This window comes from Gouania willdenowi, chromosome 18, assembly GCF_900634775.1.
Source record: "Gouania willdenowi chromosome 18, fGouWil2.1, whole genome shotgun sequence".
Lineage (NCBI taxonomy): Eukaryota > Metazoa > Chordata > Actinopteri > Blenniiformes > Gobiesocidae > Gouania > Gouania willdenowi.
Genome location: NC_041061.1, coordinates 25,268,829 through 25,413,007, shown reverse-complemented (window position 1 = coordinate 25,413,007; position 144,179 = coordinate 25,268,829). Strand labels below are relative to the sequence as shown.

The 144,179-nt window shown below is 39.6% G+C and overlaps 3 protein-coding genes across 8 annotated transcripts in view; 1 reads left to right on the top strand and 2 right to left on the bottom strand.

The window, feature by feature from the left end:
- Window positions 1-57,066, bottom strand: part of mllt3 (MLLT3 super elongation complex subunit) — a 71,939-nt gene extending 14,873 nt beyond the window's left edge. The window contains exons 1-8 of one of the 2 annotated variants that reach the window (XM_028474665.1): window positions 56,902-57,066; window positions 54,753-54,933; window positions 27,453-27,535; window positions 20,485-20,628; window positions 20,033-20,071; window positions 19,059-19,184; window positions 12,266-12,835; window positions 84-153 (exon numbers count right to left, since the gene is read on the bottom strand). In XM_028474665.1, the coding sequence (XP_028330466.1) occupies window positions 84-153; window positions 12,266-12,835; window positions 19,059-19,184; window positions 20,033-20,071; window positions 20,485-20,628; window positions 27,453-27,535; window positions 54,753-54,933; window positions 56,902-56,913 (1,225 nt within the window). In that variant the 5' untranslated portion in view covers window positions 56,914-57,066. The remainder of the gene's footprint in view (window positions 1-83; window positions 154-12,265; window positions 12,836-19,058; window positions 19,185-20,032; window positions 20,072-20,484; window positions 20,629-27,452; window positions 27,536-54,752; window positions 54,934-56,901) is intronic. The other variant, XM_028474666.1, reaches the window with a different exon arrangement.
- A 5,481-nt stretch (window positions 57,067-62,547) lies between these two features.
- Window positions 62,548-132,040, top strand: focad (focadhesin). 4 transcript variants are annotated; one of them, XR_003676089.1, is made up of 45 exons: window positions 62,548-62,681; window positions 68,119-68,190; window positions 70,086-70,160; window positions 70,241-70,395; window positions 73,155-73,253; window positions 74,680-74,781; window positions 75,307-75,505; window positions 79,939-80,148; window positions 80,225-80,312; window positions 83,859-84,055; window positions 84,969-85,229; window positions 88,939-89,043; window positions 89,180-89,281; window positions 89,375-89,502; window positions 94,168-94,294; window positions 94,414-94,548; window positions 95,267-95,317; window positions 95,523-95,606; window positions 97,873-98,011; window positions 98,123-98,311; window positions 102,164-102,285; window positions 102,362-102,454; window positions 107,166-107,254; window positions 110,751-110,792; window positions 112,758-112,866; window positions 112,965-113,081; window positions 113,150-113,388; window positions 113,463-113,552; window positions 114,525-114,672; window positions 116,398-116,517; window positions 116,927-117,049; window positions 117,171-117,248; window positions 117,344-117,412; window positions 119,499-119,601; window positions 122,146-122,226; window positions 122,307-122,435; window positions 122,512-122,627; window positions 123,878-124,138; window positions 124,345-124,434; window positions 126,556-126,733; window positions 127,028-127,122; window positions 127,708-127,959; window positions 128,063-128,138; window positions 131,522-131,733; window positions 131,847-132,040. XR_003676089.1 is itself a non-coding variant. In XM_028474464.1 (44 exons), exons 2-44 carry the CDS (start codon window positions 68,134-68,136, stop codon window positions 131,593-131,595), a joined length of 5,397 nt encoding a protein of 1,798 aa, XP_028330265.1. In that variant the 5' UTR covers window positions 62,548-62,681; window positions 68,119-68,133; the 3' UTR covers window positions 131,596-132,040. The 4 variants fall into 4 exon arrangements, 3 of the variants coding, with proteins under 3 accessions (XP_028330265.1, XP_028330268.1, XP_028330267.1); XM_028474464.1 differs by having other exon boundaries at window positions 131,522-132,040; XM_028474467.1 differs by having other exon boundaries at window positions 62,558-62,663; window positions 131,522-132,040.
- hacd4 (3-hydroxyacyl-CoA dehydratase 4) lies at window positions 131,321-141,571 on the bottom strand. Of its 2 annotated transcripts, none has more exons than XM_028474468.1 (7): window positions 141,435-141,571; window positions 139,066-139,172; window positions 138,794-138,921; window positions 138,589-138,698; window positions 135,104-135,210; window positions 132,881-133,046; window positions 131,321-131,872 (listed from the first exon to the last, which is right to left on the bottom strand). In XM_028474468.1, coding segments are annotated over exons 1-7 (744 nt in total). In that variant the 5' UTR covers window positions 141,437-141,571; the 3' UTR covers window positions 131,321-131,748. The 2 variants fall into 2 exon arrangements, with proteins under 2 accessions (XP_028330269.1, XP_028330270.1); XM_028474469.1 differs by having other exon boundaries at window positions 132,918-133,046.
- Window positions 141,572-144,179: the final 2,608 nt, after the last annotated feature.

The following is a 144,179-nucleotide window of genomic DNA, read 5'->3' as shown; positions in this document are numbered from 1 at the left end:
ATCCCGTGACTCACTACAATCTGAAGAAACAAACAGGACATTGTCAAAAGGGGTGTGTGTGTGTGTGTGTCTGTGTGTTTTACCTTGCCGTTTGAAAGGGGTCGAAGCAAAGCTAGAGTTGGAACTGGTACTGCCTGGACTGGGTTGCTCCGACTTGTAAAAATAAGAGAAAATCAATGCTTGGGTTGGCAAATTAAAATTCAATTCACCTTTCGTTGTCAGTGTCGGAACGGGATAAACAAAACTTTGTGCACAATGACAAATTAATACCAATAATAGATAACATATTTTGAGAAATAAATGAATAATAAATTAAATAAGTACAAATAAAAAAAATAGAAAATAAAACAGCAAAGTATTCAGAAAAAATAGTTAAAAATTTAACATTTTAATTTTACAGTAATAAACAACAGCTATAGATTACTGTAACAAATAGAGTTATACATTCTTTCATCCTCATCTATGGTCATGAACTTTGGGTCATGACCAAAAGAACAAGATCGTGGGTACAAGCGGCCGAAGTGCGTTTTCTCCGTAGGGTGGCTGTGCCCTCGTTTAGAGATAGGGTGAGAAGCTCAGTCATCCGGGAGGGGCTCGGAGTAGAGCAGCTGCTCCTCCACATTGAGAAAAGCCAGATGAGGTGGCTCAGGCACCTAATTAGGATGCCCCCCGGACACCTCCTTGATGAGGTGTTCAGGGCATGTTCCTCTGGAACGAGACCCAGAGGAAGACTCAGGGAGGCCTCAGGATCCCCCAGGAAAAGCTGGATAAAGTGGCCAGGGAGAGGGAAGTCTGGGCTTCCAGGATGCAGAGAAGCGGCAGAAAATTGATGAATGGATGGATCCTTTCACCACCATCCAACATCAGTGAGAAAGTCCTTAATATTTTGCCCCCTTACTTTTCTTGCAGCGAAATAATCAACGACATTTGAAGACACCTGTCTGCTGACCTTATGGTTTATACTAATGATGGCAGGTCCTGTGATGTGGTGTTTGATGCTAGCTATACTGAGTGCTTTCATGGACAATCCCTCTCATCCACCAGATTGTGGGAGCTTTGAGCAGCTCCTTCAGCAGCAGACTGAAACATCCAGCCTGCAGGACAGAGCGCTACCACAGATCAATCATCCAAATATCAATAAGACTCCTTAATAGCTTCATGACAATCACTTGTACTTTATTAATAATAAAGATATACTCTCTGTTTTTCATTTACGCAGTGCAATTTTCTGTACAGTTCCATATACTGTACATAGTAGATTACTTTTTATTGTGGTAATAGTGTAATTATTTTTATCTAAATTGTATTACTGTACAGGGCGACCGTGGCTCAGATAGTAGAGGGTCGTCTTCTGATCGAGAGGTTGGGGTTCGATCCCAGTACCTGACTATCTGTCGAAGTGTCCTTGGGCAAGACACTGAACCTTAAGCTGCTCCCAGTGGTTGACTAGCGCCTTGCATGGTGGTCCTGTCCCATTGGTGTGTGGATGTGAGAGTGATTGGGTGAATGAGCTGATATGTAAAGCGCTTTGAGACTGCTTCAGTGTGGTGATAAAGCGCTATATAAAATCAAGTCCATTTACCATACTCATTTGGCCATAATTAACAGCTCTACTTAAGCTCCCACTATATGAATACATACTTCAGATGGGCACTCTGCTAGTGCATTTAAATCAAAATAAACAGACTCAAGTTGTGTGTTCAGTTAACTAAAATTCTAAAAACTTAATCGAAATAAGTGCAAATTTTTCGTTTGCCAATTGGTTCCACATGCTTTGACACTACACTATAGTGTAACAGCTATACAATTATAATGGACATTACATAAAGAATAACAATTAGTGAAATGGTTCTTCTCATTGCCACATATAGTAGGAGATCAACAATCCTCCAGATTGGATGGCTTGTAAATTATCAACATTTCATGGAGGGTTCCACTCCTGCAGCCTCACCCACCAACTGACTATCTTCAACTTTCTCTTTTCCACCAGATACTTTCAAAATTGAGGAAAACCCTGGCAAACAGAAGAATACAGTATATTTGCTTTGTACTGCCCCCTAATTAAATGGAGAATACATTTTTGTCTTCAATTGTTAAATTCATCAGTCCTATTTAATTGCAAAAAAGCAAAGTAACAACAGCAATACTGTAACAACACACCTGTTGACCGAATAAAACTGGACCGTTTTAAACGGCACAACTAATTCTCATCGCAGACTGTATTGTTGCATTCCTAGTGCGCGCCGCCGCTCTCGCCCCTCACACACACAGACAGTGCCCCACATCATAGCCTGCGATAACTCCTTCTACAATATCTCCATGTATCGCGTGCTGCGATACATCATTCCTTGATTTGCATTGGCAGAAGATACTGGGCATTTTAATCTATAAAAATATCCAAGCTGTAACAAAAATGTTTTTCCATGGCCCCCAATCATTTTAAAAATGCCCCCACTTTAGACTACGGGGGCCAAAATTGTCCCAATAATATTTTCCTAATTTCAATCCCTGGTCTGGTACATTTGAAGCATCCTTAGCAACAGGATAAAGCAGTAAGTATGTACATTGAAACGAAACAAACAATAGATTGTATACATAACCGAATGCCTACTATGAAAGTTAAGGGTACTTCACAAGCTCTCTTAATATATAACAATTTCCAGTGAAAATGTGAATTTAACAAATGTCCACCATGTTTTTCCTTTCTCAAACGGGATGACAAGGTGGTCACCTGACTTGAAGTATGCCCCATAGAAAACACTGGGCAAATGATGTGTTTCTACACTTTCAGAGGCGTTATGCATAGGATGTCTACGCATTGCACAGTGAACAAGCGTAGTTCATTAGACGCTTTGCAGTGAGACTGGGTTGATAAAATCCAAACTAATCAAGTAATGTGACATATTTTCAGGTCCATGTTCATTTTACAACTATCAACATCTTACGTTTGTCATGACCTTGATGAAAAGCTTGGTTTTAGATCAGAGAAAAAATTCTGTGTCCACATGCAAAGTACTTAAAACTAGGGCTGTCACTTCAACACGTTAATTGCAATTAATTAATTACAGGAAAAAATGAGGCACAAAAAAAATTCACGACGTTAATAAAACATTTTTTTGCACCCTAAACAGCATGGAACCTCTCTCGCTGCACAAGTTCCCGGTATACCCATAATACTGATGCACGCGCCACAACTATAGAACCTGAGGAGAAGTCTTTGTGCTTCGTGCACATGAATTTTAGTTTAAAAAACACACCGGATGAAAAACAAAAGCCCAGTTGTGTGCAAATTGTGCAAGAAAGAGTTTGGACCAGAGCTCTACCTCCTCCAGCAGAGCTCTCCCACCTCAATGCTAACTATGTAGCAGCCAGCACAGCCAACGGTCCTTCGGACACTACACTTGTTTGAGCAGACAAAGTGGCTATGCTGGGTGAGATGACAGGGTTCAGAGCTAAAATGATTTGTATATTCTATAATTTAGAGATTGATAAAAGTACACATCAATATTCCCCTTAATGGTCTAAACCCTAGGTTCCCAAAGTGGGGTATGGGTACCCCCAGGGGTATGCAAACTGTGAATAGAAATTTTAAAAACATTGATTAATGTACCCACGTTTTTACTTTACACAATGTATAAATCATACATAAAGTATGTATGGCGCCAACAATATCCAAGCAATAAGTGACTTATCAGTCGCTACAGGATTTGCTCTTTCAAATTTCATTAATTTTGTGAGCAATTTGTATTTAATTTTGGGAAATTGGGTAAAATAATTACAGGAAAATTAACTTTTTTTGATGGGAAAATTGCGATTCTCCAAATATTGTGGAATATACATTGAGTTTGTGTATTTAGGTATCTGAGATATCCTAGTTGATTTATCTACAACTGAATTATTTGGTAATCTGTACAATAATTAATGTTTTTTCTGTCTTTTTAGCTTCCTCCTGCAAGCCAAATTTGATGGTCTAAAGGGCCAGATTTGTGCTGTAGGGCTACGTTGTATATGACATTACATTATTATGTTTTTAATTGTGCAGGAGTAGGGGCTACATAGCTTCAGGTTAAATGTCTGAAGGGGTATGGGACTATGAAAAGTTTGGGAACCACTGGTCTAAACTAAAGGTGGCAGCAGCCCTGGGGACTAGTCTCACATACAGAGGATCGGAAATGATTCAAGTCTGTTTAAAAAAATTAATTACTTTATAAAGCCACTTTATTTTATATCAATCTTTTGATCTGCCACAATAATGTCTACCTATGAAAGCAAGGGACGTCTGTGTGGATGTGTGTGTGTGTGTGTGTGTGTGGAGCAAATATCTCCCAGACGCGGAGTGAGTTCGGCCTGAAACTCGGTCAATGGGTTCAAAATATCCTGAGTGTGTGTATCTGTTATTTTGGAGTCATTTGGTCATTTCAAAATGTTTATTTTAATTTTATTTCACTTCTGGACGGCCCCGAAATGAAACCTATTCAACTTTTGACCTCAGGGTGTGAGGGGGCGCTAGCGCCCCATCTATATCTATTTCAATGCACAGCTCCTCACACGAGCAAGAGTGACGTATGCAGCCAGAGCCAATCGCTGCGCACACAGCCAAACAGACACGGATTGTAAACACGAGTGAGAGACAAGAAGATAGTTTTTGTTTTTTTTTACCGGAGAGGGGAGAGGAGCATCTGAGCAGCCGTGCTTGCACTGATATACTAGCTCTGAAGTCTCACTTATTGGGCCTGATGTTAGTCACTGATGTTCGTGTGTGTGAGCCACTGCCGACTCCACTTCCTCCTGTGCCATGCTATCGTTAGCGTCTCAAACACGGGAGCTTTCTGAAAAGATCATTTGAAACCGTCAGCCACTGGTGAGTCTTTTGCAGACACGTTTCCCATTGTTTAAACCATATAACTGCTGTTCAATAACACGCTGCTTCACTAGAGTCGATATTGACCTCAACCTGTTCAATACTCCATCTGGAAAACTGTGGATTGTGTGTCGTGCCGTGCATTGAAGCTAAGCTCTGACCGCTCGGTTCAAAGGTAAAAAAAATATTTTTGTTTTTTTTTTAAAAAAAAAAAAAAAAAAAAAAAAAAAGGCAGCCGAATAGTAGATAATACTTTAGTTTACTCACTCATGTGCTTTACGTTTTGTTTTGCGCAGTTTTGTTATTTTGCTGATTGGCGCTACAATGTCTATGGAGTGTAATTATAAGCGTCTCAAACATGTCAAGTAACACACACACGGTATAAATATACTAAAAAAGTAAAATTAAACACAAAAAAAGACAACTGAAAGAATAAAAAATACACATGACACCAAAAAAACATACATTACAGAAAAATACAACAAAAATATGAAAATGACTCAAATACACAAAACTAAATATTTATACAAAAAATACACAAAATGACAACAGAAAGATACACAAATACACATATTGACTCCAAAGAAAAATACACGAAATGACAACAAAAATATGAAAATGACTCAAAATACACTAAACTAAATACTTACACAAAAAATACACTAAAATGACAACAGAAATGCATAAAACTACACCAGAAAACAAACTAAAATACACAAAATTACTCCAGAATCACACTACAATGGCAACAAAAAACAATAATTATACAAAAAATTCACAAAAAGACAACAGAAACAACAAAAATATGAAAATGGCTCAAAATACATAAAACTAAATATTTATACTAAAAATACATAAAACTAAATATTTACACAAAAAATACACAAAATGACTCCTGAATCACACTACAATGGCAACAAAACAATAATTATACAAAAAATGCACAAAAACACAACAGAAAGATACAAAAATACACATGTCCCCAAAAAACACATTACAGAAAAATACACCAAACAAAAAAATATAAAAGTGATGATGAAGTTATGCACATGTCCCATAGAATTAAACCAGGAAAATTGGACCCGCAAATATACCCCTTATGCTCCCACATGAATGCATACTTCAGACGGGCACTGTACTCGTAAATTTAATACCTCAAGTTTAGGGTGTTTCGCAGCAATTTTTAGGTGAGATTAAAAAAGTGAGATTAATTAGATAAATTAGTTAGAGCATAGTTAATTAATCACTATTTTTTCATCTATTGACAGCACTACTTATGGTTTTACTCCTGAAAAAGTAGAAACAACCAACCTTCTTTCCATGTCATCACCCACTCTGCATTTCTTCCTCTACTGCCTCCTGCCTGTTCAGCGAGGAACATTGAGATCAAACAAGTGGCCACACTAGAAATGACAACAGAGATCTGTGCAGACCAGCACAAGGCCAAAAGGGCTGCTAGCTGGAGAATAATCAAACACCTGGCAGTTGTCACTTCACATTTTCTTTCAGCTCTAACACTCAAACCCCCAGAGTTCCTTCGAGAGAAAACTTAAAAGCCTTCCCATGCAGCACTGAGAACATGGCTGGACCTCCTTGTGTTGGATAAAATCCCCCATGTTTCAACAAGCTGCCTTGAAATAAAATAACTAAAAGGAGGCCAGATTTTTTAACAAGCATTACAACTTCATGCTTAGTGCCGTTGATTGACCCTAGTCCAACTTTCAACATTTTAGTAAAAGTATTTTATTTTCACGTATTTTGTTGTAAAATACAAGAGTGACTGTCCTCTAAGGGTCATTGGACCCTTAGAGGATGTGCATCACTGTCACTGTTGGCCCTGTGCCTCCTGAAAACCTTAGTAGGCAGGACCTGTACTTCCTTCAATCCCTAGTTTTCAATGAGCATTGATTGACAGTTCCATGTGAATGGTAATCTGCTGTGGTTATGTTTTTGACTCTGTGCTTCTATATATAGCAGAATCTGGACTAATCACAGGGTTCATCCAGTTATGTGTGTATGTACAGACCCATTGTGGGTCAACTATGTGACCATCTACATAGGAACAATTTAGACCTGACCTTTCAGTCTGGCTTAAGAAACCATTATAGAGACTGCATTGGTAAAAGTAACCAATGATATCCTTTTAGCTTCAGATGAATAGTAGGTCTCAATTTTGGTCCTCTTAGATCCTCATCTCCCACTTCCAACCCCCGCCATTACATCAACCACACCCTCATTACATCTACACATACAATAGTCCTCCAACAGGGGCTACAGGAAATAAAGAAACATTGTTTGCAATCAGAGCCAAAAACCTTAAAAAAACAAAAAAAATGAAATTCAGTGCACATATGAAATTTTGTCTCATAAGGGCATTGTATTGTCTGTAAATATGTACATATATCTGTATCCTTTATTTATTTTTTTTTTACATCATTTAATTATATGTTTCTATTTATATATAGCTTCTGTTATTGTAATGCTTATTTATCTTCATTGCACTATTTTTCGGGTGTCTTTTGGGTTTTTCTGTGTTGCCTTCTATTATCTTTTTTTTACTGCACTTTATCTGATGTGAGCTGTCATGACAGTAAATTTCCCCACTGAGGGATAAATTAAGCTATATATCTATAATGCAAGCGATATATTTCATAAATAAATCAAAACAAATAAACTAAATTAAACTACATACCGGCATAACAAACAAATGAGTGCAGTAGTCAAATATTCAGGTAATAATGAAACGTTGTTTGCAATCTGTGCCAAAAAGCTTGAGAAAACCAAAAAGGAAATAATTTTCTTAAGTCAGCTATTGAACGTTTGTTTATCGTTCCACTCCATGTGAAGTACATGCTGGTGTTTGTTCCGGTCGCATATCTATATAATTTAATGTTCTTTTAATTTCTGCTACATTTTGAGGCTTCTCATTATTACTTTCTTTGTGTGTAGGCATTTTGTTTAGTTTTAATCATCTTTATTGACAATGAAGAAAGGCATAGCCATGTCTATGCATTCAGCGCTCTCTGGTGATCGCAGAGTCTATCTGTGTCTGTATCCACATAGGCACGGATGCAGACACGGAAGCAGCTTCTGTATTCACGCCTGTATCCACAGCTTTTGCGTCTGTGCATACAGGTGCAAATACAGAAGCAGCTCCGAGCGTGTCTTCCAGGGCCTCCAGCAGGGCAAATTCAGACTTTACCCTGGGCATGAGGCTCCTTCCTCAGTCTCTGAGGAACCGGGGCTTACCCCAGTTCCATTTACAGTACCAACTGTGGTACATACACACGTAGAAAAAAAAAAAGAAAGAAAAACAAGTAGTTTCAAATAAAGTAAAAAAATAAATAACAAAATAATATAAAATGTACTTACACTTAAAACAATATAAAATAATAATAATAACAATAAGGTTGAATAAATCAACTAGGTAACTTAACTGCCAGCAGCCTCTCAACACACAGTTGTGAACCTGTTAGCTAACATTACAAACAGCATTAGTTAATGCTTATGCACATTTAATTTAGAACTACATTTATAAAGACAGGTTAATATAACATGAGTTTGAGCTGTTTAGACGTCTGGTCTTGTTTACCCACATATTTGTAAGGAGAGGTCTTTATTATAACTAGGTATGCACTGAAATGACAATTCTTGCCTGAAACCGAAAATCAGTAAACCCAGGCCGAAAACCGAAACAAATGTATGGCATTTATTAGTACAGTTGCATTTATGGCTCTGAATGTTACTAACCTTGCTAAAATTGAAGCATTACAATTGCATAGATGAACTATTAGTGTAGTGTCAGTACCTGACTATGTGTCGAAGTGTCCTTGGGCAAGACACTGAACCCAAAGTTGCTCCCAGTGGTCGACTAGCGCCTTGCATGGCAGTCCTGTCCCACTGGTGTGTGAATGTGAGAGTGAATGGGTGAATGAGCTGATATGTAAAGCGCTTTGAGACTGCTTCAGTGTGGTGATAAAGCGCTATATAAAATCAAGTCCATTTACCATTTTTATCATTTATTTATCACTGACATTCCAACAATGCACAATATAATCTAAAATAAAACACTAAATATGTTTACTTTTACCCATTCAATAATAATGTAAAGGTCTATAACTGACTGGGCTGCTGAAAGAGTCAAACTAAATCAGTCGTGGAGTGCAGAGAATCTTTGTGAAATGTACACTGACAGATAAGATGAATTCATGCTGCTGATGCGTCGTCTCGATTTTTTGGAGCCATGCGTCAGGCTTAATTCTGACAGAAACATAAATGGTACTTGAGAGAGTGTAACAAAGGTTACGTACGTAACAAAGGTTCAATAAATCCCAGATGACCACAAGAGGCAGTGCTTTAGCACTAGATATCTACGTCTCATGTACGCACTGGTCAAGCACCTATACAAACAAAGTCACCTGTGACCCCCGAGTGACCCCTGAAGTCTATAAGTTCCGGTGTCACCGGTGGATCTTTTCCTCAGGAATCTTCTCATGAAACCACTGTGATTCCAGGTGACTGAACACTCTGACGAATTAACTTTCTTTCTATTTCATTCCTACTGACCGCCAGAGGCGGTTGCTTTAGCACTGGATGAAGCAAAGTCAACAGTGTCATGAGAAAACCAGACACCCACCTCACACACTGGATGCTGAGGGATTGATGGCCAAGACCGCTCCCAGAGGATGAGGCGTAGCCTTTAGAATCTGGTAAAGGTGCTAGTTAAGGTCCACAAGGCTGCAGCGCAAACCGCCTCTAAGGGTAATCCCTTCAGAGATGCCCATGAGGTAGATGCACTCCTCATTGAGTGACATCTCACCCTGGATGGTGGAGGGAGAGCACTGGTCATGTAGGCATGTGTAATGGCATCCACCACCCATTGGGATAATCTCTTTTTGGACAGGGCCCCGCCTTGTCTAGGGCCACCGTAGCAGACAAAAAGCTGCTTGCATCATCATATGCTCGATGTAGCGTTAATGTATGTCTCCAGGGCCCGAACTGGGCACAGATGTTTTGACCCCCCTTTTGACGTTGTTTCAAAGCGTGCAAACCTGATCGGCTGGTTAACGTACGTGGGTGACAACAGCTTTGAGATAAAAGCCACATTCGGCTACAACATGACCCCGACCCCCTCAGGGTGCCACCTCATGCATGTGTCTTCCACTGACAGGGCATGTAGCTCACCAACCCGCTTAGCAGAGACAATGGCTAGGAGAAATGCTGTTTTGACAGCCTTGTGTCAAGGGTTCGAAAGGATATTGACGGCAGCAGCCACACACCGAGTGAACACCCGGAGAGAGAGGGACAGTCCAAAGGGCAATACTTTGAACAGTGGTACCCCAAGAAGGCAAATTGCAGAAACTGCCTGTGGTATAGTGCAATGGGAAGATGGAAATAGGCATCCTGGAGGTCCACCAGCATGAACCACTCCCCTTCGGTGATTGCACACAGGACCTCTCTTGCGGTGAGCAAGTAAAATGGCAGGACTTTTAGGAACCTGTTGAGTCCCCTAAAGTCCAATCAATCAATCAATCAATCAATCAATCTTTATTTGTATAGCGCCAAATCATAACCAATGGTATCTCAAGGCACTTTACAGTAGAGCAGTCTTAAGGACGGACTCTTCATTTTATGGATACACACATATGCATATATACGTATATACACATACATATGTATCCCACACCCAACATGAATTCATCATGGCGGCAAGGAAAACCTTCTGTTAAGCAGCAGGAACCTTGTGTGGATCCCATTCCTATGATGAACAGCCATCCACGTTATGCTGTGTTGGGTGTGTGCAGAGAAAAGGGTGGAGACAGAGCCGCTGAGTCTCTCTAACTCCACACTGAGGATCCCACGGACCTGCAAGACAAAAGCCAGAAGGAGTACAGGAGCAAACACACAAGGGAGTAAGCAGACATAGAGGGAGTGTTTGAAAGAGGAATGGGACCCTCTCCGGTCCCTCTCTAACCTAAATGACCTCTCTCTTAACGCCCTCTCCAACCTCTCTCCAACCGAGCATGCCAGACCCCCCCCCCGGCAGTCTATGCCTATTGCATCTTAATTATGAGCTATGAGCTGGTTCCTAACTAAAAGCTTTATCAAAGAGGAATGTTTTGAGCCTAACCTTAAAGGTAGAGAGGGTGTCTGCCCCCCGAACCGTGGTTGGTAGATGGTTCCAGAGAAGTGGGGCCTGATAACTGAAAGCTCTTCCTCCTATACTACTTTTAGAGATGAATGGAACAACGAGTAGTCCAGCATTTTGAGAGCGTAGTGTTCTGGGGGGATTGTATGGCACTACAAGCTCCTTGAGATAGACTGGTGCCTGTCCATTTAGGGCTTTATAAGTGAGAAGAAGAATCTTGAATTCTATTCTATATTTTATGGGAAGCCAATGCAGAGAGGCTAATACAGGAGTAATGTGATCTCTTCTCCTAGTTTTAGTCAGTACACGTGCTGCAGCATTTTGAACCAGCTGAAGTGTCTTAAGCGACTTGCTCGGGCAGCCTGCTAAAAGAGAATTACAATAATCCAGTCTAGAGGTAACAAAAGCATGGACTAGTTTTTCGGCGTCGCCCTGAGACAGGATAGATCTGATTTTAGCAATGTTACGGAGATGAAAGAAGGCAGTTCTTGAAGTTTGTTTTATGTGAGAGTTGAAGGATAAGTCCTGATCAAATTGAACCCCAAGGTTTCTAACAGTTGTGCTTTGTGCCAGAGTAATGCCATCTAGGGCAGTTAGGCTAGCATAGGTTTCTCTAAGGTGTCGCGGGCCCAGTACAATGACCTCAGTCTTGTCTGAGTTGAGAAGAAGAAAATTTTGGTCCATCCAGGCCCTAATGTCCAATACTGGTCAAAGGCTGCTGTTCTTCTTTGGGACCAGAAAATAATTTGAGTAAAACCCCCCTGGTCACAGCAGGGAGTCAACGGGCTCGATGGCACCCTTGGCCAGGAGAGTGGACAACTCCTAGCTCAGAGCCAGGGCTTTTGCCGAGTGGTGGATGATGACCATCCTGACTCAGCCAGTAAGTGAGGGCCGGCGTCGAAACTACAAGGTGTACCCCTGAGTGAGAGTAGGCATCCGGCGTGCATGCAGCCAAGTAGCTGAGCTGCCGCCAAGAAAATCAGCCGACGACCGCCCTCATGTAGTCAGCACCTGCAGCCCCAGCCCTACAGGGCACGGGGAAAATTTTTGGTGAATCACTAGTTTTTTTCCTTCTCTGAATGATTTTTGTAGCTCAAGGCTCAAGCCACATTAAGCTACAAAACCTAAATTGTGAGTCCAACCCTTAATTAACTTTGTTGTTGTTAGGTTCTTCATTCACTGCACATCCTATTCAATTTTTCTTTTCAACAAAAGGGCCCCAGTGATCCCAGAAGTACCAAAAGTGTTTTACTTACATCTGATTTGGCTGACTGATCCTCCCCATCGGAATCATTTGAGGTTCTAAGCTGCTGAATTGGTGGAAGCATTGAGCTCTTCTGTAGTTCTGCCTCTTCACTGTCCTGTCGCAGTTTACTGGGTCGCATCTGTGTTCTGTCTTTGCAGAGCTTCCTACCCAAATGATGAGTGTCAGACCCCGAGGTTGCCTTCCTTAATGAATCTCCATACATTTTTTTACGTTTAAGTGTCAAATGATCACTTATGTCTGAAGTGGATGAACGCTTGTTTGAGCCCTGGATTACTCCCTCAGTTCGAATGTCTTTGGAAAAGGTCTTGGGTTCTTTGAAACCCAACTTGGGGCTGATATCTTTTACTGGTTGATTCTCTTTGGGTTTCCTAGAAGTTTCTTTAGTTGCTTTACTGGTTTCCCAGCCACAGTCTCTGAAGGCACTTTCGGACTCTTTCGGGTTTTTTGGGGGTTTCTCTTTGTGGTCGTTGAGAGGTTTATGAAGTTTGCTGTGGCTGCTGTTTTTGATGCTGGTGGTTACAGGGTTAAGATGGGTTATTCCAGTTCCTTTGGAACCATCCTGGGGATATAACCAAAAGGAAAATGATTTGATTTAATACTTAATGACAATCAACATCATTATACATACAATATTATTGTGAAAATACATACAATATTATTGTGAATAAGACAGTAGAAGTATTGCTCAGTTAAGCAGAGTTATTCTGACACTAATTGTATTCTCTCTACAGGCTAATGTCTGAGCAGCAAAAACAAGCTGACTCCTGGCTATGCCTTCTCAATTTCAAATGGTGTCAGTGAACACTTACAGCTTATGATTTCTTGTTATTAGCCAAAACCCCAATAACAAGGAGTTGTTGTAAGGAACATGTAGAGTCCATGAGAATTACATATCTGAGCACTTAAAAAAGGTTAAGCTAGCACAACCTTGACAGCCATCACAATAACAAAGCATATGTGGCTAATCTCGAAAACAACCTGCTTTAGAATACCGTATTTTTTGTAAGGTTTTTTTTTGGCATAATTTGGTAAAAAATCCATAATTATCTTTGAGCATATTGTAATCCAGAGTGTTCTGAGTGGACAGTGAATCTAATCTCCTTCTCCTGGCCCTGTAAAGTTTATAATTCCAGGAGCATAACGCTCCTGGAATCTGGATGTCAGCTAATCAGCGGTCTTCCTACAAACAGGTGTGCTCTATGAGCTGTTTTGGGCGTTTCTATTGGCTGCTCGACTGAAGTCAGGCACATTACGGTACCATCGGTAGTAAACGTGCATTTGCGGACGTTCCAGGAGAAGTCCCCATAACAGTGTTAGCAAAATTTTTCCACTAATCAAGTGGAAAAAAGATGACTGAGGTGAAGAAGCAACAGAATAAAGTTAAAAACACTGAGGAGAAACGGATTGCTTTCGCTTTGAGTCCTCACGGACCACTGTGACTGTGCAGGATCCGCTGTGCACACACTGGCTTCAGAGGGAGAGCGAGAACAATCATTTTACAGTCTGAATGCGGCTCCTGGTCAGTCAGCTGGCATCACAGTCCCCTCTGTGTGTGCTTGTGGCGGGGATGAGCTGACAGCAGCAGCCACTGCTCGGGACAGCAACTACAGAATAATACGTACATTAATGTCAAGAGTCTCTAAAACACTAGAAAAATCTCCACTAACACAAGATAATGTCCATACATTTGTCACTAGTCTAGTTTATTGAGAAAAAGTCACAAAAACATTTCACAAAATGGGTAAGGGAGGTTGAGTTTCAGTTTCAAAACGGAGAGGAGAGAGGATTCTACAAACCGCAGCTTTAAAGACACTAGTTTTCCATTCAACTACTCAGATACTAAAGAGTCAGTGGTGGTGAAGATGCGGAGGTAAGTTACTGGATGTGTGTCTTGATAGATAAAGATCATGTCTGTGTTGTGTGCTTCAGTTAACATCTGCAACATGAAGTGATGTAAGTTATTGTGGTGTGTATATCACGTGTAGGCTTTAAAACAATTTCTCACCCCGGACATATCGAAAAGGCCACTCCTCAAAAATGTTTTAAAATAATAAAAATACTACACCAAGCTCAAATGTATCTACCAATATGGAGATGAAATTTGACATGACGCTGACATGACTTTTAGACTGGTCATGGTCTCATTCTGTCCTTGGACTTGCAGTTCAGAATAGGCTACATAAAAACAAAAAGGAGTGGTTATTTGATTTTCATTTAAAAAATCTAAAATTCTTTTTTCAGGATCGCGGTGCACAATCAATGTAAGGTTTGCTTTTTGACCTTCAACATTCACGGAAATAAAAAAATCTCATAACATAACAGACATATGAGTAAAGTAGTGAAATATATAATAAAAGTAAAGCAAGTCCATTTGTGACTTTCTGCTTGAGAAAGTCTAGTAGATCCAGGAATTCTTTTGCAGTTTTACATTGAGTGTCATTAATGTGGAATTTAAAATCGCCAGAGCAGAACAGAAGTTTAAATGGAGCAGAGTTGGTGTCAGAAGGTCAAGAAAATCACTGAAAAAAAAAGGGTTTGGTTTTGGGGGGTGATAGATTAAAGCAGTAACTAGGGGAGTGAGACCTGAAGCCTGGGCCTGGTCTGGTAGTGGTTGGTTGGAGCTCTCACTGCTACTGCCGCTGCTGGTTGGTTGGTTTATTTTTAACTGCACATTGGTAATTTTAACGTTTTATGCATTTGGTATTAATGGTGGAAGCAGATTGAAAAGCAATTAAAAAGATTAAAAAAACAAAGATTAAAACGTGAAATAAGAGTATTAAGAGGGAAACTGGGCTCTGGGATCATGGCCCAAGGAAAGAGGCAGACCTGGGAGCGCATTGCCAACAAAGCAATGTGTTCTTCCCTCTCTGTGTGCGCACAAACAAGTGTGAGAAGCACTGCTACATGCTACAATCAAAGCAAGGACTGAAATTGCAGCACATAAGCAAAGTTCCTCTCAAACACAAGGCTATGGCTGCTGAAATTGCTTACTTTGATATTAATAATTGTATGAATGTTTTAGAATTATATATGCTCATTTATTGAACTGTTCAGGGGTGGATAGGCTAAGTTCACACTGCAAGGCTTAATGCCCAATTCCAATTTTTTGCTCTGATCCAATTTTTTGTTTGTCTGTTCACATTAACATTATATCAGATTCCATTGTAAACGGTTTGCAGTTCCGAAATGACTGGCATGCGCATTGTCATGTTTCTCTCAAAGTTTTTGTGCAGTGGAGCAGGAGAATGAATGAGCAGGTGCAGAGGAGGATGATGAAAAAGAAAAAGAGAGCCAAATAATGTTTTGGCGATTTGCTTTTAAACACAGACCATATTAGAACATTCAAGCCAAAATAGACAGGTTCGACAAACATTAGGTATTTATATCCATTCCCGACCCGAAACCGACAATTGAAACCTTTTTTTTCTTCATACAAATTACATATTTACGCTTGTTTTAGTGGTAAGACTACTTTTATTAACAAACAACTGTTAATGTCAACAGAACAGATCAGCGCACTGGGTAACAAGCGTATGTCAAATACAAACAAGCGGGTTATGAGACAGTGGATCTAGTTACATAATTCATGTATCCAATATAAGAATAATCCATGTTCTTGTGCAGAAAATTGTGTCAAAAGTGGATGCTCCAAGCCTGTCTCTCTCTGCTCCAGAGGACAGCGTGCAGCTGCTGCACTCACTGCTGCACTCACTGCTGCACTCACTGCTACATCTGTTACTTATGTAATGACGTCAACGTATCAAACGCGCATCAAATTCACCTTGGCGCATTGAAAAAAATCTGATCTGTATCTGATTCAGGACCACGTTTGAAAGTGGCAAGTCAGGGTGTGCTGTGTGATTTTGTAATAACCATACATTATTATTTTGGGCCCTATAAAATCCATGTTAATCCATGAAAACGGAATCCATTGTTGAACATGGAAAAGGACAGAATCGGCATGAAACGCTGTCACTGTGAGGCAAGGAACATTTTTTTTAATACGGAAATGTTTCCAGGTGCACCGCCCTAAACAACCCCAAACACTGTCTAAACTGCCCAAAAACTATGCAAATCATCACTGACTCCTAAATACAGAGCCACCAGTGCCCGTTTAACTTTACTGTGCCTGTGAAGCTCCGTCCATTTCGTCAGCATCACCGGCTTAGTGTTTGAACATCTCATCAGAGCTACAGAGAATCTGTGGATAAAGTTGTGCTGTTGTTGTGGACGAGACCATCGAGTCTGAAACATCGTAGGTTAATGATTACTTCTGATATTGTAAAATATTCTGACCCCTATTTGTGAAATAACTGATGCATCCTTGTGTCCATTTATTTGCGTGTAATCATTACAGTCTGGAATTATGTCATCAGGATTATTTAAATTAACCATTGATCCCTGAGGGGAATTTGCAAATAGGTGACATTAATGCTGTTCTCATACATCTTTATGTGACATAAATAATTAAAAAGGAGCAGTCAGAATAATCCATGTCAATACAACTTATATCTACCTTTTCATTGTATTTTACTTTATTGTTGACATACATTTTTGTTTAATTATGGGTTTTTTACATATTAGTATTTATTTTGTTTCCTCACAAGAGTTAAAAAAATTATCAACATTTCTAAAAAAAAAACTGAATGAAAAAATTGATGTAGAAAACATGGAATTTGGGAAAAAATAAAACGGTATTTGGAAAAAAATGAAACCGATTTTATAGGGCCCTAAAATTTGGAATATACAACTACACAAAATAAGAATTTTTTAATTTACTACTTTGTATGCACTCATTTCATAATACAGATGCAAACTCTATACCTAAGTTTTCATATGTATATATATATATATATATATATATAGTTAATAATTATTACATGAGTAATACAGTTGTCTTTGTCACATTTTATTTGGCATTAGTAAATAATTATGCACACTTACAGATATTGTACATGATATGAGTGCTAACACGTGTTATAAAGGCTTTTTTGCACAATAGGTGTGCCTTCAGTTTTTCACTTGTCTTTTGGTGTACCTTGGGCACAAAAAGTTTGGGAACCACTGCTGTAGACTGACTGAGCACACTTCTATTATGTTACTACTCTGTGTAAAAAAAGTACACGGATCCCTTATAAAGTCAACCACAAACATTATCACTCAGTTTTAGCCTTAGACAATATGGGTACAGGTGTTTGTTTTTTTTTTAATTACTAAATGTGTGACAAAAAAGGAAATATCATAAAACAAGTAGAAAGACCTATATCTAAAATTTAAAAAAAAAGAGCAAAGCTTTGAGTTAAGGTTAACGGTCTGAGGTTGTCTGTCCCTATGTCTCACCTTTAGCCCTCATGAGTATTTAACCAATGCAGTAAAGCCATTAACTAGTCTAGACATTGGGTGTGCTACAACTCTGCCCAGCCACCTTTAAAACCATTTGTTTGTGTTCTGATGGTGGCCCGGGGTCTCAGGATGTAAAGATGTTAGCGCATTCTATACTTCAACATGCCCTGTCTGCAGTAAAATTTCAGACAGACAAAGAAGACTGAAGAGAGCTTTAGTGCTTTGGAAGTGACTCAGACTGCCGGCCTCATTGCACAGATCAGTGAAGTGAATCTTTCAACAAATGCTTTAGCACAGTGACACTGGCTGGGTAATCTCAGGACCAGTTTTATTGTGGTGGAGAAAGGGTTTTAGGCAGATCTTGCATTTGTGATGTATTGCATTAACCATTCTTGAGACAAATGCAGTTTCTTTAGTAGTCACTGTCACAGCCAAAATCCCAAAGTCTTTCTTGTGGTTGAGTCTAACACTGACCTAAACTAAGGTCTGAGGCCTGCAGTTCTTTAGATGTTGTTCTGGGATCATTTGTGACCATTTGATAAGTTGTCATTGCACTAATAATAGTAATATTGGTTGGTCGATCACTTTTTAGAAGGTTCACCACTGTTCACAGTTTTCTCCATTTGTGGATAATGGCTCCAGAGTCCAGACGTGATTGGCTGTACTCCCAAAGCCTTGGAAATGGTTTTGTTGCCTATTCTAAACTGATAGATTTGAATCACTTTGTTCTTAAACTTATTTGGATCCTGTTTCTTTTTAAAATCTTGTCGCCTACTTCAATGTGTCTGACAGTTTTTCTTGACAGTGATTTATTGATTCAACAATCCTAACAGTAATCAAGCCTGAGTGTGGCCAGTGAAACTGTACTCAGATTTCTGAAGTTAAATACAGTTAACAATGGGGGGGCAATTACATTTTCACATCAGGTCAGATGGGTCTACTTTGATCTCTTGACATGTTTCAACTGTCAACTGCCGGTCTTCTTCAAAGACATCTGCTTATTGCTTTGAAGTGTCTTTGACTTCTGCATAATTGCAGCAAGTTCTTAGTGTGTTCTTTTTGTATGATGTGATATTACGCATATTATTATTTAGTTGACTAAAAGCTAGTTAACTAGTTAAAATTCTGCTGACTAAAACTAGACTACATCTGAAATACTGTAGTCCTGGTGACAAAATTTCATCTAAAACTAAGTTGCATTTTAGTCAAAATAGTAAAAACTTCAGCTTGACTCATTCATAGCAATAAGTAGTTTGTTGATATCAACCTTCAGAGCTATGAAGAATTCTGCGAGGCGGTACCTTTTGGATATTCATCCAAACCTGTGAGGGATCAATGCACTGAGTGACAGAGTAAAACCTTTCTGAGTGTGGCCAGGCTTTGAGAAGAAGCGGAATGAGCCATTTGGCTTAAGTTTAGGGATCACAACAAACACTAACCTTAGATCCTTGGATGTCTTTGCTTCTCTTTGGCTCAGAGGAGAGTGTCAGTGTCCTGCTAGAAAGCGTTGGCAGCTTTATATGCTGGCCAAACAGCGAAGTAGAGTCTTCCTGCATCACCATTACCTGGCAGAGGAAGAGCAACACAGAACATTACTTTCTGTAATGACTGCATGTGAAAAAGCTGTGAAATGTCCCAAAATATCAGTATTTTGTTTTTGTTTTTTGTTTAAACAAGATTGACAAGCAAGTTGAAAATATTGCAGAGGCACTGCATTGCACATTTGCATAATAATTCAAGCTTCTGTCCAGTCTTGCGGAAGAAACCTCTCATTTAAATTGGGTGTTTCAGGCTAGTTGTGTAGATGTCCCGCGGCAGACAGCGGTTTAGCGTGGAGAGGCTTTTCATCCCATATTTTTATGGTTTCGACTCTTGACTCACATCAGGAAAAAAAGTGTTCAAAAAATCTTTATTTTGGACCTTGTTGTGGTTCAAAACAAATGTGTTTACCAATGACACTTTATTGTTGGCACAATTGGCACATTAATTTGCTGTCGTTTAACTCCAACCAGAAGATAGTGTTGTGCTCAGTGTTGGTTAAGTTAACAGGTTCAGGGTAAATTTGTTACATAGGGCATTTCAAAAACATTTTTTAAAGAACTTGTTGGAAAAATTAAATTTGGCAATATTGCTTTGATCTTTCTTCTAAGCCCAAATCTTTTTGTGTGGATTCTCCATGGTCTCCCCAAGTGTTCATTGGTTTTACATAAAGTACTTTAGTTAGCTTCCTCAGTTCTTAAACATGTACAATATGTTCATCACAAATTGTCTCCAAAGACAAAACTGGCTTAAAGCCTATACAGCTTGGATCAGTCAACGATGTCCCCTATAGATTGCATGTCAAAGTGTAGAAAGGTGTTGGATTAATACAAGGGTTTGCTTCTTCAAGTCCCCACCCAGGTGGAAATCTCACGTTTGAGTCTTCAGAATTTAGTTTATGAGGATCCCGCTGCTGTAAAAAAAACAAAAGAGAATATTTCCTGTTCAGTTAACATCTTCATAAGTTGGCAGAATCCTCTTCTCTTCTTTCCTGGCAATTACATCGTTACCATGGTTTTACCTATATAGATATCATCTCTACTATGTACTGTACAAGCCCAAAACATCTCTCTCACACACTTTCCAGTCAAACTATTCAACATGAGTTGTTGCTAGTGAAGAAATGTACAATTATTACACAAGATAATTTTATTCAATGTTCTTGCAATGCTGAATTAGCAGGTGCTAAAACATCAAAGTGGAATAATTAAAAAAATTCTCAAGACAAAAAAATGTAATTCATTTCCACTACACAATAAATTAATGGATCTTGTCAACATGCAGATTTTCAGAGTAAAAGAACCACTCTGCCTGTCAAGTTCATACCCCTCCTGCTTTCAGAAGCTTCCTGCCGAAGTCCTCCACTGGGTTATTGAATGTGAGCTTTTCACAACGTAGATGATTAACAGGTGGGTGTCCCTCCACATGAAGGAAGAGGTCGTAATCAAAGCGAACTTTCTTCGGTTCTTCCTGTGGGGAAATGGTGAAAAACCTTTTAATTTAAAACCTGATTGAGCCATGCATGCTACAATTTGGAGGTCCTGTGCATGTTCCTGAAAAGCACAAAAATGACCTTGCATGAGTTAGTCTGCCACATGGCATCACAAAGCCAACTGTGACATATTTCCAACAGATTTCTGGTGTTTTGAAATTTATGCATTAGGTTTTATATTATTATGACCGTCCAACTGCTCCAAAACTCATGCTTAAGTCACTCCAGAAACAGAAAGTAGGGTCTCAGTTTGGCCAGAGACCTTCACCCCATTGTTTCCCTATATCCTTAGCATTGATGTGTTGAAAAGCAGAATATTTGAATTTTCATTCATTTGTATGGGTGTGTGTCTGTCCCCTAAAGGCCATACTGGAAAACTGTTTAGCAGCTTGTAGAGTCACTTTCAAGTTTTAGTGAGAAAGGTCAGCGCTCTCCTTACTTTGGAGGGTATACTTAAAGATTACCTGTAGTAGTGATGTTGGCAACATCAATTGTGTTATATGGGTTGCCAATAAACATTTACATAATTTACAAAACACCATAAAAATAACTTTTCAGAACAGTTTTATTCCTGGAAGCAAACTAATGGGGAGCAGCCACCATCAGCCGGATGTGGGGTCGTCGTAGATTCCAGGTTATTTGCTGAACAGTAAAAAAAGAATAGTGAATTTGTATGTCAACAACATTTCATCAGTAAAATTACTTTGGCTAGTAAACTAAGGAAATGGGTATGAACGCTTATGAGTTCAAGCCAGGAGGAGGAAATTAGGGGTGCACCGATTGCAATTTTCTGGCCAATCACCGATCACCAATTTTTTGAAAAGCCTGACTGGCCGATACCGATTTTGGCCAATCCCGATTTTTTTTTACAACTGACATCATACACCTTGAATGTTCCAAACTTATTTTATTGTAAAACATTCAACAATACAAACGTGTTGTTTTAACTGCACATGAGGTAGCTACAGTATCTCAAATACAAATTAAAAGTTTAGAACTTTGCTGTGCAAAATACTAAATTATATCAGTTTCTTTAGTCTTTCATTTTTCACATTTCAGTTCCACTGCAAGGCTGTTTTCAGCTCTTTGCCAAAAATAAAGTACACAGCAGTATTTTGGTTTAACAAATAAATTTAATAATAATAAATTATTATGAAAATTACTTCCAACAGCTGACAGAACAAAAGCTAAAAGTCAAACATTCAACAGAAATAATAATGACAGAATGAACATGACAGCTCAGTTGTTCTCACACTTATTACAGTCACTTATACATTAGTGGAAGGTTTTTCTTGCCAAAGCCATGAACTGCATCATTTTCCTTGTAGTAGCTTTGCTCTTTTCACAAATAAGTGCTCTCTGCGAACCCCTGGCTCTGTTTACCGCTTGCTTTAGCTTTAGCATTAGCTTGATTGCTAACATCAAATGCTGCACACTGAGCGGTGTGGTGATTTTTTAAATGGTGAATGGGGTAGCGTTTTGTTTGCAGCTCCACCAAGGCTTATTTCCGTGTTACAGGAATTACAAACTGCGATCCTTTGCTCTCTTTTTTTGTGTAAAACTGCCGAACTGCCGACATGCTAAGCTAATCGTGCTGCTGTTGTTATCCTGTGTAGCAGAGGCATTCGCATGCAGACACATGCACACATGAGCTTGTGGGCGGGCCCTGTCAGTCAACTCACAGCAGAAGGGGACAGTGGCTGACTTTATGACTGACTTTAAGACCTTTGCGGAGGTAGAAAAGATTGGCGGAAAAGATCGGTTTCATATGCAAGGCCCCAAAATTATGGATTTTTTTTTACTGTGTTAGTTAAACTGACTTCTGGTCTTCGTCTAATTTTCCTTAATCTGAGTTGATTGCAGGAATGTAAATAATTTTTTTTAAGTAATATTAAAACCCTATTTATGTATTCTATTTATATTCTGTCATTCATTATAATTCTACTAAAGTGACTGTACTTGCAACTACAACATCAATAATTTGGCCCATATGATAATCCTGTGGTCCTGATATGGGTTCAAGTGGGTTCAGGTGGACTTACTCTGGTGTAAAGGAGCATAACTGCAGATGAAGGAAAGATAATAAATAGTTTCACATTCTATATTTACTAGGGATGTAACGATTCACTCAACTCCCGATACGATTCGATTCACGATACTGGGTTCACGATACGATTCTCTCACGATTTTTTCATTTACCAAATGGGACTGTAGACAAATTTTTTTTTTTGGGAAAAAAACTAGAAAATACTGTATTATTTTCCTTATATTTTTCATTGTCAAAAGAATTCCTTGATAAACTATTCAAAACAATGCAATTTAACTCAAAATAAATCTTGAATTAAATAAATAAAGGAATAATACAAATGAAAATGAAGCCTATTAATTTAAATTCTGGTTCTATAATAAACAATGCAAAACTGCATAATAGTTCTTTTTCTTTTAAAAGTGCAACTGAAAATGTATTTTGTGCCTTAACATTTGGACTTTAAAAAAAAAAAAAAAACCGTCATTGCACTGATTTACGTCATATTTGTTTGGACCAGCAGAGGGCGCTGGTAACCCAGTGGTCGGTTGGCATGCAGATATCGTGCAGTGAAGAAGATAAGCTATGCTAGCAGACAGAGCTAATAGAAAAACGTGACTTTTACAGATATTCAAGTAATATTACAGATATTCTTTCGGTGCTAAAGGGGTAATGAATCATTTATTAACATATTTAAGAGTAGAAGGCAGCCAGAAAGAAAGTATTAGCAGACTCCGCCCGCCGCCAACACTTCCGGATAGCGCCCTCTGCTGGTTAAAAAAGTACTGCGATTCAATTGTCAGAAAATTGATATCAACCGTGATACCTATGAATTGATTTTTAACTGCCTTATGATTAATCGTTACATCCCTAATACTTACATATGCAAATGTTAAATAAATAAAAATATATATTTTTAAAACAAACAAGTGAGGAAAGAAAAACTTTGAAAATATAATTTCCATCATCTGTCGACTGGTATGTGTATTATAGGAGAGAAATTCATCTTCACACTTCATTAACTACATATATGTGATGTTCTCTCAACAGCTGAGATATCACCTTCTTCAAAGACTTTTGGAGAAAAATATTTTTATTTAACATTTGCATATGTAAATATAGAATATGACACCGCGCGCGCAGAAAGGCACGACACGAGCGCAGAAAGGCAAGGCGCGCGCACACAGAAAGTGGTCTTTACTGTGCGCGATGACAGTTTTTATGGTTTGGGTTTTTGGCACTAATGTGACACCATAAGTTTCCCACAGTAAACAATACAAAAAAGCTATTTTATATTTCACCAGAGGCCGGCAGTAGATCTGTGGCTGCACTCTCATAACGTGAGCCCTGTGTGAACTTAACCCCGGTGGTATATTTTTAGCCCATTTCTAAAATGGCAACTGGTACGAAAAACAGGAAAGTTGACAACGAGGGTCGCCGTTTCCAGGACAAGTGGAAATTGGAGTACTTTTTCACTGACATACGAAACAACTGTCTGCCTAATTTGCCAAGAGACTGTGGCTGTTTTCAAAGAATTCAATATTAACAGGCACTACCAGACGATACATGCTAACTACGAAAAGCTAACTGCGAACAAACGCACCGAAAAACTGACCAACTGGAAGCTGTTTTGATAGCACAGCAGTGACTCAAATGAAAATTCTACAAAGGTGAGTTACGAGGTGGCAATGCTGATTGCCAAGCACTGCAAACTTTCTACTGAGGGTGAATTTATTGAAGACTGCGTGATGCAAATGGTAGAGAACATTTGTCCTGAGAAAAAGCAAGAGTTTGCCAATGTTAGCCTGGGTCGTAGCACTGTGGCACGGAGGATTGAAGAAATTTTATCTGATATCAAGAGACAAAGGCAAAAGGAGTGGAGTTTGACTTTTTTTGTTAGCCTGCGACGAAAGCATGGATGCATCTAACACCGCTCAGTTACTGATTTTTTTGAGAGGAGTGGACAATGAAATGAACATGAGTGAAGAGCTTCTTGACCTTCAGAGTCTTAAGGACCAAACAAGAGAAATTGATTAGTTTGTTCTACCGTAGATGACATGAAACTACAATGGAATAAAATCACTGGGATTATTACGGACGGCGCACCTGCCATGGTTGGTGAGCAAAGTGGGTTATCAACGCTAGTCTGCAAAAAATTCAGCGAATAAGGAGGAAAAGCTATAAAACTTTACTGTATTATTCACCAACAAGTTCTGTGTGCCAAAAATCTGAAATATGATCACGTTATGAAACCCGAGATGAAGGCTATTAATTATATTCACTCCAGAGCCCTGTACCACCGCCAGTTTCAGCAATTTGTTCTCGACATCCACGCTGAATATGGAGATGTTGTGTATCACAATGACATAAGATGGCTCGGTCGGGGGTCTGCACTGCAGCGATTCTACTCCCTCAGAAAGGAGATCGGACAATTCCTGGCACAAAAGGGACAACCAATGCCGGAAATCTCTGATCCTGTTTGGCTGGCTGGTTTTGGATTTTTAGTTAACATAACACGACATCTGAACGCGCTGAACACGAGCCTTCAGGGGCAAAATGCAGTGGTAAGCCAACTGTATTCCTACATTAAAGCTTTTGGGACAAAGCTGCTACTTTTCCAAAGGCACCTGACATAAACGCAGCCCAATATCACACATTTCCCATCACTGCAGGAAATTATGACCAGTTTTCCAGAGAACAATATTTGTGCGCAAATGAGGAGGTATGCAGAAAACATTTCATCTCTGAATGAGGAGTTTCAGCAGCATTTCAGGGATTTTGCAGCTATTGAAAAGGAGATCACACTTTTTTCCTCCCTCTTTTCTGTGGATTCTAATGACGCTCCAGACCACCTGCAGCTGGATCACATTGAGCTGTAGTGTGATGCGGGAGTGTCACAATCACTACCAACAACTCCCTCTCGTCAGCTTTTACTGCCAGCTGGACAAAGACAGGTTCCAAGAGATTCGGACATTTGCGAAGAAAATACTGAGCTTGTTTGGCTAGACATACTGGTGCGAGAAGACGTTCTCGGTTATGAACATTAACAAGAACCGCGTGAGGACAAGACTAAGTGACTCTCACCTGCGTGACATCTTGCCCATCAAAACCACTGCTTTTGAGTCGAAACACCAATATCGCCCTTCTCATTAATGCAGGTACATTTTTTTTATTCTGAGGAGAATAAACTCCAAAGTCTTGGTGAATTGATTTTTTGTGACGATCAGATCACAGTTTTGTCAAATTTCTGCTATCTGATTTGACTGTACTATTCTTTGTCAAAATGCACTGGGATGTGATTTGTTAAAACAAAATCAATACATGTAATAAAAATTTCAGTCAAAATTTCATAAAATTGTTCATTTGTATTTAATTTATTATTGTTTTAACCTTTAACTATCCTGGTAATGCAGTTGACAACAGATTCTCATTTGCAATATCAACCTATCTGCAGACAGCAAAGTAATATAGTTACATATTTACATGTTAATTTACAATGGTAACGACGTGAATGCACATTGACTTCAGTCGAGCAGCCAATAGTAACACCCCAAAACAGCTCATGGAGCACTTTGTTTGTAAAAAGATCTCTGTATGGCTGAAAAATCACATCACGCTCCTGGATTTATAAACTTCATACAATAAAATTACACTGTTCTTTCAGAACACTTTGAATTACAACATGCTCAAAGGTGTTTATGAATTTTTGACCAAATTAAGCCAAAAAAATGTACATACGCAGCTTTAATGATGACATGACAAACAAAAAAGTTATCATTCTTAGTCAACACTCAAGTAACTACAAAATACAAAACATGCTGAATAATTCTCAATTAAATACTTTTAATTGGACAAAACAAGGTCAGTGCGTCACTACCAGCCTGTGAAAGTAGGGCCTCCAGTTTTCCGTGACCGTAAAAAACAGACAGAAAATATGGAATTCATGCTCTGTAACTCATAAATGAATCTGGCCCGTTTTAAAAGTCCTCTTTATTTAAAATCGGGCCCAACATGACAAAGACATGCCTCAGGACAATGTTCAACTGATCAACTTACTTGTTAAGGATGAGTTCACTCAGAATGTAGGTTAATTCAAGGAGCCACATAAATTTTGCCCCGGTAAGGTCCTCACCTTAGTGACTAGCCCTCCCGCTGCAGCAGTCTCACTGTAGTGGGAGAGAGGGGCTGCTACAGACAGTGATGGCCGGGGGAGTTGTCACTTGAAAAGTTACAATTTTTCATCGACGAGGTCAAAGTTGATGTTTAATGTTTGTTTAAAGAATAACTTTACCCTTTAGGTTTTGACCGATGTGCGTCTAGGCCAGAAATTCAAAAAATACCTTGATTATGGGCAAGGCTCCTGGAGCAGTTAAAACATACCCAGTCTAGACTATAAAATCTCCAATCTATGGAGAACCTATGCTACGTCAACTACCTACTCGATATTCACTATACCGTCGTGAGACAGGTTAGTTTTACCCTACTGATGATGTGTTGTTGCAATAGTAATCCTGCCAGAGATTGCAGGGACAGTCAACAAAATATCATACATAATACTAAAACTATATACAGTATAAAATATAATTTTTTTCAACAAAATATGACAAATTGAAATACTAAAATGTCAAGAGTTGGACTATCAATCAACAACACTACTACACCCTAAAACCTTTATTTTGAGCAGCATAGAAGTGGTTTTGGGATTTACTTGTTAAACATAACCTTATAAAGTGAGATTGTGTTCCATTGGATAAAATTATTTTCAGCTAAACTTACCTTGTTTTTGAAGTAAACTTCAATAGGTAGAATGAAACCTGCATATCCAGACTCCTCCACTTTATATGGTGGATCCTTGCACACTGAAAGACAAGAGACAATCAGAATCAGAATTCCTTTATTAATCCCAGGGGGAAATTGCTTTTGTTACAGCCACTTAAGAAAAAAATCACAAATAAAAGAATAAAATGTTTAACAAAAGACAAAAAAAAAGAATAAACGTTACATAAGTGTATAATTAAGTAACAAACTGTTACAAGAGGGTTTTGTTATTATACGAGTGGCCTTTGAACATCTACAATATAATAAGCACTTCAACACACCTTGGTTCAGCAGAACACCATGGGCATCACTCACTCAATCTTGGATACGTATTCAATAGATGTGCTATGGTTAGATTTCTCACAAATTTTTATCTACATAATCTTATTATATATATATATATATATATATATATATATGGGAAATTGTGAATGTGGCTTTAAATTCATTTATTCTACTACTGAATTTGCAAGTGGTGAAGCAGCTCTGTTCCCATGGGTGCTCATTAACTCCTTTCTACAGCCTGATCTAATGTAGTAATACAGAGCGTGTCACCGAAATAAGAAGCAGAGCCTTTAAAATGGAACAAGCTGAAGATTTCCCCACCGTAACGTCATGGGACTTTACAGACAAACAGTCTACTTGTGCACAGGTGGTCCTCTCCTGGGGTGTGTGTTTGTCAGACTAGGTCCCTGTCGGCTCGGCGAATAAACTACTAAACCAGGTGATTGATGGGAAGAACAGAGTGTGGTTACTAAGGAACAAAAAAGCAGATCAAAGCTCTGTGTCCAGGTTTAAATAATGCTGCTTGAAGCTCATTAACACATTAAAGAGTTCTTAGGCAAGACTTGTCCAAACTTGCCTATATAGTGCATTTAATACACAAGTTAATGCAATGTGCTTTACGCGATTAAAGGTACAACATTCAGAAAACATTAAAACAGAGTTTTAAAATCAACATTAAAATGATTAAAAATCTCACTCTCAGTCACATTGGATGCTGACTTCAGCTCTGCTGGCAGTTTGGTCCACTTTTTTGCAGCTTAAGAACTAAAAGCTGCTTCACCATGTTTGCCGTGAACTCAGGGCTCCACTATCTGATTAACATCTCACTGATGTATTCTGGACTAAACCCATTCAGAGATTTAAACATGGATAAAGCACAAACATGGAGCCAACTTAAGTAGACTACAGATAAACCCACATTAAACTTTAATTTACTTTAAAACAGATTAGTAATAATACTACTGCTTCATACATCACTGGTGTTCCTTAACCCTGGTAGTAGTACTTTAGAAACAGGATGAGGAATACTCTGCCCACTGAGTTGTGAGCAGCACTTGCTCTGTTTGCTGTTCCATTAAGAGTTTCTAGCGGGTGATACTCTGCCCTGCTTTATGCTTTTATAACACTAGTACAGTGCCCGTCGGAAGTATGTATTCATATAGTGGGAGCTTAAGTAGAGCTGTCAATTATGGGCATAATAATAACATACTCTGTAGCATTATAAAGGGGTATATTTGCAGGTGCAAAGTAAAATAGCGTGTGCAATTTCCCTGGTTTAATTCTGTGGGACATGAGCATAATAAATGTGTTGTTTTTTTACTCATTTTTATACTTTTTTGTATGTATGTTTTTTGGAGTCATTATGTGTATTTTTGTATCTTTCTGTTGTCTTTTTGTACATTTTTTGTATAATTGTTGTTTTTTTTGTTGCCATTGTAGTGTGACTCTGGAGTCATTTTGTGTATTTTTTGGTGTAGTTTTGTGCATTTCTGTTGTATCCATTCAAAATTTATGCGCACCAGTCCATCCACGTGTACTGGCCTGCCGAACATTCACTAAACTTATCTATTTTCAGTAGTTAGGTGTAGTGGCAGGTGTGACGTGAGTGAAGCTGCAGTAATCAGGTGACCTTCACTATGTAGCACCATCTACGTAACATGTAAACACTTAGATCTGACTCAGAGCGTAACAGTACAGTCACTACCACACTATGAATGGGTGTCGTGACACAGACTGTAACCGGACTAAATGGTGGTCCGTTATACACTCACACACTTGCATACCTGTACACGCCTGCAAGCATGTCACGTAGACGGTGATCAATAGTGAAGTGCACCTGATCAGTGTGTGTGTGTGTGTGAGACTCTCTACGTGGGACTCTAATCTCCTCCGTTGGTTCTCTCACACACGCGTCAATAACTTCCAGGTGAGGTCTGTCTGGGTCTAAATAGTCAAACTAACATGAAACGTCATCACCACATAAGGAACAGTAAAAAAGTATTTTTCCTCAAAAGAGAAGTCCACAGAAGCTCTGGCACACAGCGGAAGTGAGCTGTGTATTGAAATACTAGCGCCCCCTCACACTGAGGTCAAAAGCTGAATAGGTTTCACTTGCCGTGCCGTCCAGAAGTGAAATAAAATTAAAATAAACATTTGGAAATGACCAAATGACTTCAAAATAAGATAACAGATGCACAAACTCTGGGTATTTGGAAGACGTTGACAAAGTTTTAGGTGAAACAGGCACCGCGTCGGGGAGACATTTGCTCCACACACACACACACACACACACACACACACACACACACACACACAGACCATCCTTGAATTATAGTATAGATAGATAGAAAACATAATATTAAATAGTTTGAATTGTGCACAAATATGTATGGAGCACAGGTTTAAAACCCCTTAATGTTCAGTTTTTATTTCATTTAAATGTGGCATATCTAATCAAACGTGCTAACTTTTTTATTTACATTTTAATTACATGTTTAGCATCAAAACAAAAGCCCTACAAACCAATGTACACAAATGAGTGTCGTGAAAACCGAAGAAGCCATTCACTAAAACAAATTCAACATCTGCTAAGTGCCAAATATTTTCTTTGCTGGATATTGGCAGTTATCAGTGAACCTGATCATTCCCCATTAATAACAATGGCACTCCTATTTTTACAAAAAAACATGATGAAATGCACAATCTGGATCCGATCCAGATGAAACACGGTCGGATCATTTAATTTAATTTAATCTTTTTTTTTTTTTTTTTTTTTTTGATATTTAATCAATATTTTTTGTATTTGTGCATTATTTCAGTGGTCGTTACAATGCTTTCAATGTGTTGCAATGGTTGTTTGATGCACTTGATTTTATGATGGCAGTGTGTAATGCCTGCATATTTATGTATGCACAGGTATTTTAGTTTCATATAATCTGTTCAGATCAGTGTTTAAACTGGCACAATAGGATGAATATTTTTTTCTTATTTTTGTGCATTATCAGTAACTCAGGGTGATTTTTCCTTATTGTTCTCACTTACAGTTGTTACAATGCCATCGTTATGTTGTCATGGTTACTTTGAGACTTCTACACAGTAGTTTCAGTGAAAAGAAACTTTGTGCACCACCGTCGCCCGTGGCTCAGGTGGTAGAGGGTCGTCTTCTGATCGAGAGGTTGGGGGTTCGATCCCAGTACCTGACTATGTGTCGAAGTGTCCTTGGGCAAGACACTGAACCCTAAGTTTCTCCCAGTGGTCGACTAGCGCCTTGCATGGCAGTCCTGTCCCACTGGTGTGTGAATGTGAGAGTGATTGGGTGAATGAGCTGATATGTAAAGCGCTTTGAGACTGCTTCAGTGTGGTGATAAAGCGTTATATAAAATCAAGTCCATTTACCATTTCATGATGGCAGTGTGTAACACTGCATTTTCTTATTTTCAGTGAAAATGTGCAAAAACACTAATAATAAATAGAATGTTTTGAAGTAAATAGTTTTGACTCAATTTATCCTCTGAATGATAAATATCTTCTGATGAACATATACAGCAACTTGATATTGATATATCGCGAAACGTATCGTACTGCAACATCCTTGCCAATACTCACCCCGAGCTTGCTATGGGCTTTAAATGATATTAACTACTAAAGTGGCTGGATTTGGTTATAATCCCTACTTCATTTGCATTAGGTCCACTAGTACTACGAGTGAATATTTTGGCTTTACTAGTGCTACCTTTAGACTAAAAATAGTTTACTAGTACTACTAAAGGATATTTTGAGTGTACTATTAGTACAATAAAAACCTCTTCTGGCAGTCTTTAAGCCTTTTTGTGTCACAGAAAATTGTAGTTTGATTTTTGCCAAAATGGCATATTTACAAGCCCTAAAATTACGTCGATGCCAGAAAAGAACAAGCCACCGTTTTTTCTTTAAAAGAAAAACATTGAAGTTAATGTCCAGCGTTAAACAGACGCTCAATGGAGTGAACCAGATGCATGGAAAAGACAATTAAGAGAGGTCAGAACAGCTTCTGGCCTGGTGTTTGGGAGGAAGAAGAAAAGGTGTGAAGGCCGAGTTACAAAGCATCCATTGACCTGTAACAGAAAACTTGCCTATGGTCACAGAAGCTTTGAAAGAGTGACGGGGTCATGTGGTTTATTAACGCACCCGTTGGTTTAAGCTGAGATGCCAATCACAGAACAATACCAGTCACTATGCATCTGCACTTTCAAAACAGACTGCTTTTTACTTGGGCCAAGTAGAACAACATGCTTAATCATGAAATAAAAGAAGGGACTGAAATGCAAGAATATTTCTATGAAGTATCTATAAAATAGGGGTAAAACTATGAGTACTTTTCCTTTTTTGAATGGGGCTTCTCATCTTATTCCTACAGTAGTCATTACACTGATATTTCCTTATGGACGCGCCAATTAGTCTATTACAGAAAATAAGTTCAATAGAAGCACAAAATATTATACAAGTGCTAAACACTGTCTTTAATAACAACTAGGTCAAACGACAAGACCAATGTGTGATTCCTGAAACATTTGTATTTGACCAATCCCAGCGTAAAAATGATCGGGTGTTCATAAATTCGTTGGCTGAATTTGATCGTCATTAACATGTTACATTCTCCTGTTTCAGAGGCCCCGCCCACTGAAGTAAAAGAAAAGAATTATTTCCAAGATGAAAATCGGCATCCTCACATCAGAGGAGCAAAACAAATATGTGCTTTCTGAACATGTGAAAAAAGGACTTGGTAGCTCATTTAAACACTCTGGGGAAGAGGATCAGCTACCGAGCAGGTGACGTCTGCCCCTGTGTGCGCTGCAAGCAACTTCACGGCAGAGATCCTAAAGCGACTCATGGATATGACGTTTATATTAGCCTCAGTCTGCATGCTTGAAGCAATAAACAAATGAATGAACGAAACCATTAAAAAAAAAACTTAATGACTAAATGTTTTCCCTTCTGTGTTTATTATGACTGCAGCCAGTGTTACCTATAATTTATCAAATTACTGATTAAATATTCTAGTGAATTTGTAAAAGTTTAAGGTATATTTATCATTTTAAAAGTATGAATACGGTCCCATTTCCTCCGTACAGCCAACAGAGACTGTGCTGCGTACATCAAAAGGAGCTCCATTTACCAATGCGATGTTGTAGAAAAATTGATTCGGCTAAAAATAATGTCACACACTTTCCCTGTGGTAAAAAGCAGTGTGTTCTCAGTCCAAAATAGAGCAGAAGTAGCGCTGCGAGCCGTGTGCGCACATGGGTGAACTGATAAGCTCCTGGTAAACCATTCGAGTGAATGGTTTACCAGTGGGGGTTGTACGGTATTCCGTGGAAGGAAAACCAAAAAAGTGGTAATTGTAATAACGTGGGCTTTCTTTTAAATTAATTTTATTTTGTTAAATTAATTTTAATAATCCTTGTTTAATATTTTATTTTCAGTAAGTCAGATTTGTTGTGTTGTACCACAAATCCATATACTCAGGGGAGGATTCACTAAAGGTTTAGTGGTATTAAAACGTGTGGCGCCGCTGCACTTCCCAATGCACCCTCAATCCATTTATTGCTTTTCCCCCTAATGAATATGCGTAGTAGACGGATCTCAGGGGGAGCAAAAATATGGGAGGAGTGAATGCAAATAAATTAATGCAGGGGGAGCAATGCAATTCATGAAATCTGGAACTGTTTGCGGTGATAGTTTTAGCACCAGAAAATAGCACGACTGAAAAGCTGGTGCAGACATACATGCAGAGATAATTGCTGAAGTAAATGTTGACAGAAAACACAGCGGAGATGGAAACAAGGCTCCAGTTGTGTGTGTGTGTGTGTGTGTGTGTGTGTGTGTGTGTGTGTGTGTGTGTGTGTGTGTGTGTGTGTGTGTGTGTGAGTGAGAAAAAAAGCTGGATGTGCACCCCTGGTGGCGCATAAGGAGTCCAGGGGCTGCGGTGCAGAGGATCGCTGTGCGCGGAGATGGATATGACCATGAATCAATGTAGCTTCGGACGCACTGCTCCAGTCTGTGTCTTTCTCTCCATGTTTTGATCGTGAATGTGTTATGTCGCGTTGATGTCAGGTCAGATTCAGCGGATCAGATGCGTATTTATGCAGTAGTGATCACTGATGGCACAATGGTCACATATGAGAGTGTGTGTGACACAGACCTACCAGATCATCTTCAAATAATGCAGACTGATTGACAGACTAACTGCATTAACTCAGATCAATGGTAGATCAATAGGATGGTTTCTGTCCAAATCTGCCTATTTTTCATGGACTGATTAGAGCAAAGTTACAGGTCCTGATGAAGCACCCACATTAAATTAGGGGGAAAAAATATAATTTGGTTTTAAAGTTGTTGTTTAACAACAAAGGGCACTATCTATTTAGAATTTTAAATTCAGGACACACCACCGTGTTTCAAATCAGAAGTGTGGAAGCATTTTGGCTTCCCCAAGACAAAATGAAAGAGCTGAGAAAGAAAGAACGTGAAATCCAAGGTAAGAGAGGAAAGAGAGAAACAAGAGAGAAAGAATGAAAGCCACAGTTTGTTTATTTATATTATTTATTTGATATGGGATTTGTTTTAAAGTCCAATTGTTGAGGCACAAAATAAATTTTCAGTTGCACTTTTAAAAAGAAAATGAACTATTATGCAGTTTTGCATAGTTTACTGTCGAGCCAGAATTTAAATGAATAGGCTTCTTCTTCATTTGTACTATTTCTTTATTTCATTCAGGATTTATTTTTAATTAAATTGCATTGTTTTGCATAGTTTATCAAGGGAATCTTTTGACAATGAAAGATAAAAGAAAATAGTAGAGTATTTTTGTTTTTGTTTTCGAAGAAAAAAATGAATATTTTTCAGTCATTTGTCTACAGTCTCATTTTATAAAATAAATCGTGAGATATGTATCGTGAACCCAGTATCGTAAATTAAATCGTATAGGGAGTTGAGTGAATTGTTACATCCATAGAATGCAGTTGTAAGTAAACAGTTTACAGATGTCCTCTGCTGGTTTTATAAAAGGTAAAGAAGGTAAATATATCTTTAGACTGAATGCAATTTCTATGTTAAAAAAGCTATTTGTCAGTGGTCACAGTAAGAAACTAAGAAATGCTGCAAAAAAGGGCATCAAGATGCATCGATTCATAATCAAATCGCAGTCTCTATAATCGTAATTGTATCGAAATGTGAGGTGCCTAAAGATTCCCACCCCTTGTGGTTGCTGCAGTGGGTTGACCCGCGTGCACATTGTTGCGTTTGTCTCAGAGTTTTTGTGCCGCGGAGCTGGAGAATGAATGAGCAGGTGCAGAGGAGGACAAGGAAAAAAAAAACAGAAACTGAAACCAACGGGTCCGACAGACATTATTTATTTAAATCTGTGCCCAACCCAAAACCTACAATTAAAACCTATTTTTTCCTCATACAAATGATATACAGTATTTACATTTGTTTTAGTGGTAAGCCTGCTTTCATTAACACTGAACAGACAACTGTTAATGTCATCATCAGATCAGCGCATGGGGAAACAAGTGCACGTCAAACACACACAGGTGCGCTAGAGATGGCTCTATTTACATAATCCACGTATCAAATATAAGGATAAATAAAAAAAATTGATACTGGGAAGCAGAATCAATTATTAAAATCGGCACCCAAAAATAAATCAAAATAAAAAAAATTTCCCATCCTTAATATATTTAGGAATAAAACATGCATTGTTGTTGTGAAAAGATTAGGGATGTAACGATTCACTCAACTCCCGATACGATTCGATTCACGATACTGGGTTCACGATACGATTCTCTCACGATTTATTTTACAAAATGGGACTGTAGAAAAATGATGAATGGTGAAAAAAACTATACTGTTTTCCTTTTATTTTTCATTGTCAAAAGAATCTCTTGATAAACTATTCAAAACAATGCAACTTAACTAAAAATAAATCTTGAATGAAATAAATTAAACAATAATACAAATGAAGAAGCCTATTAATTTAAATTCTGGTTCTATAGTAAACAATGCAAAACTGCATAATAGTTCTTTTTAAAAGTGCAACGGAAACTGTATTTTGTGCCTTAACAATTGGACTTAAAAAAAAGTCATTTCGCTGTATTTAGGTCAGATATTAGTTTGGACCAGCAGAGGGCGCTGATAACCCAGTGGTCGGTTGGCATGCAGATATCTTGCAGTGAAGAAGAGATGCTCTGCTAGCAGACAGAGCTAATAGAAAAACGTGACTTTTACAGATATTCTCGTAATATTACAGATATTTTTTGGTGCTAAAGGGGTAAGGAATCATTTATGAACATGTTTAAAAGTAGAAGGCGGCCATAAAGAAAGTATTAGCAGATTCCGCCCGTCGCCAACACTTCTGCTGGTTAAAAAAAGTACTGCGATTCAATTTTCACAGTATCGATGTGAATCGTGATACCTATGAATCGATTTTTAACTGCCTTACGATTAATCGTTAACATCCCTAGAAAAGATTGTACTAACCCATCTAGTGTTGACCTATGATGACAAATGTAGACAGGGAGAAAAACAGAAAAAGAAAAGAAAACAACAGATGAAAAAAAACAACTGAAGCCCTCAAGACAACAGCATGTCCCGTAGATTGATGATTCTTCTAGGGACTATTCCCATTCCCAATCATTCACACAAACTTCTAAAGGAATCACAGACTCAGGAAAGTGGGGTTCAAATAGACTACAATCTGCCTACTGTAAAGTGTCATGTTTTAGATGCAATGATGTAATAAGTCACCTGTATTTTCTCTAACTGTGGTTCATTTTTGACCTCCACTAAACAAGTAAATGTGAAAAGGCTACACCGAAATAAAATGCATATGAATGCAAAATCAGGGTCCCGTGGAACAAGGGCCCCCAAAAACCATGTTCCACAGGCCAAAATTGCCTCCAAGTTTTTTGTCAAGAACTTAATAATCTCCGTTCCGAAACAGGCACTGTTCACATGAGCCCCAGGGTCGCTACCGCCCATCACAAACCCAGACAAGCGCTCCTAATGTCAAAGCCTACCTGAAGCTGCTGTGCTGTGATACATCATGGACCGCTACTTGATTAAGACCAGACACACACCCAACAAAGTGAACCAGTCCAAGACTCTCCACCAAATCCACCCTAAGTTCCCACAAAAATGTTGACAAAGAGATGTACCCTTACAGTAATGCTGCGACTAACGACTATTTTATTAGTCGACTAGTCATCGATTATTGAAACGATTGATCGACTAATCGTACAATTATTTGCTCTTTGTTGCTACAATCTTTAAAATTTGGCTTGGGGCAAATTACGACAAAGACTTTGAACTGGAAACTCGACTACAGCATGCTGAGCTAACCCACCAAAATATAAGATTGGGCTAAGCGTTAACGCCTTCATACAAAAAGAAAACCAAATAAAAAAGTTAAATAGCAGCCCATGAAGAATACATTTCTAGTATTGTGTATTCAATTTCATTGAAGGCACCTATATCTATATCTTATTTTAATTTCTTTAGAAAATGCAGGTCTATTAAACTTCTATTATACTTATGTTTGCATTGCTGTCTTTAAGGTTTTGTTTTGTGTAATATTTTTAGGCTGTTAGGAGCAAAATAATCCAATCCAGATACAATTATTTATAAAGCACTATTAAAAACAACTCAGTTGATCAAAGTGCTGAACAGCAGGGCAATAAAAATACAATTATAAATACAACAGTACAGTGGCATCACAGAGTACAAATGGAACAGTAAAAGTCACCTTCAACACTGGTTAAATGCTAAAAAGAACATGCATGTCTTAAGGTGTGATTTAAAAACAGGAAGGCGGTCAGCCTGTCAAATATACAGAGGCAGCTCATTCCACAGTTTGGAACCAACAACAGAAAACGCTCGGTCTCCTAAGTTTGCGATGCGTCTAAGGGACCATAAGCAACGCTTGATCGGCTGACCTGAGTGAATGTGCTGGGGAATAGGACATGAGGAGATCAGACAGATAATGTGGGGCAAGGCCATTGAGGCATTTAAAGACAAACAACAGAATTTTAAAATCAATTCTGTATTCGACTGGGAGCCAGTGAAGGGAAGCAAGGACTGACTGATGCCGGTGTACAGGGTGTTACAATAATCCAGCAATGTTGTGACAAAAGCATGGATCAATATTTCAAAATGATGCTTTGAAAGTGAGGACTTTATCTTTGCTAGTTGCTTCAGATGGAAAAAATATATTAAAATAAACCCGTAGTTTCCCTAGATCTGTCTTGTTTTTTTCTGTCATTGTCAGACACTATTAGCAAACTTCTCTCTGGAAAAGAAAGGCTGTGCTTTTCATTGATTTGCATTGGCAGACCAATGTGCATTTTAATCTCTAAAAATATCCAAGTCCTAACTACAGGTACATTTTTTTCCCATGGCCCCAATCATTTTAAAAATGCCCCTATTCTTTGGACTACGGAGGCCAAAACTGCCCACGTAATATTTTCTTAATTTCATACCCTGAGGTTCCTATACACAGAACATTGATTGGTCTGGGCATGATATGATCCAGAAGTGGAGGTGGTGATTTGCAGCTCAGTGGGGATGGAGTCTCTGGCTGACTGAACAGACCCCTAAAATCAACATCACACTCAAAGTTTCTCAAAGTGCTTCAGGAACTTTTCTGACCTAAACAACCTCAGTCTAATTACTCCACAGCAAGGCCTTTGACCTCCAATACAATCAGGACTAATCTAACCAGATGGGAGGAAAGGAGCAAGAGAAACATCAGATTTAGTGTTGCTAGTCCTATGTTAGCTTTTGTGGTATGTGGTTAGTGGAGAAAGTTCACCTTCTGAAACTCTGAACTACTCTTGCTCTTTCAAATGCTTCACTTGTTTGTAAATGCAGGCCATCAAAGTTTAAGGGGTTATGCATTTATGATTGTTGTATGCAAGAGTCCTTGTATTTGTAGGAGCTTTTTGGAAGAAGCATAGGAAATATTGCAATTGTTATTTCAACTAAAGATAAAAGTATGAGGAGAAAAATGTAAAGCTCAAATTGAGGTATGTGATCATGCACATATTTAACCATGTGATCGATCATCATGCACAAATTTAACCAGTTAAAATAAACTATTTCATCAAGCAACACATTATTTACTGTTATCACTTTGAAAGTGAAAATTCAAGACGCTGATTATTAGTGATGCACCAAAATAAAAATTCTTGTTCAAAACGGAAAACTGAAAATGAGGAACCTCAGGCCAAAAAAAATAAATCAAACCACCAAAAGTAATTATATTGCCAATTATTAGTTCTATTGCATTTATGACTGACTGTGTACTAACCTCACTGAAATCGACATTTACATAAATTAATATTCATTATTCAAAAAATAAATCAATTTTGAAAACATTTATTTAAAACAAAATTCCAACAATGCAGAAGTGATTAAATAATTTTGTCGTTCAGTTTAAACCTGTAATGTCAAAAATCGACTTACAAGCTTCCATATATCTCACAGCAGCAGGGTATGGAAAAATACTACAATTTCATTTAGCAGATGCTTTTATCCAAAACAATGTACAACACAAGCAGTTAGGGTTAAGGTGAATATATCTCAAACCATCCACCAACGGCACTCTATAAGGCACCAACTCACATCTACCAAGTGAAAAATGAGACGCTGATCTCTCAGTTAGATATGAAACTAACTTCTGGACCAAAGCTTGCAATATGTTCACAGTTCAGGCTAATAGTCTTTTCCTTTCTTTTTTCTTGTGTCCCTCATTCTTCCTAACCTAAATCATGGCTTGTAAATATGGGGAAACAACTACAAATCCAACACTCATCCTATTTTCCTACTCCAAAAAAAGGCAATAAGAATTATCACTAAAGCAGTTTTGTAGAACTAAATTGATTGAAAATCCATGATCTTATTGACCTTAACACATTAGTGATGGTGTACAAGGCACATAATAATATTCTCTTTGCTTTTTGAACACAGGAAAAGTCAGTATAAACTCAGATGAACCAGCATTTTCAAAAAAGTAAAAGCGAGAACAAATTAAAAAAAAATCAATGTATTTCTGTAAGAGGTGTTAATCTGTGGAATGACTTGAAAGATCAAATAAAACAGTCTGGACAGTCACAGCTTTGAAAAAGATGTATAAATTTAGAAAATTTAGAAAAATAGATAAGCTCAAGATGAATAAAGTTGCAACTAATGAAAAGACTTTAATCGATCCGTAATGGATGAAATGAATTAAATGATGACATGATTTAGTTTAAAAATGAAAATAGCACAAAATAAAATTTAAAAGTATTAACTTCAGCCTAAACCCTTTCGGTCATGCTGTACACGAAATTATGGAAATGCTTTTTTTTTTAATGTTTAATGGAATTAAATGACCGAATAAAAACTACTACTACCTTGTACTTTCCCTTTGGTACTGTTTTATAACCTTTATTAAAAACAACTTTGGAGGTGGCTGGTGATGGCACAGGAAAAATCTAAAACAATACGGATGACCACTTCAAAGTTTGGGAAAGACCACTTCAAAAGCCCAGTGTCTCATGCTCCACAGAACAATAAGGACACACCAATCCAACTTCCCCTGAAAGCTCTGCTGGAGACATACTGCTTCAGCAGCTCTTTAACACTAATGGGAACTTTACCCTTTCTACTCCCTGATATAATACACATTTTTCACTGAATGCTGAAACCAAAAAATGGAAACCAACACCGAAAAATTATGCCAATCTCGGAAACTTGGCCACAACGAAACCAACCTTAAGTGACTTTGTGGGTTATATTTTCAAAACTGATAAAAGCTAAAAGACAAACCACTCTTTCCATCTGTGACATCCAGCACCCTGCTGGCCGGGACAGCCCACTGATGCTTTTATGACAGGGTGGAAGAGGCAATGAGTCAAAAGCTGCCACCTGGCATCCCTTATAAACTGGGCTTCAATAAACCACTTCCTCCAAACTCTTTCATTGAGTGCACTCAGGGAGAGTTTGGCATTTACAGCTCACTTCCTGTTACTTGGTGGCGACTCCTCTTCTATCTGAACCTCCTCCCTCTCCCCCCCCTCTCTATTTTGCCATTCTGGCAGCTGTCTAAGCTCAGGCTTTCTTAGCATCAAATAACAAATTGTGCCATTTCTGAAGAGTCACAAAGAGCATCTAGTGCTCTACGGATCCACTATTAACCTTGGTCAACACGTTCAACACTAACAGCTTTTCAAATCATGATTAAATCTATTTTTAATAGACATGAGAAATACATTACACAACTGAGAGGAAAACTCTATAAAAACCACAGGTTGCAGGTTTCTCGTCAGCACTGTTGGGCGTAGGGCCCCCCTACGGTGTAATTTTGATCCCCTGCAGTGTGATATGTGTTGTAATAATTGTTGCACACTTAGACACAAAAAGATATTCCAGTATTGTTTGAACTTTCTTTTTAATCTGAATAACCATGAAACACATAAGCCAGCCGCATCGTCTATTTAATAAATCTGATTTGGACCCCGGCAGCCACTTAGCTACCCCTGAGGTCGCCTGTGTGCACCCTCCATTGGGTAACCAGATTTACAGTCCAATATAAACAGTGTGCTTCAACTGTGTGTAATAGGGCTGAACAATTTTGGAAAATAATCTAATTGCAAATTTTTTTTCCTCAATATTGCGATTGTGATTTAAATTGTGATTATTTTTTTTTCAAGGACTTCTTTTCATGTATCTTTCAACAAACATAATCATGTAATGTGTTCTAATGAACAATATCAGATGTAATAGGGCTGGGCGATATGGGAAAAATATATCACGATTTTTTCTTTGTGAAATCACGATTTTATCACGATTTTTTTCATTCAAATCATTTAGACTATTTTAAAGTTATTTACCAATAAAGCAAACCTAATGACCTACTTCAAATCATCACCCTAAATGGAAAAAAGGAATAAAAGATCATTTAGGACAAAGGTAATTGTCTTTTCTTTTTTTAATTGTATGTGAGCAATTCATCAAACTGGTTCCTAGTACAATTAACATCAAACAAAAAGGCTGACAAGTTATTTTAGTCAGTCTCTTTACTTTGTTTAAATAAAGTGGTGAAGCATTAGCAACACGAGGCAGCATATCAGCCAAGTGATTTATATTTGTTATTGAGGTAACACACTTATGTTAATAAAATCCTACTTTAAGCAGTGTTTGAACGCCTCATTTCACACAGTTTAAACAATCATATCCTTTACAAGATAAAACGTTACTGCTTTGGTTACATTAGGTCTGGGTGATATGGACAAATATTCATATCTCTATATTTTTCCTCAAAATGGCAACAGGTAATATAAACGCCATTTATTATTAATTTTTATTTTTTTCAGTAGTTTTACAAGAAAAACAATAATGGGTCAAAGTCAGTGGAGAAAAATGCCACAAATTAAATTTAAATTAAATTGGGCCTTAAGCCTTTATTTGTCATGTATATATGTTGTTACACATACATATTGAAATTTGTCCTCTGCAATTTAACCCATCCCTGGATAGCAGTCGGCAGCCCATCCCTGGGGAGCTGTTCGGGGTTAAGGGACTTGCTCAACATCCCACAGTGATGGCCCAGGTGAGGCTTGAACCGGGAACCCTCTGACTACAAGGCCAGCGTCTTTAACCACTAAGCAAATCTCTGCTACAATGCAGTGACAGAGAGTTAGTTAGAGAAGAGAAACACATGCAGTGTTTTCTCAAACATATTTCAGTGTTTAACACTCAGAACTGATGGAGTTTTACAGACAGACAGACATCTGCGCTGAGCCTCTGACAGGCAGTCGCTAACACAGAGGAAGCACCACAGCTAACTCTGTGTGTCCGTGCACTGGGGGGGAGGGGAGGAGGGCGGAGCGTACTTCTGCCCCGTTTAAGCGCTTAATTAATGTCTGTTATGCTGACTAGAAAATGGTGTGATTTGGCAGAGAAAAAACACATTGGACCACAGACATATGACGCCGACACGGCACCGCAAGGGTTAAAATGTGAACTACAGATGGTTCTACGATCACAGTGATTTGGTAGATTGTCGTCATGTTGTAATCCTTAACGATCTAATATTGTCATATCGCACACCGTTAGATGTAATATTATACATAAATTGCTCTTTCTTACAGGCTAGGTTTATGTTAAGATAAAGGAAAATTAAGCATTAATTAATATTAAAGACAGTTTATCCTACTTCAATTACAGTTGTAAACTTAACTACTTTGACATGCAGTCTTGTAAGCATTCACCACGACAACGTAACAAAATTATTCCAAACAGAATTAAAAAATAAAGAGCAGAAAAAGTAAGGAGAAAAAATATGTGCCTAAACAAATAGCACTATTTTTAGGTAAATCAAAGTTACAAAAACACAAAATAAACAAGTGTATGTTCTTGTTAAACATTAAAAATAAAACAAAACTTTTTAAACACTAATAAAAATGAGTGCTGGAAAACGATTAAAATGTTTAATCGCATTATTCTCTGTGAATAATTGCAGTGTTGTGTGCAAAATGTAATCATTTCAAACGTAGTGCATTGCACACTTTAAGTTAAAAAAGTATGAACAAAAAGGCAATAACATTTGGCTACTAAACACTTGACAGACAAATAAGGTGCTTATTAAGAGCATAATTCCCTTTACACAGTAGTGCAACATAATATACCCCCAGAGTACAGAGCCAGAATCAACTGGCTGAGCAACAGCAACATTTTTAAATCAGTTTTCTTTTTTTCTAAACAGGTAACGGCAGAAACATTTTTCTTTTATTAGGGAGCAGCATAAACAGGCTATTTAAGTACAAAGCTGCAATTTCCTCTGCAGGGGACTTTTAAGTCTTTGAAGTCCATGTTGTACTAGATTTTCTTTAGGAAGAATCTCAGTAAAAATAAATGAATAAATAAAAAATATTGACAATGGCATTTATCCATTCCATGTTACATTTACACTCATCTGCACCAGTAGTCTCCAGTGAGAGCAACCGTTGGTGCATGTTTTAAGGCCGTTGCTTTTATAGTGGACTCCTTTTCATACAACTGGTGTATTCTTCTCGTGATGGTGCGCCTTGAGGGAGGCGTACCTGTCGTCATTCATTGCGATCCTAAGAACTTTTCTCAGACCAACATCTGCAACGATACTCATCGGCCTGCAGTTTGTAGCTATCCACTTCACCATGGCATTTGTTAGCTTGTCTTGCTTTTGTTTATCGATGCTTCGCCCACCCGATGTATCCAACGTGGACCGCTGAAGCCTCCGTTTGCTGTTTGTTTGGGTGGATGATAAAAAAAAATTCAGCTTTGCATTAGTTACAAATAACGTTTGTTTTATCCAACTGGCCGTCTGGAAGCAATTTATAATGAAAATGTCCGTGTAAGAGCTCGGTACCTTTCTAATTGTTTCTGTCCTGTGAGTTCTTTTCTCTTCCGGCTCTTCGTCATGTGATAACATCATCTGACCCAATGAGCAATGGACTTTCAAAATAGAAAAATTATTAAATAACTGTGTTAATGCGTGATAAAATCATTGTTGGTGTTAAGTATTTGCTGTGTTAATGCGATAATAATGCGTTAACTTGCCCAGCATTAATGAAAATATTATATTCACTCAATAACAGCAGCACACAACATGCTAAACTTATTGATCACATCACAGTGAAATATTTCCTCTGCATTTCACCCATATCCCGCTCACGGATAGCAGTGGCTGCCACAACATTGCGGGTGGTCCGGGAAGCAAAGTTGGTGCCACATTCATATTTTTCGTTATGTTCCACACTTTCATTCTTCTGACAGAAATGATAACAACTATTACCTCACTGAATACAGCCAAGTGGGACTAATTCAGGTGCACAATGGCATGTCATCATCAATGTAACAACTTTATAACAGGTAGCACTGTGATCACTGAAGGTAAATGGACTAAATGGACTTGATTTATATAGCGCTTTATCACCACACTGAAGCAGTCTCAAAGCGCTTTACATATCAGCTCATTCACCCAATCCCTCTCACATTCACACACTAATGGGACAGGACTAGACAGGCTAGTCGACCACTGGGAGCAACTTAGGGTTCAGTGTCTTGCCCAAGGACACTTCGACACACAGTCAGGTACTGGGATCGAACCCCCAACCTCTCGATCAGAAGACGACCCTCTACCACCTGAGCCACGGTCGCTAAGTGTCGGCAACGGGCGTAATCTCTAACTACTCTCTTTCTGTCTGCCTTCTACTCTTAAACATGTTTATAAATGATTCCTTACCCTTTTAGCACTGAAAGAACATCTGTAATATTACGCGAATATCTGTAAAAGTCATGTTTTTCTATTAGCTCTATCTGCTAGCGCATAGCATCTCTTCTTCACTGGTAGAATAACTGCATGGCAACTGACCACTGGGTTACCAGCGCCCTCTGCGGGTCAAAACAAATACCTGACGTCAATACAGTTCAATGACTGTTTTTTTTTTAAGTCCAATTGTTAAGGCACAAAATACATTTTCAGTTGCACTTTTAAAAGGAAAAGGAACTATAGAATCAGAATTTAAATTAATAGGCTTCTTCATTTGTATTATTCATTTATTTATTTCATTCAGGATTTATTTTTAGTTAAATTGCATTGTTTTGAATAGTTTATCAAGAGATTATTTTGACAATGAAAAATAAAAGGAAAATACTACTGAATCATTTTCAGTCATCATTTGTCTACAGTTCCATTTTGTAAAATAAATCGGGAGAAAATCATATCGTGAACCCAGTATCGTGAATCGAATCACGATACTGGTTGAGTCGGGAGTTGAGTGAATCATTACTTCCCTAGTTATATACATTTTAACATTAAACAAGAATATTAGGTAACACTTTACTGGAAGTTTTCATACATACAGACATAAGGCTGACATTGATTAAGCTGTCATTAATATGACATGACACCTGTCATTAGCATAAATAAGGTGTTGTTCATTACCCTGACCCTACCTAACTCCACCAGATCCCTCCACCTAACCCAAAAAATGCCAACATAGCTCACAAGGCGTCATAATTTAGCGAACGACTTAATGACAGCCTTCATGACACCTTAATCAGGATAACGATAGCGTAATGTCAGCCTTTGACTACCACTGTCAGAAACATACAAACCCCTAAAAGCACAGAAGAGCACATTCATTTGGACACACACACAGAAACCTCTGAATCCCAGACCGGTCTGCTTCCAAAACCCATTGACCAAATAAACCCTGTGTCTGACCAGCAACCCTAAAACTTGTGCGTGTGTGGGTAGTGCATAACTCCCAGTTATTTGATCATTTTCTGATTAATCGATCGATAAAGTGCAAGATTAATCGATCTCAAAAACACACACGCACAGGCACATCAATTTATCATGCGCATGTCCCATAGAATTAAACCAGGGAAATTGCACACGCTATTTTACTTTGCACCTGCAAATAAACTCCTTTCTAACACTACAGAGTATGTACACCTCTTTGTACATCCAACCTTCAAACACATACTCATTTGGCCATAATTGACAACTCTACTTAAATTCCTACATGAATACATACTTTGAATAGGCACTCTACTACACTGTAAAGTGTGACTGAATATTCTTCTATTGAATAAAATTAATTAAATAAACCCTCAATAAATCCAATAAAAACTAAAATAACCACTATTTTAAATTAAACAATCATTCTACAAATGAATAGAATTAATTAAAAAATCAAAAAGTAAGTGAAAGTGAAAAAGTAACCTCAATAAAAAAAAACACTTTTTTATTAGTGTGCTTACATGGGAAATATTAGATGCTGTTCAGTGTGATCTGTTTTTTTTTCTGATATCCGACCAATATCAATATCGGACTGGGACAACCTTATTAAAAGGTTTTATTATTTGAGTGATTCAGTTTCAAAAGGGAAACTTGATGCATCCTAATGCTTCACTCCACACAGGGTCACATATTTCAGGATTTTAGTTTTTTAAAGACTTGGTCATTTAAAGTTACTGCAAATTCAAGTCCTAATTCTAGTACCTCAGATGATTTGTTTAAATTTGCTGTATTGATGCTGTAATGTAAAGCAATAATCCTGTAATGTAAAGTATGCTGCACTCCTAAAAATGTAAACATCAATGGGAGTTGGTGTGTCAACTATTTCAGTTTTTGAATGGAGAGCTCCTCTCCTTAACAACACGCCGACAAAGCTTAAGTCAATGATTAGACTCATTGTGGCTTTCAATAGCACCTCACAGACTTGAACTTCTTGGATCCTGCTCTTCAGCTGCTTTACACTACTGATTGTCCATGAGAATCCCACCAAGTGGTTTAAAAAGCACAACTTATTTTTCATCAAGAATCTATGTGGGTTTTGGGAACCAGTCCTTACAAAACGCTAGCTCCAATTACACACTCAGTACTTTCTAATTAGGTGAAAAATCTGAAAAAAATCAAACACTTTCTGGGAAATGCCATCTCTAATGTAGATCAAACAGCGGCCCAGGCTCCAAATGAGATGCTTAAAGCAGCATAAGCCAAGTATAGCACCTCCTTCAATACGTGCAAAGAGATTCTTTACCTCCATGTGTTCAAAGAGCTCAGCCATTTGTCTCCATGGTAATGCCTCAACACTGGTCCATTAACCGCATGGCAATAATAAAGCACAGTGGCAGCTTTACTGACTGATTGGTCATTACTTTTGACGTGCATCTGGCACAAAAGCACAATAAATCCTCCAGACCGTGGGAGGAAATTTGGGGTAAAAAAAAATTGGCAAAGTGAGGATGCTGAGGAAGGAGAGTTTGGGGAGATTAGGAAACCTACACAGGGTTTATCAAGGTGTCGGTCCCTGGGCGCACAGACTTCTTTAGGTTGAGAGAGAGGTGCAAGAAAAAATAAACCAGAGAAAATTGAGTAAGCATTATTACACAAAGAAGAAGAAGAAGAAATGGGAAAAGTGTGGGTGACCAGGTATTTAATAGGCTTTCTGCCTCTCTCTGTCTCTTTAGCTAGGTTGGTTAAAGCCAAAATCATACAACTGCATCACATCAACTTTCTGCGAAGCAGTGCAAGTGTTGCTTCTACAATAAATCAAGTAGAAGAGAGAACCGTGGTGGTCAAAAACTGCAAGCGTTTTATCATTTTATTTAATGGCTGGAACCACACGTGAAGCACCACAAAACTTGTTGTGCAGCCAATCATGGACAAAAGGTGTGTGTTTTTTGTTATTATCACTACTCTACCTACTTTTTTTGTGTGCATTTCAATAAAAAAAAGATGCATTTCATTAACAGCGGACAATGACCAAGATCCTGTGAAGGCTGCCAGGAGTGCAGACATGACGTTATGTTTAAAGTTTAAAGTCAGTTTACAGCTTGATCCATGACAGTGTTACACTTTTATACTTTGTTTGCTTTTTACATACGTTTGTATTGAAGAATGAACTGCACGTTTTGAAATTGTCGTTTTGAAGTTTATTTGCAACACCATACCCACATGGATAGGTGGAGAAATTGCATTTTAAGATGCCTAAGACATGAAACAACATACACTGTCACCGGAAGATAAACAAGGTCTATTTACACCTCTGAAACCACACACACACAGCCACCACATGCAAGCAGCATGGCACTAAATTGAAAAGTTCCCTCGACGCAAAGCTCTTGTTGTTCTGTTGTTCAGTCTATGCTGTAATCATTGGTCATTAGTGGTCTGATTAAATTTAGTTTGTCTATGAGTTTGCGTCAGTTTGGCATTGTCATAGGCTTGTGTGCAGCCAGCACAGTAGTCGGCCACTGTTTAAAGATACAGCGTGTGTTTCTGTTGTGTTTGTTCGACTCAATCTGGCCAGACTTTCACCTGAATCGGAGCCTGAGCAGGGTCATTCAGATTCAGAATCAACTTTATTGTCCATGTATAGTACAAGTTCAACCCGAAAAATTGTATACTGTAAAAACTAAAATATTGTAATGTTGAAAAACAATGGGTAACGCTGTACTTGAAGTTTTATATATAAGGCTGACATTATACTGTCATCATGACATCAAGTGTCGTTAGTTACCCTAACGCTACCTAACCCCACGAGATCCCTCAACCTAATCCAAAAAATGTCAACACAAGTCTAAAGGTGTCATAATTTAGCAAACACTTAATGACAGCCTTTATGATACTATACTTCTGCAAATGACAGATAATGGCAGCGTAATGTAAGCCTTAAGTATGAAACTTCAAGAAAAGTGTTACCAAACAATGTATTGAAATTAGTGTAAATGTGTAAAAGACTAAAAACGCAAAAACTTTAAGGTTAAAACCTTTAAAATATTAGTTTAAAATGTGTTGGAGATATATATTTGTCTCTGAGGGGGGTTCTCCCAAACCTTCAAAACCCCTAATGTAAAACCAACAAACCAAAAAACATCTGCTTTCCCCAATTACAGATGCAACATGTCTGTCAGATTTTGGAGAACTTGCTACACATTAGGCCACCCACTTATGGTTAAAAATATCATGCAAAATGCATTTCATTGTACCAAACCCCTGTAGCAATGTAACCATTGCTATGGTGTTAAAAACCATTCTACGATGAGATTTGAAAGTGAGATTTTGCTCAATATTTGAGACTTCTGTCTCTATCCCCACCTGTTTACGTGGAAAAATAGGGTCTTTCTTACCAGTGACACCATTATAGTGCAATACTCCAGTAAACAATATATTGGTTCCTTCAACAAACAGTGCCAAAATTTCTGTGAAGACCTACAGTACCTACACATTTTAGTGAAAAACCAGAAAAGGTTTTGAAAAACAAATCAATGTTTAGCGGGAGCATATCGACAATCAGTCGCATGGAACTATATCGTGATATATCGGCGTATCGAGATATCGTCACACTCCTACATGAGAGGGTATATTCCATGTCTTATTGCAATATATAATATTTATGCAATATATCTATCAATAAAGCAAGGAATACTGTCTGTGTGTGGCTCAAATATCTCTGTGGTTCAGGGACAGCTGAGACTTTCAACATGGCTGCTGCTTGGTTCAAGGGTGTGCAACGTTGGATTAGTTTGGACGCCCCGCCTCCTGAGTCGACGGACTCAGTGATGATGTCATCAGTCCTTATGCTCAACAGTGATGATGTCATCCCTATGTTCTAATCTTCAGTAATGATGTCATCAGTCCTAGCTCTATAGTGATGTCATCAGTTATAACATTTGACACACTGGATTCACAAATTCATCAACTCTCAACAAAACATAATTTTCATATGCCAATATTAAACTGAATCCTGAAGTTTTTTTTCTTGCAGTCAAGAAAAAAGATCAGACTGATCTAAGAGTTTCAACATAGCTGCTGCTTGGTTCAAGGATGTGCAACGTCTGATTTGTTTGGACTGCATTGATAACAATAATATATTATTTCATAAATGCCTTACAAATTCTGTGTGCATCTAAACTGACTATTGTGAATTAATGACACTAAACGAGTCCGGACCAAGTCTGTTCCGGTCTGAGGAGATCTGGATCCGCGAGCACAACAAACTGGAATCCGAATAGATGGGGTTCAACTCCCTACAGTGTCCTTGCTAAAAGCCAAAATTTATGAAAGCACAATAGTTATCACTCTACACATTTCACAACAGACCTAAATGTCACTGACGTTCCACCTACAAACACAACCTCATTTGGCCATACATGAAAAAGCTACTTAACCTCCCACTTTTCTAACGCAATACCTACTTCCTACGGGTACTGCACTAGTATAAATACAATAATAATAACAAAAACAATATTGTTTTTTATGATCATGGAAGATCGGAAACCCCACGCATTTATTCAAAGAGCACCTTAAAAATACTTTCCTGACCAGTCACTGCTACTTTAGATCGTCTGTAGCAAGCTATCAAATAATGTTGTGTTGTGTTTTTTCCCCATAAAACAAGTGACCGAAGATCCAACAGTATGGCTACAGACATGTTAAGGTCTTGCGATTAAATCTTGCTGGGTTAATGAACCGTTTTCTTAAATCATATCAAACATTTAAAATGTGATATTGATAACATTATTTATTTATTCTGTGTGTTTGAGTCAATTATTTGATTTCTTTTCTTAGTAATAAGGTATTTTTATAGATACGGTATATGTTTGCTGCATACTTAATATAGCTGTCTAAAAAACCTCAATTTTAAAAACGCTCAGCAGCGGCATTTGCGCACCCTCGCTTAGGCAATGAGCCTAATCAAATACAGTCAAGTTAAGGAAATGTAAGCGAAGTGAAAATTTTTCAAAATAAAACTACATAGCATAGATAGGTACATAGCTTAACACTGCAGTGAACAAATTGTATGCACTGTAGACAAAAATAAAAAGAAAGAAAATGTCTCGAAAACCTGCAACTAAGACATTATATATATAAAAAAAAACTTTAGGCATAGAAGAATATTGACAACTCAATCATTTATTCTTGCTGGGTTCACAATAGGGCCGCACAATGAATCAAATTTTAATCGTTTTTTTTTTTTTTCTTTCTTTCTTCTTTGTCTGCACATGCTGTGAAAGGTCAACACTACAAGATGTGCAATCATTATGAGACAGCAATGCATGTTTTGTTATTGCAATAAAATAAATTGATTTATTTTATTGCTTAATTGTGACCATCACCAGCCCTCCCTAAGGAAGGGTAAGAAATCTTTTATTAGAGGGAGGATATAAAAAGGGAGAGCAGTGTTACACCTAAGTGGAGGGGGAGGGGAAAGAGAGCAGGGGGGAGAGACTCAAGGTAGGAAATAGAAAGGGTGGGGAGAATAGATTGTTTTACAGTGAGGGTGAGATGTGAAGTTGTAGAATATATTGTGCTTATTATGTTGTGTAATCAAGCCAGTATAGTGACAAGTGTGAAGCTTAGCTATAATGGTGGTGGATGTGGACGGGGGGAATGAGTGAGTGGTAGTACCTAAAGCAGGTATTTGGGATTAACGTGTCTAAAGTTAAGCCCAGTATGAGTTTTATCCCACATCCCAAGGCGTGCCAGTGCATCGTATACCAGTATATGTGCAAAAAACCGCTACCGCAAACCCAGGAACTGCCCCGGGCCTGCAGATGCAGCCAGGCCAGCAGAAAGAGTGGGGGCCAGGGAGCCCCAGGCTACCCCCCACGGCCGAGCAACCCCCCAGACGCCCCCAAGAGGCAGCCACCGCCCCCACACACACATCCGAGAAAGCCCCAAGCAGCCGAGCACCCAGCGCATCCCGCCACCGACCCCAACCACCAACCCCAAGGCATCCCCCCCCCCCCCCACCACCCACACCCAAGCACCCACCCACACCCAAGCACCCAACCCCCGAGGGGAGGGCCCAGAGAGCCCCCCGCCCGAGACCCCAGCAGCGGAGCCAAGGCCCACGCCCAGCAGACGGCCAGAGCCGCACTGAACGGGCAGCCAGCGGGCACCCGCCGGCAGGCCCAGAGCCAGCAGGGATCAGACCCCAGGCCAGAAGGACCCAGAATGGAAACAGCATCAAGAGCAGCGCCCCCAGGGACAGAGACCATGCCCATAGTCGCTGAGGGCACCAAGGGGATGCTGAAAGTTGCCCTGCCGGCCCCCAGGCACACCAACCAGGCACCCCAGAGCGCACCAGACCGCCTTTCCTTGATGCCGCCCGCACGATAAGCCCTAGAAAGCCCCCCCCACCAAAGGACCCAGTCACACCGCAGAGCCCGGCTCGCAGGGTGCCGCCCAAGCCGGGGCCACCCGGCACCGCACCCACAGGCATGGTAGGGCACGGCCCGCACCACCCGCCCCAGAAGACCCCTGCCAAGACCGGCCCGGCCAGGCCCGCCGGACCCCAAGGGCACCACCGCAGGACAGGGAACCCCCCGGGCCAAACCCCCGTGGGGCGCGGCCCCCCACCCCAGCCCACGAACAAGCCACAACCCAGCAAGACCGCACAGCCCCAGGCAGTGCAAGAACAGCAGCCCAGGCCCCGCCCCCCACCGGACAGCGCAAGGGCGGCCGCCACCGCGGGAGCGAGGCACCCCAACAGCACACAACCGATACGAAGCAGCAGCCCCCCGCCAAAGGCGCAGAACCCACCCACCCGCCAGCCCGCAGATAGCAGGACAGACCTACCAAGCGGCCGATACCGACCTCAACCACCGGAACAGCTAGAGCCGCCCCCCAGCAAAGAGTACCACCCCGGAGTGCCAAGCAACCACGCCCCAACCCCGGCGCAGAGGCCAGCACCCCCCAGCGCGCCCACCCCCCATCTCGGCGCGGCAGGCCACCCCAGACCCACACGCCGCGAGGCGCACCCCCAAGGCAACCAGGAGACGAGACAAGCACCAAGCCCCACCCGTAGGGAAGGGGCACCCCCACGCCCCACCAGGCCGGCACCGCCCGGAGAGACCCCACAAAGAGAGCCCTCAGCAACACCCCCCCACGCCCCCCAAAGACCCACCGCCCGACCACACCCTCCCGATCCCCACACGGCGGCCCAGCCATCAACAGAGGGGCCCGGCCCCCACCCGACAGGCACAAATGTGTGAATTTACCCACCACCCTGTTATGGTGCCTCTCCATTCCCCATTCCCCAATGGAGAGGCACTTCCCTATCCCCTGAGTGAATGTATGTGTTTAGTGAATGTATGAAGTGCTATTAAAAAGGGTGGATGGAGGGGAGCGGTGCTCCTCTTCCAGCCTATGTGTATAATGTGTATGTGGTGCAATAGCTCCAGAGGGTGGAAAAGGTTGTCCAACCCACCGGGGGGTGGTGTGGTGAGGTGTAATTAAAATTGGAGGGATTAGTAGGGCAGCCAGAGGTGGGAGTGCCGCCCCCGTGCCACTACTTAGTAGCACAGGCGGCGGCCCTCTCCACCCCCAGCCCCACCATCCAGCCCCCAAGGGTCGGGTATGTGAGTGTGGTGCAACAAGTGGGTGAGCCAGACCAGCTGGGAGTGAGTGATGTGAAGTACCCATGTAGGAGCCCGGCCCATCTGCATGGCGGGCCACCGGAGAGGGTAGATGGCGCAGACAGGCACGCGGCACTGCGGCACTGCAGGCCCCAGGCCGAACAGGAGAGAGGCCAGCCCCCACACCAGGGCCAGCGCAGGCCCGCACGACACCACTACATAGCACCCTCCACAGGGGGGCGGCCCCGGCCCCCCCCAACGAGAGAGGACGCCACCCAGGCAGGGCCACCCCGCCAGCCACGGACCGACAGGCAGGCGAACCCATGCACCCCCAGCCAGGCACCGCTACCAACTACCAACACAGTTCTAAATGTGTATTTCAGGCTGGGCAAAAAGATCGATTTAATCAATTAATCTTTGTTTACATTTGTTTACCCTTTGAGTAGGCTATATGTGGGCCACAGGCATGTTTAATGTTTTAATTTGCACTATGCTGAGATGCTAAGGGAAGAGTTTTTTTTTTTTTTTAATTGTAATGTAATAGAATATGTAGTTATCTGATTTCTTAATCAGAAAATTTAAGCTACTGTGTGCTGTTGCAATTTTGCTTAAACATGGGTTAAAGCTTGAAATTGTTGAATGACAGAGCCTCATTTACTTTTTATTTTGGGATTGTTCTATGCGTTTTAACTCTTGAGGACAATCACAGCAATAAAGCTGCACTTCTGACAATACATCTGATGTCTGCAGTAATTTTTAAGTGCATTAAAAAAAATCAAAGAAACGCAAAATCACCCAGCCCTATGTATAATGCACTAAAAACCTCAACAAAGAACTATTGAACGTTAAAGAACACAGGTGAAGATTTACATCACATCCATTTAAAACAGGTCAGATGTATTTGCATACTTCAATAGACACTTCTCTTGATTACAGACAATTGTTGAATGTTGTATTTTTGTTCCAACAACAGCCAGGAGTATGGATCCCCAACGGAGCACACAGCTTCCCTGAGGAACAAGAGCCTGCTCTGCTTACCTCGCTTAGGCTTGGGGAAGCTTTCGTGAAGGTGGAAAACAACCTTCTCTACAAAGTGCTGGATGTTGCAGTTCTCTGGTCCTCGGACAAACACCATCCAATCATGAGTAAAGCCCTCAGCAGTGGGTTTCTTTCTGACCTGAGCACGATGACCAAGTTCGAGTTTCACCTGAACGGCACCCTGTCACACAAAAGGAACTGGATCATGACTCAGGTCAAGCAAGCGACATCATTCTCCATTTAACAGCAGCAATATTGACAGTAGTAAAAATTTGGAAACAGGGATGAGCAGAGTGAGCCTGTGTTTTTGTGTGTGTCAGCTGTCGGGGGTGTAGGAGTCACAGGCTGAGTGATCAGTTTAGTTAGGTGGAGTTACTCTTATGGGTGTCGATTGTAAAGTTGCACATTTTAAAATAAACAGCCATTTTTTGCAACCTTTAGCAATATACACATTTAAAAAACATATGTGAACTTTAAGTAGGGATGTCCCGATACAACTTTTTCATTTCCGATATGATACAAATATTGCACCCTTGTGTATGGACCAATACCGATATTGATCCGAAATCAGCATGAATCATACATAATTTTTTTTCTCTCTCTCTTTTCTTTAATAAAAAAAATAATAACTTATTTTGTAGTGTGGAATGTTGGAGAAGGCTTGATCAAGTGATGTTACTCAAACAAAGAACAATAGTCAGCAACAGTAGGTATGAGAAAAACTGACCCGGTTATTATTAACCAATTGGTTACAAAAATGTTTAATCTACAACATAATATCTACAGTATTCTACAATTGAATAAAATAAATAAAAAAGGATTTGAAAAAAATAAAATCATAAAATGTGGAAATTTGAATTCAATATCTGATATTCGTTTTTAGGCTAATATCGGACCGATATCGGATTGGGACACCCCTAATTTTTAATGTCACTTTTGACCAGAATTACAGCAGTAAAGGTTTTTCACGGTGCGTCATCATCCCAGAAATCGCCATATTTCAGGAACTTAGCAGGTAAACAAAGCACACGCACACAAAACAAATCCCAAATTTCAAGAGGAAATTATGAATTATTGCCGTGTTTTTGGCTGTACCAATTGGTCAGACCGTGAAAAACATTTTGAGATTTATAGACTTCCAAAGCCTATAACAAATCAGGGAGAACAATGTCAAAAGTTATCAGAGGAAAGGAGGCACTTGTGGTTAGCAAAGCTAAACCAAGACCTGCGAGGCAAAAATTTAGGTTAGGTTCGGTTGGGTTATTAAGGTTAGGTTGATAAAAGACATTATTGCATTACTTACTTTGGCTTTCACAACACATCTGCCATTGATGACTTAATACTGCATCTCCCTCACCCATCCACACACCATATGGTTATATAGGCCTCCAAACTTTTATAGGATTTAAGGCTTGGCAAAAACCAGGTAGTTGATGATATCAGGATACATAATAGACGGAAGACTCTCCGAAGTCGTCATTGATCCAAGACGAGGGAGCCAACTCGTATGGATCTGCACCATCATTAAACCGTGACTTTTCCAAATATGGTGCCTTTTCCTGCAGACCAAGTCCTTCCCTGTATGCCTTTGTATATATAATGCATTTTGAGGAGCTTTTCTGTGGTTTATATTTTGCAGTGTTAACCTCTGAGTGCCTTCAACATGGCCGCGCATCCGGGTTACTGCCCAGAACGTGACGTCGGTGAAAACCCTCTATTTTTTTTTAAATTTATGATTTTTTTAAAAAATTATATTATATCAATATAATGTTTTATCTAAATTATACATATTAAATATAAATGTTAAATCTAATTGTGAAATGTAAATCTTAAATGTTTAGATTTAATATTTAACCTTTAGATTTACATTCAACATATTTTACATTGACATTATATTTTTTACGAGAAAAACTAATTTCACAAATATTGCTGTTAATCTGGTCAAAAGTAACATAATATATATTTTTATATGTATCTATTTTTACGTGGTTTGTTGCTAAATGTTGCAGTTTATTTTAGCATGCGCAACTTTACAATCTCAATACACTCTCCCTGAGAACAGTCCTCACAGTTCTCTCGCTACGTTTCAATAAGCAGTCGCCGCCCGGCTTTGCTCCGGCTCACAGCGCTAACACCTCCGGCTACTCACCGAGCAGGCCATGCTTCAGGCCCCGCGTCACTGTCGGTTCATGGAGAAGGAGCAGGCAGGGAGGCTGGCGGTCCGAGCTGTCTGCATGTGATGCCCGACATGGTGTCCGGTGCTCCCGGTCTCACACTGAGCTACACTCTACCCCACGCCCCCGCTGTCACTAGCCCTGAGCACTAGCACTGTATCCGCTATACCCTTTCACAATAAAACAGACATGCACTTCACAGCCGTTGCATTTCTTTCATCATTCGTGTGCTGCAGTAGATTTTCCTGATGTATCCCTCAAACCTGTCAGATTTAAATGGTGTCATTTTTTTTACTTATTAATTGTAACTGTTTTACTTGAACTTTTCAACCTTTTCTGCATTGATGAATGAAACGCACCCCTACTTGTAGACAGTGTGAGAATAAAGCCCAAATACTGTGAACTTTGGGTGGTTAGGGGACAAAGAACTTTGCTAATGGACAACAACTCTATCGAACCTGTCGAGCACTGACAGACTTGAAGCAGCGTTTCCTAAAACCTACACAGACTCAAAACATTGATTTGGTTTATTTTATTTTGATGGACCGTGTAATTTCCTTATATTTGTTTATTCCTAAAATATTTGTACTTGACGAGGACAGTTTGGTTTACTCAAAGGGACGCAAAAAGCCAAACAGAAGCAGTTTCACTGGCCTCCAATCAGAGGGCGACAAAACTCCCAATTCAGATGCTGCATTTAAATTCTATGGGGAAATGAGATAGTACAGGGATTGACACAGTGGTGTCTATTAGTGCTGGGACAATACACTGACTATACAATACAATACACAATATCGGTTCAGCGAGATTGATACAGTGCATACAGTTATCATTGACAACGTATGCAAACGTAGCTTTCAATAAAAGGAAAGGAAAGGAAATTTACATGGTACACCATTCAATAACCAGGTCCATGACTACTTTTTAAATAGCTATTATTTTAATTCAATTTACAAATTTGAAGGAAGGGCACAAGCTGGACAGGTCGATAAGTGAACTGATACCACATTTACGCAAAAAAATCTTTCAAGGAATCAACGCTCAAATGGGTAAAATAATCTAAATCTCTGTCAGACTCACTTCCTACACCATCAGCCATGGCAAATATACCCCACTTGATCTTTGACCTAATGCGGAAGAACAGAACCAGTGCGAGAGTGTGCAAAGGCTTATTCATTTTATCTGTCAAACTCGCTCGTCAAAGTCTGGGGGTGGGGTTAATATCAATCCAGCCAAATCTATTGCTTTGGGCTTCAACAGACATGACTGTTAGGCTGATTGGAATCTCTAGATGGCCCATGGGAGTGTAACTGGTTGTCTGTGTGTGAGTTGTCCTGCGATATGTTTCGACCTCTAATTATTCATAGATCTAGGCCTGGGCGATATATCGAATATACTCGATATATCGCAGCTTGTAGTCTGTGCGGTGTTGAAAATGACCATACCGTTAAACTCGCGGACTTTTTTTTTTTTTTTTTTGATTTTTTTTTTTTTTTTTTTTTTTTTTTTTGAAATGTCATTGTAACCCACGTCATAAAGAAATGTATTATATTTATATTATTTAATTATATTATATTTAGCAGAAGTAAATTTATTATAACATCTACTCTTCAGTTATTTATATACAATATTATTTCACCGCACTAATAGACTGCACTGACGTCACTCATCCACACGCACACACGCCAGCCAATCACAGACCAGTATCCTAGTATAAACAGGAAGCATGAGATACGGGAGGAGAAGGCTTGAATACGCGAAACGATCAAGCAGCAGCTGAAAACGCAGCATATGAACGGTAGCACGCACACCCGGTGCTCAGCAGACAGCACTTTACTAACTGTGCAGACCAGCGGTTGTGCCTTGCACCTGACAAAAGGAGCGATCGGCAGCAGAACGGAGGACTTTGTATAGGCGACTCAGATTGCATCGGCCAGGTTTTTTAAACCCCCCATGGATCTAAAGATGGTGAACTACCCACGGAGATGACGTAGTGGACGGTGAACTGCAGGTCTACCAGAGCGGTAGGACCGCCGCACCGATCCTCTTACCAGGAACGCATGAACTTCAATCCTACCAGGGTGGTAGGATCAACTTTATTTAATTAGGTTCTCTTCCAGTGGACCAACCCAACGAACTTCAGTCCTACCAGGGTGGTAGGACTGACTTCATTTTTCGTTTGAGTGGAACTATTTTTTTTCCCCAGGCTGTGACGCCTTATGAACTGAGCTAAATCCCAGCGGGTGAACTGGAGTCTGTTTTGAGACCACTTTTGTTTATTATTATTTTCTGTAATATAATAAATCCATGGTACTTATTTTCTATAAACAACAAATTGTCTGTCTATTCTCTGCACATCTTAGTAATCATTCCCAACTCACACTTGAACCTAGAAACTAATCTCAGAGAAAAAATTTATTAACCAACAGTAAATGTACAATTGGCTACATCATCTTAATGACAACATGCACAAAAGGGCACTATTTGTTTTAAAATATTGTAGTGGCATTATGTACAAAAAGTGCACTTTAATTTTGTGTTTTGAAATGCCATGTGAGTTGCATCCTGCACTAATGTCTTGTTTTGAAATGTCTCTGTGACAATTTTGCACAGAACGTGCACTTTCTGTTGACAATTTTATGTTTGAGCCACTCACTGTTTAATAAATACAGTTATGTCAACTTTGACTTAGTTGTGATATCCCCTTTTTTGCATGAAAGTTTAAAATTGGCATATATTAATGCAGTATGATCAGAATGTTTTAATGTAGACATATAGAATCATCATACTGGTGTGATTTTGTGCATCAAAGTGTTAATTCAAGGGTAATGCAAAATATCGAGATATATATCGTGTATCGTGACATGGCCTAAAAATATCGCGGTATTTATAAAAGGCCATATCGCCCAGCCCTACATAGATCATTATTTTACCTTTACCTTTTGCCCGGCCCACTGAAATCAAATTACGCTTTTTTTTTCTAGCTCCTGAGGTAAAATGAGTTTGACACCCCTGGTCTAGTATGAATGTGTGCGTGAGCATAAATCAAAGAATTTTCCTTTGAACATCTGAATCAGCATAGAACTGAGTGTACATGTGTCCTCTCCCTGTCCAGCAGAGTGCGGGATGGAGAAACTTCACAAGGCTACTAATAATAATATTAGCCAAATATTATGTGTCTGAGTAATATTAACAGCCACTAGAACAGAGCAATGTAATGGCCAACTCTTTGCATTTTACTGAATAACTGTAAAAGAGAGGTTCTCAGTAGTGAAGACGCACTGTCCTCCGGTATCACTACTGAGCATGAAACAAGGGGTGGGAAGACATTTAGTCATTTTTTAATTTGTTCCAGACATGTCACACACACATGCACACAATATAACGGTTTTGTCCACAACTGCGCACATCAACAGCAAACCTGAAAAGGCAGCCATTTAATCCAAAGAAGCAGCCTGCATCTTTTACCACTACAGTATCTATAAAAGCAAGGGAACTCTGTCTCTCTTTCTCTCTCTCTGTGTGTGTGTGTGTGTGTGTGTGTGTTCCTCAAATATCTCTGTGGATCAGGATCAGACTAACCTGAGAGTTTCAACATGGCTGCTGCTTGGTTCAAGGGTGTGCAATGTCGGATTTGTTTGGACTGCAATGATACCGGTTAATTAATTATTTCATAACATTTTCTTAAATGCAGCTTTGCAGAACAGCTCAATGTTGACAGGTAGTCATGGTAACTCAAGTGGAAAGCTGCGTAGAATCTACAGGTGTGACTGCACATCAGGGCTTTTAAAAACGACTTAACTGGGTCAAATATCATGAGAAAAAAAAAACGAAATATTGACCAGCAGGTATCCTCAGTGAACAACGTTTGTAACTAAGGTGAGTTATAATAATAAGATAGTGTCTATTTGTACAGACAACCCCCGGTGCTATTGGTACGGTTACAAGTACAAGTACGTAGCGTCTAGGGTTAGGGTTAGGATTAGGTTTAGGGTTAGGTTATAATAACTCAAGTTGTAACAATTTTTAGGTTTAGGGTGAGAGTTAGGTTTAGGATAATGTTTAATCTTAGTCATGTGCCCTAAACTGGCCAATGACTGACCTATCACGTGCCCTAAACAAGGGCGCTGCGTACAGATAAAATGTCAGTATATTGATATGGCAACCGTACGGATAGCCACTGCCAAATAATAATCAAAAATAATAAAATAAAAATAGGTTTTCACTGTATATACGTAGCCTATAGTACAATATCAAACCTCCCACTTTTCTATAGCAATACATACTTCCTATGGGCATCGCACTAGTATTCCCAAAACGGGGAAAAACTTGCTATAGAATGTTTTTTTTTTTTTTTTTAATTAAGAAATTATTAAAACAAAAACAGGACAGTAGTCCTGAAGGTGAAATAACCAATTACGAAACCACTCATACTCTCGAAGATTAATCTTGTTTGATATCTCAATATCTTGTCGCATGATACATCGTCCCACCTTGAATGTTTAGCAATACAACCATCACTAACTGCGCCGCCTTGGGTATCAGCAAATCTTTAGAATTTTAATTTAGGAATGCCAGAGTATTAAAGAGAATATCAGGGCGTATTATTCACAAGTAAGTATCAATTCAGACAATGACACACAAGAGAACACACAGTCACAGCTGTGTGTCTCTGATGAGAACAGCTATGCCAGTTTCCCAACAACACACCACTGAGTGTTGCTAAAAGCATCAATAGCAGGTTGATCAGTTAAGATAGTTGTTCTTTAACTTTTTTTGGCTCAAATACCCCCTTTCTCTAACTTTTGAATGCAAGTACCCCCTTTGTCTGAATAGAACATTTTGCTCAGAATTCTGTAAAAAAAAAAACTATAGAGCATAATGATGTAATGAATGAGTGATAACATACATTTGAAAGAATCTCCTTCTCAATCTCAAGAATCTCCCTGAATAGATTTATTTATATAGTTTTTATCATTTACGGTCATCTTCATTCAAATGTGGGACCAGGACTGACCCTTCAGTTCCTGTTCTAATCAAAATAATTTCTATTATCAATTTTGTGACTTTTTGGTGTCATTTAGTTCATTTTCTTGTTGTTTGTTTTTTATTATTCAGTATATTATTCTCTTATTCTGTGTGTTTTTGTTGTTTTGTGAGTTGCTTGTATTTTCAGTATGATTTTTATTTTATTTTTAAACTAAAAATAAACATTATAAAATCCCATTATTTTAATGCTTTCATTTGTTGATTTCCTTCTCTCTCGGGACTGAAAGAAACCCATCACGGTCATACAAAAGAATTATTATAGCACACTGAGCACTAATACATTAGACTCCGTGTAAAGGCGAGCACATGGATAAGCATAAGCAATAGGGAGATGTTTTAATGCGCACGTGTGCCAACTTATTGACTTGTTTTTTCATGTATCTGTTTTGTATTGTATGATCTCTGTATTTGTTTGCATAAAGCATATAATTTGTATATACGTGCGTATATGCATAAGATGTAGAATGTATATGCTGTATTCTGCTTGTTATAACGAGAAGGACATTTCTAATCCAGTAAGTGGCAGCAACGCTCCCTCAAGTCGATGCCAAACGTCATTAAAAATCCCCGAAGAAGAAGAAAAGAATAGTTGTGAACGGCGTTTACCACTGGCTCGTGAGTTTCCTGCAGCAGTAACAGTGGAGTCTATAATAGGAGCGCTTCCAGCACACCACTGGGAAACTACAGTGTACGTTATCAGCTCATGGTAGGGTTACCACACGTTCGGCATCTTTGAAAGCCACGCAGCCACATCCCGGTGTTAGAGATTAAGTGGCGCCTATTTTAACTGGCGACCGACTTCCGGCAGCGTGGCTAGTTGCTGTAGCAACCCAGCTGATAACAAATAGATCAGTTTGCTAAGATGCCTTTGTCGATGCCGAATTTATTTTATTTGTGTGTTTTATTAAAGTGCTAAAATGTGAGTGTTTGGGGACACGTCATATGCATTACACACCGCATGTTTGAAAGTTGACTCACTGTGGCTGTTGTAAACAGGAAGTTACGTCATGATGTTGCACGTTGTCAACGCTGTCCTTTTTCTCTATCGATCTATGTGTACTGAATTAACATGAGTAAATAATAAACAAACATGTCTATTTCCTTTGTGGGGAAATCAGACGTGATTTAGTGAGAAAAGTATCTAACACAGGAACAGAAAAAGAAGAATGAACGGCTGTAAAGACATGGTTGCCAGGTTGGGTTTAGAGTTTTAAAGGAGGCAGTGTAGACTACATTTTCTGACCAAATTGGGGCCCTAAGCAAGTTTGGATCCCCAGACCCTAACTCATTCTATCTATAATCTATCATCGATACAAAAATGATCACATGCATTTAACTTGACAACCCTTATTAGAGTTACAAAATACAAATATAACTAAATATTGCATGGGTGCCTTTTACAGCCTGTTCAGAATTTGATACAGTTTTGAAGCTTCACTAAAAAGTATTAACATCCGTGGGCGCAGCGCCATTTTGAGGGGCAAGCAAAAACAAACAGTCATACTTTTGACTAAAATGCAACTTAGTTTTAGTCAAAATGTATTAATCAGGATTACGGTATTCCAGTTATGGTCAAGTTTTAGTCAACTAAATGACATTGTGATTTTAAGTTTTTTCAAGCTAATATTTAATTATTTTATGATTATTGTTCCCTGTCCAGGGTGTACCCCCGCCCAGAGCCCTATGACAGCCGGAGATTGGCACCGGCAGACCCCCGCGACCCTGATAAATGGGAATAAGCGTATGAAGATGGATGGATGGATGATTATTGTGATTGCTTTGTATTATATTTTATATATGTATATTTTTTGACATCCTATATTTTGTCTGTCACTCTTACTTTGAATTTTATTTGATTTGTTTGAAAAGTGCAATATAAATTTAATTTTGATTGGTTTGCTGCTTGTCATGTTTGATTAAACCAATGTAGTTGAAATAAGACAAATAAATGTTGGGTAGTTAAAATAATAAAAGATAATACAAGCAATAACAATAATCATAGAATAATTAAATATTAGTAAAAAATGTGATTATAGTAAAACAGTAATATGATAATAAATGATAGAATAAAATATGTAATGATTATTAACAGTAAAATATTGATAAAACAAAATAGGATTAAAAAAGAATAATGTCTAAAAAAGAATCTATAAAAACTAAAACCATGCAATTATGTAACAGTAGTTTACATGAAGGCATGAATAAATACATGGGTTTCAAGTTAAAAATATTGATTCTTTTTTTTCAGCTCCTCTATTATACTTTCGACTGTGAAGACCTCTGTACTGATTGGCTCTGACTGTTTTTCAAGTGATGTTTAAAGTGACCAATCAGAAAGGAGGAGCCATCAATGCAATGCTCGCCCCCAAAGTACCAAAACTCACCATCACCGTGCGCAGAGAATCACAGAAGTAACAGCGAACGCACAGACCGAGACGGCGAGCGCGCAAAAAGGCACCGCATGTGCAGAAAGTGGTCTAACTACGTGATGACAGTTTTTATACACTTGGGTTTTTGGCACTAAATTGACGCCATCAGAATGTGTCCTGGCTAGGGATGTAACGATTAATCGTAAGGCAGTTAAAAATCGGTTCATAGGTATCACGGTTGATATCAATTTTCTGACAATTGAATCGCAGTACTTTTTTTAACCAGCAGAGGGCGCTATCCGGAAGTGTTGGCCGCGGGCGGAGTCTGCTAATACTTTCTTTCTGGCTGCCTTCTACTCTTAAATATGTTAATAAATGATTCATTACCCCTTTAGCACCGAAATAATATCTGTAATATTACTTGAATATCTGTAAAAGTCACGTTTTTCTATTAGCTCTGTCTGCTAGCATAGCTTCTCTTCTTCACTGCAAGATATCTGCATGACAGCCGACCACTGGGTTACCAGCGCCCTCTGCTGGTCCAAACAAATATGATGTAAATCAGTGCAATGACGGTTTTTTTTTTTTTTTAAAGTCCAATTGTTAAGGCACAAAATACATTTTCAGTTGCACTTTTAAAAGAACTATTATGCAGTTTTGCATTGTTTATTATAGAACCAGAATTTAAATTAATAGGCTTCATTTTCATTTGTATTATTCCTTTTTTTTAATTTAATTCCAGATTTATTTTTAGTTAAATTGCATTGTTTTGAATAGTTTATCAAGGAATTCTTTTGACAATGAAAAATAAAAGAAAAATAATACAGTATTTTCTAGTTTTTTTCCCAAAAAAAAAAAATTGTCTACGGTCCCATTTTGTAAATGAAAAAATCGTGAGAGAATCGTATCGTGAACCCAGTATCGTGAATTGAATCGTATCGGGAGTTGAGTGAATCGTTACATCCCTAGTCCTGGCTACACTGGCGGGGGAACTCTGAATTCTGGTTTGATACTGTCCAATGTCAGGTCATTATTGCAAGCATTTCAAAACTGAAATACTATCTATCTACAATACTGTTACATCTAGGGATGTAACGATTAATCGTAAGGCAGTTAAAAAGTGATTCATAGGTATCACGGTTCACATCGATTCTCTGAAAATTGAATCGCAGTACTTTTTTTAAACAGCAGAGGGCGCTATCCAGAAGTGTTGGCAGTGGGCAGAATCTGCTACTACTCTCTTTCTGGCCGCCTTCTACTCTTAAACATGTTCATAAATGAATGACCCCTTTAGCACCAAAAGAATATCTGTAATATTATGCGAATATCTGTAAAAGTCACGTTTTTCTATTAGCTCTGTCTGCTAGCGCATAGCATCTCTTCTTCACTGCAAGAATATCTGCATGTCAACCGACCACTGGGTTACCAGCATCTTCTGCTGGTCCAAACAAATATCTGACGTAAATACAGTGCAATGACTGTTTTTTTTTTTCTTTTTAAAGTCCAATATTTAAGGCACAAAATACATTTTCAGTTGCACTTTGAAAAAGAAAAAGAACTATTTTGCAGTTTTGCATTGTTTACTATAGAACCAGAATTTAAATTAATAGACTTCTTCTTCATTTGTATTATTCCTTTATTTATTTCATTCAAGATTTATTTTTAGTTAAAATGCATTGTTTTGAATAGTTTATCAAGGGATTCTTTTGACAATGAAAAACAAAAGGAAAATAGTACAGTATTTTAAATTTTTTTCCCCCAAAAAATAAAGGAATATTTTTCAGTCATCATTTTTCTACAGTCCCATTTTGTAAAATAAATCCTGAGAGAATAGTATCGTGAACTCAGTATTGTGAATCGAATCGTATCGGGAGTTGAGTGAATCGTTACATCCCTAGTCATTGTAGCCTCATTATTGTCACTTTAAAAAATGTAGTCGACGAAAACAATGACAACAATTTCTAGCCAACAAAACATACACTGCACAGTAAGACAGGTTCACAAATGTCATATTCAGTCCAGCAACCAAAGATGAGCTTTAATTCTTTATCAGTAACAGGATTTCAGCACAATCATAACGCTGTTTTTCAGTGTTAATGGATGCTCTTTCTTTAAATCGCTAACATCCACATGATGACAATGTGTGAGATAATATATTAGTTAGACATTAGGAGGATAGGACTGTTCTAATGTTAACACATGTAAGCGCTGTGTTGTGATTGCGAGATGGTGAGATAAGCCTACAGAGCAACCCACACGTCTCTCCAGTTGGGAAGCAGCAAGTGTCACAAAATAAAGCCATTTGTGAAGCACCGTTAGCTCAATCCTGTCCATACATTGTCCTCACTTGTATCACTAATGCAGACCTAGCAGAACAGGGCTGTGGCATTGTTTGGCTGTAAGGTAAATATGCTATGGGATCAAACAGTATGGGTTGCAGCCTTCTAAAGAAAATACAGCATTGACAAACTAAGTTTTTGTGGGGTGTTTTTTCTTCTCGTATATTAATATTTAGCTTACGAGTACTTTCAATTTAAAGAGAAACAATACTGATTATAGTAAACTAGATACATGGAAGTGCATATGGTAAAAACACTTGACTATGAGTACATTTTATATATATAGTTTGTGTGAGTGTATACATGTGTGGCTGACTGACCTGTTGATGTGACCATGAAGCCGTGTGATCCGAACAGGGCACTGTAGAGTAATGCAGTGTGTGTGGGCTTCAGAAGGGGTGGGAGTTCGACGGCTCACATCCAGTATTGTTTAGCCTGTGCGTCAGATCCCATTGGTGAACTCTTAATCACTTAATTTTCATCCTAAATATCTGAAATTTTGTTTTGATCACATAACTGGGATCTGAACAGGAGGTTCAAAATTATTTTCTTCTTTTAATTAAAACACACAATTTTGAACAACTGTATTTCTGTACTTTCACTTTGTGAATAATTCAACTAAAATGCAGTAGTAAAAAAAAAAAAAAAAGTTTTATTTCAGCTGAAACATGATCAAAAACTATTTCTAGAAAAAATGTCTTTGGAATTGTCAGAAATGGGGTCACGATCCACAAAAAGTTTGGAACCACTGCACTAAATACTGTTTATTTCCACTTATTTAAAACATGGGATTCTTTCAAATATGTATAATCACTTATTTATTACATCATTACACTCAATTGTTGTTTTTTCCATAGTATTCTGAGCAAAATGCAACAGCCGGACAAAGGGGTACTTGGATTCAGAAATAAGAGAAAGGTGGTAATTGAGCCAAAAAGGTTTGAGAACAACTGAAAAACACTGGGAACACTCACAGCATGACTAAGTTCTTTGTTTAAATAGTGTCACCTAAAAATATACTGAACTAAAGAGCGTTTTGTGATTTCACAATGAGAAAAGTACACAAATGCCAGTGTTAATTATATATTTTTAAGTAAAATAAATATTATCTTAATTGACTGTTCAAAAAAATAGTATGTTAAAGATTGGCCAGCAGATAGCACTGTATTATTAATGGTTCAGCCAGATTTTGGTTCGATATCCTGCGACTGGAAAACTGCTTCTTCTCTCGACTTTTCTACAGCCAATACATCGTATTATGAAACAAAAGTACAGAAGAAATTGCATCATTTTCCTCGTTGCTTTTCAATTGGAAGTTACATTCAGAAGATGTAAAGTTGACAATCTATTTGGAGTGGTAGAAACAAAAAAATTAGAATTTTAGGTCTGTTAGGCTTGTTTTTAATGAGTTTCTGTTTTTTTAAACTCCCGATAGGTGTAACCTGATGTCATGTCGGGCAACTTGAAGATAAGGCTTGACTTCCCCAGCCCCCTCATCCAAGCCCAGGTGAGCTGCTTGCTGCTTCCACTAATGACACGCTGTGCTTTATACTGTAATTCTCCTCAGACAGAAATAGCAGTCATTCTGGTTTCATACTGTGTTGTGGTTTTGTCAGAGATTTTGTGTTTCCTCAAAGTATATCCTTAACCCTTGAGACTATTTTCTAAAGCGCTCATATCGTGCTATTTTTCACCCATCTTCATTTGTTCCAACAACCCCAAAAACATAGTATTTGAGGTTTATTTTCCAAAACTCACCTGTTTTCCAGAGTTTTAGCCTCTGAAAAGTCACTTTCTGAGCAACTCTACACAAACAGGCTGATTTGCTGCCTACTTATGCATATTCATGAGTGGGCGTGTCTATGGATGGGGCACTGACTTCCTCCTCCTCGCAAGGTGACGTAGGTCCAGAGGACGGCCCGCCCTCCTCCCACCCACTCCGTAGCCGAGCTCATGCTGCTTTATAAACACGAAACATAGCGTATGGGCGGGGCGTTCACCGGTACATAACTAGGGGTGGAAACCTCTGGGTACCTCACGATATGATACGTGATACAAAGCTCACGATAACTATTATCTCACGATATGGCGACACTGCGATTATCAATATATTGGTCAGAAATCAGTCATACAATAATAGATGACATAATAAAAAAAGATGAAGTGAAAAAATTAAATTTTTATTTTATATCTCTGAAAGACAATGACTATGACCAGTGACACTATTTTAGTGCAACATTTCTTTAAATAAGTGTCAACATACCAATATAAACAAAGAAGTATCTCCAATAGTGCTTTATGTGAACGAAAAATAGGGTCTTTCTTACCAGTGACACCATTATAGTGCAATATTCCAGTAAACAATATATTGGTTCCTTCAACAGTGACAAAATTTCTGTGAAAACCTACCTGCACATTTTAGTGAAAAAGCAGAAAAGGTTTTGGGGGAAAAAAAAAAAACGATAGTGCGAGCATATCGATAATCTATCGTGCGAAAAAAATATCCTGATATATTGCAGTATCGAGATATCATCACACTCCTAGTACATACATAGACTGTAGAAAATACATACATAGCACTGCGTGAAAGACGCTGAAATGCTCACCTTCGCCGGCGTGTCTGTTTACATGTCAATCACGGCAGAGAGCTTCCTGGAGGCGCGGCATCTCCAGCTCAGTGCCACGTCAAATTTGTCATCAAAGTGGGAACGCGTCATCAAATTGGAGCGAGATGTTTGGGCTCACTCTGCAGTAAGAAAGGAGCAAATCACCCTCTAACGATGGAGGGAATCAATGAAAAAACACTTTGGGCATGTGTAAATAAAACCATGATTAAACAAAAATGTCTGTCAAAAATCAAAATGTAATTTAAAATAATCTGTAAACTGCAGGTAACAGGTATAGATAAGTTGAATTGACATGGATTATTCAGACTGCTTCTTTTTAATTATTTGTCATATACTGTAAAGATGTACGTAGGAAATGATTGACTCTGTATTTAGGAGTGAGGGAGGATGAGTTGTGTAGTTTTTTGGCAGTTAAGACGGTGTTTTGGCTGGCTGCTTCAAAATGTTGTAGCCAGGATGAGCGTTTGCTGGAAACATTTCCCCATAACAAATGTCCTTTGCTTCACAATGACGTTTTGTTCATATTCTGTCAATTTTCATGTTCAACAGTGAGTTCCGTTTCCATTTGGTCGATTCTGTTAACATGGAAATTATAGGGCCCTATTACACCTGCGATGAATCAACCACAGAATCCATCCCTGAATCACCTCTCCCCTGATCCATTCTGCCTGAAAACACATGCACGCACACATGCACACGACCCTTACTTTAGGTTTGAAATGAAATGAAATTGGAATGAAATTTGGGACATTAATAAAATAGTTCTTCTTTGTAGGCTGTAAGAAACCTTGTTGCTGCCGTGCTGAAGGAAAAAGGCTCAAATGGACAGTTAACTCAGTCTTCCACCCATGTGAGTGCCATTGTTCATGCACTCTCCTCATTACAGCTGAACGTCGGTCCAACTGTGTGGTGCTGTGCTGTGTTTGTCAGGGCCCAGCGTGGGAGGCTCTGTGGGAGCAGTGCTGCAGTGACTCTGCTGTGGTCAGCTCAGCGTGCTGTGACGCTCTGGTGCTCATGGTGGACCAGGAGCACGCAGACCTGCACTACATCCTTAAAAGTGTTCTCAACATCCTTCCCTCCGCCAGGTACCGCATCCCTCCAGCCTGTGTTACAGTATGAAAAACTATAGAATTTCATTTCTTATTTCCACAGACATTTCTAATTTGCGATGCACTGAAATAAAAATTCTCGGCTGAAACCGAAAACCGAGAATGATAAAACCAAGGCTGCAAACCGAAACACGGGAGAAAAATTATCATGCCAATTATTAGTACATAATAAATGTGTACTAACCACACTCAAATTACAGCATTGCTATTGCATAAATTAATATTAATGCTTCAAAGAATAAATCAATTAAATATTTTTTTAAAAAGTATTTATTTAGCAGTGACATTCCAACAATGCACAATATAACATAAAATAAAATACTAAATAAAATGTTAATTAAATTATTATTATTATTGTTAAATTATTTACAAGATTTAACTTTTGGGATGAGATTCATTATTTGTATGGGTTATATTACTTAGTTTTTATCTTCTGGAAATTATTTGCTGACAATATGGCATACATATTTGGAAAAATTAAAAAACAAGTGGTTAATTGCATACAATACATATTTACTGGCTGCTGGACTTTTTGACTGACAAGCCTCAGTCTGTCAGGATTGGGAACAGGACCTCAGCCAGCATCCGCACTAATGTTGGCACCCCACAGGGCTGTGTCCTCAGCCCCGTCCTCTACACCCTGTTCACCCACGACTGTGTCGCCTCCCACAAGGACAACACCATCCTGAAGTTTGCAGACAACACCGTAGTGATAGGATGTATCACTTGTGGAGACGAAGGGGCCTACAGGAAGGAGGTGGCCAGTCTGATGACATGGTGTGAGGAGAACAATCTCACCCTCAACACGGACAAGACCAAGGAGATCATGGTGGACATGAGGAAGGAGAGGCACTCTCATCAGCCACTGTCTATCCGGGAACAGGAAGTGGAGAGGGTGAGCAGTATAAAATACCTGTGGGTCCACATCAGCGAGGACTTCACCTGGTTCCTCAACACCACACAGCTGGTGAAGAAGGCTCAACAGCGGCTGTATTTCCTGAGGAGGCTGAGGAAATTTGACATGCCACCAAAAGTCCTCACCAACTTCCACAGTTGCATCACTGAGTCCATCCTCACCAGCTGTATCACCGTGTGGTACGGCAACACCACAGCCATGGACCGCAAACGCCTGCAGAGAGTGGTGAAGACGGCATCTAAGATCACCAGGCTCCAAGACTCTTGTCTGCATCTCAACACTAAAAAAACAGTCAATATGTTTTTCTCTCGGCCGTCAGCAGATGGTGAACAACCATCTGTGCTAGTCAATGGTGAGAGATTAGATGTGGTAGAACAATTTAAATATCTTTGAGTAGTTTTTGATTCCAACTTGAATTTCAATTAGCATGTTAAGAAAATTGAGCATATAATTAAGTTCAATCTGTCTAATTTCAAACATATTAGGCCTTTTCTCATCACAGAATCGGCAAAGGTCTACGTATATGCATGCCATGATATTCAGCCACATAAACTACTGTTGTACTACTTGGTCTCATACCTCAGAGACTATCCTGAAGCCATTAAAGTCTCTCTTCAAGAGAACACTAAAAGTTCTTGACAAAAAGCCTTTATGGTATCATTATTGTAACATCTTAAGAAAGTATAACATTCTGGATGGATTTTATAAGTAAAAAAAATAGCATTCGAGTAAACACCAGAGCATTGACCAGAGGGGACTGCAACGTACAAAGGTGCAGGACTAAATTTGGCCAAATGGTGGGGTCTATCAGAAGCACACAGTCATGGAACAGGCTACCAGCCCATGTCAGAACCTGTGATACCTATTCAGCATTTAAAACTACGCTGAAACAATGGTTGAAAACTAACCAGACATGCACTCACAGTTAGATTATTAACTTTTTACCTTGGGCCTCAAAGTCTTAATTTTAACCTATATGTAACTTGTCTATGTTCTACTTGTAATGTGTAATGTCCTGCGATTTATGTATTTTTTGTATCGTGTCTTGTTGAATGTATACTATACTAACCTGCCTTAGGACAACGGATGAAAATTAGCCATTGTGCCAACTCCGGCATATTTACTTTTGTTGCTTTATGCTGACATGTTGATGAATATGCATTGTCCTAATTCAAATAAATAAATAAATAAAGACTCCACTCTGCATCTACAAGTGCAGAGTTCACAGGAGAGCTGGCTCCATCATTAAAGACCCCACACACTCCAAACTGTTCACACTTCTAGCCTCAGGACGGAGGTACAGAAGTGTGAAATGCAGGACCACCAGACAGAGGAACTCCTTCTTCCCCTCTGCCATCAGACTCCTCAACAGCCAATAGGACGGATTATATTTCACTGTCCACAATGCACACTTTATATTTATATTTGACTTTTCTATTTATTTATTTTTTTTGTGGCATCCAGTGTGGTGAGCAAAACAGAAATTTCATTGTACAGGGAAATCACAAATTATTAGATTTATTTTTCTTACCGAGATGTCTTGAAATTAGGGTCTAGTAAAAGATTGGGATTTTGAAATTTCAATTGTTGAGGAACTCTGGTATTGGTTAAAAATTACTAGTAAATAGCCAGTACACAATGATTATGTAGGATTAAGTATGATTACCAAAAATGTTAACCTCAAAATTCCTTAACGTTTTCCAAAAAACCTCAGTATACTCCATGTTATTGAGTGAAAGAATTACCGTAAAGATGTTTTTTAATCTTTTTGCTGTGTTTGTATTTTTATGAATTAATTGCTTCTGTTTTCCTGCTACAGAAGTGTCCAGGGTCTGATTAGGGTGATTGGGCGGCTTCTGCAGATGCAAGCTGAGCACAGTGACCAAGAAGCCCACTTTATCTGTCCTTATTCTATCAGGTCGGTTATGCCCATTCATGTTCTCCAGTGTTCTTGCCTGTTTTAATTTCCACAATTTAGACTTTGAAATTTGTTGGACCTTTTAAAGGGGGTATCATGTGTTTTTTCAGGCACATAGTACCATTCTATAGCATACTCAAATACCTATGCTACCCAAAATTGTTTGGAAAATGCAGTAAATATGCGCGCAAACACTTCTCCTCCGCCCGCAGCACTTTTAGACAGCACCGCTTTTACGGTTTAACTGATCAACTTACGGGTTTACTAAAGGATGAGTTTACCCAGAATGTAGGTTTATTCAATAAGTTTATTTTTTCCCCTGGTAGTAAGTGTCAACCACAGCCCTCCACTGCAGCTGTACCTCTGTAGCTTTGTAGTGGGAGGGGGGGCTGCTGCCTCGGCTTTACAGACAGTGACAAGGAGGGTAACAAGTTTTTTAAAAATGTTTTTATTTTTATGATTATTAATGCGCACATAAATAAGTACAGACAACATAGCCAGAGGTTTCTTAGAATAGTATTTAAAATAAGTAAATTAAAAGCTAAAGCTGTAGAGGCGGGTGCTGTGGGCTGAACAAAGGAAAAGAACATAGGAGGGGGAGGGGCCTCATCCCCAAGGCGGAGCCTCTCTCCTCGAGCAAAACAGCAGGAAAATGGCTCCTGGCTGGAGATTTAAAGATTACTGTACTCAAAAATATGTGAATCAATCTGAGAAACACGGGAGGTATGTTTTTCAGGAGGGAATGACACACTAACATGATATAAAGCTTGAAAAAGTGATTTTTACATGATACCCCCTTTTTAGGTTTGGGACTAAGTACTTGAGTTATTAAAAACATCACAAGAAGCTTAGAAAGCTTCATAATTAACCAACTTTTTTTGCTAATATAGCACACGTAACTGAATGTTGATATTAGATATTTACAACACTGAGCAACATTAAGCCCTGTAGGGTTTAACCAAAGCTCAGCAGCTGCTCTAAACTGTAGCTGCATGAATGAAGTTGCAGTGGAAACACTTACAGCACGACTCGGTTTATCAGTTAAACTGTGTCTCATAAATGGCATTAAAACTACATTAAAGAGCAGCCTGAACTATCACTGAGACCACACTTAGATGATCGGTCTGAAGCTGCACAGAAAGGTTCTAGGATGGTTCCTCATCTTTAGAACCCAGCCCTAATGTGTGTTTTTGACAAATGATCTTAGTATTTTCTTTTACTCTCAAATGCCTTGACTAGAAAACTCAAAATAACATTTGGGAATCACAAGGTCAGAACTAGTTTTTGATGTACAACCCTGAACACTTCCGAAACGGTATACATTTATCCATTCACTGAATTATTGTTGCACATTGTAATATTTGTGAATAGACGTTTCATTTTTGTGCAACAAAGTGATCGTCTTTGTTTTCCCCTGACTTTGCAGGACTTGTCCTCATCCATTCATCACAGCCTTGGAGAACCGAGTGGACTGTTGGTCTGCTTTGCTGCTGCACATTGATGACTTCATCCAGCAAGCTGTTGAGAGGCAAGCGCAGCTGCAGCACAGTCCTCAGACCTTCCGTCTGATAATTTCCACTCAAACTGAATTCACTTCTGAAACATGTGTCAGAAGCTTCCTGAGCAGGCTCTTCTCTCTCAGCAATTTGTGGAAAGGTTTGATTTTGAGAAGATTTCACTTCAGCCTAGGGCTGGGCGATATGGACCAAAAATTATATTACGATATTTTTTCTCAAAATGCAGATATAAACATCAATAATTTTAATTCAAATAAAGTCTGACCAAAAAGACAATTCTGGGTGAAATTTGCTGATGCAAAATGCCACACGGGCTAAAATAACATCCTAGTGCTTTAAGAAAAAATAACTTGTGCGTGTATCACAAACATGGGAAACTAAATGACTACAATAACACAAAATTACTACGAAAACACAAATTAACACAAAAGAACAACACAAAAGACAGCCTGCTGACCTTTGGTTTGAAACCAGTAAAATGCAACAGTATATGTGTCCATTAAGGCCCATGGTGTGTTTACATGTACTTTCTACAGAAACAAAGCTGCCAATATAGCCATGCTGGTTCCTTTCCTGCGCTACCTGTACTGTGAACCTCAGAGACAGCCACAGCATGCCTTGCTCCGACACAGTCTTCTCAGGGTGCTGCTGCCCATTCATACCCAGGATACGGATGCATCACCAGTACTTGACTGTCTGCTGCTCTCTCTCTGTCAACTGGTACCACACATGCAGGTGAGTGTCTTAGGTGAGAAATAACTGTCTCTAGTACTGTATATTTCCTTGCGTTGGGGGAAAAACTGCAAATTTTGTATTAATAGAACTTCAGATAAAGAAAGAAAATCAGATAAAGACATAGTGTAGGCCTCATAGTCCAATAAATTGAAAATCATTGACTTGAAAAAAGGTGTAGGAGGTCAAAGATGCCACTCGAAATTATGTTTTAATCAACACTGTAAACATGATTTATTGAAATTGTTGGAAAAACTTCACACAATGCATTGTGGGATGTGGAGTCCCGGAGGCTGATGTATTTTTTTTTACGTACGTAATTTTTACTGTGCATTAATGTGTTTGCCCCCCAAAAACTATACCAAAGTGACTTCCCACCACATATCTGGTGTTTTCACTGACAGTAACAATGGCAGATGTTACTTTGAGGCTTACATGGAAAGATCCGAATCCAGCCAGCATTGAATGTCTCGCAGAGTAGGGAATACTGGGAACGAACTAGTACAAAAAGGGTGTCAAGTGAATCACTGCTCTTGTAGTCTGCCGAAGAAATATGAGAAGATAAGAAAGCAGCTGTCCTCTGTAAGGTTAGAAAAGTCAGATTTTTCTCAGTGCATTTTTGCACAAAGCAAATGTTTTGAAGGCTTTCTCCACATGGACAGAAATACTAAATAATTCTCTCCACTGCCAAAATAAATGTGCCAGAGACCGCGCACCCCCACTGTACCTATAGGTGGTTGAACGCAGACATGAACAGTCATGTGGAGACAGGCTCATCTATAAGGGGGAATAAAGGGGAGAGATTTTTGAGGCCCATCCATAAAGTCATCAAAAAATAATGGTTCATTGTTCTATGAATCTGTGATAATTACATTTATTTATTGATCTGAATAATATCCGCTAGCGGTGTGTAGTGCCTGGCCTCTGGCAATACGATTTGTATCCCGATACATAGGTCACGATACGATATGATATGTCCCGGTATTAAAGTATAAGGCTAATTTCTTAATGTGTACACCTTCATGAGCCTAACCCTATGTATTTTACACTCAAAACATTGGCTTTAACATGCCTTGTGCCAACAACTTAAAATAAAAAAATAACATTTAATCTGCCTGTGGCTTTTAAACCAACTTTGACTTTAGTGCACCATGACTTTAGTGCAACTTAACTGAGATATATGCCGCAGGTTGCAGAACCCTGGCCTAGAACAACAAATAAACGTTGAAAGTTAGTACTTTCTTTTTAAATGTTTTTGAAAAAATGCAAGCTGGTCAACATGCCCAGGTTTCAGCGCACTTCTTTGTTGCAGTTACAATGTCTCCTGCAGTGGAAAAAAGGTTATTATTTATTTTTATTTTTTTTAATAAAAAAAAAAAAAAAATGATATTGATGCATTTATAATCGTGCGACGGAATTCAACTTGATTTTATTCAACACCCCTAATATCCGCTGTTATCCAGGAAGTTTAGTATTAATTAGGTCATAGTATGTAGTCATTTTTCTTTTTTCCTTTACATTTCTTTTTTTTTTATATATAGATTTTTAACATTTTCATACAATCAGAAAACACCTCAGCAAAACCAAACAAAAGCTCACATGATACACTTTCAATTAGGCATGAAGCTACATCAGTCCTTGATAAGTATATTGGGTAAAAGCCTGAATTACACGCATCCCAGTACAAAGAAAAGTGAGTTGCAGACAAAAAAAGATTAGTTTGACTTTGGGAATCTCTGCAGAAGAATCAAAGATATTGTGTGTCCAACATATTGTAAATATGGATCCCAGACTCTGTAAAATAACATTAGTTTTTGAATGGATCTTACAAAGTAGAAAGCTCACTCGGAATACAATTCCGATTATATTGTGCCATGACTTTATGTTTGCAGCAGCGGGATCAATCCAGGAAAATAAAATATTTTTCCTAGCAGCAAAGGTCATGATGTTATACAGCCTCTAGGGATGTAACGATTATCGTAAAGCAGTTAAAAATTGATTCATAGGTATTAAGGTTTACATCGATGCTCTGAAAATTGAATCGCAGTACTTTTTTTAAACAGCAGAGGGCGCTATATATATATATCCTTCTCATCTAAAAGTGTAGGCATCGGGCGGAATCTGCTACTACTTTCTTTCTGGCCACCTTCTACTCTTAAACATGTTCATGAATATTCCTTACCCCTTTAGCACTGAAAGAATATCTGTAATATTATGTGAATATCTGTAAAAGTCACGTTTTTCTATTAGCTCTGTCTGCTAGCATAGCATCTCTTCTTCACTGCAATAATATCTGCATGCCAACTGACCACTGGGTTACCAGCACCCTCTGCTGGTCCAAACAAATATCTGACGTAAATACAATGCCAATTACTGTTTTTTTTTTTTTTAAAGTCCAATTGTTAAGGCACAAAATACATGTGAATCGCATCGTATCGGGAGTTGAGTGAATCGTTACATCCCTAACAGCCTCTGGTGATTACCTTTGATAATATGATATATGATTGTCTGTAAGGCCAAGTAATAAAGACACTTAAGATCTAGCTGAATTGGGACATTAAAAATAGTGTCACGACTGTGCTCCTCCACACTCACAGGAAAAACAAAGCTGACCAATTGATGTATTAGAAATTAGCAAAGCACTGGTTGCAACTATACAACAAACCAACACGCCCGTATGTCAATCGCAGACCTATAAGGGCTGCTGAGTTGATTATGATCTGCTGCCAGTGCGTACAGTCAGCCCCACCCACCCGACACACACCAAACAAGCGACAAACAACAATGCACACACAACACCATTACACTTCCGATCATTGATCGCAAGCACTGCCCAACCGTGCACAAACTCAAGCACACTCAGTCGCACGACACACTCACACAGCATCCACACAAACGCCTATAGGTTGCTTTCACGTGACGTCAATTTGCAAAGTTCCTCAAATTTGCCAGAAATGTGGAGGTGGTAGTGGTTGAGGTTAGTGAAAAGGGTCATGTCCAGTTATTGGCTCAGGGGGATAGATAGGGTATGTTTTGTAGGGGGCGTTGTTATAGGGCGTCGCTTGTACCGTTCCAAGGCTGCAGCTCGGCCCTTCTCTGAAATTCAGATGGAGTTGCTTGAGAATCTGCCATCTGAAATAATTAAAATGCCCATGTTTTGTGTAGTTTATTGCTGCTCCATTCGTTCTAACCGAGAAAAGGAAAACAGATTTTATAGAGTACCGAAGATTGTCATTCACAAAAGTGAGAAATGTAAAAAGCTCACAGAACAACGCCGTAAAAAGTGGATTTTAAACCTACGTCTGTGGTCGGGAGGAGCAGAGTCTGCTAATGCCCGTGTCTGTAGCGATCACTTAGTCAGAGGTATGTTAGCGAGCTAACTTTGTTTTTGTGGCTGTGTTTATATAGCATTAGGTTGTTGTTACATGCTCATTTACTATTATTTACCTTTTTTCTTTCACCCCTGCTGCACACTGTGCACAAAAATAATAGTCTATTTTTGTGTGATTTTTATGGGGAGCCAAAAAAAAGGTAAAATCCAACTCTGAGAGGTAAAGTGACCTGTTTATAGTCATCTCAAAGATGTAAATCCTTGTTTTAATCAGAAAGTGACCAAAAATGGTAAAGAAAGTGGTGAAATGGGATTTTAAAAACCACAGAAATTGGTTCAAAGTTGCAAATTAGAGTGGCCAAAACATGGACAGAAAAAGTGGTAAAAAGGGTTCGAAGTGTCGATATTGGCTTAAATGTGGCAGAAAAAAGTCAAAACAATTCGTTTTTAACTGGCAAATAATGGGCTTGACAAATTGGTAATGTATTTAAATTGGCAAATAAGAATGAAATATGGTGGTGGAAAGTGCCGATAATGCCTTGAAAATGGAAAACGGTGCATTGGAAGTTGATGGAGAAGTGGCAGAAATGGGAGTAATGTAGCAAAATTGCATTAAAAGGAGCAAAAAATATGGCAAGAAACAGTGATGAAAATAGGTTCAAATATGGCAATTTTGGTGTTGCCGAAAAAGGGTAAAAATGGGCTTAAATTGTTCCAAAAATATTCTTAGTTTCTTGAAGGCATCTAGTCACCCCCTCCCAGTGTCTCATGATCACAAATGGGGTCCCAACCCCAAGGTTAAGAACCCCTGGTTTAAGAGACGGTTAGGAGCCCTACCTCTACCGCAACATGGCTAAACATAGTAGCGGGGTATGACCACGGGTGACTGTTTTCTTCCGAAGTTCCCACGTTGCGCCCATCATTATCTGAGGAGCAAGCTATCGTGTTGCACCACACCATGCACACATCCACCTCCTATTTCAGAATCATGAGGGCATCATGCTAGAACACGCCCATTCCAGATTGTCTTTGGATGTCGAAATATCATATGCGGATAAAGATTACATTCAACGTCTACGATACATAATCAACAAATTTCCTGCAGGTGGACAGTTTAGAAGCTGTGCTGGAACTCTGTGGATTTGTGGATGCCCTGCTCCCCCATCTTCTCAGAGTGACTGGAGATGGCTGGAGAACACAGAAAGTTCAGCTGCTTCTGTGGCTGCTCTGCATCTGTCAGAGATGTCTGAAATTTAATGGAGACTGCCGACCTGTTCTCCACCTAATGCAACAACTCCTGCCTGCCTGCCAACAGGTGACTGTCTCGTATGCCACAACCATCACTGTTTAAAGCACTGCCTGTTAAACTCCTGTTGAACTCCTATTTGTAGGAAGTGCCATATGAGGAACTGATGATGGGCGTGGCTCTGCTCCTGCTGGAAGCCCTTGCTGTACAGCAGACGGGCCTGCTCAGTCTGGGTAAGTAGTACTACACTTACTACGCTGGTGTCAAAATGTCCTGCGGGACTCAGATCCACAGTCTTTGCTCTGAGAGACCGTAATTTTACATTAACATTTTGGCGGCTGTGGCTACAATAGTAGCTTACCACCACTGTGTGTGGAGTGAAAGAATAATGGATAACACTTTACTTCAAGTTTTATACATCTGTCACTAGCATGAATAAGGTGTCATGAAGGCTATCATTAAGTGTGGTTTGTTACCCTAACTCTTCGTTTCCCTAACCATAACCCTACAGCTCAGAAATAAGGCTAACCGATAAGATACATAAGGAGAACTGACACACACAGACGGAGAGACAGCTGCAACTAGGGATGTAACGATTCATTCAACTCCCGATACGATTCGATTCACGATACTGGGTTTCGCGATACGATTTTCTCACAATTTATTTTACAAAATGGGACTGTAGACAAATGATGACTGAAAAATATTCCTTCATTTTTTGGGGGGGAAAAAAAATAGAAAATATTTTACTATTTTCCTTTTATATTTCATTGTCACAAGAATACCTTGATAAACTATTCAAAAAATGCATTTGAACTAAAAATAAATCTTGAATTAAATAAATAAAGGAATAATACAAATGAAGAAGAAGCCTATTAATTTAAATTCTGGTTCTACAGTAAACAATGCAAAACTACAAAATAGTTATTTTTCTTTTTAAAAGTGCCACTGAAAATGTATTTTGTGCCTTAACAATTGGACTTTAAAAAAAAAAAACAGTCTGCACTATATTTTACGTCAGATATTTTTTTTGGACCAGCGGAGGGCGCTGGTAACCCAGTGGTCGGTTGGCATGCAGATATTATTGCAGTGAAGAAGAGATGCTATGCTAGCAGACAGAGCTAATAGAAAAACGTGACTTTTACAGATATTCACATAATATTACAGATATTCTTTCGGTGCTAAAAGGGTAAGGAATCATTCATGAACATGTTTAAGAGTAGAAGGTGGCCAGAAAGAAAGTAGTAGCAGATTGCGCCTGCCGCCTACACTTTTGGATGAGACGGATAAATATATAGCGCCCACTGCTGTACTGCGATTCAATTTTCAGTGCATCGACGTGAACCGTGATACCTATGAATCGATTTTTAACTGCCTTACGATTAATCATAAGGCATCTCTAGCTGCAAAAGCCTGGATACAGTAAAAATCTGACAATTTGTAATAGAAGGTAAGATTGCTTTTGAGGCTGATGCACGGTAAGAAGAATGAACAGGTAGTAAAAACGGGATACCTGTCAAGTATCTTGTTTTGGCCAGGAAACTCCTGTATTTTACTCCTCTTTCCCGCCATCTTCCCGTATTAGTGTTATCTTGTAAATATGTCATATTATTTGTAGTAATAATTAAAAGATAAATAATTAAAAAAACGTTCCTCTGCCTCTCCAAACTGAACGCTGTCAATAGCCTCGCGAGAACTGCCACCTGAAGTGGCCTAGGTGGCAGTTCTCACAAGATTAATGCAGGCAGCAGGACCAAACCCGGAAACAACTAAGAAGAAAAATGGATGGTCGTAAGAAGACAGTCCGGCGTATAAATACCTTCTTAAAGAGGAGCAGGATGGGGCACAGTTGAGCGTTCTGTAAGATTTGTAACTGAGCATTTAGCGTCTCCCAATGTGGAAGGAACGACGTAAGTCACCATGAAAAATCAGCCAAGCACAAGCACCACAAATATACACTCCTTTCAAAAAGTCTGCAACAAATCTGTTTAATAAGTCATTAGTGAATGCCAGAGAACCCCGTGAGTGAGCATGAGAAATCAAAAGAAAATATGTAATGAAAATAAAATGTAAATGTCTAACTTAAAGACAAGCAATGTGAAATTAACAGTAAATATGCAATGTGTTGACTTGTATGTGAACTTTAGGTATATTAAATGAACATATTTAGATTTCTTGTACACCTGTCTTGAAATATAAGAGATACTGGAGCTTGTTGGGGTAGTGGGACGGCTCGTAGCGAGCGCCAGAAAATTTCCCATATTTTCAAATTCCAAACTTGACAGGTATGGTCTGGATCCAGTAAAAACTGACTTTAAAGCCGTAAATGGACTGAAATGTAAACTTGGGGCAGTGAGGAGGTGAGTTCCTGTGGAGATGGAAACTCGTCTGTTGAACCTCTTCAGAATACATAGACGTGCAGGACGAGACATTAAGGCTTCTGATTGGTTCTTTACATTCTGAATGGCAGGGATCGGTCAGAGGTTTTCTACAGAATTCAGTCTTACAACACTTGTGTGCACCAATGTATATATATTGTATTCTTCAATTTAACCCTATATAGCAAAGATGGGCTAGTGAAGTGGTTGTCTTATTGAAGGGCCACATTAAAGCTAGGGTAGGTAATTTTCTCCAGATACACTTTTTAAGTTTTTGGTTGAAATTGTCTTTATGTACTGACAGAAATGAATATCTTATGTGCTCTGAAAAAGGAACGAAGAAAATCTGTCAACTGTAGGAGCTGTAAAACTTAAAAAACTTTGACCAATGGAAAAAAACTAACCGTTTTTTTTAACCAATCACGTCTCCCTGTTTCCCTGCTCGTTCTTAAATCCCTCGCATGCGCGAGCTCACACTGAAAGCGCGTCACCGGTGACAGAGTTAAAACTGAGTTTTTGGTCACGTTTTTCAACATATATAATGATAAAGATTTTTTATTGTTTACTGGTGAATGAGACATGAGACAACGAAGTTTCTACACAATACAAACGATGAAATGAGCTCCTCTTTTGCAGCAGCTGTGCGCATACATGTGTGTGAGACGGAGCACAGAGGGGAGTGGGTTAAGGTGGAGCTGTCGAGGAAGCTACATTTAAAATCATGCTAGCTTTTGAAAATCACCTACCCTACCTTTAGAAACATTCACAGTAGCATTTAGAATAAATACCAGTCTGAGCATTAATACACAAAGAGTTTGTGTGTTTTTGGAGACATTTTGTGTATTTCTGTTATTTGTTTTATGTCATTTTTAACAATAATGTAATTTTTGTGTATATTTGTGGTCTTCTTGTGTGTTTTGTGAGTCATTTTGTGTATTGTTGTTGAAAATGTTTGTTTTTGGAGTTATTGTTATTTGGAGACAGACGACAAACTCTGTTAGCATTATATCTCAAAAAGTTCTCTACGGATTTAAATGAAACTTAGTGAGCTGATAGACAATGTCAAAAGGAAGAACGGCTTCCTCCAGGTATAATAATGCGGTTCTACAGCACCACCTGATGATTTTGTGCCTTTAACCTTGTCGGAGGTTTACGCTCTCTGCGTGGTCTTGATTTGTATGTATTTGCATTTTCCTCCTTTCTGTATGTTTTTTTGTATTTTGTTGATTCATTTTGTGCATTTACTTTGGGGGCTGCACAAGATTTGAAACCAGTCAATAAGTCTTAAAAATGTTTCAAGACTCTGATTTGAATCTTTTTGCCTATTTGAAATGTCTGTGGGTGTTTTAACTTATTTTGTGTTGACTTTAACCCTTTTCCTCTCTCCTTCTATGGTTTCAGTCCTTACTTTGCTCCCTGAGCAGGCTGAACATTGTCCCTGGTTGAGTCCTGTCCTGGTTCTTCCTGTGCTGCAGCTTCTTTACTGCTCCAGCATCACTGAGCTGCTGGCTGAGCAGAGAACACACAAGCTGAACCAGAGCCTGGCACACAGTGTGCTGCGCAGCATCACCAGGCCCACCCATAAACTCCAAAGAGAGGTAAAGAGTCACTACCTTCTCCAGCTGGTGTTCCTGTATTTTATAGATATAGATTTACTTTCAACAGTATCTCGTGTTTCCGGAAAGGCCATAGGAACATCTTAAATGATAAGCACATTATGGAAACATAAGATAGTTGAAGATTGACTGGCTGATAATTAGTCAGGATGCAGGAGGCATCCTCACTATCGTTATTAGTTTTTTTCTTCTGTGGGTCATTAACTCCTCATACACCGCTTGTCCGATTATGACAAATAAGATATCATAACGTTCAGAAAGTTCCAGAGATTCATGCTTGTACTTTTCTACTTTGTAACTTTCAAACCTTTTGAGTTCTGATCTCATTTTTAGAGTGGACAACTCGTTAAGCTGCTCTAGTTTTATACCTTAACATTTTTGCAAACAAATTACAAACCATTCAACCGTTAACATGTTCAGCTAATACTTTCAACCCATTTCAACCTTATTGCTAATGTTAAGCTATTATTAGGTTAATGCTTAGCTAATGCTAGGTAATGCTATTGTTTAGCTAATGCTAAGTTTGTATTAATGCTAGGTTAGTGCTAATGCTAGGTTAATGTTATTGCTAAGTTAATGTCAATGCTAGGTTAGTGCTATTGGTAGGATAGTGCTATTAGGCGAATGCTAATGTTAGGTTAATTTTAATGCTACCTAATGTTAATATTAAGCTAATTCTAATGCCAAGCTAATGCAGTGCGACGCTGGCCAGCACCTTCATCCTCACTTGCATTTTCTCTAGAAAATTCTAGTTGTTATTGTTATTGTTATTATTATTATTATTATTATTATAATATACATTCATGTCATTAATACACTAGTCAGATATGCTGCATTTCATTCAGTTTTAAAGACTTTTTCTCTTGTTTTTTTTTTGTGATTAATTTCTACTCAGCCCAGTTCACCGCTGCAACTTTCCCTCAGCTCCTGGTACAGTGAGCTTAGCACAGCACTGTCCATCCTGCACAAAGTAGTTCATCACCCATCAGCGGCAGCTGATTGGTTGCTGGCTGTCGGCTCCACATTGACGTCCAGCCAGAAATTACCTTGTTGCCTCACACTCATTGTGACACACCTCATCCTAACTGCTCAGGAAGATGTTTGCCAGCTGGCTCTGAAAACATGCCAGGCCATTGCTGCAGCTGATCCCAGCCAGGTATGTGATGAACACAGAATTATAGAAAGGTTAGTGGGAATATTGCATGTTGTGCCAATTCCTGCGCTGACGTGGTATTTTAGGAGTGGCACTCTTTAAAATACTATTTTAAATTAAAGATTACAGACAAACTATGCCTCTTTTGGCACTTTTTTTTTACCAGGTATCAGGATGATTTGTTTTCATACAGTAATATGGTGGTAGAAACATTAGACGTCGATGTCCTATATAGGCTTTACACCGATCTGATAAGCTATATTGGATGGGCCGATATTTTGCATTTTATGCAATTAATGTGATCGCTATAATGTCTTGTAATTCACCGATCCCATCAATGACGTCATTGTCGTGATCAAACTTTCTGTAGATGCTCCCATTTCATTGTTTTATCCCTCTCACTTACACCGAAGAGTTGTTTGTTTTATGTGACACGGCTTTATTTCACTCCTATTTGTGCACGAAGGTGAAAACCTATGCGCAAACGGCAAACGTGCGGAGGAATTCTTCTCCAGTCTACCGTTAGTGTCTGTGTGTGTGTGTTTGCATGTGTGCGCGTGCTTGCTTGCTCGGCCCAAAAATCCTGATCGTGTAAAGTAAGGCTGCAACGATTTGACATAATCGATAATGTTAAATTAGTCAATACAGATTTTATAGCATCGACGTGTCATTTAATCTGGTAAACAAAGGATAAAAATTGTCGTGCAGCCACTTCCTGGTCAAGTCCTTACATGAACTGCGGGGGCAGTACCACTCCCACCTGACCGTTTAAATGCTGGAAATTGGAAAATACAAGCGAGGCAGAATGGCGGTCCATCACTGAACTGTTGAAGAAGCCCGAAAGCTACAGTGATGCACAAGCACTTTAAGAGCAAGCACCCCACAGCTGGTGTTCCATGTTTTTCATGTCCAGCGGAAAGTTGAGATCTTAACTCACGTTTATCTCAAGAATATTTCATTTTAATCACATGCAGATTTGTTCGTTAGCCAACAAACTTCAGCGATCTTTGCAAGGCTTTACACTAACACTGGTGCGACTAACTTTCTCAGTTGGTTGCACCAGCACAGAATTTGGTCGCACCTTTTATCCTTTATTTGGAGCAGGGGTAGGGGTAGTGTAAAGCATAGCCATGCATGCTAATGAATAGTTGACTTAACTGGCATACCGTAGTTTTGTATGAAGTAAAGATTGACAATGACTCCAGATATTGCTAAATGTTTTAATGTTTTAGTGACAATATTAAGTTTTTCTGCAACAAGCAGTGGCTGAAACAACAGGTAATTTCTTTTATATAATTTTAAAAGAAGACGTAACATTTTTTTTAAATAACAGCAAAGCATAACAACAGGTTACATGTATTCTGTTTTTTTATTTTACAGAAATGCTGTACTTGAATTAACTTAACAGTAGCATAACCAACTTAGCATCTGCATTGCTTCACCCCTTGGAATTCAATTCAGAGGGTCCAGCTCTATAGTGGGGTCTCCTAACCCTCTTCCCAGGGGTCTGCAACCTTTACTCTACAAGGAACCATTTTGCCTCATTTTCACCTGGATTTAAGTCCTCCTTGAGCCAAAAATACCTTCTCAATGAAGACAATACAGTTTATTAAATTTACATGAACACAATGTTTTATAAAGAACATTTTTTTTAGTTTTAAAAGTTTTAAAAGGCTACAAAAAGTAACTTGAATTTGATCACACATGATCATGTGGTCAACATATGCTAATTGCTCTTTTCTTGACACACACAAAACATGCATATTTAACCAGCACATTGGCAGTTAAATGAATCTACCACACAATTAAAATCTCTATTTTCTTCCAGAATAGTGTTTTTGTTGGTTTAATTGTCTTAACAGGGATTTAAAACTTAAGGTTAGCCACAGGTGCAGGAAAGTTGATGGTCTGTAGATGTTGCAGGAGGTGAAGTAGGAAGGTGCTGAGTCATTGCACAACATGATTTTCATAGTCCATCAGTTCTGGCCCCTCCATGCTGATTCTGATGAGCGTGTACGCTCTATCACTGAGCTCAGCACATTCTTCCTTTTTACTGCTGCGCACTCAGTGAAGGGCTCGTTATGCCTGGCTCCGTTCACGGACCGCGCGCACTCCAAAGGAGAACGTTGGTGTTTATACTCGGCTTATTTACCGTTGTATACCAAAGTTGTGTGAGCGTGCACGTCTCCTCACCTGCAGCACTGCGGTCAAGCCAGCCTCCATTTCGAAATCCTCTGTCAGCTAATTTGAGAGAGAGAGAGAGAGAGAGAGAGAGAGAGAGAGAGAGAGAGAGAGAGAGAGAGAGAGAGAGAGAGAGAGAGAGAGAGAGAGAGAGAGAGAGAGAGACGTTACAAAATATAGAAAATATAAAAATGAAGAATACATCGCACGACGTTACAAAGAAAATATAAAAATGAAGAATACATCGCAATGCGGCGACGAGCGACCGGCACCCACCAAAATCCAAAGAATTTGGATTTGGCGGTCGGTATTATTGTGCTTTAAGCTTTCCTATTGGTTGGACGTTCTTGTAGCAGCAGCATCAGATTGTTTTGGGTGTTTTGTGGGCGTAGATGAAAAAGATTCTTGAAGGATTTGAGAAAAAGAAGTAGAAATATCGCAGAACACGGTCAGATTCTAACCTTCAAAGCAAGATGGGAGCAGAGATCATACTTTTCTGGTCAGTTTAACAGTAAACACGATATACTGCTTGCAATGTTACTGAGACATAATCATTAATAACACTTAAACCATAACTTTACTGTGGGTAACCTTATTCTGGGAATTTCATGGTTACCTGTGAATAAAAGGAGATAATGGAACAGTGCAGGAAAAATACATTTCACCATACACCGATTCACCATTTTATCATTGCTAATATACAACATTTGTTGCTGTTGTAATCATAATTGAATTGTAATTGAGTTCAGACAATTGTCTTTGTAGTTGTAATTGGCATGGAAATTCTATAAAAACTACAATTTAATGAAAATGCAAAGTGGGGAACCATGCTAGTGTTCTATGGCTTACACATATGTAGTTAAAAATTATTAAAATAAGTTTCATATCACATTTTCCCGCTATATTTCATTTATTTTGAGTATCATTTTATCTTAGATACATTTTTATGGATAAGGAAGCCTAACAAGGTAACCAAGAGATGAGATACAAATATATCTTCTCTCTATAAAAGCAAGGAATCTCTGTCTGTCTGTGTGTTTGTCTGTGTGTTCCTCAAATATCTTTGGGGATCAGGATCAGACTGACCTGAAAGTTTCAACATGGCTGCTGCTTGGTGTGCAATGTCGGATTTGCGCGCGCACACGTCTGCCTCATATAATTCTGCGGATCAGGAACAGACTGACCTGGGCCCTCCCCTCGGTGGGGTTTGGTGCTGGGGTGTGGGATGGAGGTTGGCGGGGGGGCTCAGGGTTGGGGTCGGTGGCAGGGTGCTCTGGGCCCTCAGCCCCTTGGGGCTTTCTCAGATGTGTGTGTGGGTGGCGGTGGCTGCCTCTTGGCCTGTGATCGCTGGGGCATCTGGGGGGGTGCTCGGTTGTGGGGGGTAAATGTAATTGACCCCAACCCTGACACCTATTGCTTTGATACAGCAGAGGTATCATTCACTGTTTGTTTGGTTCTAAAAACGTTGGTCATTTCCATGTTCAACCATTTTTTTTAAAAAACAGTTGCTGTTTCTCCCTTTTCTCTGCAGGTTCCTTCTCTCGTTCCTGTGCTGTTGTTTAAAGTGACCAAAGAAAAGAACCCATGCCTGGTTCATGCTGTGCTCACCTGCCTGTCAAACCTTGGGACTCATAAGGTGCCTATCCCCTCAGTTTTTCCTGAAAAATACCGTCAGCTCATTGAGTGTTGGCACTACCTGCAAGCCCCATGTGGTGTAATTTTATTAGAAGTTTTGAAAGATGTTTCACTGTAATTATCTACCCATATTCCAGCTCTGCATCCCCATGCTGCTGCAGACACTGCACATGCTCGCTAGTGCTCCCAAACTGAAAGCAGTAGCAATGCGCCTTATGACCATTCTATGGAAGAGACAAGTCAGCAGTAATTTTTATACATCAAAATAATCCCCTTGTTTTGGTGAAGAACTTTTCCCTGAATGACTTATTGCTTTCCATCACCTGTTAAAGGACCGTGTGTACACGGAGCTGCAGTGTCTGCTGAGCCAACAGAACAGAACTGCGGTGATGGGAAGGGACACGGAGTGGGAACAGCTGCTGTCCAGGGCTGCTTGCATCAGGGACATCTGCAGAGAGAGGTTTGAGACCAGTACACAGTACAATCAGGAAGAGTCTAGAGGACTTTTGAGAAAGCGGTCCAAATGCTGAAGGCTTCAAGGCAGTGCTTTAAACCACTGTCATCTAATTATTTTTGTGGCTTTTGGTTAGTGTACTGACACTAGTAAGTGCATGTGTCTCAGTGTACTTCGTGAATAATGACAATCCAATCTGTGGCAGTATGTACAGTATAACAATGGGTTATTGGATTTATTCTTTCAAGGGAAAAAACAAAATGTTTTTTTTATTTCAAATATTATTTGTAAAGGTCTAATTGATAAACATTTTCTCAGCAGACCTATTCGAAACAAAAATAAAAATATGCCTGTACAGTGGTGCTGATTGCATCAAACACAGAAACGGCGGGAGTCGATCGACCATAGTGTCGAGCAGTGCTTAATTTGTAAATCATCAGGTCCCGGAGCAAACGCAGGGTGTTGTTCTGGCACTAAGAGAGACAAAAATGTCACGGAATACATTTTTTAAGTGCTTTTGCTAACTAAATGGGCCAGAATCACGTGAACACAACCAACCAATCAGCGTTAAAGAAGCATGGACAATCGCCCGTCCGTCTCTCACTCTTGAGTGACAGCTGTCAAAATCTGCCATGTTTCAACAACAAGGACAGCACAAGATCACCGCTAATTTAGCCACAAAGGTCACTAAACTGTCAGAACACAAAAACCCACAAATAAAAAATATTTACAAACTTTTACACCCATAACATAAGGCAAGGGGCATCTAATGAATCAGCAGCAGAGCAGAAAATGAAAATAAAATGTGTGCTTTTGGATGTCAAAACGTCCAATAAAACAGCCATGGCGAACTTTGTATCCTCGCAGCTTTTTAACAGTGAAGGCCTGCCAATAGTAGCAGCTCATCTTGGGTCCACCCTGATTCCTTCTCATGTCTACTGGATAGTTCTCCTCCTGTGTCTGTTAGAGGTAGGTTCTCCTGCATTAGCGTCATTGCTACAGGTGCTGCTACTAGCTAAGCTAACTGCTGCTGTGCTGCTGCTCTCCTTTGCGATTTCCAAAAAACTACCTTTACCTTAGGCCAGGGGTGTCCAATTCCGGTCCTCGAGGGCCACTATCCAGCATGTTTTAGATGTTTCCCTCTTCGAACACACCTGATTCAAATGATCAACTCCTCAACCAGCTCTGCAGAAGCCTGCTAACGATCCTAATCATTTGCTGGATAGTGGCCCTCGAGGACCGGAATTGGACACCCCTGCCTTAGGCTTAGCTTCACGTATTGGCTTAAAAAAGCTGTTTTTTAGCCATTTTCTACCGTCTTCAGAGCTGACAAAATGTGGGGGCGTGGCTTGACTTTCCACTCTCCTCCTCATTTGCGCTGTGTGCGCACGCGCGCATATGTGTCTACATTAAATTCTGTGACACAGCTGTCCAAATATAATGCTTCAAAATTTAACTAAACACCTAAAAGTTAAAAAGGGGTTGGAATTTTTTTATTTTATTTTTTATTTTTTTAATGAAGTGCTGGATGCAATCAAATAAGTGCAGGTTAAAATCCGCTCCGTTAGGATCTGGCCCAAATTAAGCTCTGGTGTCGAATCAAACATTTGCGGCCCATTTACAGCTCTATTGATAAGAAGAAGTCCAGTTATTTGGCTGTATAAATATGAATACATCTGGCTTTTGCATCTTATGCGGGACAGGGCCCAAATTTCATTACTATTGAATGACATTAAAGATTCTATTTCTAAATCTAAACTGAAAGTACCAACAAAGTCCGATATAAAAACCTCTACCGTAAGATATAACCCTTTATGGTTTATATTGCTAATCTGGTCTTGGTCCCAATTTGTTGCTAAAATATCATGAAGCAGGCTAATTTACTCAAAGCAACGCTGCTACTTTGCAGTAGCATGTTTACGTTACCCAGATATACTAATTTACAGCACCGTTCAAGGTGCAAGCTGGTCCCGGTCCACGTGATCGTCGTCGGTCCGCCTAGTGTAACCCACCATCAGCTATGGAAGCCAGCTGCTACTGTCAGAATGGGCTGGTCAGATCTCAGCCTAATTCGACGTAATATAACACCGAATGGGCCGAGCTCGGACATTCGCCTGAAGTGTTTAATTTAGCGCGGCAAAAATACAGAAAAAGGAAACTGTGGTATGCAGAGGTGGAACACTCCTTTTTTTTGGTCAGATTGAGTCCTTCGGAGTGACCGGAATCATCAATTAGTCTGGTTACAAACTGTGTCACTACAGCCAATATGACTCTTCCAAGCAAAATAGCTGCAAATGTGTCTCAGAAATCAAAGTGTTAATTTATCTCTTGCTGCTCTAGAAGGACTTTTAAAGAATATAACCTAACCAAACCTCTACTATTATATATGATCTTGCAAGTCAAATTCACTACATGCAACTGTGACTTGTTTAATGTAGCAGTGGCCATTATTGTTGTTTTTTGCGCTCCCTGGTGGCATTTCCACATACAAATTTACAAATGAGAACACGTGACAACAGTATATGTAGCAAAAGTCACAAATAGTCCTTCACTGAGAAGATTCTTAAAGGAGAAGTACCATTTATTTTGGGATGAAAAAAGCTTAGTTTATTTTTATATACAATAAAATATATAATGAATAGCAATTTCCCATTCATTTTATGTCATTCTGAGGAAGAAATACTATATCTGGGTATATATCATTATTGGGATATCAATCTACCAGTGATGTACTGTGACCACTAGGGTTGGGTAGGCACTTTGCAAATCAAGACCACCAATAACAATTTCAAATGTTTTGGCCGGCAAGTGTTATTTAAACAATATCGACATCGTAAAACACCATTAAAGAAACATAAACAATTATTCAATATAGCGTCCATACTCTCCCAACAAAATATATCTCATGACACAGCAGCGCATCCGTTGTTTGTGTTGGAAACACAGAAACACAGAGAAAATGACAACAACTCGGAACACCCTCAGTGAGGTGCTTTCACAAAGCCAATCCTTCCTTTTGTACCATTCACTGTGAAAGTACGAAATATTTTATGACCTTACCTTTGCTGAAGGTCTGGTAGCTCGATTGTTGGTTTCCCATTTTTTAAAAGCTGTCATTTTTCCTCAAAAGAAAGTTTCTTTAACGTCTCGAGCGCTGTCATCCTGCCTGTAGTGTTATTCCGCCCACTAGCTAGAGAACGCAGCAGCTGCAGCAGCCAGGCTGGATCAATTCCTTAATGCACTGTGAACTTACGTATAGCATTTAGCATAGAGAGCTGCCTTTTTACGTAAATGATTTTCATCTTGGGGAACTGACTGCGCGTGTACAAACATAAAAACACGCTATGGAAACAGAGGCAGAGCAGCATTGTGCTTTTGGGAGGGGGGTGTGGCCTCCTCCTGCCTTACAGCAGAGTGAGACTGTGCAGCCATACCAGGAAATAGTCATTTGGTTTATGAAACGCACAAAATGCTGACACTTGCAAACTTATAGGTACTGTAGACTATCGGAAATTGAAAATAAATAATTTATAATTACATTATAAATAAAAGAAATAATCAAAATATCAATTCACCCTTGGGTAGGCACTGCTTACCTAGCCTACCCTGACTGCACGTCACTGCAATTTACCTACAGTATATTGTGATATAAAAATGTCTCCATATCACACAGCACTACGGCCAAGGTCATGAAGGAATAATTCAGTGGTGTCAGTGTCCAAGAATGCCCAAGCCAGATTTCTGATGTGAATCTGATCAGTCGAGGTGAGACTTAGCTTGTAAACCAACCAATCTGACCCAGCTTGAGGCTTTCACTAAGCAGAAGTGAGACAACGTTCCACAAAAAAACCTGTGAACAGAGAAAGAATAATTCACAATCATAAAAAACTAAAAACAAAGGCTGTGCTATTAACTATTAAAAAACACACCTAGGGTTTGAATCATTTTGTAAATGGTATATTTTGAAACTGCTAAAATAAATCAGAATTTCTTAAATTGTGTATTTTGGCTCTTCATATGTGACAAAATGCATTAATTCAATCACAACAAAACTAATAAAGGTATGAATCAATTTTAAGTCAACTAGCATCGGCCCAGAGGACGTGGTGAAAGTTTCTGTGAGAGGGCTGTCTAGGCTGCTCTAGTCTGTTTGATTACAGTCACAGAGGCCCGAAGCCAAATGAGATATATTTAATTAATATTTTATAATAATTCAGTCACAATATAATGTTTTATTGTATTTAAAGCTATATTTGCATCTTAATTAATATCAAAATTTGCTCAAAGTTTGAATTTTAGTTTATTTATTATAAATGTGTTTCTCTGCTCTTCAGATTTTGTTCAGGAGGGAAACTTTTACATCTTATTTTGTGGTTAAAGCAGCAACAGACTACTTATTCTGAAGTCTTTTATTAGTCTCGTATTGTCCCAGACTCAGCAGTACCATCATGAAATACATTGGGCAAAATATTCCTGTCCTATTGTGGGCATTTAGTGCATGTGGAGTCCAATTTGGTGTGGAGTGTGAGAGGGTCAACGGATATGATCAAAGAAGTGTTGATAATAAAAATTATTTCTATTCTTAAAGAATACCACCAATCTAATAAAATAACCCAGTATTTATTTGCATATGTATGTATATGTGATTTATATTGTATTTGTGTGTGACAGGCCTTATCAGCATGGAGGTGACATGTTAGCTGCCATTACACACATCCTGAAGCAGTGCAACACACCAGACTTGGCGGTTCCTGCTACACTTGCAATGCAAGGATTACAGGCACTGTGTCAAGCAGAGGTACGCTTCCTTAAATGTTGAAATGTGCAGGTTTAACATTTGCACTTGAAAACATTGAGGAAAAAATAACTCAACAAATTATGATGGGATTAAAGTTGTACTCATGAATATGATCACAGGTTGTTGATATAATCTCTACATGGAGAAGTCTTGGACCTGTACTCAGCTGTGACTCACGCCCAATGATGGTTAAAGCCATTGCTGACTTTCTGGCTCTAGTTCCTGAGCTTTTGGTCAATTCAGAAGAATATGAGGTATTTTTATTTAGTTTTCAGTTTAAAGCTGATTTTATTTTACAGAAATGGCATGTTCATTTTGAGAGGTGAATGAGAGGTTATACTGTAATAAGGAAAATGCACTCCACTAATATTTGGATCCAGGTGCAGAAATCATCAATCATCAAATTGCCAGAAGCATTGTTATAGCAAATAAATAATCTACCAAACACAAGTTTCCTTACTTATTGTGCTAAGTTTATATGTATGGTCTGGGGGGAAGCCAGAGTCCCTAGACAAAGATGTATACTCCACACAAGTTGGACTCGAACTGCTAAACATTGACATTCCAACAATACATTATTTAAAAAGAAAATGTTTAACTTCACCTTAATAATTAATAATAATGTACAGGCCTATAACTGACCGGGCTGCCGAAAGATGAATTAAATATGTTCTTTTTTATTTTAAATCTCTGTTTTGCGTGCTAGGTGATTGCTATGCTGTGTTTTTGGTGTCTCCAGTCACTGCTCTTCTCTTCTATGATCAATTCTCTATGCAAACTAATGTTTCACTTGTAGAAAAAACAGAAGGACTTTCCTGTTGACTTGATATATTTGTTGCTAATTAGTTTTGATCTCCACTGTACTCTCTTATTCACATTGTCTGTAAAGTTTTGTGCATTGCATCGTGGGACGTGGAGTCCCGTGGACAGATGTATATATAGAAATGTTTTTACTTCCTACTACTTCCACAGAAACTAAAGGAGGAGGTGGTCTGTACTCTCTGGAATTTCACTGCCAACAAGGTCAGCTGTGTGTTTGCGTGTGCAAGCTTCAATTTTTTACATTAGTTGTCTGATGAGTTTATGTAAAAAGTAGAAAGATTTCTAGATAAGGATTAAGTTATCTAACTGAAATATAATGCTGTTGGTAATACAATAATCTAAATAACTAAAAGCGATTACACATGACAAACAAGGGCCACACTAACTGAAGAATTCTGACTCATAGGATCCTGAGGTGGCATGCTGTGGCTACAAAGCTTTGGCGTGTTTTCCAGAGGGGCTTCAAACTGTAATGCACCTTCCAGAGGCAGTAAGTGTCCAAGCTCCCATCTCTATCAGTCCAATATACTCTGCATTTCATCCTCTGTGGACTTTTCCTCCTACAAGACCCAATTCAATTCAGTTTTATGTATACTAGTACAGTGCCCGTCGGAAGTATGCATTCATGTGGGAGCATAAGGGGTTTAATTGCGTATTTTTGTATCTTTCTGTTGTGTTTTTGTGTAATTATTATTTTTGTTACTCATTTTTATATTTTTTACATTTAAGTATTTTTCTGTAATGTATGTTTTTGGAGTCATTATGTGTATTTTTGTATCTTTTTTAGTGTAGTTTAGTGCATTTCTGTTGTTATTTTGTGTATTTTTGTATAAATATTTAGTTTTGTGTATTTTGAGTCATTTTCATATGTTTGTTGTTGTTTGGTGTATTTTTCTGTAATATATGTTTTTTAGAGTAATTTTGTGTGTTTTTGGAGCCTTTTTGTATATTTTTATGCATTTCTGTTGTCATTTTGTGTACTTTTTGTATAAATGTTTTTAGTTTTATTTTACTCATTTAGTATATTTTTATTATAAATACTGTTTGTGTGTGTGTGTGCCAGCCATCTCCTCCGTGCGTTATCTATCACACATGCGCACGCGCTTCTTGCACGTAATCCGTCGCAGGTTCTTAAGAGAGACACGGTAACTACGGTAGCCAGTTAAGTCAACTATTCATCAGCATGTATATCTATGCTGTACAACCCCTCGACTAACAGAGAAAGTTTGTCACACCAGTGCCACCACTGGATAAGTTTGTGTAGAGCCCTGATAATAATAAATATGTTGATAGGGATGTAATATTAATAGTGAAAGTAGTAATAGTAATATAGCAATGCTAATAATACAATGAGAACACCAGTAACTATAATAAAAAATATATATTAATAATGAAAAAGAATATAATGGTAATTATAAGAATAGCAATAACTTTAATATAATAGTAGTAAAATTATACAATAACAATAACAAAATACATTATGTATAATTATAATACAATAAAAACAATAACAACATAAAGTAATAAGGTAATAGCAATAATAAGAATACCAGTAACTATAAGATAAAAGAATAATACCAAAAAAAACAATAATATAAGAATAGCACCCACACATCCACGCAGACTTTTATAGGTATATATATATATATATATATGTATATATTGCAACAAAGCTATAACAACATTTCTACAAAAGCAGCCTGGAGCATCAATGCAGAAGAAAAGACTCAGGTAGAAACCTCCTTTAGAATCAGGCTTGGAGGTGGGGCCAAGAAACCAGAAACATAGTTAAAGCATCAACATTTCAAAGAAACGAGTACCTGAAGCTTTACAAATTTTAAACCAAGTTAAGTTGTTTTTACTTGTTTTAGTCAAAGTATTATCAGTGACGCTCAGCGGTCACAGGTCCCAATGGTACACAGCATTTTTACAGTTTTTTTTAACTTGTTTTTTTATGCCACTAGGACTTTAATGAGTATTTGCCTTATTAAAAGAAATTAAGAAAATTAGTTTAGATGTGTGGACAGTGAGGCTGTCATCACATACTTCTGGAACTGTACCAAAATGGCGAGGTAAAACACAGAAACACACATACATGTGCAGATAATTCCAAATTCTAAAAATATTACTGATTGCTATCGACTTGCTTACCGAGCCTGAGAGAAATCACTGTCTGAAAGTCGACTGAAACAACACCTCGGCACTAAAGGGAATCAAAGTCGTCTTTCAGACAAGCTTAAAGGGGCCGTATTATGAAAAAATCACTTTATAATGGTTTTGCTACAGTGACATACATCCCTTTAGCCTCATTCAGAGGGCCAAAGTTGAAAAAGTTCTGATTCCTCCCTTGTTATTCCACATTTTGTAAAAATCCTGGCTCTGATTGGTTCTTTTTGCTCAGTCGCGGTGCATTCTAGTAATCTGCCAAAGACTGCAGGAGCAGCAGGGGGGCTCAATGAGCCTGTTTTTTTCCTACAAACTACTAGTTTGATGTAAAGCTGTCCTTACATAGTGACAGCTTTAGTAAATATGGCAAAAAGTCACTTTTATAAGAGCTGCAGACTGCACCTTTAACAGGATTGACTATACATTTAACAGTACTTGCTTTTGGACAAAACATTACTGAATCATGGCAATATAAAATAAGATGACATGTTTTAGTTTGATAAACACTTCGTGAATAATGACGAAATTAATCTAAAGACATCTTTGTTGAATGTTAACTAACGTTAACTGCTTGTGTCTTTGAACTGGAGGCCAGACCTATAGCAAAACCGTGTGAAAATGTGGAGGTCGTTGAGTCTACTGAGGACGAGCAGGAAGAGAAGGATCTATCTATCCCTGGCAGTTCCTATGTAAAGTTGTTGACTCTCACTTCTCCTCCAGTGTTACCAGGTAAAGCCATCAGGAACTTTAATCCTGTGGGTATAAAGCAGGAAAGCATTCAGGAATGTTCTAACTGCATCTTTTACGTTCCCACAATGCCTCTGTCCGTGTTTGTCTCAGCCTTTGGGCTTTTTCTAACATCACTGATGAAGCAGGAGATGAGCCAGATGCCTCGGGGGGTGTACTTCTCTGCCATGAGGGCTAGTGGATTACGTTCAGACCAGGGGAAAACACTGGCAGGCATCCCATTGTTCATGTTGAAGACCTATGAAAGAAACAAGCAGCCTGGCATGAAACCTGGACTTGCTGGTATTTTTCACCTCTCATTTTTTAGTTGAATTGTTTAGCATATACCTGGATGGTAACTGCTTTGCTTTATATTTTGCCTTTTCCCAAACCCTATAAATTAGGGCTGGGCAATACATCGAGATTGAAGATATATGGAGTTTTTTATTTTGGCAATATAGAAAATTACAATCTTTCTGAGTCATTTTGTGTATTTTTTGGTATGTAGGTTGTTGTTGGATTGTTTTTGTCCCATTGTGTATTTTATCTCTGTTTGTGTCTGATTGTTTATTTTTGTTTTTTTTTAATGTATTTCTGTTGTCCCGGTGTGTAATTTTTCCTCTTTTTGTCTCCTTTTGTGTATTTTTGTTGTTGTTTTGTGTATTTCTACGTGTATTTATGTTTTTTGTGTATTTTTGTTGTCCCATTGTGCATTTTTTTCTCTTTTTGTGTATTTTGTTGTACTATTAAGTACCGGTATTTGTGTTGTTCTTTTGTTTATTTTTCTGTTAATTTGTTTAGTAATTTTGCGTATTTTTTGGTCGTAATTTTGTGCATTTACTTTTAGGGCCGCTAATTGCCCTTGTTTGTTATAACCCTGAATTATCTTCCTTGTAAGACTTTCTTTGAATTGAAATTACCGCAATTTATATTGTGTATTGCCATTTTGAGAAAAAATGGCGAAATATGAATTTTGGTCCATATCGTAGAGGCCACAATATAAATTCACTTTTTATCTACTCAATTCTTTACTTTGTGTGCTTTAAATTGTGAAAAACAGTTTGCTGATGATGAAGGTTTTTAAAGAGTAACGAAACCCCAAAATCACTTTGTCTCTGCGGAATACAAATGTATTTGGGTATTAAGTAGTGCTGATGATTGATCCTGGTACAACTCTCAACATTTTAGTCAAAGTATTTCAATTTGGTATATTTTGTTGTAAAAGTGACTGAGAACAAGATCAAAACGCAATGTTTTGGGATCTTCTTGCATCACAAACAAGCACTGTTAGCCCCGCTCCTTTTATTAAAAACGAGAGTTACGTATGTAACTACGGTTCTATGAATCCTGGATGACCGCCAGAGGCGGTGCTTAAAGCACTGGTTGTTCCATCTCGCGCATGCGCAGGTTGAGTAATTATATCAACAAAGTCACCTGTGACTCCTGGATGACCCGGAGAGTCTATATCTACCGGTGTCATCAGGTGATCTGTTCCTGTCAAAATCTTTTCGTGAGGACACAAGGATCCTGAGTGACAGGATGCTCTGGCGGTAATCCAGGATTCATAGAACCGTAATTACATACGTAACTCTCGTTCTATGTCATCCTTACTGACCGCCAGAGGCGGTGCTTAAAGCACTGGATGACTTATACCAGAAAGGTCACAAAAGAATCCTCACCTACTCGAGGCCTGAAGCTGTGGACAGCACGGCCATTGCCATAGGCTGGACACCAGCAACGTTCACCCTGTAGAAATGTGCATGATGAGGACCAGGTAGCTGCCGCACATATGTCCTGCAGGGGAGCGCCCCTCAATTTGGCCCATGACGCGGCCATGCCTCTAGTAGAATGGCACTTTATGCCCTGAGGCACAGGGATGTTCAGTGCACTATAGGCATACTGAATGACCTCCACTACCCAGTGAGAGAGTCTCTGTTTAGAAAGTGCGGTCCCCCTTCTACAGCCTCCATGGCAGACGAAAAAGCAGTCTGACGTTCGTAGGCTAGCTGTCGCCTCCATGTAAGCCTTAAGCGCCCGCACGGGGCACAACAGTGTTGATGGCTTGCCATTCCCCCCAGAGGAGCCCGGAGAACTGATGGCAGCCAACTCGATAGGCTGGTTCACATGATGAGGGGGCAACCGCTTGGACAAAAATGAAGAATTTGACCTCAGACTCACCTCAGATGCCGAGGCCAACATCTCAATGAGTCGCAGGACCAGGTCATACTGCAGGAGGGCGCCATTCTGGAAACGCCGTAGAAGGACTAGGATGGCGGAGACTCACTCTGGAGAGAGGGAGGCCCGCATTACTGATGAATCCAGCACAAGCCCCAAGTACCCCACCATCTGGCTGGGTACGAGGTTGCTCTTGGCATAATCCACCTTGAGGCCTAGATTGCCTACGTGACTGAGAAGAGCAGCAGTGTCCCTCAACACCTGCTCCCGAGTCGGGGAAATGACGAGCCAGTCGTCCAGATAAGGGAGTATTGAAACTCCGCTGGCCTGTAACGGTGACAGAGCAGCTGCCACACAAGGGGTAAATATTCGAGGGGCCAGGGATAGCCCAAATGGCAGAACCCTGAACTGATTAACCTTGTCCATGAACATGAAACGAAGGAACGGTTTGTGATGAGGGACAATGGGAACATGAAAGTAACCATCTGTCAGATCCACCGTCACCAACCAGTCTCCTGCTGAGACAGTCTGTAGGACATCTGCTACACGCAGCATATGGAAGGGGAGAACTTTGAGAAACCGATTCAACCTCCTCAAGTCCATGATTTGGCGAAATCCACCCTCTTTTTTGGGCACAAGAAAATAAGTGGAGTAAAACCTGCTGAGGCAAGCCTCCGGTTCCACTAGCTCGATAGCACCCTTCCCCAGAAGGGTGACTACCTTGTGACGTAGTACGAGGGATTTTACGGGATCTCTGACCACAGTGCGTTTGATCCCGCTGAATGTAGGGGGCTGGCGTCGGAACTGTAATGTGTAACCTCTGTGGTCTGCTCTTCCCAGAAAAGGAGCTGCTCTTGGGAAAAGAGTCCGACGACCAGCCCCTGACCGCGGAGCTTCCGAGTCTGAACCAGCACACAATCACAAGGCGAAACACCGCCGATGACCCCAAAGTGTACGGTACTTACCACCTCAGGTAAACTGGTCACTAAGTCCCTGCCCCACTTAAAGGGAAAACAGCGAGTCGCAGCTTTTAGCAGATGAGAACACTCGAGGCGCCAAACTTACGGTTACGAATCTACAAGCGACAAGCTGTGAATAGAAAACAACCGACCTGCTATCGTTATCCGCAATCGCGAGAAGATAGAACAGATCACCTGATGACAGCGGTAGATATAGACTCTCGGGTTATCCAGGGGTCACAGATGACTTTGTTGATATAATTACTCGACCTGCGCATGCGCAAGATGGAACATCCAGTGCTTTAAGTTCCGCCTCTTGCGGTCAGTAAGGATGAAATAGAACTAGCACCTGTGGGCTCTACAATCTGTGGTGAGTAAGTTGGATTGAGAGAAGAGTGAATAGAGAGGTATATTGAGTAGTGAGTAGCTAGTTAACATGGCATAAATTGTTTATTGGACATTTTATAGTATAGACTGGGCATGTCTTAACTGCTCCAGGAGCCCTGCCCATAATAAAGGCTTTTTGTTAATTTCCCTCCTCATGGCAGGACAGAAGTAAGCAGGGGTTTAGTTACTTTTTAATGTAGTTTTTCACACTGGTATTCTGAGCAGACCCTTCAGGGTTTTGGTAAAGCTGCTGCAGACAATGTATTTTTCATCAGATAGTCATTGTGTGGATGTCATAGATCAATAAACCAAAGATCATTTTTTGTTCCCACAATGCAGTAAAAACACTTCTATGCATCCGTCTACAAGACTCCACATCCCACAATGCCATGTGTGAAACTTTTCCGACAATGTCATTCAGATTGTGTTTACAGTGAAGGTCAAAACAAACTTTTAAGCAACAATTTCAACCTTTTACATCTGTTTTCGAATAATGATCTATTATTATTTCTATTTATTATTTATCTGAAAAAAAGTAATTATCTCCAGCAACTTTAAATAGTGTTAAACTTTAAATAGGTAGTTTGGTTTTTTTTTAAGCTCACAATGGGGTTTAAATGTGTGTGTTGCACAGCGGGAATGCTCCTTTGTTATGAACTGCCTGTGCAAACCGACCGTGAAGGACGAGCCATCATTCGCTTCCTCGTCAGTCGAAGCCGCAGCTACCAGCAGACCCTCACAGCACTCATTCACGAGGTACACCATCGCCTGTAGGAACCTCTAGCAAACGCCCTTTATTAACAACAGTATTCCACTTTGGTTTGTCATGTAGGTGAACATCCAGCCCTCGGAGTGGCACCACGCCCTCTTCCTGCCCCCGGCCTGGAAGGGCTTCATGAACAGAGCCTTTCATGCTGTGTTACAGGTTGGTGCTTCTATGGACTGGTAGGAGTGGGGCAATGTTCATCTGTTCTGGTAACAATCCATGGTCATTTATGGCTTTTCAACAACAAGCAGAGACATTGAACACCTGTTGTTCTGATTGCCATTTTTCAAGCAAATTAGGAGCAAACTCAAGAGCAAGTCACCCCTACCTATTGTAAGGTATGCCAAGAGTGGCCATTACTTCCTTTTCTTACTATAGCCTCATACCCTTTGGAACTGATCTTCAGTCCGACTGCTTCACCCTTAGCCGTGACATGTCCGGATAAGAGTTGGAGGCTGAAGTTCTGGACATTAAATTGATCAACAACTAATGACAAAGGGCAGTTTTGAAGCAGTCCAACCAGATCTGCGAACCAGACACCTGCTGTGGAAGAATAGGAACTGTAATCCACCCCATACATTGGATCAATGTCTTTTTGGACAGTATCAAATCCAATAAGTAAAACAACATATCTGACTTGGCATGTTTCCTTAAGCATCATGAATGGTGTTAAATGTAAACTCTAAGCAAGTCTAGTCACCCTTACTAAGATGCTATGACGAACATGGCTGGACGACTGAGACTGTAGCAGACATACAGCTGCTAAGCTTGTTGTCCGTTTTAGGGGAATTTTAAAGGCGTTCCTGAATTTAAAGCTGCTAGGGACAAAAAAAAATATCCCTTTAAGAGTAACTAAATCCCAAACCCACTGTTTTCTGCTGAATACATATGTAGTTGGGTATTAAGTAGTGTTGTTGAGTCCAACTTTTAACATTTTAGTAAAAGTATTTCAATTTTGCGTATTTAGTTGTAAAATGTCAGAATTACCGGCCGCTAAGGGTTGAACGCCGCTATTACAATTTAATTTTGCTGTTGGCTGAGACAGATTATTTGGATTACCCTGTGTCATCAACTTTCACTGTTGGGTCCGCCCCTCCTATAAAAGCTGACAGGAGGGAGAAGGGTTTCCTGCAATCACAGCCTTCAGTTAGCAGAAATTGACACTATGGCACTACAAGCTCCTTGAGATAGACTGGTGCCTGTCCATTTAGGGCTTTATAAGTGAGAAGAAGAATCTTGAATTCTATTCTATATTTTATGGGAAGCCAATGCAGAGAGGCTAATACAGGAGTAATGTGATCTCTTCTCCTAGTTTTAGTCAGTACACGTGCTGCAGCATTTTGAACCAGCTGAAGTGTCTTAAGCGACTTGCTCGGACAGCCTGCTAAAAGACAATTACAATAATCCAGTCGAGAGGTAACAAAAGCATGGACTAGCTTTTCGGCGTCGCCCTGAGACAGGATAGATCTGATTTTAGCAATGTTACGGAGATGAAAGAAGGCAGTTCTTGAAGTTTGTTTTATGTGAGAGTTGAAGGATAAGTCCTGATCAAATAGATCAGATCTAATAAAACCAGCACTGAGAGTCGTCATTCATCTGAAGCCCAGAGTAGATCATTAGTTACTTTAACTAAAGCAGTCTCTGTGCTGTGTTGAGCTCTAAAACCTGACTGGAAGTCCTCGAACAGGTTGTTTTTTTGAAGGAAGTCACAGAGCTGAGCCGCCACAACTTTCTCAAGAATCTTTGAAATAAAAGGAAGATTAGATATAGGCCTGTAGTTTGCTAAAGTGCTGGAATCAAGAGTAGGTTTTTTGAGAAGGGGTTTGATTACGGCTACTTTAAAGGACTGTGGCACGTAGCCTATTGATAGGGATATATTTATTGTCTCCAACAAAGATGGGCAGACTAGGGGAACAACTTCTTTAAACAGCTTAGTTGGGATCGGATCTGAAAGGCAGGTCGCTGGTTTGGAGGATGAAATAATAGAGTTAAGTTCCTAAAGTTCTATATGTGTGAAACAGTTTAGGTTAGGCCTATTTACATTTAATGGTACAGCAGGCCCAGGTGAAGGCAGGGAGTGGCTAATTTTATCTCTAATCTTGTGAATTTTATCGTTAAAAAATGTCAAAGTTCTCACAGCTGAGGGCTAGAGGAATCATGTGCTCAATAGAGCTCTGACTTTGTGTTAGCCTGGCGACAGTGCTGAAAAGGTACCTCGGATTATTTTTATTTTCTTCAATTAGTGAGGAGTAGTATGTAGATCGAGTATGTCGTAAGGCTGTCATGTATTTACTATGGCTTTCTTGCCAGAGTATTCATGACTCCTCTGTTTTATTGGAGCGCCACATTCTCTCTAATTTACGGGTTGTTTGTTTGAGTGTGCGAGTTTCAGAGCTAAACCACGGAGCTTTCCTCTGACGTTTAATAGTTCTTTCCCTCAATGGGGCAATTGAGTCCAAGGTGGATTTTAGTAGACTAGCAGAGCTATCGACAAGCAGATCCAGTTGAGAGGGGTTATAATTAATGTCATAGTTATTTATTGGATGGTGCACTGAGTTTAAGGCAGCAGGAATGGCCTCTTTAAATTTAGCCACAGCACTATTGGACAGATTTCTACTCGTAACTATTTTATTGCACAGTGCGAGATCCTCTAGGATAATGTTAAAAGATATTAAAAAGTGATCTGATAGCAGAGGATTTTCAGGGTAGACTTTTAGTTCATTAATATCAAGGCCATATGTTAGAACAAGATGAAGAGTATGATTTAAACGATGAGTAGCTTCATTAATAGTTTGAAAAAAGCCAACTGAGTCTATTAGGGACATAAAGGCTGAGCTCAGGCTATCACTATCTTTGTCAACATGGATATTAAAATCTCCTACTATCAGTATTTTATCAGAACTGAGGACTAAGTTTGATATAAACTCAGAGAATTCTGATAGAAATTCAGAATAAGGGCCTGGGGGATGGTAAAATATCGCAAATAAGACTGGCTGGCAGGTTTTTGATTCGGTATGAGATAAATTTAGAACCAGGCTTTCAAAGGAAGTGTAACTGGCCTTTGGTTTAGGATAGATTAGGAGAGAGGAATGATAAATGATAAATAGCTGCTACACCACCTCCTATGTCTCGTGGCATATGAGTATTTAAATGACTGGGAGGAGTGGCTTCATTTAAACTAACATATTCATCTTGATACAGCCATATTTCAGTTAAACAGAATAAATCAAAGTTATTTTCTGAGATAAGGTCATTTACTAGTAGAGATTTGGATCTCAGTGATCTAATATTTAATAGAGAACATCTAATGGTTTTATGTTTTGGTGTTTCTAGATTTGAGATTTTAATTTTTTTCAGATTTTTATAATTGATAGCTCTTTTTTTTGATTTTATGTTAAAATCATTGTGAAATTTGGGTCGGGGGACAGACACCGGCTCCATAAAATAATATTCATCACCATCACAACAGTTGTCATGGCGATGAACACAGCTATCATAATAGCAATGGGAGGGAAACTGTCCTAAGGCAAGCACAGAGGGGCGTGGAGGACTCCACCTCTGTAACATGGTCTCATTCATGAGATGTCATAACAGTGACTGTGCCATGTTTTCTGATAGTAGAGATGCTCCCGCCAAAGTAGGATGGATTCCATTTCTTCCTATCAGGTTCGGTTTTCCCCAGAAGGATCTTCAATTATCAATGAAGCCCACCTCGTTTTCTGGACACCACCTCGATAGCCAGCGGTTAAATGATGACATGCGGCTATACATGTCATCACTGGTCAGATTTGGTAAGGGACCAGAGAAAATTACGGAGTCCGACATTGTTTTAGCACAAGCATAAGCTGATTCAATGTTCACTTTGGTTGCTTCTGACTGACGACGTCGGGAGTCATTAGTGCGTTTAACTCTACGGTAAAAAATTAAAACAAGTGTTTTCAAGGCTAAAATATCAATGACAACAAGTTTGATTAGAGTTAGCAGAACACAGTAGTAGAGCGCTGCAAGCAGCGGTAGAGCGTAAACAGGAAATGATCGATACGTCACCATGTCAGCACGTCCCTAGACTTTTTTAGGAGGAAAAACATAAAAATAGAAAGCAGTGAAGAGTGAAACACAAGGGAAAAGGTGTTTGAGTGGGTAACAAAATAAGGGATAAGAATATTTGGCTGCTGCTATTAATAAAAACTGCTGTGCCAGTGTAGAAACAAGGCCGAGGAGAGAACATCCCACCGCTCAGAGAAAAGTGAACAGAGGGGGTGAGTGTGTGCTGACAACAGCCTCTCTTGTTATCCTGATGCACACATCATTCTAAGACAGGATCGGTCTGGACTAATCAGGCCACATGACCATCTCCCATTGCTCCAGAGTCCAGTCTTGATGGGTTAGTTGATAAGTGGTTATAATCATGGCTGCACAGCTGTTCGGTACCAATCTCTAAAGTTCTTTTTGCACTGTTAAACACTATTAAACATAGCAAAGATGTTTTTCCCACCACATTCCTTCCTGGAAGTTGATGTTTCCTCTCTGTCCTTCTAGTCTTCAATAATGCGTTAGTTCTTTACCTGAATAATTTAACTCTTCTGAAACTGATCATTATCTTTTCTATATCCACAGGATGTGTCTTAACAAAGGAAAAGTAACTCACATCGTCAGTTATGGTTCAATAACTTGTCAGATGAAACATAATAATCCATGCAGTAGTTATCCAATAGGAGGGTCTTACATATTTGCTTAGTTAAATCCAGGTGGTGACCTTTATTTGGCCAGCCAGTGTTTTTTTTTTGGATCTGCTTAATCCACATGTATCACCTCCTACTACAAGCTGGGAGGTCATGCTTTAATGAGGTGTGTACGTGCATGCATGCAGGGTCGACGAGCTGATTTGGAAATGCAGCAGAAGCAGCACAAAGACATGCCTGAGGAGCTGCAATACAAACATCACTGTGCCTGGCTGTGGTGAGGTCTTACACTGTTGACTGTTGTTTCCTGTTAGAACTCATTTACACATGATCAGAATTGTACAGTATGTAATCGAATTTACTTTATGAAGGATTTTCTTTGCTATGAAGTGCTTTAGAGAGACAAACACTGTCACACAGCAGCGGTGCACACACACACACACACACACACACACACACACACACATACACCAATATGTAGTTACTGCTAAAAATAGAAGAGAAGTTCTAGCTAGGTGAACTGTAGGGTGGGTTTGTGTCTAAAATAATGAGGTCGTCGTTGTGTTAGAAGGCTTTAGCAATGATGGACTGTGTTTGAAGATAGTCATTTAAACATGCTTTGAGGTCTATGAAGTGTGAAGGACATGGAGTGATGGCAGATCACTTTCTATCCATCCATCATCCATTTTCTTCCACTTTTGTCCGGGGCCGGGTCGCTTGAGGCAGCAGTCTCAGCAGAGATGCCCAGACCTCCCAATCCACGCACACTTCCTCCAGCCGTTCTGGGGGACCCTGAGGCGACACCAGGCCAGCTCAGAGACATAGTCCCTCCAGCGTGTCCTGAGCCTTCCACGAGGCCTCTTCCCAGTTGGACATGCCTGAAATACCTCCCGAGGGAGGCGACCAGGAGGCATCCGATACAGATGCCCGAGCCACCTCAGCTGGCTCCTTTTGACGTGAAGGAGCAGCAACTCTACTCCGAGCTCCTCCCGAGTGACTGAGCTTCTCACCCTATCGCGAAGGGTGCGCCCAGCCACCCTGCGAATGACACTCATTTCGGCCGCCTGTATCCGCAATCTTGTCCTTTCGGTCATTATCCAATTCTCATGACCATAGGTGAGGGGAGGAACGTAGATCGATCGGTAAATTGAGAGCTTTGCCCGCTGACTCAGCTCCCTCTTCACCACAACGGTCCAATACAGCGACCGCATCACTGCTGACGCCGCACCGATCTGTCTATAGATCTCACGATTTACGATTTATCCCGAGATACTTGAACTCCTCCACTTGAGGCAAGGACTCTACACCGACCCAGAGAGGGCAAGCCACCTTTTTCCGGTGGAGAACCATGGCCTCAGATTTGGAGGTGCTGATCCTCATCCCGGCAGCTTCACACTTGGCTGCAAACCGCCCCAGTGCACACTGAAGGTCCCGATTTGATGAAGTCAACAGAACAACATCATCTGTAAACAGCAAAAATGAAATCCTGACGTTCCCAAATCGGGATCTCTCCAGTCCCTGGCTGCACCTAGAAAATCTGTCCATAAAAATAATGAACAGAACCGGTGACAAAGGGCAGCCCTGGCGGAGACCAACATGCAGTGGGAACAGGTCTGACTTACTGCCGACAATGCGAACCAGGCTCCTGCTGCAGTCATACAGGGAACGGACAGCCCTTAGCAAAGGGCCCCAGACCCCATACTCCCGGAGCACCCCCCACAGAGCACCACGAGGGACACGGTTGAACGCCTTCTCCAGATCCACAAAACACATGTGGACTGGTTGGGTGAACTCCCACAAACCCTCAAGCACCCGATGAAGGGTATAGAGCTGGTCCAGTGTGCCGCGACCGGGAAGAAAACCGCATTGTTCTTCCTGAATCCGAGGTTCGACTATCGGCTGGCTCCTCCTCTCCAGCACCCTGGAGTAGACCTTGCCGGGGAGGCTGAGGAGTGTGATCCCTCTGTAGTTGGAGCACACCCTCCGATCCCCCTTCTTAAAGAGAGGGACCACCACCCCGGTCTGCCAATCCAGAGGCACTGTCCCCAACTGCCACGCGATGTTGCAGAGACATGTCAACCAAGACAGTCCTACAACATCCAGAGACTTAAGATACTCAAGACGAATCTTATCCACCCCCTGCCCCCGAGGAGCTTTCCAACCACCTCGGTGACTTCAGCCCGGGTGATGGGCGAGTCCGCCTCTGAGTCCCAGCCTCTGCTTCCTCATCGGAAAACGTGGCAGTGGGATTGAGGAGACCCTTGAAGTACTCCTTCCACCGCTCGACGACATCCCCAGTTGAGGTCAGGAACTCTGCACTGTAAACAGTGTTGGTGAAGCACTGCTTCCCCCTCCTGAGACGCCGAACGGTTTGCCAGAATCTCTTCGAGGCCGAACGATAGTCCTCCTCCATGGCTTCTCCGAACTCCTCCCAGACTCGAGTTTTTGCCTCAGCGACCACGCGGGCTGCAGCACGCTTGGCCTGCCGGTACCTCTCGGCTGCCTCCGGAGTCCTACCAGCTAAAAAGGCCAGGTAGGTCTCCTTCTTCAGCTTGACGGCATCCCTTACTTCCGGGCGCCACCACCGGGTTCGGGGATTGCCGCCACGACAGGCACCAGAGACTTTACGGCACAGCTGTGAATGGCCGCATCGACAATGGTGGTCTTGTATGTCTTCCATTTTCTAATAATTGCTGCCACAGTTGATTTCTTCACACCAAGCTACTTACCTATTGTAGATTCAGTCTTCCCAGCCTGGTGCAGGTCTACAATTTTGTTTCTGGTGTCCTTTGACAGCTCTTTGGTCTTGGCCGTAGTGGAGTTTGGAGTATGACTGTTTGAGGTTGTGGACAGGTGTCTTCTATACTGATAACAAGTTCAAACAGGTGTCATTAATACAGGCAATGAGTGGAGCATCTTAAAGAAGAAGTTACAGGTCTGTGAGAGCCAGAAATTTTACTTTTTTGTCGGTGACCAAATATTTATTTTACCGAAGGATTTACTAATTAATTAATTCATTAAAACTCCTACAATTTTTTCTCATTTTGTCTCTCATAGTTGAGGTATACCTATGCTGAAAATTACAGGCCTCTCTCATCTTTTTAAGTGGGAGTACTTGCACAATTGGTGGCTGACTAAATACTTTTTTGCCCCACTGTATGTCCTTTATGGGGAAATAAGACATTATTGTAAGTGAGAAAAGTATTAAAATCGAACACTGAGACCAGGGAGCTTGGTTTCTAGGTTGGATTTAGAGTTTTAAATAAGGCAGTGTAGGCAACATTTTAGTAGAATTCTGACAGTTTATGGGAAGAGTCACCATCTGTATCTGGCAACGCAGAGCACACTGAGTCAAGTGTGAAGTACTTCAAACAAACAGTGACACATTGTTGAATAGAAAAGGTAAATAAGCAGAAGACAGAAGCTGTTGTACCAACAATCTAGATTCTCTTTTTCATATTTGATTTGTCCTGTCTTGGATGCCAGCTGCGAGGTTTTTTTTCCCTGCATTTGCTAAAAGGTGTTCTATGCTCTCAATAAATACCTTCTTACAACCTTCCAATTATGTGGAGCAAACAAAATAAATCTACACTTAATTCTGCAAGTACTTCATATTCATCTACCCAAACTGAAGATATGGTGCCTCACAGCAACACCTTTGTGAATCACTTTGAGAACCACCATACTGTGCTTGCCATGAAGCTAATAATTGTCGTTTATATTTTATAATTGTAATTTACTGTAATCTCTCTGTGTCATCTCACACTTTCCAGGGCCAGAGATCAGCTGACCGACGTCATTAAAACTGCTACAAAGTGAGTCTGTACAGTTGTGTGCTTGAATGCTGGGTTTAGTAGATGGCAATTACACATAACTCATGTATTTGGTTTTATTTAAGGAGCATAGGGCAGGATTTGTGGAAAAAAGGTGTCTTTTAATGCTAATGGTAGATGAAGCGTTCAAAACCAAAGAGAATGAGCCCTCTCACACATCTCCCATTACCTTGAACAGGCTGTGTGGTGCATTTTGTACTGCTATTAAGGGGCCGAATTTCCCGCGCAGTTCTGTAAACGTGAAGGCAAATGACGCTAATGCTGGAAGAAGACAAGCATGATGGACCCTGGTTCTGTGGAGGCCTTGCAGTAAACAGTCACGTGAACGGCGAGTAAATAAATATAAATAACCGTGTCACAGTTTCAGTATCAGGACCAGGCGAAGCCGGCAGCAGTCTCCCTGACGTCACTCATGTGACTTTCTCAAACCGTGAATGCAGACACACACTCCTCCACACACACAACAGGTTTAACCAAAAGGCTGACTAAAGACTAATAACTGCCGAGAACTTAAACTTGCAACCAAGAACTGGCTGCAACATTGGAAACGAACCAACACCTCCACCTGTCAGTCGCGGACTGAGAAAGGCTCAAAATCACTGATCCAGTGCGCACAGATGCGCACACTAGAGCCACACACGTAGGGAACAGACAAGAAACAGAACTGCACACATGGAGACAAGCAGCGATGGACAGAAGGACGCACACGATCAAAAACGGACCGGAAGACATAAACCAAAGAGACGTGCACAGAGAGAGGTGGACAGATGGTGAAACACCCATAAAGACCAGGATCCACACACAACACAGTGATCAGGCATCCAAACCACATCGCCTGTCACTCAGACACCTAAACTTAAAGAGTAACTAAACCCCTGTTTTCTGCTGACCTGCCTTGATTATGGGCGTTACTGCTGTAGCAGTAAGACAAGCCCACTCTGTCAGCCCACATCGCTGTGCGCAGAGACCGATAGTAATACACACAAAGATATGTCTGTACACACACACATAGCGAGTTCTTAAGCTGAAATGTGTCACTACAACTACAGGCACACACAATCACAACGTGAAGCTCACACAGCCTTACAGACGCCACTCAGGAGCAAACAGCCCTGATCTCCCACCACCTCACGCACATAGTGATAAGACGTACACACGTGGGAATACACTCATAGCCTAGATGTGTCTGTAAATACACACATAGCTTGATGAACCCTCCTATTAGACCAGAATCTGCTTTTTATTGAAGCACAGCATCAATAACATCACCGCCACAGCGGCTGTTTCACTCGGAACACAATAGACATCCTCATTGCCTGTCAATCAATGCTCACTGAGGGCTGTGATTGGAGGAAACCCTCCTCCCTCCTCTCAGCTTTTATAGGACGGGCAGGGCCAACAGTGAAAGTTGATGATGCAGGGAAATTAAATAATAATAGCCGGCGTTCAACCCTTAGAGGCCAATATATCTGACATTTTACAACTAAATACAGTACGTAAAGTGAAGATTCTTTTACTAAAATGTGAAGAATGGGACTAGGATCAATCAACATCACTACTTAATACCCAAATACATATGTATTCAGCAGAAAAAGTGGGTTTGGGGTTGAGTTACTTTTTAAAGAAAAAGACAGACAGCTGACTGAAAAACAAGGATGGAGGCTGACACCATGACACTCTGTTATAAGAGTTTGCACGCGATCCCGCAGTGGTTTGGACTGCTTATTTCTTGATCCTGCCATATGCTCCTTTAGGAGAAGGGTAGAGTTTGAAATGAAATAAAATAGAACCAACTCTTTACTTTCTAACCTGAATTTAATCGGATCTATTTCTCAAAATATGATCAAATTACATTGAGAAGAGTTTGATTCACAGCAGCTATAGTGTTTCATTTGAATGGTATTGAGGCACAGTATTTAGTGTTCAATGGTTTTATGTGATTTTCAGGGAAAGCCCTGTTGTTCAAGGAAACTCCATCCTGGCTTTGAGTGGCCTTGCTGCTGTGGTGGCAAAGTACGAGAGCAGCCTGCCTGCTGAGAACGATGGCAGCCTGGTGGTAAGAAGCTCTGCAAACACCCTATGAATTTTTCTCAGGACTTTTTTTGTTTTGACAACCTGAGCCTAGAGTAGATAACGTCTGAACCACTCCTGCAGGCTGGACCAGAGTTTGTGCCCACTGCCAGCTGGTTATCCATGGTGCTGGACACCCTCCTCAGTATCATCAGCTGTAGCCACCAGCCCAGAGGACAAGTTCTGCCATGGTTCCTGCATGTAGGTTTCATCTGACACCCAACATGTTCTATCAGTATGTCAGTCACTAACTTCCCATCCTTCTTAAGCGCTCATACTCTGGAGAGAACACAGCTAGTGCCATCGCTCGCTCCTGTGCCAGCATGGCCTTGTCCCTGCTGGTGCCAGAGTTGGTGCTGAGGCGGAAGGATGCTTTAGACCCGGTCCTGTTAGCTCTGCAGGATAACCTTCCAGGCTCCTCCTCTGCCGACCACTCCCAGGTGCTCCAGTTCCACTCTGGGTTAGCACTGGGCATGGTGCTGTCCAATCTGCTCCACCAACGCCTCAGGTACACTGTGTGCGTGCGTGTGTCCGCAAGACACAAACGTGACTTTTAACTGGTTTTGCTTTTCTTTGATCCAGTGACGTCTCTGTGCTGAAAGACTCTGATTTCCTCTGCTCTTGTCTGGAAATTCTGGAAAGTTGCTCTTTTGATCCCAACCTCGAATACAAGTCAGTATTGCCATACAAGTCCGAGTATTAGTTTCACTTCAATGATGACAAAGCGGCTAGCGACAGTCATTTATTTATTAGAAAAAAACATAGGGTAAATTTACTTGAAGGTTTACACACAAGGCTGACATTACGCTGTCATTATTTTGACAGAAAAGATGCAAAAGTTTGAAATTGCCGCTTGAAAGTTTGTTTTAATGTCCACTTTAAACATCAGAAAAATGTCACGCATAGCATTATGGGAAATGGAGTCCTGTAAATAGATGCATAGAAGTGTTTTTACTTCATTCTTATTGTGGTTTCTTGTTTGCCCACAAAAATACTGCCAAAGTGATTTCAAAACACATTTCTGGTGTTTTTTCATGGACTGAAAGTTCTGCCAAAATCACTGTCCTTGTCTGACGAAGAAATAAAAGAACTCAAGATATACAGAATGAAGTAAAAACACTTATATGCATCCAACCACAGGACTCCACATCTTTTTTGTACAGAAGAATAATTTGTTACATGTCTGAATTACTTTTAGATCAAGTTGTTCAAGTTCAAAAGGAGCACTGTAAATATTCTCAAATATTTGCAGCCAAAGTGTCATATATTCTATCTATTATTATCCAGTGACAACAATCTAAAGCTGGTGGATTAAAAGAGAGCTGATATCCCTGCAGGAAATTAGAGACAAAGATAAGATAATAAAGAGTTTGTATCGATAAGCAATATTGATAATGGGATCGGAATCGCTAAATTCTTATTAATTCCCATCCCTAGTGTTTACGGTGATCAAAACCTACTTCCTAGCGTCAGTTTGAAGCTTTTACAACTTTTTTTTCCAACCAAATGATCTTTGACTAATTGATCTATGCTGCCTACACCAGTCCTTTATCTGATTAGCTCAACATATTCTTAACGTGAGGACCAGTAAGTCTGTGGCCATGTTGGAATGTGTTGCTGCATCCTCTACCTTCCTGTTCTTAGATCAGGCTGTATACTGGGTCTGGGCCTTGTACTTTCTGCTCTCTGCAATAATGGCCGCACAGACCAACACAACCACATCATTCAAGCTTTGGACAAATTGCTGGCCAGCCTGCAGGACAGTAGTGACCAGGGTCGCCTGCTGCAAGAGGTAAACTTTGATAAACGTTTCTCTTTCAATTTTACTTCAAGCCATTAAAGAGTCTGGACTCATACAGTGAATCTGCTTATATTTGAGTTCTCGACTGCTTCAACCTTTCTCTGAAAATCTGTGTTATGTCTTAAAAAGACACTAAATCTGCCTTTCCATTTAAACCAACAGTGCTTGAAACTGGGGAATTTTAACCATCAGTAGCCATTGAAAAAGATTCCTATAGGTAAAAAATGACATTTCACCAGGTTGCAGCCTTGTTGTGCAAATTGTTGCCACCTGTTGACATTGAGTGTATTTTAACACCGTGTCCACATTCTGGAGTCACTGACTATAATCTGTTGCAAAATGAATAATAGTGTAGTGACTAAGACACATTTGACACTGTGCCAGGTAAAACCAAATCAATTAACTTTTACCTAGTCACATTACTTTACCTTCTCCACATTGGAATAGCTTGAAAATGGTATTGAATTTTCTGTAAATAATGTATTTGTTACCAGAGGCATGGCTTGTTAAATGTTGTTATATTAAAGAAAAGTGTACAATTGGATTTTATGTAATATTTAGAAAAAAAGTTATTGCACTCATCAGGTTGGATGAATAAAACAAGTAATTTCTCATTAGAGCTAAACTTGTAGTTCTTCTAAATTAAACATTTCAACCAAAAAAACTGTTTAAACAATATCTACATTTTTTGTTTTAATCAATGTTTCAGGGGCACCATAAAATTGAGTGTTTCTCTGTGATTCCTTTTCCCACCAATTTTTTTTTATGGCCCCACTGCCTGTAAACATCCCATTGTTTTCTATTGGAGTGAAGCGTTCAGCCTGCTTTTTAGATCATTTAGAATCTTTTAAATTTTGGTCAAAATGCCAATTTGTGCTGATTTTGATTGGTCTAAATAATGAGAAGTTGAAGATATAAACCTCTTTTGTTTCCTGAAAGAGGATTAAAAACAGTTGTGATCCGGAAAAAATCTGTGACCGCAAGGAGTGACAGTTGCAACTCTCGGGACTCCTGTGAAACAAAGCTTGGCCGACGCTCTGGTATCGGAAGTTAGCAAGAAAATCATGGACTGTTGATGGACTCACACTCAAAAGGACTTCTATCCTCAGGGTTTGTGTCCAAAGACCAAACCAAAGACGAAAAGCAGCAAAAGTGCTTTTGTGCAATTCGACCAAAAAAAGCTGCTTGAAATTATTGAAAAAGCTTCACTCCAATAGAAAATAATGCAATTTTTATAGGCAATGGGGCTGTGTGACATTGTAAATCACATGATTTCAAGATGGTGGAACACAGGCTTTAAAACTGTAAAGCAGTCCCATTTTTTAAAGGCAATTAAACAAACATGGTGCATAATAATACATTTTGTTTGATATAAATCTTCTAATAAGTACATTTTTAGGATTTATGGCCAAACTTCTAAAAACAGCGGGCAATCCCTTTAAAGCTATGTTCACATGGGATTTAAGGATCATTCATCTTTAGATAGTGATAGCAGTGCCTTTGAGCAAGCCATAACTGGTAATATATTAAGAGACCTCTGTTGTAAAAAATCTCAGTTCAATGGAAATCTCAAGCGTCCTGAGTGTTTTTGGCATAATTTGTTGAAATTTGGTTATCGTTTTGTATATTGTTCTGTCATTTTTTGTGTTTTTGGATTCATTTTGCAGGTGTCCAGTAGTATCATTTAGACGCATGCTGTCTCATCAATGTGTGCAGGTGTCGGCGTACTTCTTGGCCTGTCTAGGCCTTTCAGCCTTCAGTGCAGGATTTATTGATGCAGCCAAAGCTGAAGAGATCATGAACAGTCTGCGTACCCTGACAGAGGAGAGTCAACAGGTCAGCAGAGCATGGGTTCACCTGATGGGTTCTCTTTTAAGTCTTTGAACTGTTGCACAAAGCAGATAATTTCCATTGAACTGGTCTGAAGTTTCTATCCGAAAGTGCCCTAAAGCTACTGGGGAAGATAACTGTCTTTATCTGTGTTATACAAATGTTAATGTTGGCCTTATGGATCAATGAATCGAAGGTATTTCCTCTTTAAAACTGGAGAATTTACTCACAAATGTCTGAGATTGAAATTGCAGGTCATAGGATTGTCTTTGACTCCCTCATAAACATTGGATTTGTTGACAAATGGTTATGTGTCTTGAACTTCGTAAAAGTTTTGCAATTGGGAATCTGCAGAAGAAGAAAAGTTTCTTTAAGAAGTGTTTTTACTTCATTCTTACAATGTTCATGTTTCCAGTCTCCAGGCTTCTCTCTAGCTCTGGGCTTGGTGGTCGATGGCCTGTCAAAGTCCGGTCATGGTAAGGCAGAAGATCTACATCCTCGTCTTCTTGCTGCTTGGATCAAAATCTTACTTGCTGAGGTACACATACATTTTACTCATCAATCCCAAAGCTTGTATTTAGATTTAAAGTTGTAGAGAAGTGATTTCCTCACCGTGTGTGTGGATTTATTAACAGTACACTATTTTCCTGATGTGGCAGGGTTGTCCCACCATGCAAAGACTAGCTGCCGTGAACGGCCTGGTGGCTTTGGTTGGTTCTGAGAGGTACCTTATTCAGGTGATGGCTCTAACCTCTCATTCTCTCATGTTCACTGAGCCTACAGTCTGTTGGTTGAACTTTATGTGATGTGTACATTGTGTGTGTGTGTACAGCTAAAAGGTGCAGAGCTGTCATCCCAGCAGCAGAGCAGTCTGAATGAGGTCATTCGTGCCATCACACAGGTTAGACTGGAGCTGTGTTCCCTTTTCTGAAATAATACCTGTTAGCACATTTGTTCACGATAGAACTTTTTCACTTCCGATATGATACCGAGATTGACACGTTGAGTGTTGGCCGATTCGACATAATTATTTTGTAGTGTGGAATGTTGAAAAAGGCTTGATAAGTGATATTACTCAAACAGAGAACAATAGTCAGTAACAGTAGGTATGAGGAAAAACTGACCCATTTATTATTTACCAAGGAGTTGATCAAAATCCACAAATTAAAGTTGAGCAAACGAATCTGAACAACTTAACCATAACGCTCTTTACCGGGGTTTGATCAAACCGCAGATGTGCGCTCATGTTGAAATAAATCTACATTGTGAAGCAATGTACTGAACACTGAATTAAAAATATTTTAGAAAAATACACTGATTTAACATGTAAGGTTATAATTACATACTTTCTATAATATTGGCTGTGATCAAAAGTGGGCCAGTCTGAGGCATTAAACTCTAAGGCTGCAAGTCTCTGTGCAGGAGACATACTCAGTAAAAATGTGTTATGCAAAATAAATGTCCATGATAAACTACTTAATTAATTTATAAAAATGTAAAATGAAATTAAAAGCATTTTGTACTAAGGTTTAAATGTGTGTCCGAATAAAATAGATACCTAATGAATGAAGAAATCATATTTTATTTGTCCAATTACGAACTAATGAAGCTTGCAGGGTTCAGTTTCTCCAATAAGGTTAAGAACCACTGCTCTAATCAAAGAGCCTGTAACACACACACACACACACACACACACACACACACACACACACACACACACACACACACACAGAGGCAGTCGATGTTGCAGCCGGGTTGCCAGATCCATCTTGGGGATTTCCTCTGCTGGCAGCCTGAGGTGCAAAGACACACACCCGCACACACACCTGAGGCTAGACTTTTATCAATAATGTAGTGGCGGCTAAGAATAATGTAGCGAGGCTCGAGGTGCTCAATTAGGTATTTTAACCCAACACTACTCGCCACAAACGAGCTGGCCATCATGCACAATGAATTAGCCTATAATTTCTGTTATTACTAGTGCCTTTTTGCTGTCCTGTGGGAGTTTGTGAAGCTTTTCAAACATTTTAGACAGCATTGTTGAGGTGGTTGTTTATTGGAGCCAGAGGTTTGTTCTTAAGGCTGTTTTTTGCGATGCTGCTTCAAATGTGCATTGATGTTGGTCGTTTTAATGTGGGCCACCATGGGAAACTTGTGAAAGCCAAATTTTGCACTCGGCTGCTTTTTTGGACTTCTGACATTAAAGAGTAACTAAACCCCAAACCCACTTTTTTCTGCTAAATACATATATATTTGGATATTAAGTAGTGCTGTTGATTGATCCTAGTTCAACGTTTAACATTTTAGTAAAAGTATTTTAATTTTTCATATTTAGTTGTAAAATGTCAGAGTGACTGCCCTCTAAGGGTTGAACGGCGGCTATTATATATATATATATATTTGTGTGTTTTGTGTGTGAGGTGGCGTTCTGAGGCTCATGGCTGGAGAGCAGGGTCTGTTTGCCCAAGAGTGTTATAGTGTCTGTGGGGTTGTGTGTGTGTGTGAGCTTCATGTTGGGATTGTGTGTGTGTGTGAGCTTCATGTTGGGATTGTGTGTGTCTGTGATGTTAGTAGTTGAGCACAGCTCAGCTGTGCAGCGCTGTGACTGGGTGTGTCTTAGCTGCTTTAAGAGTAACGCCCATAATGAAGGCATTTTTTGTATTTCCCCCGTAATGGCAGGTCAGCAGAAAGCAGGGGTTTAGTTGCTCCTCAACAAGAAATACTGCCACTCGACCAGCATGAGTCTTATTCCTTGCTACTTAGTTGTGATTCGGACGTTGTTGGATAGAAGTGCTGTAAAGGAGTCTGGAATGGACTGCGTCTGAGATTTTAGGTACAGGTCAATATAATCATCTTTTTTAGCTGATATCAAACCAAATATTCAATATTGGATTAGGACACCCTTAGTGTATACAGTGTATAACTGATGAGAGTAGCTGGATTTTGGGATTCTCTTTTATAAATGTAGTGTTTTCTTTTATTCTCAGATCATAAGTTTCTCAGGAGCTATTGGTTTGCAGTCTAACAGCGCCTGCTTGGTGGCTCACCTGCACTTGGCTCATGTGTCCACTCGTCACAGCTACACAGCAGGTAAGTTTTGGGGAACATTCTCATGCTTTGTTTACCTTTCAAAGCAGCTTGGGATATTAATGTGCGATGAATTGGTGGTGTTCATCAGTTTGAACGCGCTGGCAGGTTTAAAGTTACCTTAACGTTCTGAAAGCTGCCATAGACGATACTTTTTATCATATAAAGACATAGTGTTGGCCTCATAGATAAATATTATTAAAGGGGGGTATTGTGCTTTTTTAAATCACAAAGTACAATTCTATAGCACACTATAGAATTGGTCTGTAAATGCAGTAAATTAAAATAACTGCCTTGAAGGAATTTGCTCTTGCATCATGGCTGTATCAAACGCCTTGAAATCAGAATCAGAATCAACTTTATTGGCTATGTAATGTATGTTATACACACGATGAATTTGACTTGGTGAACTGTGCTCTCTCTAACAATGTAAACCTTAAATAATAACAATCAACTAGAAAAAAACAAATATGAACAGTAGTTAAAGACTAATATGTGCAAAACTAAATAGGATAATACAACAAGATAATAATAATAATAATAATAATAATAATAATAATAATAGGATAATAGTGCAGTGATGAGTAGTGCAGGTGATGGAGGTGTAGAACATTATCAGCAGCTCATCTGGCAGGTTGAACTTCCTCAGCTGACGCAAGAAGTACATCTTCTGCTGTGCCTTTTATTTCTGATTGTGTCTATGTGGGAGGTCCACTTCAGGTCCTGTGAGATTGTGGATCCTGGGAACCTGAAAGAGTCCACGGTAGCCACTGTGCTGTTCAGAATGATGAGCGGGGGGAGTGTGAGGGGATTTCTTCTGAAATCCACTGTCATCTTCACAGTCTTGAGCAGGTTCAGCTCCGACGACGGTGGTGTCGTCTGCAAACTTCAGGAGTTTGACAGAGGGGTCCCCTGAGTCGCAGTCATTGGTGTAGAGGGAGATTAGCAGTGGGGAGAGAACACACCCCTGGGGGGCGCCAGTGCTGAGTGACCGGGTGCTGGATGTGATGCTTCCCAGCCTTACTTGCTGCAGGGAGTTGGTGATCCACTGACAGGTGGAGGCCGGCACTGTGAGCTGGGTGAGTTTCTGGTGAAGGCTGTCCGTGATGATGGTGTTGAACGCAGAGCTGAAATTCACAAACAGGATCCTAGCGTAGGTCCCTGGGGAGTCGAGGTGATGCAGGATGTAGGGATAGGCAAACTGCAGGGGGTCCAGCATGGGTCCTGTGATGTCGTTCAGGTGGCTCAGCACCAGTCCCTCAAAGGACTTCATGACTGCGGACAAAATAGGCCTCTGTATCTTTAAGAAGCTCCTACCCATTCCGACACACCCCTTCCACATGCTGTCTGTGGCGTCATCACAACACTACTGCTCCACAGGCATTGAAACTACTATGGATCTACGGTGCATTTTAATTTGACTATTGGAAAGGAGCTACACTTTATCACTTTGTGCACAATGACCACAGGATATTGTGCATTCGTACAAATTTAATCCTGCGTCTGACCTGGAAAGTGACTTTGAAGACGAACCTGAGAGAGTTCAGAGGCTCTTACAAGATGTGTCTACTTGGTAATATTCAACCCTCTTGTCATAAATACATAAACAAATATACGTAATTTTGAAGCGACATTTTACAATTCAGTGATATATAATGAAACTATGTTGCAATGAAATCATAAATATAACATAAAATGCACAATTTTTTTAATCATAAAGGGCAACAGTTTAACGTTTGATTAATCATTTATTTTATGTTAAAAGCAACATAAATAGTTAAACAAAGTCCCACCATTTTTGACGACTGGTCTCATTTTTTGGAGGACTAAAAAGAGGGCAGTTGTCTTGGCATCCAAAGATACATTTCTTCCATGAAGGCATTTTGTAATTTTGAAAAGTGTCGAGTACAATGAGCTCAGGAGACGCGCAGTTCCACCAGGTGTTAGCTGTAGTGTAGTTGACGCTGTGCTGCTGCCTGCTCGAGACGTGGGGAAGGGGCACTCTGCTGTGGAGCGGTGGGCGGTGACGAAAGGTCCGAGGCTTTCCTAGGAGGACTCGGGTGAATCTACACCTGAAAGGGATGCCGTCAGAGTTTTTAAAGATTACTCAAACATACATGAATGAACCAAGGCAACACTCCAGGCATGTTTTTACTGAGGGAATGACATAGTAACATGATATAAATCTTGAAAAAGTCGATTTTACATAATACCCCCCCTTTAAAGACAATGTACTCGCAAACAAATGTAAAAGGATGAAATTGCCGCCCGAAAGTTTGTTTTGATCTCCACTGTAAACACTCATGTTGGAAAAAGGTTTGCACATTGCATTATGGGATGTGGAGTAATGGAGACAGATGCATTGACGTGTTTTTAATTAATTTTTGTTTTGTTGTACAATAAACTGAAAACTTCAGAATTTATACAAGAAAAGGAGTCCTAAATAACCTCTATGACCTACAAAAATCCAGCATAGAAACAAAATGACTCCCATTTTCAATGAAACTATGGCAGTTGTGAGTAATACATGTTTCTATTATCTCTTAGTTCCTCAGGATTTTAGTTACCTGTCAGAGAAGAGTATCATCAAAGCCATCACTGACTTTATCATCGAGGCTGGAAAGAAAGGTTGGTGAACTGAGGAGAAATGTATGATGAGAGCTTCACAGTGCTATGCAACTGGTCACCATGTGTCCCTATCGTCTCAGGTCCAGAACTGTTCCATCCAGCTGTAGTGAAAACAGCACTCAGTCCTTTGGCATCAGTTGGAGTGAGCTTCCAGTACCCGCCCATTAACTGGAGCACTATCCTCTCGCCTCTCATGAGGCTGAGCTTTGGTAGGATTTGTTTCTGGGTATCTGAGTACACCAGGGTCAAAGGAAAGTTTGAGTCAGGTTCTTCTTTCTTTGGTAGGAGAGGACGTGCAGCATCAATGTGTGGCTCTGGCTGTTTGTCAGGCTCAGTCTTCACAGAGTGCCTCTCTTTTTCTGGGATGTTGGCTGTCACTACCCTTAGTTCACAGCCTCAGTGTAAGTCTTTCTCCACTCACTTTTAAGGAAGAATAAAATCATTAAAAAAAAAGTAATTTGTACTTTCAGTACTAATTAATTGAATTTCATTCTATTTAGTTTACACTTAAAGATAATTTCCATTCATGCATCATCTATGCCTGCTTTATCTATGTCTGGGTTGTGGTGTATCTGAGAATGTCCGAACCATAGAAAATTTTATACAAGTTTACAATTTAATTTAGCAGACGCTGTTATTCAAAGTGATGTACAATGCGAGCAGTTAGGGTTACTTGCTCAACATTTTTACAATGACCTTCCGATTACAATTCCACTTCATTAATTGTTACGTTACCACCGCCTCTATAGCAGGGGTTCTCAAAATTTTTTGAGCAGTTTTGGCAGTTCAGATGGTGTGAGGATTTCTAAGGACTCCTTAAAAATCCTCACATCATCTAAACTGCCAATTCACTGCCATTTGTAGCCTTGAATGCCATAGGGATTATTTATTTTTTCAACGTTTCAACCTAAAGGCACACCGTGGACTTTTTGACCTAAAGAGTTGACCCAAATGAGTTATTTAAAATGATTCCTCAGGCCAATATACAGCACTTGACAGTATCAATGCTCCGAGCAGGGCTTCAATCTTGAAATACCGACTGTCTAAGTTTGGAGGAGTTGGACTGTCTTTCACATGGTCATGTGACCTGGAGAATGCCTGGAGAACGTTTCACTTTACGGCAGTCACGTGACCATAGGCTCGGCTATATATAGTTCCCACGTGATGTCAGAGAGGAGGGTGGCGGCGGCGGCTGCTCCTCCAGCCCATAGACTGTTGCCGTGGGTCGAGTCCAGCCCCGCTTTGCACCTCAGCCCTTAGAGCCGATCCTTATCCATAAGTTACAGGTCAACTACTGTCTGCATACACAATCAAAAGACGAAGGGAGGCTGGCCCGACTGACTGTTGATTTTTGCTTGTGGGCACAAGGGGCGCTTGCGTGAAAGTTACAGGTCTAGCGCCCCTAGTGGCCAAAAGTTACACAGTGTGCCTTTAAATATCAAAGATATTTGTAGTAGAAATTAACTTAAAGAGTACCTGTACTAGTTTTTTTTATAGCCATTGGGACAGCCATCGCACTTCACAGTGATACAGCGGTTTGTCATGTCCAGTAACCATACACAGTACATATAAAGTATTGTTTGTTTCAGTGGTGCATTGGTCCCCTTTGTTGTGGCTTCAACCTGAGACCTTTTATAATGTTCTGCTTCAGCTGCAGTGTCGGAGAAGTCTCTACGAGAGCCTGGGCTTGTGGATGAAGCATGTTGCTGAGGACAAACTCCAGGTTTTCTTGGAGAATTTTGGCGTGCAGCTCTTCCAGGGGAAGCTGCAGTCGGTGCACCTGCCACTGTGTGGCTCCCTGCTACAGGGCCTGGCTCGGGCCATGGCCCTTCCAAACCCTCCCAACAGCTGCTGGACCATTCTCTGCTCCACCACTGAGAAGATCTTCAAGCTCCTGCCCAACACAATTCAGGTCTGGTGTTAGTTTGCATTTCCTCACAATTGACTCTGTGGGTTCAAGCTTTCTGATTTTTTTTTTTCTCAGTGTTTTAAAATAACATCTAGATTGCTGGGTTTCTTTTTTTTTTGTCCAGAAAGTTCTACTGCAAGAGCCCAACCCTGAACTCTGAGGAAGCATTTTCACTGCTGATGTTTAGTTGACAACTTTGTCTGTTTCAGGATGATGAAGTGGATTTATACGTTGGAATCGCCCGCTGTCTGTCTGAGATGTCCGATACAGAGATCGACAGGATCACGCATGTTTTAGAGGTACATACGGACACACTAATACTGTGCTAAATATTCACAACCTGCTCACAATCACATCAGCCTACAACACGTGTCAAACTCAAGGCCTGATGCTTTAGAGCTGTGGTTTTTAAACTTTATTGGCTCAAGTATCCCCTTTCTCCTGTTCCTGAATCCAAGTACCCCCTTTATCTGACTACAACATTTTGCTAAGAATATTATAAAATAACAACTAAAGAGCATAATGGTGGAATGAATGAGTGATAACACACATTTTCGGTATCTCATTTTGTAAATAAGTGTAATGAAACAGTATTTAGTATTTCCTGAATAGATTTATTTTTATAGTTATTATCATTTCTGGTCATCTCCGGCCTGGTGTGGAACCAAACTGACCATTTAATTTTCAGTTCATGTTCTAATCAAGATCATGTCTATCATTTAAAACTAAAAATAAACATTATAAAACCCCATATTTTTTAATGCTTTCATTTGTTAATTTTCCTCTCTCTCTCTCTCTCTCTCGCTCTCTCTCTCTCTCTCAAGTACCCCCTGTAGTGCTATCACAGACCCATTGGAGGTACATGTACCCCCATTTGAGGTTGCTTTTAAGCATCCAATTTGGCCTGCAGGGGAAGGTAAAAATGACAAATTACATGAGGAGTTACGAATGTTGTAACTATGGTTCTATGAATCTTAGCAGTGCCAGAGGCGGTGCTTTAAGTACTGAGTATTCCTTTAAGTACTGAGTATTCCTCTTCGCCCATGCGCAATGCGAGTATGTATACCAACAATGTCACCTGTGACCCCTGGATGACCCGGAGGAAGTTTATATCTTCCGATTTCACTCCAGGGTACTTTCCTACAGAATCTTCTCGTGAGCAGACAAGGATTCTGAGTGACAAAGAGCTCTGGCGGTCATTCGGGATTCAGAGAACCATAGTTACATTCAGAATCAGAAATCAGAGTCTGAAAGATTTTTATTTGCCAAGTACAGTTTAAAACAGAACAAGGAATTTGACTTGGTAGTTGGTGCGAAGAACAAAAAACAAACCAGAAGCAATAACAATAATAATGATAAATATCAAGGATAAATAAAGGATAGATAGAGGTTCTGGTCCTGATGGTCTGAAACCTCCTTCCAGGGGAGAGATTGAAACAGTGTGTGTCTGGGGATGGGAGGGGTTGGCCACAATCTTCCCTGCTCACCCCAAAGCCCTGGAGTCGTACAGTGCCAACAGAGGTTGCTAATAGGTGAAGCTACCGCTAATAAAACACTCACCGTCGCAGCTCGTGGAGGGCTAATATTCGCTGCTCTGGCGTAGCTACTAGCAACGTTAGCTGTAGCTGAATGCATAATCTTCCAAAGCTAACTGTGTGAGAGAAGAAAAAAGGAAAGTGCCCTGGAGTAACACCGGAATATATAAGCTTCCTCCATGTTATCCTGGGGTCACAGGTGACATTGTTGGTATACATACTCGCACTGTGCATGGGCGAAGGGGAATATTCAGTGCTTAAAGCACCACTTCTGGCGGTTAGCAGGGATGAAATATAACATTCATTTATATGTAAATTACTAAATAATTCAGTTGTAAATGTTACAATACAGTACAAAAGTGTTGATATTTTGTTATTGACATTGATTTATTGGATTAATATTTGGAGAAACTGATGTTTTAAAAAAATGCCATTTTTGATTTGACTTCAAAATTCAGTTATTGAGATAAAATTCTGATATTTAAATGGCTGATGATGGCTCTGTGGAGACGACCAGAATCATCATGTAGACCGGTCACGGATTGTGTCACAACACCTCTGACGCGCAACATGGCGGTGAGCATGTCTGATGAAATGACACGTTTAATTAACTCCATTGTAGAGAAATTAACCTGACAAAGCCTCTATTATTATATAAACACGTTCTTAGATATTTTCACTGTTATGGAACACATTTGGACTCTAGCAGAAAACTCACCAACTCCTGAGTGGAGGTCAAAGGTCACTGTGTTCTCACATGCCCTCACTGTTGTTCTTTAATTACATTGTTTTTCGTATACCCTTGTTTCCTCAGCCCCAGACATTTTGCTTATCAGATCATTGGTTAATTTCTGGACTTTCAAATCAACCTTCTTTTGTCCCCAGGCTCAGATGGAGAAAAGTGGATTCATCTTGGCGTACCTCACCTCTCAGGGCAGAGTTCCTCTTCTGTGTCTCAATGATCTTATCGCTGGGGTACTGCAGGGCTGGCCGAGCCATCGAGTGGGCTGGCTTCTCTTGCAGGCATTTTACCAGTGTCGCCTGGCTGCTGGTTCCAATACAGGTCAGAGCTGAATAACAATTACTCCATCAAGAATCCATCTGTAAATCAACTCAATTTTTGTTTGATAAAGCAGTTTTTTTATACAGTTTATTGTAGCACAAAGTGATTTTTATAATGAACCACAAGGTAGTTAAAAAAGTATTGACATATTTAAAGCATATACAGAACAAAGGTTATGTAAAGGATTAAGTGGGACCTGAGTACAGTCCACCATGTGTTCCACCAACTTCAACGAGTGCTAAATGTGAGCCGAGCCTTTGTGTTCTGTCAGCGTGTTGTTTGCTTTCATCACAGGAGTTTCTAAACGAATGGAGTGGCTGCTGGAGCTCATGGGACATCTCCGGAACATTGTCTACGGGACAGTGGCTGTCCCATGTAATGTCCAAAAGGTTGGTTTCTAAAAATTCAGCATGACTCTCGTCCCAGTCGCATGTAACAAAACAAAGCTGCTTTGGACAATCAATTTATAGTCAGGTTAAGACATACAGTAGGGCCCGATTCTCCTGTTAGCACTTAAAGGGGCAATGTTATGAAAAATTGACTTGAGGGCCAGAGTTAAAATGGTTCTGTTTCCTCCCTCCCTTGCTTTTCCACATTGTGTAAAAAGTCAGCTCCAAATGGGAGTTGGATTCTTGCCCCCTTATGACTCTCAAACTACCTCACATGTAAAAAAGGCATCATCATAGCCCTTTATCTACAGTTGATATTTTTATATTCAGCATATAGATAATCCAAAGCACAGCGCTAGCGCTCTCAATCAGTTTTACTTTTAGCAGCTGTATATCGCTTTTGACATGATCTGACACAATGCGATGCAGCGGTTGGACAAATGATTATCACCTAAAATGGACTATTCCTGTGGTCAGAAGAGGTGAAGAGGACAACCGTCCCCACCATTTGTTCTGCAGAATGAACTGTTCCCTGTGTGTCTGAGCTCATTTAGCTAATGGCTGTTCTCTTGTATTTTTTTTCAGGCCACAGATTTCTTGTTCCAGCTGTTTGCTGCAGCTGTAGTTTCCTGGGCTGATCATTGCATGCCCCTACTCTTAGGCCTCAGGGCACAGTGGTTTCCATGGCAAGTAGACACTAAACCTCCAGCTTTAACACACCGCCTGTTTGGGGACGAGCTGCTTGCCGAACACACACTGCATCAGTGCATGCTGGGATTGCCCTGCAGCCTGCCTTTGCTTCTGGATAAAGAGCCCTGGTGCAGTCAGACACACAAGGTGAGCAGAACACAGCCAAATCAGTGTCTCGTGTACATAGTGGGCAAAGAACGCTGACTTAATAATAATATTTGAAACACTAATGTGCGTCTGTGTGTCTCAGTTCATGGACTGGCTCTTCAGCATTACAGAAGGACCAGAGCAGAGTCTGTCAGCAGTGACCGTCAGCACAGCCCGAGGTGCGTAGTGGGTCAGCAATCAAATGAATCATAAGCTACCTCTCTCAACTCTAGTGTTGTAGTAAAACCGGTCAGTGAAGACCACATTTTGAAGATTTGATCTCAGGATTTTCTGTCAAGACTAGTCGAGACCAGCACTGATCAGCTATTAGTAATTTTCATTAATGTGATAAGGGAATGCACTTGAAACAGTTCCTGATTAATTCATGTTGTAATTTGACTTCAAACATTTAGCATTAGCTCACTGAGTGTTCCTGCCTCCTTGGGAATCCTTTTGAGTGCCTTATGTGTCAGACACCAGCAAAAACTCAAACATCAGTCCATATTATTTCTAGTCTTACTGTAAATCTCTCTGAACAGTCACTTTGGGCCTCATTCAACTGTCAAATAAACATCTTATTTTCAGATGTTTAGAAATGATTCAGTACATATCAGTGGCTTTTAAATACATACAAGAATTTACTTTTAGTTGGATATTTGTGTTGTGCTTTGAAAGAAAAAAAGCCTTGTTTTTGTTCTTCAAATCTATTTAAAAGAAAACCAAAATTCAAGCTTTAACTGTTCAATCTTTGTCACATGGAAGGTTTTTCGGTAACACTTGAAGTTTTATACATAAGTTTAACATTACACTGTCATTATTATGAAATGACACCTGTCGTTAGCATGAATAAGGTGTCATGAAGGCTGTCATTAAGTGTTGTTTGTTACCCTAAAGGTTCAAACATACTTGGGCGGACACCAGTGAAGAGTCCGCCAGGCCAATTAAATGCAAAATTCAGATTTTACAAGTAGTAGTTTACATAGTTGGTGTCACACACAACACTGCTCGACAATGTATCGACCCACATTAAATGTAACACTGACTTGCATTTCACCCGCCTAGTGAAACAGAGCAGTAGAGATGAACACAGGCTTAGAGAAGAGACTGGCAGACGAGCTACAACAGTAGTGACACCTTTAAAACATGTCCCAGGAGCAGGGGTGGAAAGTAACGAATTACATTTACTCTCGTTGTGGGCGGAGTCTGCCCGAGTATGTTTGAGCCTTAACCCTAATGGCGCGTTCACACCAAAAGTGTCGAAAGCATCAAAAGCGGCAGGTGTACATTCACAATATATGGTGGACGCGCTTCTAGGAAGCGTCAGAGGTCCCGCTGCGTGCCCCGTGCGGCATACGCTTCTGACGTGCGTCCGGCGCCTCCAATGTAGCTGACACTGCAGTTTGGGTTGCTGAACTTTTGGGACATATCGCGGCGTGTCAACCAATCAGGAGTGTTCCCCAACCGTGATGTATTCAGAATAATGACAGGGGAAAAAAACACGAACTGGAGGCGGAGACAGATGGACAGGCACTCTTCTGCTGGAATATAGCGCCTGTAGTTGGTGTCCTGGTAGGAGATGCGAGCGCTGATGCAGGTCAGCAGGTCGTCAAACTGGGCACGGGAGAGACGGAAGTAGCGCTGAAAGCGACTCTCGTCCAAGCGCAGCTATGGTGAATCCAGAAGCCAAGCCACTCTCTGGATAATGTAGAACCGATGAACGGGAGTCGGAGGCGGCGTGTTCAGCAAGGAACTCCAAACTTTATTCTCCATTCACCACACTTCTTTATGGCCCTCTAACATCACAGTGCACACACTGAGTCACACCAAAATACATCCGACTGGAAACATCGCCTTCTCAGCACAGCAATGTTCCCCACTACTTCACAGTCACTGGGTGAATTATGAACATAACTGATCGCCACAATATCATCCATTGTATAAACACCACCGGCAACAGAGAAGCCCCTCCCCTCGATGCGCGTCCCGAGCATCTTTGACGTTGGTGACAAGTGTCTGCATTCAATGAGCACAAGCGTCCAAGGCACAGTTTTGATGCCCAAAACGCGTTTGGTGTGAACGTACCATAACCCTTAGTTACCTTGAACCCTAGCCATGCCTAACCCCAGATCCCTCCACCTAGCCCAAAAACATAGCGGTGTCATAACTCTAAAGGTGTCAGAATTTAGTAAACAACACTAAATGACAGCCTTCATGACACCTTATTCATGCTAATGATGGCATAATGTCAGCCTTATGTATAAAACTTTAAGTAAAGTGTTACCATAGTGTAGGCCTTATAGATCAATGATCAATACATTTATTTTTCTATTTTAATATGGCCTCAAAGAATGAATGACAGGATTCTTAAACAAATTCATGCTAAAAATGTAGCGCTGTTCTTTAGTTTATTTCCAGCTCTGGAATTCACTCCCACCTGACCTCCCAAATGCTGACTCACTTTTACAGTTTAAATCTAAACTTAAAATATGTTTACACTCCCCTACTCCTCTGATCCACTTTCTTTATAGATTTGATTGTTCTTTGTATGTTTTTAACTTGTTTTTATCTTTGATTGAGTACCTTCAAAATCCGTGTATCATTCGTTCATTCGTTTTTCATGATGTAACAAAAACATGAAACACGAAGAAAACACTCATTATTTAATATTTGTTTCCAAAACCAAAATGAAATAATGGAAAACGCCTTGTTTTTCAAATTCAAGCTCTTTTGCTTCTGTACAAAAAACGGAAAATGAACACCTTTATTCGTTTTCTCCATTACCGATTGGCCAAAGTACGTGACCCGGAAATTGTACGCTAATCCGATGCTAACGGCTATGCTAACGGTAGTTCGGCATGACAAGATTGCTGCTTCCAATTGTGCATCTGAAACATGTCCTTTTGGCTTTAGCTGGTGTTGGGCACAGAACGTCCTCATGGACATTTCGGTGGATTTAGAGACTGCTAAGTGTTGCAGAGCTAAAAATATCGCAGAATGTGTAACGCTTCACTTCCGGGTCACGTACTTTGTCCAATCGGTAATGGAGAAAATGAATGAAGGTGTTCGTTTTCCGTTTTTCATTTTTCTGTATCGACGCAAAAAAGCTTGAATTTGAAAAACAAGGCATTTTCCGTTTATTCATTTTGATTTTGGAGACAAATATCAAATAATGAGTGTTTTTTCATTTTTCATTTTTTTGTTACATAATGAAAAACGAATGATACACGGATTCTTCAAAGTCACCTTAATTAAAATGCATTATTATTATTATTATTATTATTATTATTATTATTATTATTAATGTAAAAAAAAGGATGGCTATACTTTTATTACCTATTTTAAAAAGGCGGAGTCATCAGGATGTATAATCACAGCTTTATGATGTGTATTTACCTTGTACAGTTGAAATGCAATACATATACAGTATGTTTAAGTCACCAAATACTCCTGTTGGAATTTCATTATGATATGTTAAAATTGTGCTTATTAATGAATAGCACCTGCATTAGATGTGACTCAAGAGAACAATGACTGAGAAGGGAATACTTTGTTGTTGTTGCAGCTACACTCTTGTCTCTCAAGTCCTCTGCTGATTTCAAAAAGAAAGCTGTGTGGACCAGAGTTTATGGCTGGTAGCTCAGAGGAGGTTCCACGGCATCATCATGATGAACATGGACACAGACGGAAGATCCAGCATCACAAGGCCTTACCACAGTTCAACACAGAATGTGTTGCCAAACAGTGCAAAAGGTCCATTTCTTTCAAAGATTAATGGTACAGAAGATTTAATCAGGTCTGACTGTGATTATCTCCCCCGAAGAAATAAAACGTCAATTCTTTTTTATCTTCCTGCTCCATTTGCCCAGCTTCTGCTTTCTTTCTTTCAGCAACTGCCACACTGTCACAGACGCTCCTGAGAAGACATTTAGAGACATGCTCAAAATCATCAGTCGTTTGTGACGTCGGCCCATATTCTAGATCAGTGGTTCTCAAACTTTTCAGACCGCGACCCCCAAAATAAAGGTGCCAAAGACCGGGGACCCCCAATGTACCTGAAGGTGGTTGAATAATATCCACTGTTATCCAGGAAGTTTAGTATTATTTGGGCCATAGTATATCTTAAAGATGTAAATCCTTATTTTAATCAGAAATAAATTGCGTTAAAAGTGACCAAAAATGGTGGAAAAGGTGGTGAAATGGGATTTTAAAAACCACAGAAATTGGTTAAAATTTGAAAATGGCCAAAAATAGTGTCAATATTGGCTTAAAAGTGGCAGAAAAAAAGTAGGAACAATTACCGGTAGTTTAAACTGGCAAGTAATGGCATGACAAATTGTGAATGTGGTTAAATTGGCAAAAATATGCATTAAATATGGTGAAAAGAGGTTAAAAGTGACAATAATGGGCCAACTCAACATATGTGACATTAGGTGGAAAAGTGGTGGAAAACGTTTTATAAGAGCTGATAATTTCTTGAAAGTGGAAAAAAAGGCATTGAAATTTGATGGAGAAGTGGCAGAAATGGGAGTAATGTAGCAAAATATGCATTAAAAGGAGCAAAATATGTCAAGAAAAATGGATGGAAAAAGGGTAAAAATAAGCAAAAATGGGCTTAAATTGTTCAGAAAATATTCTTAGTTTCTTAAAGGCATGCGGCGGCCCCCTCCCAGTGTCTCACGACCCCAAATAGTGTCTCGACCCCCTAGGTTGAGAACTCCTGTTCTAGATCAGTGTTTCTCAAAATGAGGTTCACGTACCCCTAGGGGTAGCTGCCATTTTGCATGTGCAGAAAACATTTCTACTGATAAATGTTTAAAAAATGAAATAAATACAGTAGATAGGTGCATAGAAATCTTCCAAGGAAAGAACTAACATGCGTGGCTGGAAAAAACTAATGCTAATGTCAATGTGCTATTGTTACCCTGTGTACTGAAAATCCAGCGCTGCTGAAGTCATACCTAAAGCTAGAACAGGCAGGTAGAGCATCAGCGGAGAATAGAAGCCAACACTTGAAGACATCGTGGCATTTTTCAGAAAAGGGAAAATGGTTGGCTTCATGAAAGGCAGGGCCTGGTGGATCATGACACCTATTGAAGGAAAAAAAAAACATTCAGTTTTTATATTCATCACCAGGCAAAACTCGTCTATTTTTTTTACAGCATTTTCTCTAATAGGGTTCAAGCAAATACTGTCCTCCCTCACTGCACCCATGGGACTGGCCCAGTGGCCTTTACTTCTTCTCCCTAAAGGTGTCGGAGATCGGGGACCCCCACTGTACCTAATGGTGGTTGAATACAGACATGAACATTGAAAAACAGTCATGTGGAGACAGGGCCATCTATCAAGGAGAATAAAGGGGAGAGCTTTTTAGGGCCCATCTATAAAGTCAGCAAAATGATGGTCTGTTGTTCTATGAATCTGTGATAACCACATTTATTTATTGATCTGAATAATATTAACTGTTATCCAGGAAGTTTATTATTATTTGCGCTATGGTATATAGTTTTCCTTCACCTTCTCACTCCAGATTATCCACCCCTGGACTCTGAACTGTAGGCGGAAAGCACCAGAAAAACAAGTAAGATGTCTAAGGCATCAGAGCAGTCTGGTAAGAACCATGTATCAGGGTTATTGATTATGTTAATATATCTAGTCATCTGTGTGAGGTGATGAAAGAAAGAAATTGACTGTTGTCCAGGTCATTGGAAACACCAGCATTAAAAGTTCTACACTGACAGAGTCCACTTTTGTCGTAAGGCCAGTTATTCTCTGAACTTCTTCCTTGTGCTTAAAAATGGTTAAAGGCCAATCCTCAGTTATCCTTTCACTTTCCAGGTTTGAGTTAAGCATTCTAGCCAAAAACCCTACTTTCTAGGCTTCCACTAGTTTTGACTGTGCCAATATTGTTTCCAACCTACTCCCTTTGCCACCTGGACAAGTCCTTTTCTCCATCTTTAGTGTTTATCCTCTCTGCGTTGTTGCATACAGTATCTGCCTCCTCTCCATCCTGTCATTTTCTCTCTGCCCCTCCCACTTCTTCTTTAGCATTTTCTTCAATGCTGCACTTCCTCATTCACCCACCAACTCTCTTTGTCCATTCTGTTCTGTGAAGAAACACCCACAACCTCCCAATTTGTCTACTTCCCATTTCAATAGTTCACCAGTCTTCTGCTACCTGACCATCCATGTGACCAACTATGTCCTTTTAACACTACCTTTACTTTGGTATATCATTATATTTTCTCTTTTCCTGGAGGAGGTGTTTAAAACTTAAAGTCTACATCACATGTCCTTCATTCCTCTGTCTGAAACCAAACCCTCCCATCCACTGAGATCTGCTCCAATTATAAATGGACTTGACTTATATAGCTCTTTATACCCACCAAGGTAGTCTCAAAGCATTTTGCAATATCGGCACATTCGCACTCACATTCAGACACATGGGAGATAGCCCACCACTGGGAGCAACTTAGGGTTCAGTGTCTTGCCCAAAGACACTTCGCCCAGGGATTGAACCCCCAACCCTTCTGTGATGGCCACAGCCACACATTGAAGTTAAGCTCCATATCATATTGTTTATTTGTATTTCAATAACCGTAATTTCTGGACTATAAAGCGCACAATTTTATTCCAATAATTTAGCAATTTTCTAAGAAAAATCCACCCAAACCCCACAGCATAACATAGGCCACACCCTTTTGTTTGATGAGGGTGTCCAACGGACATGTAGGTGGGCTGCTGTACTCAAGTTAGGTTAAACAAAGATTTCCGTGTTTCAAGTGATGAGTTTCCTTCCCCACACTGAGGGTTGGAGGTTCAATCCCAATGCAATACACTTAACCCTAAGTTGCTCCCAATGGTTGACTTGTGCCTTGCATGGCATCTCTGTCCCATTGTTGTGTGAATGGGTGAATGAGCGAATGAGCTGATATTGTGAAGCACTTTGGGACTAACTCAATGGTTATAAAGTGCAATATAAATGAAGTCAATTTACCATCTTATCCTGAGTCTTTTCTCCTCTGCTTCACTGGATGAACAAAACAACTGCTAAGTATTGGAATAAAAAGTCATTTTGTTTGTCCAGCAGTAAGTTTGTTTGCTATTTGAAAGCTTTGGAAAGTGCTAATAAGAACACCATATTCACCTTCAGTTGTCACTGACACAATGTAGAGGGGGATCCACAGTGTGTAGCGAGGCCACAGCATGGCAACAGATGGAGTGTCCATAACACTCAGTAGCTCGTGTGGATACCTGTCAAAGAACAGCACATTAGTCTCTGCTGGGACACATTTATCGTTTTCAATAAAGTCTTTTAACACTTCAGTGTTGATGACATCGTGCTCCATGCAAAGGAGACGATCTATATCACATATGTCACCCATTAACATACTGGTATTCCAAAAATACACGACAAATAAATTAGGTTGGAGTAACCAAGGTTATACGGTCACATAGTTGTATTTAAAGCTGCTAGGAATTCTACGTTTTATCAGATAAAAACACTGTACCCCTCATAGGTCAATAAATCAAATATCATTTCCTTGAAAAAAAATGTGAAAGGTTTGAAATTGCTGCTCGAAGGTTTGTTTTGATCAAACAATTGGTTTGGTGACATGAACAAAAAAGATTCACGCATTGCATTGTGGGATGTGGAGTCCTGTGGACCTGTGGTTCTCAACCTTTTCAGCCTGTGACACCAAAAATAAAGGTGCCAGAGACCAAGGAACCCTACTGTACCTGAGGTGGTTTAACACAGACATGAACATACGCAAATTCATCAGAATCGGAATCAGAAGTTTTATTTATTCATCCCAGGGGGAAATTACTTGCAAAACAGCCACTCAAGAAATAATCCAAATAAAAAGAATAAACGTTAAACAAAGAAAGAAAGGAAGAGAAGAAAAGACGTACGTAATTAGGTAAAAGACTGTTAATTAAATAAGGATTAAATACACACATTACAGTAGTAAAAAATTAAATAAGATGAATAATAATACAGATATTTACAACAATCAAAGCTGTAAGTTTACAGTGATCATCACCACTTGGCCCAAGGATGCATATTTCCAGCTCCAGGACTGCTTTGAAAATACTGACTGGAGTATATTTGAACACCAGAGACTATCCTAAAATATCTGTCACTGTTTCAGACGTTACCAAATCAGAAACCCTGATGACCCGTGAGGGGATAAAGTACAGTACAGTGCTGCTAGAGCCGATCTGAGAAGGGCATCAGGAAAGCCAATAATGATTACAAGAGGATACCAGAAGACCACCTCTCGGATAACAATCCCAGACAGATGTGGCACATGATCCATCAGCTGACCGACTTCAGGGGACAGAACAACACAGCTGTGGACTCGAGCGCTGCGCTGCACTGGTTGAAGAGCTGAACATGTTCTTTGCACGCTTTGAGTCTACAGCACAGCAGCCACCTACCACACACCCCATCCCGGTCAGCCCCTAGCTATGATCCTCTGATTGTGAAGGCACAGGACGTGGCACAGGTGCTCAGCAGAGTTAACCCCAGGAAAGTATCTTGACCATTGTTTTCCCAGGAAGGTACGTAAGGCCTGCGCAAATCAGCTTTCCCAGGTTTTCTCCAAAATCTTCAGTCTCTCCCTGTCACAATCCAACGTCCCAGGTTGTCTGAAGACCTCCACAATCATCCCTGTGCCAAATCATCCATTGGTTGTCTAAACAACTTTCGTCCTGTGGCCCTTACATCTGTCATCACCAAGTGCCTGGAACGGTTGGTCCTGAGACACATCAGAGACTGCCTCCCTCCCTCCTATGAGCCCTACCAGTTTCAGATCAACTAAGGATACTTTATCCATCATCCTCCACACTGTGTTGAGTCATCTGAAACACAGACACCTATGTGAGGGTGCTCTTTGTAGACTTCCGCTCAGCCTTTAATACCACCATTCCCAACATCCTGGTCATCAAACCTTCCCTGTCCTCCACCCGCACATTGAGCACGGGTCCCCACAAGGATGTGTATTGACAGTGGCGTGCACAGACATTGTGAGGAGCAGGTGCTCAGTGAAAAATAAGAGCACTTTATGCTGCATGTAGAACTGACGGCTGCCTTTTTATAGCAGTGTGAGATTTAAAAAAATAAACATTACAGGTACATGTTGAATGTAATATGTCAATATTTTAATAAAATGACTTTACCTTTGAACTGGTACAGTTTCACATTATAGCACTGATCAGTCAATCACTATTGTTTTATTTCTTTGGAATGAACGCACATGGAGAGGTTTCAAGCAGGTTACAAGCTACAATAATAGATTAGTGTACTATTTTCTTCCCCTGTCAGAACAAAAGAAGTAACAAAGTGTCATTTTCCTAGCCTACTGCTTCCCTGCTGTAGCTGCTTAGAATAGAATAATTATAGTTTTAGTATTAGCCTATATTTAAGGTTGAATATACTGTAACCTGTTAAGGTAAATACAAGATTACTGCAAGACTTGTAACATAGATATAACTTCTTGGTACAAAATAATATAATTAGCAGTCAGTGATCGTTTCCATTTGTATAGGGGTCTATAGGACAAAGGCAGGGATTTATATACATGAATGTATATGAATGACCACCAGCAGTAACCCTAACCCTAACCCTAACCACAGTAAAAGACGAGTTAGGTATTTTTTCGCATTTCAAAAAAATCATACATGAACATAGATTTCTCAGAAACTCTGGATATCACATTCACAGCTCACAAGCTCAGACAATCTCTGTTTGTACTGCTGTTCTCAGGTAGGCGCTACAGGTTTATCCAAACCAGGACTAAGAACGTAGAAACAGCTTCTTCCCACAAGCTGTCACCACACTGAACCTACAAAAAATTGGTTAAAAGTTGCACAGTAGAGTGGCCATAGACACACAGACAAATTGGCAAAAATGAAATTGAAATTTGGTGAAAAGAGGTTACAAATGACAATAATGGGTCAACATATGCAACATTAGGCGGGAAAAGTGGTGTTAAGGGTTTATAAGGGCCAAAAATGTGCAGAGAAGAGATTGAAATTTGATGGAGAAGTGGCAGAAATAGGAGTAGTGTAGCAAAATTCATTAAAAGGAGCAAAAAATGGCAAGAAAAAGTGATGAAAATAGGTTAAAATATGGCAAGAAACCATAGTAAGAATAATGAAGTAAAAACACTTCTATGCATCCATCAATGGGACTCCACATCCCAAAATGCAATGCTAGGAACTTTTTACAATAAAAATAAGGAATTATCCTCCTGAGAGGACATCACTGTTTGCCCTCGTTTCAAAGTATTTAACCGTGGCTCAAAAACATCGGCAGTGTCCAAGAATGAAGGTTTCATGACAAACCTAATTGACAGAATTTTTAAAAATTAATTTTTTGATGCAATTGTGACACTGCCACGTCTCAAAAACTGAACAACTTTGAAAAATGTAAAACCTGCGCTAAGAAACAAAACAATGTAAATCTTGTAAAAACAAAATCTTTTTCATTATTGTTAGGATGTGATAATGACAAATTGATTAGGAGACTTTTGCTCTTCTGAATACATTTAACAAAATGTCAAATTGTCTGATGTGAAGCTAATGACAAATGAAGCTTGTGAGACTTGGAGTGGTTTGTGTGCGCACCGCAAAAGGTCCAGAATGTTCCACATCAAAAACTGCACACACACAACTGGTTTAGTCTGAATCTCCTCTAACATGATGACCATGATCAAAAGTAGGTTTTTCTCCACAACCTAAAAAAGAAAAAAGAAAAGGTAATGATAGTCCAGGTGTATTCAAAAAAATCCTGAAAAGATCATTTTATTGAAATGAAAGCTTGAGCACACACTTGGATGAAGCGAGGAAGTAGTCTGGCCTTCTCAATACCATCTGCGATGTGGAAAAGCTCCAGGATGGAGAGCAGCTGACATAAACTCATCACAAACCCAACAGAGTAAAATGTGTCAGCTAAAGCATCTAAAAAAAGAACAGGAAATGTCACATTCATTTTATTCCAGAAACAGGGTCTGGCTAATTTAAAAAAATGACAGAATTGAACTTGGCCAATGGAATTTTTAACTTTTAAAAACTGCTACAATTTAAATAAATGTTTAGCCTCACCTTGACCAAACATCAAAAATCTGGCAATGGTATTAGCCAGTATCCACGTGTGGCCACAAAACTGGAACAGGTTATATAAGAACAGATACATAATCCTCAAGCTAAACCTGCAAAACAAGAATTAGACACAATCTTTGTCAGAACACTCTTGGATTATTTTTCCTCCCATGTCTTCCACTCTGCTTTGTCGTGTGGAGCAGACTTAACAAACTAAAGCTCGACATTAATAAGACTACATGAGTTCTTCTAGGGAGCATAATGAGACGAAACATTCCAAAACTCAAATACTGTAACGATAGAGTGAACAGAGGGAGCAAATGTGTGCTTCCAAGAGTGAAAGAACTATCTGCGAGAGCAAACGTTTCTAAATTGTGTCACATACAAGAGAAATCCAGAATCCTAAGACATGTCTGTACATCCACAACAGACTCTGGAGTTTTAGTCTGGGGACCCTTTATCTTCCAACGAGTACACTTTGCAATAGGATTTTGCTTTTTACTGTTTCATCACATGATATTTCATAAAATGGGAATCATAAATATTATGATGGAAATAAAAACAGAAATATGGCCATATACCATATAAGTGATATTTTGACATTTTGAAAAACCAAATAAATTGCAGATATGTAGTCATTTTGGAAATTTCAAAGTAAGTCCATATACACTAAGGTATGTAGTATGTTTTTATGCACCTGTTTTAACTGAAAGAAATACAGTTGAACAGAATATTTAGGCTTCACATCAATGATCAATATGTGTCTAACTACACAGATGTACTGATTATACAAAAACCACATACCTGTATGTGGGGCATTTTATTGGTGTAATGATAAATGCAGAGCAAACTTTTTTCACTTCATTTAAATAAAAAACTGTTCAAATGCAATTTTTTAGGTCTCAAATATTTGTACTTTTTTTTCTTTGATTTAATTTTTTTTTTATTGAAGGTAATTTTTTACAATGATTCACAATATTTTTTGATTGAATAATAAAGACAGACGTACTACCCATAATATGGCCCAAAAACAAAAGATGATTTCAATTAAAAAAAAAACTTTTCAATTAAATAAAAATAAAAATTTGGAGTCTAAAATGTTTTTTCTTTTGCATTCGAAGACTTTTTCTTTGATTAAACTTTTTTTTTTAATTTTTTTTATTGAAGTTATTTTTTTCTTTTTGATTGAATAATAAAGATACAAATCTCCCTCCATTCAATGCCTAACCCCCAAAAGTCTTTATCAAACCAGGTCTGAAAATGGATGGCCAATGCTGTCACGCTCTGGAAAAGTTTCAACAGTCAATGAAGAAGAAAAGGAGGTGGAAATTAGATTATCAGAAGAGGTTTGGGATGAAATCTGGTGTTTCCAGTGCTCTTAAACCTGTTCCACAGACTGGTGAGAGCACATATAATCAGGTATTTCAGCACACCACATCAAGAAAAACACCGGGATATGTGATGTTGGAGGAAATGTGGCTCTGTGAGGGCGAATCATTTCCACATGTTTTAGGAATTTTCTAAATTGTGTGTATTTTGAAGAGCTGCTCAGGAATTACAAAGCTGTTTTTGACAAGTCGATACGCCTGAACATCAAGACACTATCTGGCCCATGATTTTTGTCCATACCACTAAAATTTTAAGCAGCCGCTAGAGTGTGTCTTGATGGCCTGCAAAAAATGTATAACCAGAGAATGGCTAGACCCTGCACCAATGACATTGGACGACTGGCTCAAGACAACCCTAACAATATTTATAATGGAAAAAATAACCATTATTTAAAAACCCCAAAACCCTGACTGAAGGCAGACTTTGTATGATTCATTGTCTCTTATTCTGTCTTTTTTATTAAGTTATTAATTCCTATCTGCCATGACTGGCACCACGATCAATCTTTGTTAGGTATAACCTTGTGTGTATGTTTTCTTCTCTCACAAAAGCAAACAGACTGGAAGAGTCTCTTTGTAAACTGAAGTACAAATGTTGATGTATAATGCTGCCTTTCCTAATAAAAGTGAACATTTTTAAAAAGGAAACTCAAACAGACTGTTTCACAGCTGATCGTTCATTTAAAACCATTATTTGAACAAATATAGCTTTAAGTGCTTCCTTGGATAATGCTGAATAATAACATGAACTATCTGACTGACTAAGAGAGTCCGTCTGACAAAAAACAAGTTGATCATTATGAAAGTTTAGGAAGGAAAACAAAGGTATGGCTCTACCTAAAGCATTAAGATTTCATGTTGGATCAATTTTCACCCTCTTCATGGTTACTGAAGATCTCTCATGTCTTGACCCATCCCACATCTATTGAACATTCCTTTCATACTGACAAACACACACTGCAGTAACATTGCTCCAATACTCACATTCTTTGTCCTAGGTGTCCTTCTCCAACCTGTCTTGAAGAAAATCCTCATAACCCTTTTTTGAGTTGGAAGAGAACCGTGTTACCAGGTGCAGAGCACGGCTGAGTGCACAAACAGATGTTTGCCTCTGACCTTATCCTGTTGAAGAAGGAAGAAAGAAAAGAGAAGAAGAGAAAACATGCTGTAATATCTGTGGGGTACAGCACTTCCTGAGGCAGGGAGCAGAAGTTATTCCTCCACCACAAGCAGGAAGTGAAGGATTTCATATATGATACTGTAACCTGGCTGGGTGATAGTTATTCTAGTATTGCAAAAGAGTAACAAATAACAAAGCATAGCTGATCGATTTTAAATGACTTTTTTTTCCACAAACTTTGTTTATTTAAATTGTACAGCATTTGCATACAAACACAAAGATCAAATATAGGAGAACAATGAATCCTGGTTTAATCTCCTTAAAGGACACACACATAGAACAAAATAAAACAAAACAACACCACACCAACCAACCAACTACAAGCATGTCCAAAAATTAAAAATAAAGATATAAAGAAAGGTGTACGGCACCCCCACTTAGATAAACAAAACAATTATTGTAGAAAAAAAAAGAAAAAGGAAAGGTTAATCTGGCACAGAAGGGATGTTTAAGTAACTTAAACAAGGGATTCCAAATCTGAATGAATCTGTCATGCATATTTTCTCAAGTTTGAGAAAATATAAAACATCCCTAAGTGATTTCCATTTCAACAGAAGGGTCATAACAGCAAGAAAATTACCTTGTGAGGTGGAGAGGGAAAAGGGTCAAGCAAATATTCCCAACAAAGCACTCATGGGATTTGGGTTTATTGTCCTGCCAATCACTTTAGAAATAATGCCAAAAATGTCAGTCCAGTAGTTAAATAATTGTGGACATAGCCAAAACATGTGTATAAGATTCCCTGGAGAATGTTGGTATCTGTCACACATTGGTGAGACATTAGGGTATATTTTGGATAGGCGAGGTTTCGTGTTGTAAACTTTGTGAAGAAGTTTACATTGTATAAGACAATGTCTTGCACATATAGAGGACTTGTGAACCCATTTTAGTATTTGAGACCAGTCCTCATCAGATATACTCTCCCCCAAATCCCCCTCTCAGAGAGCTTTAATTGAGCCAAGAGTGTTGGAACATATTGACGATATCCCATCATACATAAGAGAAATTGATCTTTTCAAGTTAGGAGTGGGCAAAAGCAAAGAAACCAAAATGGAATCCTCAGGCATGTTAGGAAATGTAGGGAACTTACTTTGGTCAAAACTACGGACTTGCAAGTATCTGAAAAAGTGTTGTTTTGGGAGAGAGAATTTAGACAAAATCTGCGGGAAGGAGACAAAAACACAGTCAACAAAAAGATCTTTAAATGACCGTATAACATGTATGGACCAAACCAAACAGGCTTTATCAGTGAGAGAAAGAAGAAAAAGGTGGTTAGCTGCTAAAGGAGCATTATGTGAGCAAAGTTGCAGACCAAAATACAGTTTGAGTTGTGTCCAGATTTTGAGAGTTAATTTAACAATTTTATTTTTAGCATACTTTATTATTGGATATTGGATAGGCGAATAAAGCAAAGCCGCAAGAGAAACCGGTTTAGCAGAGTTCCTCTCCATGGTTAACCAGTCTGGGGAGGAAGATGTTTCAGATTGAAGCCAATATTTAAGGGTTTTAATGTTAGTGGCCCAATAGTAATATCTAAAATTTGGCAGAGCCATCCCTCCCAACAATTTAGGCCTTTGTAAACAATGTCTGGCCAACCTAGAAATCTTCCTATCCCAAAGGAATCAACTTGACTAAAAAAAGAGCTGGGTAGAAAAAGGGGGATACACTGGAACAAATACAAAAAGCAAGGCAGAACATTCATTTTTACACAGAGAGGCCGATACCTGTCGGATTTGCTGTGCCAGCAATTTACCAGCCTTATCACCATGTTCAAAAAAGCAAGCACCTGATTGAAACATAAATTCAGCAGTTCGGTAAGTCATAATAGTGTCAAATTCTGATTTTAGTGAAACACGATCCTTTTACAAATTCGGAGAAGATGAGAGTGAATACATGTTGTTTAGTTGTAAGATTTGCTGTCTCAAACTACACAGTTTTTCATGCCTCACTTTAGGGATCTAACGATTCACTCAACTCCCGATACGATTCGATTCCACGATACTGGGTTCACAATACGATTCTCTCATGATTTATTTTACAAAATGGGACTGTAGACAAATATTCCTTTATTTTTTTGGGGGAAAATACTGTACTATTTTCCTTTTATTTTTCATTGTCAAAAGAATCCCTTGATAAACTATTCAAAACACTGCAATTTAACTAAAAATAAATCTTGAACGAAATAAATAAAGGAATAATACAAATGAAGAAAAAGCCTATCATTTAAATTCTGGTTCTATAGTAAATGCAACTGAAAATGTATTTTGTGTCTTAACAATTGGACTTAAAAAAAAAAACCAGTCTGCACTGTATTTACATCAGATTTTTGTCTGGACCAGCAGAGGGCGCTGGTAACCCAGTGGTCGGTTGGCATGCAGCTATTCTTGCAGTGAAGAAGAGATGCTACGCACTAGCACACAGAGCTAATAGAAAAACCCGACTTTTACAGATATTCACGTAATAATACAGATATTCTTTCAGTGCTAAAGGGGTAAGGAATCATTTATAAACATGTTTAAGAGTAGTAGGCGGCCAGAAAGAGAGTAGGA

Coding starts and splice junctions, on each gene's coding strand:
- hacd4 (XM_028474468.1), bottom strand. Junction 138,699..138,793: donor TACTTCCTCGCTTCATCCAA/GTGTGTGCTCAA, acceptor TTTCTTTTTTAG/GTTGTGGAGAAAAACCTACT. Junction 131,873..132,880: donor CTGGATTTTCAGTACACAGG/GTAACAATAGCA, acceptor ATGTCTTCTCAG/GAGCGTCTGTGACAGTGTGG.
- focad (XM_028474464.1), top strand. CDS start 68,134: ATGTCGGGCAACTTGAAGATAAGGCTTGACTTCCCCAGCCCCCTCATC. Junction 95,318..95,522: donor GGAATTTCACTGCCAACAAG/GTCAGCTGTGTG, acceptor TCTGACTCATAG/GATCCTGAGGTGGCATGCTG. Junction 126,734..127,027: donor GGCTGCTGGTTCCAATACAG/GTCAGAGCTGAA, acceptor CTTTCATCACAG/GAGTTTCTAAACGAATGGAG.